The sequence below is a fragment of the Danio aesculapii genome, chromosome 6 (genome assembly GCF_903798145.1).
Source record: "Danio aesculapii chromosome 6, fDanAes4.1, whole genome shotgun sequence".
Classification (NCBI taxonomy): domain Eukaryota; kingdom Metazoa; phylum Chordata; class Actinopteri; order Cypriniformes; family Danionidae; genus Danio; species Danio aesculapii.
The window spans coordinates 46,397,190-46,513,395 of NC_079440.1; the positions used below are offsets into that span (position 1 = coordinate 46,397,190).

Genomic DNA, 116,206 nt, shown 5'->3' on the forward strand with positions numbered 1-116,206 from the left:
AATCTGCGCACTGTGTAAAATCAGTGAGATATGAATACAATTCAGAACTGGCATTTGAACTATAGCCACAAGCTGCAGGAAGCTGTAGTGGAAATTGAATTGGAAGCACAGAAAGAAATGCATTTATTGGACTCTTTTGCAATTCAACAAATGAATGCAACCAAGGATATGTAGCTCTATAGCTTCATCTGAATGGCTGCTGTTAGCTGAGCTATCTATATTACTATATGTATATGATGCGGTCATCAGAGTAAATTGTGTTTGCTACTCAAGGAGGAAACATACTAATTAATTTAGAGTTATTTACAATTATTTACAATAGAATTCCAACTCTGAATTTTTGTTTTGTATTGCACAAAGAACAGCCATGTAGCTGAATCTCTGATGTGGAGTGGGTTTCAAGCACCAGCCAGCAGCCAACTCCTATGAAAAGATGTTCAAGCATTTTCTGCCAATGAGTGAGTAGGCAAAACAACAACTCTTGTAAGACTTTTTTGTTGCACGTGCACTGGACTCATTTCACAAAATGTACTTCTTGTGCTCAAATAAATCACCCGTACTATACGTCTCTGTCTAATATTTTACAATCAAAAAAGAAGTGGTGTGTAAATAGACTAAAATAGTTGTTCGAAACGTTCAGTACCTTCACCACCTTCGTGTGGTCATCAGACTGATTCTCCACAAACAAAGGAGAGGGAGAAAATCAAAAGACATTATCTAAGAAAAATTATTCCAGAAATTACTTGATTTTGCTGTCAAATTGAAAACATATACTCTGGCTTTTTACCTTTTCTGTGTTGCCCCAGGACTAATTTCAAAGATTTGTTTATGAAATAATAAAATGTTACTTAAGCATCTACAACTTTTGTTTTGAGCATTATAAACTCTAGATGATGGATAATAAAGCCCAAAGTGACTTCTTTCCAAAGATACGTACATGAACTGTGAATGTAGACAGAATTATTTAGCAACTGTTACTGTTTTACTTTGGGAAGGTCATTTTTTGAGAAAATGCCTCTGACAGTGAGGGAGAGGAGGACACTAATATAGTCTAGGAAAAGTTTTTGCAGAAATCCTCGTTTGCATGCTCTCCTCATCAAATTTGAACTCATGACACGCTTGGCTTTTAAGGCATATTTTGTTTCTAGGTTATATTACACGGCTGATTTCATGTGATTGTATATGGAAAAACAAATATTGAACACAGTACAATTTTTCTTTCTCATTATTTCATAATGTATAACTTTTTATATTTTTGAGCATGAAACTTTCCAGATGGACCATGGTAAAGCTCAAAGTGTCTTCTTTCCAATGACACCTGATCTATGTTTGTGCTGGCATTCAAATATTAAATTTGAATTCAAAAATACATTCTCAAATCAGGTCTGAATATTGCACAAGCCCGATTTTATATGTTATGAATATGCATCAGATGGTATACAGTGGTTAACCCAGCATTTTAGAGCGTGATACATTTATCTAAAAACAGAAAAAAAAAAAATTTGTTAAGCTTTTTAATTACACATGTTTTTGGGGCATGCAAACTTTTTAAAATGGCTTAAAAGTGCTAGTTTTGGAGAATTATACCACATTTGTCTCCATGTTAACAAAAAAAGACAAGGGTATATAATCTGAGAGAAGAACAAAAGTTTAGGAGGTTGAAAACAGGGACAACATTAAAAAATGTGTGTATGTCTGTATGTTGTGTGAAATTATGGAACAGTCTCAAACAGATTTTCAAAAAATGTTAGGATATTAATTAACTTAAAAAGTTGTATAAATATATTTTATTAAATTAATATAATGATGAATTGAGGTGGTTGAAAAAGAATTAAATGAGAAAGGTATGATGAATTTCAATTAATGGCTGTTTGCAATACTTTGTATTTTTTGGGTCTATGTTATAATGTAAAAATGGGTCTATGTTATATGTACAAATGGAATCAAACATATATTATGTCAAAGATGCCAAAGGGATAAAACATGTCTCATGTAAGAAGAGATAAGTAAAAGAAGAAGTACCTAAGTAAAAGAAGAAGTAATAGACCAGGGGCGTCCAAACTCGGTCCTGGAGGGCCGGTGTCCTGCTGAGTTTAGCTCTAACTTGCTTCAACACACCTGCCAGGAAGTTTCTAATACATCTAAGAGCTTGATTAGCTGGTTCAGGTGTGTTTAATTAGGGGGTTGGAGCTAAATTCTCGTGTACACTTGCCCTCCAGGACCGAGTTTGGGCACCCCTCTTACAGACAAATGATGTGTGTGATAAAGGGGGAAAATAATAAGCTTGTGCTTCATCCTGCTGCATTTCGACCATGTTGAGATGTATTTTGTTTAAAGAATTGTTTTGTGCATGATTTTTCTGTTTAAAATCAATCAAATCAAATCAAATCAAATCAAATAAAACCAAACCGAACCAAACCAAACCAAAACCAAACCAAACCAAACCAAATCAAAGCAAATCAAATCAAATCAAATCAAATCAAATCAAATCAAATCAAATCAAATCAAATCAAACCAAAACGAATCAAATCAAATCAAATCAAATCAAACCAAAACCAAAACCAAAACGAATCAAATCAAATCAAATCAAATCAAATCAAATCAAATCAAATCAAATCAAATCAAATCAAATCAAATCAAATCAAATCATTCTGTAAAAACAGCAATGCCACCCGTAGTCAATGTAAACCAGGCTTACTTTGTAAAACCTGAAGACTGTGGATGATGCAACATAGGGGTGACACAGTGGCTTAGTGGTTAGCACTGTCGCCTCACAGCAAGAAGGTCGCTGGTTTGAGTCCCAGCTGAGTCAGTTGGTATTTCTGTGTTCTTCTCCTGTTCGCATGGGTTTCCTCTGGGTGCTCCAATTTCCCCCACAGTCCAAAGACATGCGCAACAGTTGAATTGGATAAGCTAAATTGGCCATAGTGTATGAATGTGAGAGTGTATGGGTGTTTCCTAGTAATGAGTTTATGGGCATCCGCTGCATAAAACATATGCTGGAATAGTTGGCGGTTCATTCCATTGTGGCGAACCCTGATAAATAAGGGACTAAGCTGAAGGAAAATGATGAATGAATGACATCAACATTTAAAAAAAAATCAATTTACACAAAAATAGTAATAGTATTTAAACCCATTTTACCAAAAGCTTGCCTTTTTTATCCCCCCAAAAGCAGTTGCTGTATAATGGATTAGGCATCCAATTTACACGTTTAAAACAGTGTTGTGTAATTGCTCCAGAATCTCACCAGGTAACATTAGGTTGCAGTTCAGTGTGACTGATTAGTTCATTGACAAGCGCAATGCAATCAACTGGCCAATCAATCCCCCATGTGCTTGATTCATTTAACCGAGGGCCCTTAGAAGACTCTTTCTCTTATTTTCTCTCTTCATTTCTGGTGACTCAGCTGGTTACAAAGCACACAAGCCTACGTGAACTGTGAAAAAAATGATTGAAGACAGTGCTGAAGTTCTTTTCTTGCCAGCAGAATGAAGTTATCAGAAAACATCCATCTGGCACTCACGTGGAAGAAGAACAAGATGCGTTATGAGTTTATCACTTTCCTCCACACCCGAAGCTCCATTATGATGTGTCTGCAACAGTTTGAGAGGGCAAGAAACCTTCACATTAGACTCATATTATTACATGTGATAAGTGTGAGATTCAGAAAAGCAGAGGAGGGGGAAGAGAGAGAGAGAGAGAGAGGGGGTGGAAAATGCATTAAATCCAGAGACAGAGGCTGAGAAAGGCAGAGAATGGGGGACAATAGGTTAAGTGGGATTGGATAATGGAGAGTGTTTCATCAGAACATCAGGCGAGAGACAGAATCAGGAAAGATGGCAGGGGGTTGTTGCTGAGGTGAGAGAAACCAAGGCTTTTTTGGCTCCAGTAACAAGCGAGGTGACATTTTTCCACAAGCAGAACTTTTCATGATGGTATTAAAGCTATTGTGCTTGACTGATCAAGCAGGCAACCTCGGGCAAGCAGCTAATGTGCAGAAGGAACATATAGAAGGGTTTCCAAGAAAAGTCCCTATGAAAGATACTCGGAAATGGTCCTGCTTTAATGAAGTCAGGCTAAATGATATGGGTAAGAGCAAAACATTTACACAGAAGATATGCTGTATATGATCTGTTTTCTGACTCCAGCACTAAAAAGTTCCCTGCGACTTATGATGAAATCTCCATGCGAGTGTCAGGAAGAATGTATGATGCAATCAAAGGAAGCCTTCAAACAGGAGAAACCTAAAGTCGTCATATCACAAAGAACCAGAATGCTCTTTCTTGCTGACATTAAACAGCATTATTCATTCATTCATTCATTCATTTTCCTTTGGCTTATTCCCTTTATTCATCAGGGTTCGCCACAGTGGAATGAACCGCCAACTGTTCCAACATATATTTTACACAGCAGATAAATATGAATAAATAGTATAAATATTAAAAATGGTTCATTTTCCTTACCAAAAAAAGGTTACATGGTAAATAAAACATGATAAAAATATGAAAAATAATAAAAATTTTAAGTCAGGTGGCATGGTGGTGCAGTGGGTAGCTGTGTCGCCTCACAGCAAAAAGATTGCTGGTTCGAGCCTTGGCTGGGTCAGTTGGCATTTCTGTGTGGAGTTTGCATGTTCTCCACGTGTTCGCATGGGTTTTCTCCGGGTGCTCTGATTTCACCCACAGTCCAAAGACATGCACTATAGGTGAACTGGGTAAGCGAAATTGTCCATAGTGTATGTGTGTTAATGAGAGTATATGGGTGTTTCCCAGTGATAGGTTGCAGCTGGAAGGGCATCCGCTGCGTGAAACATATGCGGAATAAATTGGCAGTTCAATCTGCTGTGGCGACTCGGATTAATAAAGAGACTAAGCCGAAAAAAAAATTTATGAATTTTAAGTCAAGTTCATGTTCCATATACTGTAGACATTTTAAAAATGTTCTACTGTGGACAATGGACATATATAAAATAAAAATTGTGTACTCAAGAGCAGTGAGTAGAGAGTATTACGCTGTAAAAAGCTTTTTTTTTTACATGTAATTTGTGGATGTGTGTAAACGTAACATTCTGTAGTGCATTTAGTTATTGCCCAGCAGAAACACAATGTCATAAGAGGTTAATATTAGGTTAGATTTAGGTCTTGACGTCAGGTTACCAAAATTCAATGTCTAGCCAACGTCTAAGGACAATGTTATTTTGATCACCAAAAATATTAGGTTGAATTTAGGTTGTGTCGGAAAGTGACCAAAATTCAAGCGTTGGACACTGATGTCGGCCTGACGTTGAGTTCTGATATCAAACCGATATTCATTTCTAAAACGCAACGTCCCCACAACATTGAGGTACAACGTCAATCTAACATCATGTTGAGGTCTTGTGCCTGCTGGGTGTTTAAGGCCATTTCGGTCATCATACAGTAAACATCTGTCATTTTTTCATCAGTGACATACATCTAAACAGTCTCTCTGTCAATGCATGTAAAGATTTTGAACATCTTCTTGGACACTTTTAATGCTTCCAATCAGTTTGCTGCAATTATAAATCACCCATGTCTTGAAGTTGTTCATTATGAGGCGATTTACCTTCTATGTGTGATTTAATTGGACAGGAATCACAGGACTGATTTTTCTAATCACCATAGACAAGAAATAAAATAAAGTAGTGACTGCAGGTTGAAGGAAAATAGTGGAGTAAAAGTACTAATTCTGCACTACAAATGTACTCAAGGGAAAGTAAAAGTACACATTATTAAAACTACTTAGTAAATTACAATTTCTGAGAAAAACTACTCAATTTTAGTAGTAATTAGTTACTTTACACCACTGTCAAAATCTATGATTACTTATTGACTCTCATAAATGACTCTAATTGGGACTCATCACACTGTGGTTTCAGATGAAGCATAGCATGAATTCCTTGCATAAACATACATCATTAGGTACATCATGCGAAAGTTATTCCCACCGAGGGGAGAAAAGAGGTCAATTTGTCTATATAAATTGACGAAAAGAAGCAGAGCTCAATTACACAGCCTACAGCAGTACCTGATCCCGGTGAAGGGTGGTATTATTTGTATTGCAAATTAGTGCAGTACTTCTATTAGAGTACACATTTGCGAGTGACTATTTTGCCAAGCGCTCGCTCCTCAGGAGAGTTCATTTGGCTGTAATTGAAACACCACCTGCAGCTTTGAGTCAAATCATTAACAAAGGTCACATGTGTCTGCAGTAAGATTACCCGCACATGATGTTAGCATTGACTTGCTAATCCACCTGGCCGAGCTTCGCCGGGGGTTGGAGTTTGCCCTTTCCCGTCAGTAAGGGGATTCTTGGCACAGCGTGTACGCTCGCTTCATGCATTAAACAGTTCTGCTCTGGGTCTGCCATTGGACTTCAGCGTTAAACCTGTTAGAGCTGTTCAGCATTTCCATTAAATGAATGATGCGCCCGCTCATGCTGCAACGGAATGCAACAGCTTGCTAGAGTGTGCAACAACATCCACCTCTGGATTTACAGCCCGTGCTGTCATTGAGACCGCTGTCTGGATAGCTTGATTTCTTGCATGATATTAGGTAATGAGACCAAGCAGATTAGATAAAAAACAGAAAGTAGACAGCAAGTTAATTCAAATAATTTTGCTATAGTTTACATAGATACATTAATATTCACAAATGTTGGAATAAGATATTTTTCAGTTCACCACTGTGAATATGTACTGTAAATGACAATTTAATATATATTTTTTCCAATTTGTTCTTATATGTCTTATGTTGCACAGCTACACTACCTGACAAAAGTCTTGTTGCCTATTCAAGTTTTAGAAACAACAAATATTAACTTGACTTCTAGTTGATCATTTGGGATCAGAAGTGGCTTATATGAAAGGCAAAGGCATCTAGATTACACTTATTTTACCAAAAAAAAAAGATCATGCCTTGATTTTTCATTATTTAATTAGGACAGTAAGGTCTGACTTTGCTTAGACAAAAGTCTCGTCACTTAACAGAAATAATGTACCGTATAAAATATACAGTCATGGTGCAGTGGAAAAAGAATTAATATTGTGTATGACTCCCATGAGCTTGGAGGACTGCATCCATACATCTCTACAATGACTCAAATAACTTATTAATAAAGTCATCTGGAATGGCAAAGAAAGCAATCTTGCAGGACTCCCAGAGTTCATCAAGATTTATTGAATTCATCTTCAATGCCTACTCCTTCATCTTACCCCAGATATGCTCAATAATGTTTATGTCTGATGACTGGGCTGGCCAATCCTGGAGCACCTTGACCTTCTTTGCTTTCAGGAACTTTGATGTGGAGGATGAAGTATAAGGAGTGCTATCCTGCTGAAGAATTTGCCATCTTCTGTGGTTTGTAATGTAATGGGCAGCACAAATATCTTGATACCTCAGGCAGTCGATGTTGCCATCCACTCTGCAGATCTCTTGTATGCCCCCATACCAAATGTAACCCCAAACCATGCATTTTCCTTCACCAAACCAGACTGATTTCTGTGAGAATCTTGGGTTCATATGGGTTCCAATAGGTCTTCTACAGTATTTGTGTTGATTGAGATGCAGATCAACAGACGATTCATCTGAAAAATCTACCTTCTGCCACTTTTCCAAATAATCAGTGAACTAGAAATCAAGTTATTATTTGTTGCTCTTACAACTGGGATCAATGACAAGACTTTTGTCAGGTAGTGTATACATTTGGCAAAAGCCAAAAGTACATTGTTTGGGTCAAATTATACATTTTTTTTAATGCCAAAAAATCATTATAATATCAAAGTTCATGTCACATTAAGTTTATTTTGTCAATTTCCTACTGTAATTATATAAAACCTCAATTTTTGATTAGTAATGTGCATTGCTAAGCACTTTATTCGGACAATTTTAAATGCAATTTTTGCAGATTTTTGATCATTTTGAGCTCTCATATATTTTAGATTTTTAAATGGCTTTATTTCGGCTAAAATATTGATAATGAACCTATTGATAATGAAACGGCTGAAATGAACCACCGACTGCTCCAGCATTTGTTTTACGCAGCGGACGCCTTTCCAGCTGCAACCCAGTACTGGGAAACCCCCATACACAGTCGTATTCACACACACACACACATAAACTACGGTCAATTTAGTTTTTTCAATTCACCTATAGCGCATGTCTTTGGACTGTGGGGGATACAGAAGCACCAGGAGGAAACCCACGCAAACATGGGGAGAACATGCAAGCTCCACACAAAAATGCCAACTGGTCCAGCCAGGACTCAAACCAGAAACCTTCTTGCTGTGAGGTGACAGTGCTAACCACTAAGCCACCGTGCTGCCCCAATAGCACATAATCTATTAGAAATCATTCTAATGTCTCTCTCTCACCAATACATTTTGAATGGACGTGAATCAAAGTTTTACAAAAAAAAAATGCTAGCCTCATTGGCCATTTAATTAGGTTCACCTATTCAACTTGTTTATCTAAATTTCTAACCAGCCAATCACATGGCTCAATGCATTTAGGAATTTTGAGATGGATCAATATGATCTGCTGAAGTTCAAATCAGAATGGTGAGTAATGGCATTTGAATGTGGCATGGTTGTTGGTGACAGAGAGGCAAGTCTGAGCATTTCAGAAACTGCTGATCTTTTGGGAGTTTGCATGCACATCCATATTTAGGATTTGAAGAAAATGACCAGAAATAGAGATAATATCCAGTGAGTAGTGGTTATAGAAAATAATAATAATATAAATAAAAAATAATGTCTCATTGATGCCAGAGTTCAGAATAGAATGACCAGACTGGGCCCAAAATTGGTGTACCTATTAAAGTAAGCATATGCTTGTGAATTAATGTTGGTGCTCCAATTCAGATGTGGATGAAGAGTGATTAGACAGTTTCAAGGGAAACTGTTGAAATGACAGTGCCTGCAGCTTCCCCCTGCTAGCTTTGAGATTGAGATAGAGATGGAGAAGAAAGTGAGCGAGCGAGAGGGGCTGCGTTGTGGCAGGATCGCTGGAGCGACTCACTTCAACTATAAAACATGCGCCCTGGGCAGGTCATGCGTTATGCATTGATCCATGTAACTGTGGCAGGAAAACACTGCATGGCAATTCCCCGCTGCTGCCAAATCTGCTCTTTTTAGACTGGAAAAGAAGCCGACAGACCAGCAGTGCTAAAATCAGAATCTATTACGTTAACCGGGCATGCTTTTTTAAATTGCAAATATATGTGTTGTTGACGAAATGCACATTTTTCAAGGATGCCACATCGGTACAAGAGGTCAAATGTACAATGTATAGGTCTGTATAGGCAGCCTGGTGATAGGGGTGGCTCTTTTTTCTCAAAAAGTGGACCTTTTTTCAGTTATTTGCCTAATTTTCCAGTTATAGTAATTATGAGATATAAATACTGCATTTTTGTGACATTTTAAGCACTACATTTACAAAATATAATAATAATAGTAATAATAATAATAATATTGTAGATCTTCACTATTTTTCTACCCTCTCTTAGAAAAAAGTACATTTAAATATTCATGGATAACAACAATATCCAAATTAGTATTAAAATTAATTTGAATATGGGCCGCTTTTGGTCCTTCATACCTTTTTATTGCTCATTTTTAGTTTCAGGAATAAGGTCCAAGATTTAGAATAAAAGTTTTTTGTAAAATGTTTTCTCTATTTAAGAAGAATACAGTAGCGAAAGATGAATTAGCTCACACCAGATTGTATGTTTTCTTGCACAGCAAGATGTTGGACTCATGAAGAATAATTGTTTGCATTAAACAAAACTGTCACACCAAAGCCACAGCCAACAGAGGATTCAGCTTGGTCTTAAAGCCTTTTTGATGGGTTATTTTCACAATTTATGATGGCATAACAGTCAAAATAGGACAATGAGCTCATGACAAATTTTGGACCTTTTGTCAGTGAGAGGTGGGTCTTTCGAACCACCCGAACTCCCCCTGGCTACAGGCCTGGTGTAGTTGTCCTTAAGTAAAAACTATAAAACGTACCCACATTATCATAAATTCACATCAATGCTAATATCCACAGAATATCAGAGATGTTGATTGGTCAAAATTAGTTTTGTATGGAAGTTGATATAAGATATATATTTAAAGTCACAATTATTAACCATATGTGAAAATTTACACATTTCTAAATATTTCCTAAAAGCTGTTTAATGTAGAAAAGATTTTTTCAACATATTTTAAACATAACATTTTTAATAACTAACTTCTTTTGTCTTTGCCATGATGATAGTACATAATATTTTACAAGATACTGTTTAACTAGGTAAATTAGGTTATTTAGGCAAGTCATTGGACAACATTGGTTTGTTCTGTTGCCATTAAGATTTCCAAATCTGACCTAAAAGTTTGATTTAAAAAATCTATTTAAAATGTAAAAACTACTAAAATTCCAGCCAACCCAAAAGAAATAAGACTTTCTGCAGCAGTAAAAAGGTATCACTTTATTTTGATGGTCCCTTTAACGCATTTTGTTGAATATAAGTTACATTGCATCTACATGCCAACTAATTCTGAATAGATTATAAGTAGATTGTTAGGATGGGGTTGGGGTTAGGGTTAGTGTGAGTTGACATGTACTTGCAAAGTTTCTTATGGTCAGTTAAATGTCTGTTGAAGGCGCAGTATCAACAGATTAAGCAAATAAGAAGTAATTGGCATGTAGTTGCAATGCAACTTATAGTCAACAAAACGTGCAATAGGGATTCTCAAAATGAAGCGTTGCTGTAAAAAAAAAAGATTATAGGACATGCTGCGAAAATTTCCTTGCTCGGTTAAACAGCACTTCGAAAATTTTTAAGAACAATTAACAGAAGAGCCAATTATTTTACCATTTATATATAGTATTCATACCAAGGTCAATGGTCTGAAACCTAGTTTAATTGCTGCAGTTTTTATAGTTAATCATGGTACGTTTGCAACATCTCAGAGCCAGCTGTTTACTGTTGCTAAGCAATGACGGGGCAGAAAACAACAGTGAAATCGACACCATTGTTTGCTTGTGTCAATCAGATTTAGAGAATTTTGCTTGTTTTGAAAGTGGCAACAGAAGAGCACATGCATAATGCACAAAGGATCAAAAGAACAAGAAGAGAGACAATATCTGCTAAAAGCGAGCAGAAATGAGACACAAAATCTCTCTGCTTGCAGAGCATTAGACATGCTTGTCAGAAAAGCCAGTGAGAAAACAGAAATACACATTTTTAACACATTTTTATTACATTTCCACCCATCAGTTACACTGGAAAAATAACACTGATTTCAGACAGAAATAGATGAAAATGTCTTTAATATTAGAATGATATATATAGGGATGAAAATAAAGTAACTAAATAAAGACTGAGGTTGTAGCCTTTGGGTCCTGAGGTAAAACTGAACTACCACATCACCTGGTTAATGAGACTAATGAGGCTGGTTAATGAGGATAATATCCCCCAGATTTCAACAATAATTGACACATTGAGGGCTTTCAAGATTAAAAGCAGCCATCTAGATCAGGAGTTGGTGACATGGTATTTCTAATAGAGTAACTAATAAATTTATTGGATTTTTGGAGATCCCTACCTCATTGTCATGCAAACCTCACAGCCATATCACCCTGCAGCCAAAGACTGGTTACTCACTGAAACTGAGGAGGGAAAACTGGGTTTCTGTTGGAAGTGGTGTTAGTGAGGCCAGCAGGGGGCACTCACTAATGTGAGTCCTAATGCCCCAGTATAGTGAATTGGACACTATAATGTCAATGAGCGCCGTCTTTTGAATGAGACATTAAACCGAGCTCCTGACTCTCTGTGGTAATAGGGTCAGATGGAATCTGCGGACGTTTTTTGCTATTTCTGTGGAGAATTTTGCTAAAAATCTCCGGATTTCTGCGGAATTATTTTGGGAGTATCATAACTAAAACCTTGATATGTCAAATAAAAAAATAATACCTTTTTAACTTTTATTTAATGTTTAAAATGCAAATCCAATTAGATTCACTTTATTTGGTAAACAAAGCAATTCTCTCATATAATATCTCTACTGAAAGACAGAAAATATTACTGTAGAAACTGCATTGTACATTAATCAGATGAACATTTTCATACTGGTCAATAATATTAGTGTAATTATAAAAAAAACTGAATAAATAAAGATTTAGACATTTACTCAAGTAAATAAACAGAATTAATGATGGGCTAAAAATCTGCGTAAATCTGTGGAATTCTGCATTCGCAGATTCCGTGTGGGCCTAGTCATTAAATACCCCACGGCCTTTCTTTTAAAGAGTAGAGGTGTAACCCCGGTGTCCTGGCCAAATTCCCTCCATCGGCCCTAACTGATCATGGCCTCCCAATAATCCCAATTCACAGAATTGGCTGTATCACACTGTTCTCCCCTCCACCTATAGCCGGTGTGTGGTGAGTGCACTGGTGCCGTAGTCCTGTGGCTGCTGTCGCATCATCTAAGTGGATGCTGCATACTGGGGGTGGTGTGGCGAGACCCCCATCACGATTGTGAAGTGCTTTGGGTGTATGGCCATACACAATAAATGCGCTATATAAATATACACATAAATACACACATTGGCAACCAGTGATCTAGATGACATGTTTAGTGACATCATTAGATGACTTTGTTTTTTTGGTTTTCAGTCGTATAGAAAAGATATGACTACATTAAAAACTGTAAAGAATCTACCTTGTAAAATCACAACAAAACTTTGCGTTTTCATACAATAAAGAGAACAAACAGGCAGATAACAGGTAAATTCCTCTAACATTAGCTCTCTCACTGCAAATATCATACATGTTGATGCAGATGGTGTAGATGAGTAACCTTTTACATCTCAAGAGTTCAGTATAACAGAACAAACCTGATGTAAATACATCTGGTGTGCAGAAACATAATCCACATCTGTCTTCCCTACAGTTTAAGAGAAGCTAAATATGTGGTCAGTGGAAAATTAGGTAGTACATGAACATTTGAATATTTTTACAGTCAACTTCTTTTTGATGGCCTCTATTAGATGTTCTGTTGGCTATTTACAGTAACATTGAAACAACATGTCAACTAATGCTGAGTTCAGACTGCATGATTTTAGCCCTGATTTTGACTCGCCGACAGGCTTTAAGAAATCGCCAACAAATGGCTTAAATCACAGGCAAATTGGTCATTGTTCATGTGAATAACAATCACACAGTGTGGACTATCAAAGACACCATCTGAGAGAACTGTCAATGAGTCAAAATCATGCCGTGTGAAATGTGTTATGATTGAAAACAACATCAGCGATTACCTACAGCCAATGATAGAGCAGCATCAACTAGTATGGGTATCTGCAGGCCAGCAGGAGGTTGGAGAGACGTTAAAAGCGCTCATTTTTAGTTTATTTGGACACAAGAAAGGGAGGAAAAACTAGTGAAAATTTGACAGGAGCACCCGTGTCTTTTTGACGTGTCATCTGAGCAATCCCACAACCGGGTCGATAGAGGAAAAAAGTTGAGGAGAAATTGATAATTCCCTTCAAAACCAGGTAAGCCCCACTAAAGGTTTCCTTCTCATTATGTAGGCCTGGTTAATAACAAAACATATACTTCAACGACCTTGCGTTGTTTCCATGTCACTTCTCACAAGTGTTGACAGTTTGGACAAAGTTGTCGGCGATTCTTCCTATTTTAAAGTCATGCAGTGTGAAACTTCTCGTTGCCAATCAATATTCCAGTGTAAACACAGCATCGACAGAACGCTGGCCCAGATTGTTACGCAGTGTGAAAACATCCGTGTCACGATTACTTTGAAAATCATGCAGTCTGAGCTCGCATTAGTGTAGACAGTATTAGTACACCTGTTAGGATAAGGTTGCTTTAGCAGTGTACAGTAAGTTACATAATTGAGTAAAACCACTTTTGATAAATCATAAAAATAATTTGTCAGCAGATAAGAAACAGGAATTCTGCTAATACTCTAATTACTGCTAGTTGACATGTAGCACTGAAGTGTTTTTTTTTAGGCCACACTTATCTTAAGTCTACAGTTTTGTAGATTTAAATGCATGCAGCTGAGGATGAAAAATCAATGCAATGTGAACCATACTAAATTATTGACCCAGTACAATAAAATCCTAAACGGGATTTCTCAAATTTATGGGTGTGTCGTCCGTTTTTGTGGCATTTCTTGTCCAGCCGGGGTAAACGGAGGACGCCTTTGCATTCAGAGGATTCACAAAACGCTTGTAAATCTCTCAGCGTTGCTAATGCCGTACAGATGTGCGGTGGGTGAGGTTTGTGCCGAAGCTTAGAACAAGTCCGCTGCCGACCACAGCAGATGAATCGCACTTGGGTGGGCGGTTTATTGATCCGGTGTCAGAAGCAGATTAGAGCATGTAAAGGTTACACACATTCGTGGATGGGATAGATTAGAAAGAAACGGACATGCTTTTGCTTCAGACAGAGGTCGTGTCAAGTCAAAGCATTTGAAAAGATTGTTTATATCGGGGATATCAAGTGAACAAAATGCTCTCTAATCATAATTCAAACAATATAAAAAAAGATTTGCACATTGTTATTTTATTTATTCAGAAAGTAATCATGTAGACAGCTATGCTGTAATATAGTAAGCCACATTGAAGAAACCCCCTCAAAAACAACAGGGTTTTTTAATGTAATTTGTGATCTTACAGCGGGCTAAGATGCTTTGAATGTGCAAACTTTTTCCCCCTTTCTAATCATAATTCTGGTAACACTTTATTTTGCTGGTCCATTTGAGTATTAGTAGACCTTCTGCTTAATATCTGTTGATACTGCTTCTTCAACAGACATTTAACTGACTATAGGAAACTTTGCAAGTACATGTCAACTCACACTAACCCTAACCCCAACCTAACAGTCTACTTATAATCTAATGAGAATTAGTTGGCATGTAGATGCAATGTAACTTATTTCAACAACCGGACCATCAAAATAAAGTGTGACCATAAGTCCTTCTACTAATAGTGGTGTAAAGAATTACAATTACTCAAATAAGAAATTGCTGTACCTGTCTAGTTATTTTTCAGGAATTTCACTTTAAGTACTTTTACTTGAGTACAATTTTAGTCCTTAATCTGTACTTTTACTGTGCTATTTTTTTCTTCAACCTGCAGTCACAATCGGTTTATTTTTTCTTGTCTACGGTGATTTGCTATAGAATAATCAGTCCTGCGATTCTTATCAAATTGTGCATAGAAAAATAGCATGATAGACCTACTTCAAGACCTCTCTGGGATTCTAATTGTCTTTCATATTTTACAATTGAAAAATTATTAAATACATTTAGAATTGAACTCAATTGAATTTTGATATTTCTGCATCACAAACGCTTTATTTATTTTAATTTTATTGTGTTTTTCTGGGGTGTCACTGTGGTGCAGTGGGTAGCACGATCACCTCACAGCAAGAAGGTTGCTGGTTCGAGCACTTTCTGGGTCAGGTGGCATTTCTGTGTGGAGTTTGCATGTTCTCCCCGTGTTCGCGTGAGTTTCCTCTGGGTGCTCTGGTTTCCCCCACAGTCCAAAGAAATGCGGTACAGGTGAATTGAATAAGCTAAATTGGCCATAGTGTTTGTGTGTGAATGCAAGTATGGATGTTTCCCAGTGATGGGTTGCAGCTGGAAGGGCATCCGGTGAGTAAAACATATGCTGGATAAGTTGGCGGTTCATTCCGCTGTGGCAACCTCTGATGAAGAAAGAAAATAAGTCGAAAAGAAAATGAATGAATGTGTTTTTTTTCTGGGACAGTGTTTTTTTCTTAAATATATTTGTTAATTTTCTTAGTACTGTTGCATTGTAATTTTGTTCTGCATTACATCTTCTGTGATGTTTTTGAATGACAATAATAAAGGAAACTTGAAACTTGAATTTAAAGACACAAACACTTTATGAATGCAGCACGCATGTTCAGTGTGAAAGTATGAAAAGTTTCCAAAAAGATGAAAAATCATTACACGCATCCTGTTTTAGAAAAAGTTTTAGAAAACTAAAACTAAAGCTAATGCTAAAACTATTGGTTAAAAAAACAAAACATTTTCATTAATTGAAATAAAATAATTCACAATAAATGAAAAATTAAATGAAACTACTTTAACTGAAAAACTAACTGAAATAAAATAGTTTGAAAAATAAATAAATAATAGTTTTCAGAATCAATAACCATTCGTTTTGTGGCACAAAATATGACCTGCGACATTTTAGAAAAATAACTGTAGATGCCACCAAACTAATTACATATAAACTAAACAGAAATGTGTTTACAAAATAAAAACAAAAACAAAACTATTAATTAAACAAACTACAACTGAACTGAAATGTATAGAAAATGTGAAATTAATATTGAAATAAAGCTAATTTAAAAATGCTAAACTATAATAACCTTACAAGTAAAACTGAAGACTGTTTAGACTGCATGTCTCTGTAGATGAAGATGAAGGATGACTGAAATCACCAAATGGCCTTAAACACATGAACAAATTGCATATATTTTATCAGGACTGCATGAGTTTGGTTTGCGTCTCCAACTGCTGGACACTCGTAGCTTATTAATCAGGTTTCAAAGTGCACACAGTAACCTAAGCATATAGTGTAGCATAGTGGTCCCCAACCACACCCCCCAACCCCCTTGGGCTGCGGTCAAATTTTCAAGCGTTGACCGGTTCATGGTGATAAAACGGTTGGGGACCACTGCTGTAGCATATCCTCACAGCAAGATTTTTGCTTCGTATGTTACACAGATTATTGCTTTCTGACAGCTAATTATAGGTAATTATGATTTCACATCAAATTAATCTCACATTTTAAATGTAAAGTTCATGATTGGAAAATTAAAAAAAAAAAATTAATTTGGAAACACCCTTAAAACAAAATGGCACTGAAGTAAGCTAGTAAGAGTATAAGGTGGAATAATAGTCACAGTGTAATACACTGAAAACAATGCTGGTCCCAACACAAATCGATTTAAGTTAACACATTTAAGTGGATTGAACATAAAACAATTAAGTTGTCTCCAAAAAAAATCTCAATACTGTGTTGTTTCAGCTCATTTTAAATAAGTAACTTGAACAAGCAGCAAAAATATATGTTTTGAGTGTACTCCCTACTCTTGAGTACTTTTAGAAGGGCTATGTTTTACTTTAAATAGTATTTAAAACTGACACTTTTACTCTTCGTTCACTATATTCCTTGGTAAGAATATATGGAATGATATTTTTACTTGAGTAGGATTTTTCAGTACATTACACCACTGCTAGCAGTCATTTCAAATAGTCTAGCGCAGTTTTCTTATCTGTGGGATGGGATGGTGCAGCTAGTTTATTTTTACATTCACTTTACGTAACGCAGTTCCTCCTCCTGTGCCGTCCTGAGGAGAACAAGCCTTGAATAATGAACAAGCACATATGAAGGTTAGCAGGGTGAAGCAATCACTAAAGGTTCAAAAGTCAGCAATCACCTTGAGAGTGTAATGGACTCTGTAATAGTCCATTCAGAGATTACATAAGAAGGGTCAGAGCAAGCCAATAGAAACAAATTCCGGTGAAGGTGTATTAGCATCTTATCTCACTTGACACACTTTCTAGGGGATGACTTCTGAGTACTAAGTTACTCATTCCTCAAGAATGCTGCACAGACAAGGTCTTTAACACTACAATCACCTAGGGTTGCTTGAAGTAAACAAGAACAAGTAACTCCAAAGCACTATTGCATTGGTCATATTTCATTCAGAAAAGAATGCATAAGTGCTCAAAATGTGCTTTTCTTACTTATATCTCAATATCTCAAAATTCTTAAATACAGAAGAATTTTTAGACAAGCAAAAAAAAAAACATCTTGTTTTCAGAAACAATGAGTCAAAATGAAGTGTTTTTTCCTTAAAACAAGCTAAATAATTTGCCAATGGGGTAAGCAAAATAATCTTGTTTACATGTTAATTTTGACATTGTAACGGATGTGGCAATCAGACACATAATTATTTTGCTTTATTCAACAAATAATGCACCGTCAACCTCTTCCATCCAGAAAGAGCAATGGTCAGTGTATAATCCGATTTCAAAGGTTTTACGACATGAAAGAAATGTGCTGCTTGGAATGGACAGAGACATGGTCACGCTCCTATACAACTTGCGTCAGACTTTTTTTTTTTTTCCCATGTAATCCTTTATTCCCTCTTTATGTGTAATCAGGTGTTTTGCAACAAGTCTCTTGCTCATGTATTAATATTATGGTTTCAATACTCCAGCAATCAATGTTTAACTCAACCACAGCTAAACAAGATGATAGAGAGTTCATGTCCCCGCAGAGCTAATATGGTGTACTGAATGATCATTTACATTTTAAGAAACATTTTAAGAAACTTTTCTTCATCAGCATTCATCCAGAACGCATATGCAAATCCCCAAGCTTCCTAACAAAGGACTATAAAACTTCCATTGGGAAAGTAAGTTTCTCATTGGTCAACTCAGCTCCTGAGGGTGGTACAAAACCATCCTTATAAAAACTGGCGATTAAGACCAGCCCCTGAAAAGGAGGGAGCCCAAGGAGGGACCTGGGGTGAGACCCCAAAAAAGAGCCCAGAGAGAGTTCCTCCTCTTAAGGTCCAGTGAGTAAACGTGGACCCTGACAAAAATGGGATAACAGCCCAACCCAAACTTTCTCATCTCTTTTACTTTTCTTTCTTCCCTTTCCGTTGAGAGTCTAGTCAAATTTAGTGTGCCAAGAGGGCAGAAGTCAACACGACTACAGGCTTTGCCGCCTCAAACTTGGAAACTACAGACTCCATCCCCCTCCAAGCCTCACAGGATAAAGAACCCAGCACCAGTAAACCCACATGGGAACCCAGCTCAACAGAGGGAGTTCTTCACACCACAAAAGAAATGCAAGTAGCACCTCGAGACTTTACTGAACTGGTGTAAATTATACATAACCCTAAAGAAACCATAGAAGGGTTAAATTGAATATTTTTAGATTGCTTGGTTTGGTCTTATAAAATTCAAGGTTTTTACATCATTACACTCTCTCAAACTCTTATTTTTCTCTCTTTACTCTTCTCTACAACCTGTATGAATGTGTGCTTGTGTTTGTGTTAGGTGTTAAATTCTGTTAAATCAGTCAATAAAGTTTAAATTGGTATAAAGAAAGGTGCCTGTGCATATTTATGAATCTACTGCCTTAAACTTTGATCTTGTTACCCTGCTTAAACATAAATGGGTTTTTATTTTTGATAGCAATAGCTGTAGTGGAAGTCAACCATCCGTTCAAATGATCTCTGGATAATTTGTTTGTTCGGGTTTAAAGAGTCCATTCTTTTGAAGTCCTCTTTAAATTAATCTTCAATTCACTTTGAGCTAATTCACTACAACATAATATTTCTGAAAACAAGACAATATTTTTGCTTGTGTACAAAATGCTTCTTGATATAACAATTTTTAGATATTTTGACTAGAAGCAAGACAGAAACTTTAAGTAAGAAAAGCATTTAATTTACAGTGTACCCAAGACAACATAACTTGTAATAAATCTTTCATAAACATGACTGTCATGAGGGCATTATAATTGCCATGAATTTTATAACAGCATCATTAATAGTTTTCTTAACCCCAACAACTACTGTGGTAAAGAATGAATTTGATATTAAAATGTCATTGACTAGTAATAACATGGTAATAAAATTATCTGACAGAGTATTGACACTTTAATGAGAAAATGTAATGACAAATTCAGTTTGTTCCACTAACTCTGGTTTTGTATTTCAATACCATTGAGTTTTGACTCTTAACTTTGGTTTATATTAAGTGCACAGTATCTTGTTTCAAACAAAAGGATTCTGGTGGCACTGACAAGGCAAGGGAAGTACTTGACAATCGCAGGATTCCTTGAAAGAGAGAGAGATCAGCAGGGTGACACATTCTAATGACATGCCGAGTTGATGAGACCTCCTGAAGCCCCGCTCACCGCCCTCATTGAGTGTGTGTGTGTGTGTGACATTGACAGAATATGTTTGCAACCTAGAAATTTACAATCTGTTTGTTAGCACATTAGCTGCACATGAAAGTGTGATATGATTGATGGATTTGACTTTCAGAATGTATAATGGGCTGAATACGTCGTCTACATGTTGGCAGGGTATAAAAGACACGATTCAGAACTTATAAGTTGCTTATCTAGACAGTATTTTAGGTCTCAAATGTAAAATGTTGATGCAAAAGACAGGTCTCGCTTTACAAGAATGAGAACAGTGGCATGTATACATGTTCAAATATGGTCAAAAAGCATGAGCGAGTACTTGACAATTAATGCAACGATAAACTATAGGACCGTATGTACGATAAGAATCAAATTTGAAAGTTAATTCTCTGTAAAGGCAGAATATGTAAGATTATTTCATTAAAATATATTCACAAACTACTACTATATATATCCAGTTGAAGTCAGAATTATCAGCCCCCTGTTAATTTTTTCCCCAATTTCTGTTTAACGGAGTGGTTTTTTTCAACATATTTCTAAACATAATAGTTTTAATAGCTCATGTATATATATTTATTTTTATTTATGAATTTATTTTGTACTTATATCACCACAAATGTTTTAAAGAATATTCAAATTCAGAGAAATAAACAAGTTTAACTAGTGACATGGACCGTGTCCTGTGTCGCCATGCTAATTATGTCAACACACCCTCAATTTCCAGTTTGGTTTTTATAGAAAACAGCTCTAGAGGTGAAAATGACATACTGTTCCTTTAGGGAAGATCATAAACCTGTTCAGATAGATTTGTAGGAGGAGCAGCAGTTAAACTAACAAACAAAAAAAAACCACTTTGCTTATGACAGACAAAGTGATGAAAAATGCTACATATTTTTTTCGAATCTGAAAAAAACAGACCACATAACTACACACACAAGCTGTCCTCTGACGATTGCTACCAAATTGTAAGTAGATTTGTCAAATCATTCAAAACATTACAATTTATAGCAAATTTCAAAACGGCAGTTGGACAAATTTTCGATGGGTAAGCAAAAAACTATACTACAAAATTGCATAGACTGTACAGTCCCTCTTCTTTAAATGTGACTTAATGTAAGCTATTGCTTGTAATGCCTTTTCTGGAATAAATGTTCTAATTATTAGAAAAAGGCATTTTTGAATTAGCAGTGCTGCTTTACATTTGCTCCTATAGACCCCAAAATTAAATTATTCATGACCACCATTGCAAGTGTGCAAAACCTCATGACTTTCCTACTTACAGTTCTACGGGCTGCCACATGCTGTTTTCACCCACCTGTTTTTAAGTTCATAACTTTTGAAAATGTGCATAAAAAACGTGATAAACGAGATAAACCTTTTATCTGATGAGAAAAAATGTGCATAAACTACTATCAAAACACATTTATCAAATAAATTCCAAAATGCTCATCCACAAAAAATCATGTGATTACATGAATAATGATGTATTAATATGTAAACTTAACAGTACTTTATTATGAATTAATGATGAGTTAATGCATGTGTTAATCATGTTCTAACTACAACATGAGTCACAAGAGTTCATGTGAGAATAACAGTTACATTGATTAACTGTTAGTACATGTTATTAATTAATGTATTAATTTACATTTAAATTTAAGCTAAATGTTGCCTACATAAACTCATGAGCTGTTAATGTATAATTGTGTCATGACTTTACTTGGAGGGGCACATCACCATTAACTCATCCTTAACTACTGATGACCTCCAGTGTTTAAACTGTTGATGTTGACAGAACAATTATCTATTGTGTTCAGTGTAAATGCACTACTAGACAGACGTGCATAAGGAGTTCATGAGTAGTTAAGAGTGGGTTAATGATGATGTGCCCCTCCAAGTAAAGTCATGATATAATTATACATAACATATCATGAGTTCATGTTGGTTAAATCAAACAAACTAACGTGGTAATTAATACAATAATTAACAAACAATCATGCATTAATAACATGTAAGTAAGGTGGCCGTTATTCACACATAAACTCATGTGACTCATGTTAAAGTTAGTTCATGATTAGCACATGCAATAACTCATCATTAGTTTATAACAAAGTAATGTTTAGTTTACATATTAATACATCACTATTCATGTACTGTTATTGTAAAGTGTTACCATGATTAATAAATTATTACTTCAATTACTAAACAATTATCGGAAAAAGAAAAAAATCCGAGCATACTGAATCAGTTACTCATGCAGTTATGCTAAAGGCAGCTCATTATATTTAATAACAGTGCTGGCATGGATTGTGAGCGTTGGCTGGGCCATCGCTTCCTGTTTCTGTCTATCCATATTACTACCATCATGTGTGCATGTGTATATGTGTGTGCGCATGCAGGGAACAGATGCAATGCACACTACTCAGACAGTGAGAGCTGGAGTCACAGAGGGCAGTCTAGGGGGTGACAAGCTAACACATTCAGCCATGCACATGTAAGGAGATCTGTCTCGCTACACCATATCCCTAGGGGCACTGGGGCACTGTGTGTGTGTGTGTGTGTTTGGAATGGGAGAAAAGACACAAAGCCAAGCATGTGACAGCGCCACATCCTTGCAAAACTATGAAAAGATAACAAGGCAGTGGATGGAGTGAATGGACGCCCGGCTATAACAATGCTAAGCGCTGTACAAGGTAACAGGAGCTTATAAAATGAATAGCTGGGGTACAAACAAACAAAACAAGGTGAAAAGCTTGTCAAACAACATTCGAATGAAAGGCTACGAGCTCGGAGAATGAAGCGTGAGGGCGTTTGAGGAAGCCTCTGGGTGTTTTTCGCCGAATGTTTTGCTGTGGACTACACATAACAGTGTTTACCTTTAGCTGACAGTTTGCTGTGTTTCTTTGTTTGAAACTCAACTAAAACTGTTGTGTAGAAAAGTTTGAAAAATGTTCAGATGTACACTACCTGACAAAAGTCTTGTTGCCTATCCAAGTTTTAGGAACATAGATAATAACTTGACTTCTAGTTGATCATTTGGTATCACAAGTGGCATATATGAAAGGCAAAGGCCTCTAGATTACGTTTTCTTTTTTTACCAAAATAAAATATGATCATGCCTTGATTTTTAATTATTTATTTAGGACAGTAAGGTCTGACTTTGCTTAGACAAAAGTCTCGTCACTAAACAGAAATAATGTACAGTATAGAATATAAAGTCATGGTGGAGTGAAAAAAGAATTAATATTGTGTATGACTCCCATGAGTTTGGAGGACTGCATCCATCCATCTCTACAATAACTCAAATAACTTATTAATAAAGTCATCTGGAATGGCAAAGAAAGCGTTCTTGCAGGACTCCTAGAGTTCGCCAAGATATTTGGATTCATCTTTAATGCCTTCTCCTTCATCTTACCCCAGACATGCTCAATAATGTTCATGTTTGGTGACTGGGCTGGCCAATCCTGGAGCACCTTGACCTTCTTTACTTTTATGAACTTTGACGTGGAGGCTGAAGTATGAGAAGGAGCGCTATCCTGCTGAAGAATTTGCCCTCTCCTGTGGTTTGTTATGTAATGGGCAGCACAAATGTCTTGAGACCTCAGGCTGTTGATGTTGCCATCCACTCTGCCGATCTCTCGCACACGCCCATACTGAATGTAACCCCAAACCATGATTTTTTTTTTTTACCAAACTTGACAGAATACTGTGAGAATCTTGGGTCTATGCTGGTCCTAATAGTTCTTCTGCAGTATTTGTGATGATTGGGATGCAGTTCAACAGATTATTTATTGACAAAATCTACTTTTTGCCACTTTTCCAAATATTAACTAGCAGTCAAGTATTATTTTTGTTGTTCTTATAACTGGGATCGATGACAAGTCCCATCACTAAGAAACATCAATACACACTCATACAATACTGCCAATTTAGTTTACCCAATTCACCTATATCACGTCTTTGGACTTGTGGGGTAACCGGAGCACCCGGAGGAAACCCACGCCAACAGGGGAGAACATGCAAACTCCACACAGAGATGCCAACTGACCCAGCCGAGGCTCAGACCAGCGACCTTCTTGCTGTAAGGGGATCGTGCTACCCACTGCGCCTCCGTGACGCCCTCAGACAAACATATTTGGAGTAATTTGAAATTTTAACCTGGCTTGTCCATGCTGTATAGTGTTGGATATTTGTTATGAAGTTTACAAAAGTGTATAAATCCATCTTAAAATGCATATGCAGCCATGTAGTCAACACGAGTATTATGAGGCAGATTGATGTGTATTTGTATGTTTGGCGAAAAAGAATTCAAAAGATGGTCACTATATAACCATAAAGTCGGCATGAAATGGAAGTTATAGTTTTTTTTTACCATATCGTGATATACATCAAATTTAAACATTCTTGAAAGTAGAAAAAAATTAAGACAGTGCATGATTTCGTCTTTTGAGAACTGATTGGATTGTTGGAAGATGAGCGTTGCCACCAAAATGGAGGAAGCTTGACGAGTGGACAAAACCAAGACATTGCTATGCCCACCCAAAAAGTATTCCATGAGACCAGAATTGTAGAAAAGTTGTTTCTAGGAGTGAAGGAAGGTTATGGTATGTGATAAAAGATTCATTCATTCATTTTTCGTTCAGCATAGTCCCTTATTTATCAGGGGTCACCACAGCGGAATAAACCGCCAACTATTCCGGCATTTGTTTTATACAACGGATGCCCTTCCAGCCACAACCCAGTACTAGGAAACATGCATACACTCTCACATACACTAAGGCCAATTTTGTTTTACGCAATTCACCTATGGCGTATGTGTTTTGGCCTGTGGGGGAAACCCGGAGCACCCGGAGGAAACCCACAAGAACATGGGGAGAACATGCAACTTTCACACAGAAATGCCAACTGGCCCAGCCGGGACTCGAACCGGTGACCTTCTTGCTATGAAGCGGCAGTACAAACCACTGAGCCACCGTGCCTCCCCTTGATAAAAGATTATGAAGGCAAATTAATTTTTAGAAAACAATGAAGTGCACAGATACATCATTAATAACATACACTACTATATACATATAAAGATGCGAAGAGTACATTTAGATTTCATGCTGACCTAAGTCCAGACTACCAATACCATTAAAGTCAGTTATCTTCAGCATTGATTACATTGTACATTCATCAAGGTATGGTTTCAACCACCACAAGAAAGTCACAGTTTATTTCCATCAAGAGTTGCATTCATTTTAGTCTGAGATCTTGGATTGATAAAGGGAGTCCACTACATTACATCTGTAGACATTCACTGGGGTTAAAGTCTAGGATCAAATTTAGCTTTGATTATGGTCAGGCCATTGTTTTGACAGCCATTCGCAATTCCACTAAGATTCTTCATATTGAGAATTGCATTCATTTTTGGCAGAGATCTTGAGCTGAAAATGTGAGCTATCTGACCCTGAGGAGAACCACTCTGTAAAGTCAGCTCCAGCATATCCATTTCAACATGATTTAGGAGTTTCATGAATCTTGGCAATGTCATCCTACAATATGACCATGGAACATGTCTTTATGACATAGTTGTTAAAGAAATAAAAGCAACACCATGCATTTGTTAAGTTTAAATGAATTTTGACACAAACATATATGCCAGAAAGAGAAATCTTTGCAATAAAGATCAGGAGCTTCATTTATAAAGCTTTACATAGAAACCTTCCTAAAATTGAACATGACATACAGTGATTTAAAGTGGTTAACTTAAGTCAATATGGAAGTTAACTACAGTATGTTTCATTTTCTCATCAAGTTTGTTTTTAGATTACAACCTTTGCATTGGGAGTTGCGTACACACAAATCCACATCTGATTTGTTTGATGCGCTGCATTTATAAACCCCAGGTCAGAGCTTAAAGTGTTTTTTAAGACTTTTAAATGCAAATATTTGTGGACAGTGTATTTATGCAAATAAAACTAAATAAAAGGATAGCTTACAATTGTTACTTCTACTTACTGAAAAAGCAAGGCAAATATCAGAACCCCTAGTGTTTCACGATTCAGCATTCGCTGAATCCAACGCAAAATCAACAAAAGTCGCAAATTTTTAAGATTCTGCAAAATTCATAATTTAAATGCTAAATAATCTCAAAAAATGCTAATAATCTTGTAAAACATCCCATTCCAAACCATATAATCAAATTATATTATTTCAGTTTGCAATTAATTGTTTTACATGACTTTTAGATGTTGCATGAACAGCTCATGTGATGTATTTGAGTGTCTCTCGAAAAATGATGGCTCACCTGCGCCCTCACAATCATTATATGGAATGGGGGTGGGGGATGAAGTTCAAGTGATTTACATATGAAGTCAATGCAAAGATGCGATTAGAAATCCTGTGGCACGAATTGGGCATTTTTTGTCCATTTGACGCGCTTTATACTGCAAAAGAAAGAGTGAGCATACATCTAACAAATGGAGCAATGGAATAAGCAGATGGAGATTGGTTCACAGATGATGGCCGCTGGACGTGACCGAATTGAAGGACATTATTTGTGCTTTACATGTATGGCTGGTATTATGATGTGTCAAATCGATAAATTATTTTGTTTAACTCTTTCTCTGCAGTTAACGAGAAAAAACAATTCTCTGCCACTGATGAGTTATACATCAATCTGTGTTTTAGGTGTATAATGGTAGGGGAAGCCCTAATGCATGTCCTCGGTGAGGTAGATGATGTCAAATGCTCCAGGGAGTGAATTTAGAGAGAAAGTAAGCTCGTGGAAGAAAATAAGAGTTATACAAACTTCCTTTGGCTTAATCCCTACCCAAATTTGTTTTAGATCTTCTCTTGACATGGATTTGCTCTTCAGTGTTTGGACTCTCAGTAGTGATTATTAAACCACACTGAACTGAGCTAAACTGAACTGTACTTAAACACTGAAAACTGAACCTCACTGTTTCAATTTACTATAATATTCTATGTGAAGCTGCTTTGACACAATCTACATTGTAAAAGCTCTATACAAATAAAGGTGAACTGAATTGAATTGACCAAAATAAAGAAGCTTTATTTTTATAATTTATGTCATTGTCATTGTGTCAGATTGCACACCTAGCATAGTAGGCTACCTAATGTGGCCTATATATTATATGATATAAATTTTTTTTAAATACATATATTTATATATAATTTTATTCGTAAAATTTCTGGAAATTACCAGAAATTCCTGGGAATTGTCATTTTTAAATTGCAAATAAATAAATAAATTACAAAATAAAAAAAAATAAAAACTAGAAAATCTAAAAAAAGAAAGGACAGGTTGGCTTTCTACCTCTGCTCTAAGGCATCTTAAACTCAATCTCTTCCAGCAGACCATCTCTCATCCAGCAGCAACTTGTGTTAAAATATTAATAATCTCCGACTTCTGTTTCAAATGGAAAACAAATAAGGTACTGCGGCTTCTCAAAGCAGCAGTTTTTCCAAAGTCAAGTTTTATGGTGTGCTTTACAAACCTCTGCGTAAAGAACTCTCAGACTGAATCCTGGAATCTATACTGACTTATAAAGCTTTAACACAAACAAGGTGGTCTTGAAAAGTTGAATAACTATTCGAAAGAAGCCTCTGGCATTAAAAGACAACAAAAAAAGCCATTTTTCTCTAGGCTGGAAAAACCTTCAATGGAGCAAACAAAGGGAGTATATTCACATTACAGTCAAGCTACTTGAACTTGACACCTCGGCTAATTGTTACCGTAGCCTTGGGAGTAAAGCTATACAATGCGAGATTCAGCACAGCGTAAAGTGCCTCTGCAATGTGAGAGCTAACAATGGGACAATGGCTTGTAGATACTCACTCTCGCTCCTACATGCACTAGTGTACCAAACATTGACTTTGTTAGATAGGCAGAGGTAATCGTTTCCATTAGGTAGGCTGATAGAAAACGTCTGCGGCCAGCTAGGAGTGATTTAACACACTCTGAGGCACGTACTACTTTAATTTCTCCATTTAACAGGAGCGATTTAACGGTTGCTGCTTATGCCAATTAGTGTGCATCCGGAAGCTCAGTATGTGGGAACTGTTGATGCAAGCACTCTCCATGGGCCCACTTATGCCTTTTCACTCTAGTTGTCATGTGAACAAAAGAAATAGCATCCAAAGCCCAATACCAATCCTATTTTATACCCCTACTTAACAATTCTATACCCCTACACCATACATCCCTACGCTTACCCCTTGGCCCTTGAAACAGAGTGTAAAGGGGTAAGGATGGAAAATTCCCCTAAGAAATGGGACACCACTACTACACACACATACTATATTATCATATATCTTTTCTAGAAACATAAAAAGCATAGCACACTGCTCTAATGGCAACAAAAAGACACTGTAGAACCAACTGTTGATACAGTGCTTGCCTAGAAACATAAAAAGCACAGCACACTGCTCTAATGGCAACAAAAAGACACTGAAGAACCAACTGTTGATACAGTGCTTGCCTAGAAACATAAAAAGCACAGCACACTGCTCTAATGTCAACAAAAAGGCACTGCAACACCAAGACTGTTGACACAGTGGTTGCCTAGAAACATAAAAAGCACAGTGCACTGCTCTAATGTCAACAAAAAGCCACTGCAACACTAAGACTGTTGACACAGTGGTTGCCTAGAAACATAAAAAGCACAGTGCACTGCTCTAATGTCAACAAAAAGGCACTACAGCACCAAGACTGATGATACAGTGGTTGCCTAGAAACATAAAGAGCACAACACACTGCTATAATGTCAACAAAAAGCCACTGCAACACTATGACTGATGATACAGTGGTTGCCTAGAAACATAAAAAGCACAGCGCACTGCTCTAATGTCAACACAAAGGCCCTGCAAAGCATTTCACAGAATTGAAAAATGCATTCATACCTACTCACAAAGTTGTTTTGTGATGGACGAACGCTGTTCATTTTCAGCTCAAAAGTGTTTGAGGTTCTGAGTTTCCAAATGTGCCTTTTACGCCTTTTATTTGTGGATCATGTCGCAAGAAGCACAAAGCTGTATTTACACAGTGCTCATATTCATGGAAGTATAGTCACCACAAGATTGCCATTTTATTTGCTGTAAAAAGCATATTCCCTGCTACCAGACATTTCTGACAGACTGGCCAATTCTGTCAAATCGTCGGGAAATGTTATCAGAATTTTAAACATGTCGTAGAATATTTTGCAGCAGTTATTTTAATGGACTATCATTAACATTTTAACGTTTCTTAGAAGATCATGACAGTAACAAATAAACATCAAAGTGAATGTAATAAATCAGATGCTTGTTTCCTTATTAATGTTGGTGTAAAAATGCTAACTTTTTTTACACTTGTGGGTCTCCTTGCTCGCCATATTGCTGCTGTATTCAACTGGTGTATTCAGGAAAATTTATGTGGCCATTTCCCTTACCTCTAGACCTCCAAGCAATAGATAATTGGGACACTCCACCCATGCATAAATGCACATACCGAGGAGTAGGAGTAAATGGAAGGGCTAAGGGGTAGAATTGGAATTGGGCCTGAGTCTCGACAAGAGCATTCGCTCTTCGCGTAGTGAAGCAACAAATGAGTATCCATTACATTCCTAAGATTGACAAACGGGGAGACAAAGATTAAAAAGACAATCAGGGAGTGACAGGAAGAGAGAGACGGCACAAAAGAAACCTTACTTACTCGGTCACTGGAGAAGCCAAGCCCAGATTCATTTCTTCTTTAGGGTTATTCATGTGCTCAAGTGGCAGAATCGCACCACTTAAAAGGAAAGGAGATTGAGTTTTCTATTAGCATGGCACACAGGGGGATGCTGTGTGTGGGGTGAACACACTGTCCTTGTTCTGTCAGCAGTAAACTTGCAGGTCGGGAAAGTTTGAGGCAATGTGTCACAGATATCACCAGCCAAATGTACTGATATCTGACAGCCGAGGCACTGGATTTCACCTTTAATGGCGAAGTATGAAATATTTAGGGCTTTACAATATTTTATCCTATTTAAGTTTTATGCGACTATGAGCAGACCATTAGCAGGGTAAGTGACCACAAAAGAGGGTTGAGAATTTATTCATTACCATTCACATAACAATTCTGGACCTGTGTGGCTGGCAAACGTTTTTCCCATGCACATTTTCCTTGCAGATTTAGATCCTTTGCCTTAAAAAAAAACTTTTGCACTAATTTTCAGTGGTGCTACAAAAGTCCTACATGTTTAGCATGGTTGGATCCCCAAATGTTTTTTGCACAGGCAATTCCGCTTGATTCCTAAAATGTTAAGACTATAATACACTGTGGCCACCTGCAATCTGAAACAGTCTTCGTCTACAGTATTAGAATTAAGACTGCTTTTACACCTGCCTCTTTTAGTTTGGTTGAATTGCACTTAAGTTTGTTTACCCTTTTGGTGCGGTTGATTTTTGGCAGGTGGGAATGCAGCAATCGCACTCTGAAACTGCAGCAAATGCATACAGATATATAACATATGATGATCAGGGAACCAGTAAGCCAATGCAGTGTCATTTCTCCATGTAAACAATTGTCTTGTTATCTGCCGGCTTTTCCTGATCTCTTTTGTTTCCTTTCCGTAGTTCTGCAGGAAACTTGCACACTTTAATTCTGACCAATGCAAAAGCAGTTTAGGTAATACTTTTAGTGACTTTCTGATCAACCAGTGATGTGAATGCTGTCATATGACTGCGATTTGCTTTGTTTTAACAGGTTCAGGCCAGAGCAATTAACGTTGTGCTTCAAGTAATCGTTTCTTGGTCAAACCAAACGAAAGAACCACATGTGAAAGCACTCCAAGTGACCATGGTGTATATTATGGTGTATAATAATGGTGAATATACACCATATCTATATATACAATTTTATATAATTTTTAAATATATTGATTTTGTTTTTGCAGAGGATGAACATTTAAAGAAGACACAACTGCTTGGCACATGCTTACTAAAAATAAAAATATCTAAAATAAATATGGTTTAGGATTTAATTGTTTGTTAGCATGTACTTGTGTTTAGTGTGTAGCTATATTTAGTCTCAGCCTCAGATGTCATTTCAAGGTCTTAACATGAACTTCTTAACATAACTTTCTCTCATGTGTATTGCTGTCCTTGGCCAATAAAAGCTGTGATGGAGTCCAGACTTTCCGTCAATCTGACAGTCTGGTTATGTACAATTGAAGCCAAAATAATAATTTAATTATTATTACTATAACTATACATAATATTTCACTAGTCATTTTGCAAGATACTAGAACTCCGCTAAGGGCCGGGACACACCATGTTGATGGTAGGCTGTTGGGCTTCGTCAGTATGTCGGTCGATCAGTGTTGGTCCGGCGTGTTCCACAAATAGCCTCTCGTCGGGTTAATGTCAGAGCTAGTTGGTCCAATTCAGCATGGAAGTTGGCTGAAGAGAGCGCTCTGACTGGTTATTCAGCAACGAATCAGAGTGCGAGTGTGAAGTTGTGAAGTGATGTGGCTAGTAAACAATCCAAGTTAAGAAGGGACACGCAAAGTTGATTTATTTCTCAAATAATTGCTAACGATAACGATTATGTGATTATCAGACATATTTTAGGGAGCTAAACCCTTTATTTATGCTTTGCACATGCGTGTCAGATCTGGTCTCCCATTCTGGGGTGCGTTTCTGAAAACCATCGTTTGCCAACTAAGGTCGCAAGTTGCGTCGTTACAAACATAGTTTGTTGATTTGGTGTTTCCCAAATCCGTCTTTCAACGAACATTCGCAAACTGTGTCGCAATCTTGTATGCTTGCAACTACACCTCTAGAGCTGTAATTAGAATCATAGTTCCTGGCTGTGTTCTATTCCCAGTTATCCTCCCTATGCCCTATTCATTTAGAACATTCTAACATTTAAACTTGGAATGATAAAAAAAGCATTAAAGTCATCTCTCTTAGGTGTAATTTGCTTTCAAAGTATTTTTACAGTTCAGTTTTAGCGATCTTCATGTTGACAATTGCTCCCTTTGCATCGCACTTTGAAAACATTGATGTCATTTTGAATACAGTCATGGCTCATGACGAAAGCTATAGGTGACCTATTATTTAAAAGCGCAATTTATGTTATGTCTCCAAAGCTTGTGAAAACAAAAAACATAACATACGTTAATGCTTTTAATTTATAGCAGGTTATTTATTAGGTATAGGGTTAGGGTTAGGGGTACTGTATTTGACACGGGCCTGTTGGTTAGAACATTTCTGCAGTGGTTTGCATGTGTCAAATTGTAAAAGTAGACTTTTCAAAAAAAGAAATATAAATAAACAATATCCTACTTAAAGTAATAATAATAATAATAATAATAATAATAATCGTCATCATCATTAATATTATTATTATTATTAAAGTAGGATTTTTTTTCATTTCCTAATAATTAATAAATATTAAATTTCATTTTTTAATAAATCGCCTCATTTATTTATTTATTTATATGTTTTTTATATGATATTAAAATACATGTTAGCTTTTATAAGTGATTATATGTTTTAGAATAGAATATGTAATGTTCTCAATAATATTTGTAAAGGAAACCCAGGCTCTATATATGCCATTTACATATATTTCAACTAATATAAAAAACGAGTGCAGGTTTTTACCAAAACTAATATTGGATGTTTTTTAAAAGTTTTGGGAAACAGTCGTTACTACATCGTTCTTTTCCCAAATGATGCATCGTACTATAATAGTTCAGCCGCAAGTTATTTCGTTGTTTGGGAAATACAGTACACCCCTGAACGAGAAAATGGACTGCTGCCCACCACGATGCAGAAAGACACATCCTTCCATGCAGACACAGAATGTTCGTTCTTGAATTAGTCATCTGCCGCCCATTTGGTGTGCTCATGGGCAGCTTTTTGGTCCAGACAAAACCAGATGTGCGGCAACAAGTTGGGTTTCGACAGTGTTAGTTGTTTGGCGCCAACTTGGTATACCGGCATTTAAAGTACAATTTAAAGGCTAAATGAGGTTAACAGGGTAAACTAGGCAAGTTAGGGTTATTACATAAGTTGTTAGGAAAAAAATAAGACTTTCTTTTAAAGCACTGACAACCACCAAACATATCTAGACATTATATCTAGACATTAATGCAGTTCCAATTGGTGTCATTAGTATCAAAGCAACTTTAATGAGAAAGTGTCTACGGGAAATATGACTACCTTGTTCATTCATTTACAAGCTGTTAAATTCTGATTTGAGCAGCAGAACACCAGCAAAGCTAATTTGGTCATTCGCTCTTATGAGCTTCCTACTGACAATACATGCAAACAACAGTTAAAAGATGAGACATAGCTGGACTTTAATGAGGAGCTCACAGCAGAGTGTCAAAGCTACTCATAATTACTGCACACTGCAGAGGATTGAGGTGGGAAAAAACACGGCCGCATTCATCCAGTTTTGTCAGCTGAATACATTTAAAAGGCACAAATGTCCCTTTAGCTGCAGGTGAAATCTATTAAAAAGTTGGCTGGAAAATGCTCAAGCCTGCATACGGTGTGAAGCACCAGTCCGGTTCCCAGGGGCGGGCATCATAATGGGAAATATAGGCACCTCTTTACCATGAAAAACGACAATTCAACAGAGTGTCACTTAATCAATGGTGGACCCCACAGGGGAGACGCGGCTACAGCCTGTGGGCTCCCACAAGCTACTGAGCAATGAAGTGAGAATAAAAGATGGAGGCATGAAGGAGGAGGGTTTGATAGAGGTCGGACAAATGATTAGGCTCCCAAGGTGCTGCCGGAGAGCCCCTCTCGGAGAGAGCTGCTTTAACGACATCATCCATCCTCAGCACAGTGCGACAGGAAAAGAAAGAGAAGAGGAAAAGGAGGAACTGTGAAGAGCAAGAGCGACCGAGACGGACAAAAATAAAGAGCTCTAGTTACAGACAGAGACAGCGTCTGTCTCCAAGGTATCAGACAGACTCAGTCGGAGAGTGAACAGGGTAGACAGCCAACAGGAACAGCATTTCGCTCAAGCTGCTTCCTTACTTTAACGGCTACCAGACTGTCAATGATATAGTCAATGTGAAGTGGCTTTCACAACGCATTTTACTTTCACGCTCAGACATATTTCTGAGCAGAATAGATTTGTAGAGGAGAAAAAGGAAGGACAGGGCTTAGTATTTTACGTAATAATTGATTATATCATGAAAGCTAGACAGGATGCTACATACATTAATGAGATTTTAAGCATGTACTCCATTCTTGTAACACAAATGAACTCACATTGAACAATGCAAAAGGTCAAAAGGTCATGTTAATAAGAGCATCTTGATGTATCCTAGAGTCAGAATCACTGTTGGGCAATAACGCATTACTAGTACTGCGTTACTGTAAAGGCATTACTTTTGACAGTAAATAATACTGTAACGCAGTGTTTCCCAACCCTGTTCCTGGAGGCACACCAACAGTACATATTTTGGATGTCTCCATTCTTGTAACACAAATGAACTCACTTTGAACAATGCAAAAGGTCAAAAGGTCATGTTAATAGGAGCATCTTGATCTTGGCAATAACGCATTACTAGTACTGCGTTACTGTAACGGCATTACTTTTGACAGTAAATAATACTGTAACGCATTACTTTTTAAATATATTAACTTCGTTATCGTTACAATATGATGCGTTTAGAACCTTCAACTGCCAGAATATATAAAGCTAAAGCCTCAACTCTCGATGCATGGAAAACGGCTGCAGACAAACTGGCAGAAAGACTCATGGATAATAGAAATTTATATGTAACAACCTAAATCTTTAAATCTCTGATAGTCTGTGTGGATTTCTACTTACTTTTGCTAGTGTATTACTATGTGTGTATGAATGTATATATGTGCATGTATATATGTATGTATGTAGGTATGTGTGTACGGATATATATATGGGCAGGTATATATACATACATTTCTACAATATTATAGACTGTAAATATACCCTGATTGTAAATATACCCTGTATTTATTATGTTTGTATTTAAGATATGTGTATTTTATGTTTATATATATTAGCCCCCTTTGAATTTTTTTTCCTTTTTAAATATTTCCCAAAAGATGTTTAACAGAGCAAGGAAATTTTCACAGTATGTCTGATAATATTTTTTCTTCTGGAGAAAGTCTTATTTGTTTTATTTTCGGGTAGAATAAAAGCATTTTAAGGTCAAAATTATTAGCCCCTTTAAGCTATATATTTTTTTCGATACTTTCCAGAACAAAGCATCGTTATACAATTACTTAAGCCTTTAAGTGTCACTTTAAGCTGTATAGAAGTGTCTTGAAAAATATGTAGTTATTCTGGGAGGGTTGGGAGGGTGGAGGGGGGGGGGGGGGGGGGGGGGGTGAGGAGTGGATCTTGTTTTGTTTATTGGAAAGAAATTTGTAAAGAAATTTGATGCTGTGACCACTCACATGTAAAATCAATAAAAAATTTATTAAAAAAAAAAACAGACTAGACTGTAAAAAGACAGACTGAATGCGTGTGAAGTAGGCCGAGTGCACATGAGAGAGACCAAGAGTCTATTAAGGTTACTATTATTACTAATACTACTATGTTTGTTGTTTCAAATAAATAAGCACACATTTGTTAGCTGTATAACAACAATGATTAGTTAGTAGACACAGTGACACATTTCTGTTATATTTCAGAACACGTTGTGTAAAATGTATAGTGTCTTATTGCTCAGAAAATGCGGTGATTTATTTTTTGTTTTACATATTTTTATAGCTGTTATACAACAGCAGATTTTGCACTTTGAATATACTCAGCTTACTTTCTATAAGTTGCTGACGTACCACGTTTAATTCGTGCTTAGTTTGAAAATTTCTCATCGATTTCATTTTTGAGCAGCTGTTGTGTTTTTGTTTTGTTTAAAATGCATGAAATGTATGGTTGTCTTTAATAGCAGTTTTGTGGTGCCGAGTTTCACCAAATTGATTCTGAATGATGATTTAGATTTACTTTCATTTATAAAGGTTTTGTGTTTGTTGTATATTGTGAAGATGTGAAGGAACGTGTTTAAGGGTTACACACTTTCATGACGCTTTAGTTTTTGCTTTTTTTGTTTCTGAATATATTATTCGGCTGGTGTATCACCTTGTGATATTTTTATTTTTGTGCTGCTGGTCTGACTTAAATAAATTAGTGTTTAAAAATTCCTTTTTGTTTAAGTTTGTCTTGTGTTTTAGTTGTGAGAATGCAAATTAATTCAAACTGTGAAGCTGATCAACAGTGAATTCCCCATGCAGCACTGAAGTGATGTTATAAGGGCATTAATGGGAGCATTACAAATGTTCTGTAGAAAAGAAAATCAAAAATGACTTTTATCAGTAATGCATTACTTTTTGGAGTAAGTAATCAATTAAGTAATTGAGTTACTTTTTGAATGAAGTAACTAGTAACTGTAACATGTTACTATTTTTCAGTAACTAGCACAACACTGGTCAGAACTAACTTTCTTTACTCTTAAACATAATTAGAAAGGCTCTTTTTAAAAGACTTTACATGATTAATCTGAATTTAAGCCATCAAAAGTGTTACAATTCAACCTCTCAGGAAAGCAAAGCTATTATTTATATGAAATCATGTGAGTTAATAATAAAGAAAAACATTGAGGTCCACTCGTAATTGCTATCCCCAGTGTAACCATGAATGGAGAATATACAGTAAATACGGCAACATAAAAAAAGGACAAATTATTATTATTCCAACAATTCGACAAACTTGACAAGAGTTACAAAGGTGTTTTCTGAAACATTAAATCTCTCTCCATTTTTATTGTTTGATTTCATTAAAAATGTGTACGTGAAACATGCCATTTCTAGAAAACATGAAAGCATGGTTGTTTACACCCAGCCTATTCCATAAACACATCTGTTACCAGGACATAATCAGACTAAAACATACACATTAGACTGTATGAATTCATATTAATTAGACATCTATTTACCCAATATAAAAGAGTGACAAACTGCCATGGTATTGCGTTGGTTGTTGCTGTTTAGCTGATAAATGTCTGTTAAGTCAGTTAAACTCTGCTTTCTGAAAGGACAGAGGTGGAATCTTTCCACCTTATCTCCTCAATTTCCACTTGCACATTACACAACCCCCATCTATCTGCCTGGCAAGTGCTTCCCTGTTTATCTCGCCTCTCTATGCTATCGAACGGTTTTCACCACACTCCTCTTTTCAGCACAGATCAATCATATCAATCACTCGCACACCAAACGGCTAATCTGACAAGCAAACTATGATCCTGCTAAACAAAAATATGATCTAATAATATATATTGCACAAAAAAAGTACAAAACAAAAATACAGAAAATTAGCATTGCAAATTCCTAACAATACATGTCTGTAGTTCTCCTGTGAGGCAAATGTTTACAGACATCAACACAGGGCTGTAGCTAACATTTCCTGTTGATAAACTTCCGAGCCCGTGTTCTGTTTTTATAGCAATCGTTAAACGACCAACTACTCCTACTCCTCCTCCTCAACTTCCAAGGAAATGACAGCGCTCAACCCAAACATGCTAATCTCACACTCATCAGAGCGGGGGACTGACATGTATTTCACCACAGACAGGAAACACGTAAATAACAGCAGCATCACAAACTGCACAAAGATCAGCTTGTACAGATTAACAACCCAAAATTCTCTCTGAAGTGCAACAGGAATAGAGAATTTAGTCCTAAATTGATTTTTTTCTATTTCAAAAAGACAATGTATATCTAATCGAACTGCAGATGTGCTGTTTTGTTAAGAAAGCCTTATTAAGTAATATCAGAAAACATACATTGTGGCTAGGAATGCTCCGATCGATTGAAGATCGGTATTTGCCGATAATCTCATTTAATGATTCGATTGGTACTCGCCAATCTGGCTGATCGTACGTGCGCACACGTATATTACATAGCCTACATCAGCCACAACACGTAAGGAGGTAAATGATGCGTTGGGGTGTGAGCGATCGATGTGCTCGCATCACAACAGCTGAAATATATACAGATGCAGTGCGACTTTTTTTTATACAGTATATATTCTTTTGCCGTGACTTGTGTGAGTGACGGTCTCTTTGTTGCAAGCGCAACCATTATATTTACTGTGTTTTACAAGTTTGGCAAGTTCACTAAAAGCTGTCTGGAAATATTAGATAGATAAAACTTAAAATGTATTTTTTTTAACATGAATAGTTATTAATATAACTTCTACTTATTTCAATAAACAGTTTATCGGCATATTTCCTTTAAGTAAAAAATAAAGGATTTATAGGTCTTTTACTTGACTGACACATGTTGAATTCTTCTTTCATCATTTACAATGTTTCCAAAGTGCACTGTTTATAATTTTCCAAACCAATTTTTATATCTGTGTTATATTATTATTAGTAATTGTAATTCTTTCAATACCTTCTTTCACTTTTAAATAATTTGATACTTAATTTACTTAAACTTTAACATACTTATACACTTAATTTAATAATAATACTTTAATACTTAAACACAATTTTTGTATTGTAATAACGAAAGTATTAATATAAAAAATGTTAATCTAACTTTGTATAATAAATACAAAACCCCCTAATAATAGTAATAAAACAAAACAATATTATTTATAGTAATAAAATAAGTACTTTTATTATTGCTATCAACTAGGGCTATGCGATTAATCGAAATCGAATAGCAACCGTGATTTGAAACCTTGAGATTAGCTAAATCACAAGAGGCTGTGAAATGAAATATATATACGTATTACATAATTTCCTCCACCCAGAGCAAATACGTGACTGCTGTCTGTGTGTGACAGTCTTACTAGCCAATTGAGTGAGCACACTTTCATTCTGCCCAATCAGAATTGCGCAACCGTACTATGCGGAAAACTCACAATAAAACAAACAAACAGGAAAGCGCAGACAAGTGGGATGACGACAAATTTATATATATATATATATATATATATATATATATATATATATATATATATATATATATATATATATCTATCTATCTATATATATATATATATATATATATATATATATAGATATATATATATATATATATATATATATATATATATATATATATATATATATATATATATATAAAACAGCTCGTCTGTAATATGGGAATATTTTGGTTTCAAAGTCACAGACACCAAACAAAAACAGGTCATTTGTAAGAGCTGTCGCAGAATTGTTGCCACAGCACGAGGAAATACAACTACCAGCACCTAAAAAAGCACCACAGGCGGCTATATGAGGAGCGTCTTGCTAAAAAGTCAACTAAAAGTATTGCCAATGACGCTCAATCTAGTAGCTAGCAACAGCAAAGTACAATTTCAGAGTTGTTTGCAGCTGTTACACCATATGAAAAACATCACGATGGCGCCAGGAGATAACTAACGCCAGAACTCACTAATAATAATAATAATAATAATAAACAAATTTGAATAAATATTGGAGTTAGTTCATATATTTTAGTTCCTTTTTAACTAACACTCGCTGCATTTTAGCAGTAAGAAGCTACGATACAGATTATTGAGCTGAAGTTACAAAAAGAAAATCGCAAATCAAATCGAAACTGCAATATCTGAAAAAAATAATAATAAAATAAAATTCCTCATTAGATATTTTCCCCAAATTACACAGCCCTATTATCAACTACAAAAACTAAATGAAATACATTGAACACAACAAACATTAAGAAAAGCAAAATCATATTTAATATAATACATTTTTTAATATAATATATAAAAAATGGTGGTAATATGCGAATATTTTGGTTTCAAAATCACAGACACCAAACAAAAACAGGTAATTTGTAAGAGCTGTCGCAGATACAACAACCAGCACCTAAAAAAGCACCACAGGCGGCTATATGAGGAGCGTCTTGCTAAAAAGTCAACTAAAAGTATTGCCAATGATGCTCAATCTAGTAGCTAGCAACAGCAAAGTACAATTTCAGAGTCGTTTGCAGCTGTTACACCATATGATAAACATCACGATGGCACCAGGAGATAACGCACGCCAGAACTCACTACTGTAAATTTCAGAATATTTATAAACAAATTTGAATAAATGTTTAGGTAAGTTGATATCTTTTCAGTTCCTTTTATTAACTAACACTCGCTGCATTTTAGCAGTAAGAAGCTACGATACAGAATATTGAGCGTGACGACAAAATTAAATCGCAAATCAAATCGAAATCGGAATATCTGTTAAAAGAAAAATTCATAATCACAATTAGATATTTTCTCCCAAATCCCACAGCCCTATTCTCATCTACAAAAACTAAATGAAACTCATTGAACATTAAGAAATGCAAAACAAATTTAATGGAAAACTACACAGAATTACAGTAAAATGTAATAGCGAACACACTCTGTCAAACAAGCAATTATGACTACACCATCAATAAAACCGTCACAATCCATAACAATAAATCCATGAAAAAGCTCTTCTGTAGATGTAAGGATATATCCGTAAAGCAATTATGTCCTTGCTATCGCCTTTCATCCACCACAGTAATCCGTAGGTCTGCATCTTCATCATCATCATCACTGTCTAGTTCCTCAGTGTTTAGGATCCGCAATGGTTTCCTCTGAAGGCACAGATCGAGCAGCTCTTTACCGGTTGCTGCTTTGGTGGCGTCTCTCTCGCTCTCAGCTGCATGCGGATGGTAATGCTCTCTCCTTCTCTCTCCCTCTCCCTCACTAACAGAGCGTTTTTCCTGAGGCACGTCCTCCTCAATCGTCAGCTCCTCCTCCAGCCTCTTTCCCAGCTCCTCAATCAATCGTCCGCCGCCACGCTGGAGCTCCACACTAGAAGCTTCAGTCACAGCTTCTGCATGAGCCTTGAATGCTACTTGCTTATTTTCTTCAGCTTTTTCGGTTTGCTCTTCATCGCTGTCGTCTTCATCATCGGAGTCACTACTGCTGCTTGAGGAGTCATCTGTGTCGCTCTCTGTGTCTTTTTCTTCTTCCTCCTTCACTGCCAGTTCTGCAGCTTGTTCAATTATCTCCAGCTCCAGGTCTAGATGGTTCTTCTGGAGTGTGGCATTATTTAAGGGTTCGGCTAGTGCGAGCACATGCTTGGATCTGGTTGAGGGAAAAAAAAACAAAACACATTTTTTTTTGGACTTCCATATGTAAAAAGGATTGTCATTTCTACAAGTGGTTTGTGCTCCATGTATGCTCATTTGAATTGCAAGTCACACTTCTTACAACTAACAAACAATTAAGTGTGACTTTTGCCTCAATTAACTTTTAATTTGTGCTTATTAATAGTTACTGAGGTATAGTTAGGTTTAGGCATGAGACGATAACTGTTTTCAAGGTATACCGCGGTTTGGAATAGTCAAGGTTTTAAAACCGCCAAAATTTTCTGTAATACCGTTCCTAAAGTATGTGTAAGATTTTTTATTTTATTATTATTTTTTTTTTCATTTTTTAGGACAACAGTATCTCCAGCAGGAAAGATATCCAAAGATGCTGTTTAAATGGTAAAGAAATCTGTGTTTTTGAAACAAATGAAGACAGCAGAAGTCAATGATTTATTAGAATTATTTAGCCTGACATGTTTACTGTTCCAAAATATTTAAAATGTTTCTCAAAATAAAGTATATTGTGTACAAAGGGGGAAAAAGTTTTTGTTTTTTACCCAGACATTTAAAAAGAATATATTTTAGAGCAGTAATCACAATACCGAAACCGTGATATTTTTATCCAAGGTTATCATACCTTCAGAATCTTATACCGGCCCATGACTTAGGTTTAGACGCTGGGTAGGATTAGGGATGTAGATTATGATCATGTAGAATTTGTACTTTATAAGTATAAATAAACCGCTAATATCTTAACATTAGGCATGTAATGAGCTACTAGTTATTAGTGAGAGTTGGTACTTACAGCGGGGAAAATAAGTATCGAACATGTCACCATTTTTCTCAGACAGCATATCGTCACCTTAGAATTAAGGTTCTATCTGCGTTCTGAATGATTTTGAGATATTGAGCTTCAAAGTTTTTGCATTCCATAGCAAACAGTATGTGTGTAACATTTGTTTTTTAAATAAAAAGTCTTCAAATGTAAACAACTTACAAATAAAACATCCCATAATGTAAATAAGTTGTCATTTAATAAGAATATGTCAATAACTCAGTTTTGATAAAAATTTCAGATAGAACCTTATAATTCTAAGGTGACGATATTTCTAAAGGTGGCGTAGACTTGAAACTTTCACCAGATGTTGGTAACAACCAAAGAAATCATTATAAATCAAGTTATGCGTAATAAAATGAAATGATGCAGGGAAAAAGTATTGAACATGAAGAAAGGGAGGTGTAGAAAGGCAGTGAAAGCCCAGACAGCAGCTGAAATCTCTCAGTAATTATTCAGCAATCTTCTGCCCTTCGTCAGTGTGAATGAATATTAGCTGCTTCAGTCCAATATCTACATTATCAAGATGAAACCAGGGTGGAAATTTCAGCAAAACAATGATCCAAAACACAGCCAAGGAAACTTTCAAATATCTTTTTAGAGGAAGAAAATCAAGCTATAGAATGGCCCAACCAATCACCTGACTTAAATCCAATATAGAATACAAATTAAAGATGTTTATAATTATACATGTGTTTATGTATGTGTATGTATATAGTGGGGAAAATAATTATTGAACACGTCATGTTTTTTCCTGGGAATAATATTTCTAAAGGAGCTGTTAATATGAGTTAAACCAGATTTTGGTAAAAACTTAAACAATACAAACATAAAAATAAAACAAACAAACAAAAAAATCTGAAAAATTTGTAATGTGTAATAACAATGGAATGACACAAGGAGAAAGTACTGAACTACTGAAACATATTTAAAACATTATATTAAAGGATTTTTTGGTGATGGCAGCTTAAAGATGCCTCTAATATGGAGAATGAAGTCACATGCATTGCTTAGGTGTGATAAAAATCTTGATGGTTCTGTGGGTTTCATTTATCAAATCGGATCTTTAATTTGTATTTTATATTGGATTCGGATCAGGTGATTGGCTGGGCCATTCTATTCTACAGCTTGATTTTCTTCCTCTGAAAGCATTTGAGAGTTTCCTTGGCTGTGTTTTGGATCGTTGTCTTGCTGAAATGTCCACTCTGGTTTCATCTTCATCATCCTGATAATGTAGATGTTGGACTGAAGCAGCTAATATTCATTTACAATGAGGAAGGGCAGAGGGTTGCTGAAGAACTACTGAGAGATTTTAGCTGCTGTCTGGGCTTTCACTGCCTTTCTAAACCTCCCTTCCTTCATGTGTTCAATACTTTTTTTCCTGCACCATTTCTACCAACCAAACTAATTGGATTTGTTTTCTTTGCATTTATAGATATCTTTGGTTGTTACCAACATCCAGGGAATCAAAGGCACCTTTAGAAATACATTTTTTGAGGAAAATGGTGACATGTTCAATACTTATTTCCCCTGATGTATATTTGTGGTTTTTTCTTCTTTTGTTTCTGTTGGTTTTGACTTAGTTCTTATTTATTTACGCATTGATTAATTGGGGTAAACATATTTTGTAGGTATGATGTCTAGAGTTTTGACTATATCTTGAGTTTCCTGGGTATCTTGTAGGTTGAAACGTTGTCCAATTAAATTTGTCTTGTGAGAGCTGAAGTGGCAGAGTGCAGAGTTTTGTTACTTTTTATACCAAATTTCCTTCTTCCATAGATCACAGAAACAGTTAATACATTATCACACAAACAAAAAAAGACAGCAAACAACAATTCTCAGTTGAGGTTGCACCAATCCTAAATGAATTCATTTCAGGCAATCTGTTTTTGTGTACCAAAAGTCTGGGTCTGTAGAGTGAAATGTAGCAGAGAATATCTTAGTATCCAGTTCACAATACAGATGTCTCCATGGCTTCTATAGAAAGAACTGTAGGACTTGAGTAGGACTTGAGTGCATTCTTATCAGCTGGTGGAGATCTCCATTTACAACAGACACTTCACAAACACCCATTCACACAGTGACAAACATTAACCAGAAAGAGTAAACAATTGGCTAATGAATCAACTGAATATTTAAAGTGCCAATTGAAACAAAGAGAGAAGAGATGAGCCGAAAATCAGAGCTCATGAATATTAATTAGATAATGTAATGTGACGTTCGTTATGTAATATTCTGCCAGCCGTCACTGTTGAAGTAGAAAATGAGGTAAGATACAGTAGTGACAGACAGAGCACAAGGTAAAGTTATATAAAGCGACAGACTGTGACATTCAGTACGATAGAGTGACAGACAGAGCAATACTCACAGACAGACAGTTAGTGACACAAGAGTGATAGACTGATAGAGGAACAAACAGCCTAACAGACAGACAGACTGACTGACAATTACAACAACATTAAAGTAACAGACAGACAGACACATGGCACGACAATGAGAACAGACAGTTAGAGCGACAAACACAGAAGACACAGACAATAAGATGACAGACAGAACACAAGAAAGAATAAAGAGAAAAATAAAGACAGATAGATAGACCGATATAGAAACCAACAGAGTGATAATAAGAACAAGAGTGACAGACAGAGCAACAAACACAGAAGGCAGATAGAGGGATAGAGTGATATTAAGATAGTCCGAGTGACAGACAAAGTCACAGACAGAGCACAAGACTGACAGACTGATAGAGTGACAAACACAGAAGACTGATAGTGTGATAGAGAGAGACAAGGTGACAATCAGAACGATAGAGTGACAGACAGATAGAATAAACTATAAAGACAGACAGTGATAGACAGGGCACAAAAGAGTGACAAACTGATAGAACAACAGAAGACAGATATCGTGAAAGAGATAGACAGATATAGACAGAGACAGAGCAATTTAAACAGACTGATAGATGGATTGGCACTTTGACTAAAAAGAAATATAGACCGTGACAGACAGACAGCAATGGACAGACAGAGTATCAGGCAGGCAGATAGAATAACAGAAAGTTACTGAGAGACAAAGTGATAGACAGGTACAAGCAACAGACACAGTACAAGCAACAGACACAGACAGACATATAGAACAAACTATATGTGAGAGTGAGAGTGACAAATACGGACAGACAGACAAATACAGACAAATAGAGTGAAAAATACAGAAAGACAGACAGACAGTGACAAATACAGACAGACAGACAGGGAAACAAAGACAGACAGACAGACAGAGCGACAAATACAGACAGACAAATACAAACAGACAAATAGAGCGAAAAATACAGAAAGACAGACAACAGTGACAAATACAGACAGACAGACAGACAGACAGAGCGACAAATACAGACAGACAGACAGAGCGACAAATACAGACATACAGACAGTCAGACAGACAGACAGACAGACAGGGCGACAAATACAGACAGACAGACAAACACAGACAGACAGACAGACAGACAGACAGACAGACAGACAGACAGAGCGACAAATACAGACAAATACAGACAGACAGTGACAAATACAGACAGACAGACACAGACAGACAGTGACAAATACAGACAGACAGACAGACAGACACAGACAGACAGTGACAAATACAGACAGACAGATACAGACAGACAGAGCGACAAATACAGACAGACAGACAGACAGACAGACAGAGACAGACAGAGCGACAAATACAGAAAGACAGAGAGATACAGACAGACAGTGACAAATACAGACGGACAGACAGTCAGATACAGACAGGCAGACAAACAGATACAGACAGACAGGCAGAGCGACAGACAGAGCGACAGACAGACAGACAGACAGATACAGACAGGCAGAGCGACAAATACAGACAAACAGACAGACAGACAGAGTGACAAATACAGACAGACAGATACAGACAGACAGTGACAAATACAGAGACAGACAGTGACAAATACAGAGAGACAGACAGATACAGACAGACAGACAGGGCGACAAATACAGACAGACAGACATACAGACAGATACAGAAAGACAGAGAGATACAGACAGTGACAAATACAGAAAGACAGACAGATACAGACAGACAGTCACAAATACAGACAGAAAGACAGAGCAACAAATACAGACAGACAGACAGAGAGAGCAAAAGTCATGCAGATGGACAGAGAATGACAGACATATAAATCGATATATACAGACAGACAGATAGACAGACAGAGTCAGACAAGTAAACACACAGTAACAGACAGATAAAATGACAGACACTGACAGACAGATAGCTGTAATAACAGAGAAAGAGAAACATTTTTACTGAAATCTCTCTGATCTAAAGTAAATAATTGACAAATATGCAATATTTAGAAAAGGCAAGCATTAATAAACATCTGGACAACAAAATAAAACCATCAATCTGAACTGCACTAATACCACATACCACCACATAGTTCCCCTGGGGATAAGCAATATGCAAAACAGCCTGACAAATCTTCCCTGCAAAGAAAAAAAAAACATTGCTACAATACACTCAATGCAAAGACCCCAGTACTACAAGGGGCCTCAAGGCATACATTATTCATATAGCAAATGCGACCGGGTGCTGCCAAAACTCAAGTGGCCGCTATTCAGAGCAGTGAGCCGCTCGAATCCTTCATCGCCATGGTGATTAGCGAGCAGACGGGGGGGTCACACGCCCTGACGGTTTCGAGGTTGTGGTCATTCACAACAAGGATAAAGCATGCAAGTCTGAGCTGCCCTCCTCTATTGACAAGCGTCGCCATACTCTGTGCTTCAATTAACCCACCACTGAGAACCAAGATGCCTCGTTATCACAGCACAGGGCTAATGATGGCCCGGACTGCCAGGGATTCCTGTATGAGAGCAGCGATACGCTCTCAGGAGGAAACTGTGTACATAACGCTTTAGTCACAAGTATGCTTGGCGCCTTCAGAAAGAGCTTATCTGAGATAAAGAGGCAGACTGTTTTATGTCAAGGAAAAGTCATGGTTAGACAGAGAGGAAAAACTGGTTCTGCGCTTCTTTTTACAAGGTAAATGACACGTGTAATACACAAACAGGCCTTGAAGGTGCAATAAATTCTTTTTTGAAAATACCATGCATGAAAAGTCCTGTCAGTCTCATGCATACCACTGAAATAAATGTCTTGAGAAAAGTAAACAGCAGTCCGTAGGTTCTGTCAACAGCTGAAGAGTTGGCACTTCAATCGGAAGCTTAGCTAAACAGAAACTGCTTATTAAGGATTTCAGCAAATCATCAGAAAATGTCCTGCATCTACACTGCAGGTTAAAACATTGGGTCTTTAAGCTTTATTTATTTACACATGAATATTTTAATTAATCAGTAGCTACTTTTCCATCCACCTATTTTTAATGCGCATTTTGGATATGCGCATAAAATATTGGTTGATGGAAATGCCAAGAAAGTATGTGCATAAACTATGATGGAAACACTATTACTGGACAAATTCCAGTATGTGCATTAAAAAAGGTCATGTGATTTTGTTATAGGAGATTGTGTGATGATAAAAATGTGTGTGAATGGACAAACCAGCAGGCTGAGCACATTGTAAAACATCTGAAATGTTGTTTTGGTCATTCTGAAGCTTTTATTATTATTATTTAAAAAATTAATTACCAACAAAACTGTCAAGAGTGCCTGTGCTCCACATCTCACATCTTCAAACATCACCACGCGTTCATTGTGCATCGGCATACTGTCTTCATGAGGCGCACGTAATTTAATAAATAAGGAAAAGACTCACACAGCTTCTCCTACCACAGCAAATTTCGTTTTTACTCTTGATATTTGGCACCAGTTAATCAGGAAGTGATGATTTTGTTCTCTTTGACTCGTTGGATGGAAACGCTGCATTATTCGCACGTCTTTTACGATATTGCAGTTCTGCGCATAGTTAATTCACATTTTTGGGTGGAAACATAGGTAATGAAGCAATAAATACATGAGATGTGAATTTTGATTTCAAATTGATGTTAACTTTCCAGTCATCAAATAAAATCAATAACCAATCTTTAATTTTCCAGAAGATTTTTTTTCCCATAAGAATCAGCACAACTGGTTTCAACATCGATACTAAGAAATGTTTCTTTAGCACTAAATCAGCATATTAAACTGATCTCTTAAGTATCCTTTGACAATAGCTGTTTCCATCCAACGATGCGAATAAAATATATGCGCATAACTGTAATATCGCATATTAGACATGCGAATAAAGCTGTTTTTCCATCCAACGAGTCAAAGAGAACAAAATCTTCACATTCTGTTTATCTGGCGTCGAATATCAGAAGCTGCGTGAATCTTTTCCTTATTTAAGAAATTTGCGCCTTAGTAGACGATGCCGACATGCAATGAACACATGGTGGCGTTTGAAGGTGTGGGACGCAGAGCGCAGACGCTCTTATAATAACATTAGCACTGAAATTGTTAAGGTGTTTTACAAATCACCAAAAGAACATGTTTTGCAATGTGTTCAGCCTGCTTTGTCAATTCACAAACATTTTTATCATCAGATGATCTCTTATAACAAAATCACATGACTTTTTTAATGCGCATCCTGGAATTTGTTCAGTAATAGTGTTTCCATCATAGTTTATGCGCATCTTTTCTTATCAAATAAAAAGTTTATACTACTCAGTTATGTGCATACATTTTTTATGTGCATTTTCAGAATTGATGCGCATCTTGGCATTTCCATCAATCGATTTTTTATGCACATATCCAAAATGCACATAAAAATTGGTGGATGGGAACATAGCTATTGATCCTTCGAAGTGAATTTCTTGCTGATAATAAAAAACTAATTCATGTCAGTAAGTACAAAGGACGTCTTTCATATAATTGGAAAAAATACCACTTCAGATCAAAATGAACGTAATCAATATATAGAAGGACTAAACCACAAAATCTGTACTGTTCTACCTCAAACATAACAACAATCATTCGCAAAACAAACACAATCATTAGAAAGTAAAGCGCATTTAGCACTTTTCAAGACCTTCTGAGGAAAGACTTCTAAAAATGGAATGAAATGAAATGAAACAGCTTAAGAATTTGACCTAACATACCAAGTTAAGGAAATTGCAAAAGTATGTAATGGGCGGAAAAAAGATTTGAACCGGCATAATGGGTCAAAGCTATTATGCTTGCGAACATAATCAATTTACGATTTGTTCTTTTTTCAACATCAAAGCATCTGCCATTAAAGATGTGAAATCATCTGACTGCAACAGTAAAGGAGCTTCAGTGTTTGAAACTAACATTATAATTTGCCCCTTAGAAATGACTTTCAGTAGCTTGCTATTAAATGCTATTAGAAACCTTTTCAAGAGCATTTTAACAATTAAATGAGACGTGGAAAACACATGGAGGGTCAGAGATTTGCGCTTTCATTGCCACCCTGCCCTAAAACACATACATGTAGTTTCCAAAAAAGCTTGATGTTCCATTCAATTCATGTTGAAGCTAAACTCTCCAGGGCTGTGGCTCTCCTGAGTTTGACAACGCTGTAAAGGTCCCAAAGTGTTTACATCTAAAAATGATATCTTCACACTTTCATGTGAACAGCCAATCCATATATTGGATGTCATTTTATTAGAACAATGATTGCCAAAGTCTCAGTCCTAGTCATACCCTGCTAAATTACATATCAGCGACAAAAACAATGGCGGACTACCTGTGTATTTGTGCTGCTTGCCTTAAGCCATCTTGCAAGTTTTTGTGCATCTCTGTGAGAGAATTAGACTGCCACAGACTGGTCTGGCATACATACCACATTGGTTTTAGTCAGTTTCATGAGAGCGCAGAGGCCAAAAATTCAAGCTTCTAGTGAATGTAGCCTAATAATCAAAGTTAACCATAAAATCATAATATTTATGGAATAGTGTTGCTTACATTTATACATGTGACAGAATTCACGAGTTGTTCTTGATGCATTTCCCCTTTAAGAGTTCTAAGCTGGAAGTGACGGATGGTTTTCCCCTTTATGAAAGTAGTCCGAGGTAGTTTAATGAAGCGATCAGTTCACAACTCCGCTCTCAAGTTACCGGAGTTTTGGGGCCAGCAAGCCGTGGCATCGTTTGCACAGGCGGAGGCCTAGTTTATGTTGCGAGACATCACTGCTGCTGCACACAGAGGTCCACTGAAACCACCGTACGATGGGCCATTTTGAGTTCTACAATCTACGAATAAGACATTCAGGATTGATGTTGGGGGTAGGTAAGAATGTGTTTTTGTTACAGTATTGAGACAGGAAGCAAAGTTAAAGAGAGAGAGAGAGAGAGAGAGAGAGAGAGAGAGAGAGAGAGAGAGATAGGGGTAGGGTAAGTAAATGTGCTTGAGCTGGGATTCGAACTCGGGACGCCCTGACGTGCTCCTGCACCATATGTTGGCGCGCTAACCACTAGGCTATTGCGCCGACCAGAATGTGTTTTAATTAATCGCCTGAAAGCAGCTCACAGAGAACTGGATCAGCCAACTTAGGTGGCTTTGGCACCTCACCCTGGACGTCCTATCTCTGTCAAGCCAGCTGAGCTGCATGTTGCTCAAGATTCTTTGGACAGCAGCCCATGGCAAGTGACCCGGACACGAGTGAGTCAAAGTATTCGCCCTCCTGTTCGTCTGGATGTGTAAATTTCTGTGAATTCTGGGGGAGGAGGGAGGGCTGGTGTGGCGTGTACATTTCTACATGTGACAGAATTCACAAGTTGTTCTTGATGTGTTTCCTTTTTAGGAGTTCTGAACTGGAAGTTATGGGGTGGTTTTCCCCTTTAAGAAATGAGTCTGAGGAGTTTAATAAAGTGATCTGTTCACAATGTTTTCAGCCCATATTTGATGTCTCTTGTTTTTATTTTCTCTGCTTAATCGCCTACAGTAGATTCATTACATAAACCAAATCAACTTCAAATTTAAAAGTACCAATAAATAATGGGCTATGCTAAAAGCACAACAAATGCCCAGAAAGTAGGGCTGAACAATATATCATTTGAGTATCAATATCGCAGTCTTTGTATCCGCAAGTCGCAGCGCAGGATTAGATTATTTATTAATGATTAAATGATCAAAATATGATTAAATGTTTTTAATTATTTATACAATAATCACCATGTTGATTGTACATTTGATTGTTCAATTTCTACATTTCAATACTGCTAGACTCCCTAGAAAACCACAAAGCACTGTTTATTTCACTGTTATTTTTGCTCTGTCATATTTATATAAACTTGTACTTTATTTTTTTGTATGGAGATCCACTGCATAGAAAAAGACTTGATCAGCCCAGTTAAATTAAAGAAATCTTCCCAAATAGAGCTATTCAAAACATCTGATAAAATTATATTCATATTGCAGCAAAACAAAATATCGCAATGTCAGATTTTTCCAATATCATGAGTCCCTAAAACAGTACATTTCAAATATTAGCAAAATAGCAAGTAACAACACTGTGTGCAGAGGCCTGTAACTAGAATAATAAATATCAGATTTCTTACAGGCATTTTTGTCACTTTACTGGTATTTTAGCCTGATTACTGATTATTTTCTGACCCTCAAAAAAACAACTCAGAAAAGGAAGGGAGGTCCATAAAACTATTAAGCACTTCCTGGAGTAATGTGGTTGGTTGAAGTCCTGCAGCAGCAGCGGCGGCGCTTCAAACATTCACCATATTCGTTTTCTCCCCGTGGGAAGTCATTATTGAGTTAGCATTGTAGAGGCTCGCTTGTTTTCTCCGTCTCTATCTCTCCCACTCGTCCTTCACTTCTGCGGTGAGAGAATGCAAGCTTGCGGTGGAAACAAAGGCCCCTTTTGGGGCGAAGGATAATGTTGTACACAATTCAGTCATTACGATGGCACTGTTGTGGTTCGCCTTAATTAACCGAGAAGGGGCGGCTTTCAAGGTTGGGAGAAAGGGGAAATAAAAACAAGCCTGCCGCAACAAAGACACACTAGAGGCAGCTTGAGAAAATACTGGAGACCTTTATGTCTGGAGATACGGGGGTGAACCTGCGGTGAATTACTAGTCTACTACAAACAGAACTCTCAGGCTGTGTCTGCCTTCAGCTCTTCAGATATACAAATCAAGGACACACCAGGATGAAAGGTCCACCTTTTCAACAAGATAATCAGTTTTTAGAAAGATTTCAAATGCCATGAAAACATATGGAAAAGTATTTTTACAGATTCATGAAATCACTGCAATGACTGAGCTACGTAAAAATCTCATACCACGATATAAGTCAACCCATATCCTGATATAGATAAACTTCATAATATCCAGTTGAAGTCAAAAATCTATTTTTTTTTCTTCTTCAAATATTTCCCAAATGTTGTTTAACAGAGCAAGGAATTTTTCACTGTATTTCCTATAATATTTTTTCTTCTGGAGAAAGTTTTATTTGTTTTATCTCGGCTAGAATAAAAGCAGTTTTAGGGCCCTATCATACACCCGGCACAATAAGGCACAATATGTGTTTTGTGTGATTTGTTGCTATTTTCAGACCAGCACAACCCCAGTTTTCATGTTTTGCGCCACGTTGTTTAAACAGCAAATCCATTTGAGCCACTTTGTGCACTCATGCATGTGCCGGTCTAGAAAGGAGGTGTGTTAAGGAACATTGTTGGTGCCATTTTGAGGAACTAAAATAGACCGCGCTGTTGACCAACTGAAAGCAGATCTAAAGTGCAGGGCGCCTTAGTTATACGCCTATGCGTCCAAACGCTTACACATTGCTTAATACACACAGGATGTACAGCAATCCACAAATATTTTTACAAATGAAACTAATTAAAGGATTAAAATGTTACAAAAATTATTATTTTCAACATTAATATAAAAACCACTGCCTGCATGCCTTCTTCATGTTGGGGGGCTTTTATTCAGTTTATTCATGACAATTTGCATTTGCATAATGTTATTATTAGTAGTATTTATTATATCCATATTTATATTTGTTTAAATATAAATTTAAATATAAGTTTAGATTTGTCCACCTGTCAGGTTTTGGACCATATGGGCATAAGAATAGGACGTGGGTTTGGATATAAAATACAATGTTTTTTGACCACACTTCGTTATTATTACTCATTTATTTGTTTGCTGTAAAATTATAACTGAATTTAGAAATAGTTTTGAAACAAATCTTTGCGCTTAACAAACATTAAATATGTAGGTTAATGGATGTCTTCAGTGGAGTGAGTTTCCACCGTTTCCTTATCCATAAAAGTAAAGGAGTAAAGTAAAGAGTAAAGGTAAAATAAAGAGAAAGTAAAGGGGCTGAATGGAGGATGCTCGATCTTTATCCTTATGCTGCAGATAATCCGTTTAACTGTTTTCTCACAAGTGAAGCATTCAGTTTTTACACTTACAAAGTCCGCCATGTAAATAGCAAACGTGCCATGGCATGACACAACTGAATCTTAAAGGGAATGAGAGATGAGACACTGATTGGTTTATTGCATGTTATGCTCAAAACACACTCATAACTCATTAAGAGAATAAGCACAACCATGTATTTTATACTCCTTAAAATAGCAAAAGAGGATTTGGACAAGCTTTAATGTGTTTGCGCAATGCGCTTTAGAGTTTGCGCCTAGATCATTAAATAGAGCTCTTAATCTTTTTAAAACAATTTTAAGGTCAATATTATTAGCGCCCTTAAGCAATATTTTTTCCAATTGTCTTGAACTTGCCTAATTAACATATTTAAGCCTTAAATTGCACTTTAAGCTGAAAACCAGTATCTTTAAAAATATCTAGTAAAATATTATCTACAGTCATCATGCCAAAGAAAAAAGAAATCAGTTATTAGAAATGAGTTATTAAAACTATTATGTTTAGAAATGTGTTGAAAAAAAATCTGCTCTCCATTAAACAGAAATTGGGAAAAAATATATACATAGGGGCTAATAATTCTGACTTCTGTATAAAATTTCTGTAAATTCAATTAATTGAAACTCTATATATTGACCACATGTAAAGGACTATTTTTGTTTACATTTTTAAGAATACTCTGAAATGTACTCATTCATATGTAATCATATTTGTCACTTTATGTAGAAATGTTTGATAAAAAGTAGAAATTTAAAACAAAAGTTAATAAAATATTCCAAAACTAATGATTAACATAAAAACAAAATAATATCACTAAATACTGTCCTCATATAAACCATGAAATAAGTATTAACGTAAACAATGTATTAAGTGACACCATGAAAGAAACAATATGGTATAATATATAATGATAGACTTTTCATTTTGTCCATTTGATAGACATTGTCATATCGCACAGCCCTAGAGCTGCACACATTTCGGTCAAGCCCTTACCACCGAGTGCCAGCTCAGATTGACTGTACAAGCCAAAGTGTTCAAATGCCGCTAAACCACACGCTGAGACTGAATATGATCCACTTATCTGTGTGAGCTCTAAAAGACTAGGATCACTTTCCTCACACCAGCGGGACATTTCAATCCTCTCTCCCCTCCCCTCTCTCTCTCTCTCAAACAAGACCGTGACTATGCCCTACAGAGAAAGGAGAGTGTATACAGTATGTTCACAGAGAACATTTCTGCCATACAGCTCGAATAAACAACAATGCAAGATTTTAGTTTGAATGTTTTAGTAAAACCAATACCATCATGGGTCAGATGCACAAACACAGCCAACATGTTGCTCACACAGCCGATACTCTTAAGAGCAACTAAAATGCTAGCCAAGTGGCAATTAGTCTAGCCTTTCTGATTCAAATTAAAGTGATCTCCTTTATTTCCAAACTGACTAAGACTAATCTAAGAGCCTTACACAACTAGCCTCACAAGTTAAAGCTGTACATGCAAATACAAAAGATTTATACTTGAAGAAAGAAAGTTTAGAAGATTTTATTCTTGTTGGAATCAAATTTCTCAATATAAATTATTTACATTTGACATTAGTTTGATTGTGGTTTTCAGAATTGTCCTATAAGAGAAGAATAGAAGTTTTAGGACAATTTGGATGAAAGGTGATGACCCTCTTCAAATGCTGACTACTGTATACTGTTTACGGGATGTCCCATCAGATCTTAAACAATGTAGATCTAGCCATTTTTAACTGTTTGGTAAAGACTGTATGAAGCTCGACCCTTTATTTTACATCAGCTGTGATTTATAATTATGCAATGGGGTAATGGACAGGAGTTGGTTCAATACTATCCAAGGGCGTAGATTTGCTCTTGACATTGGTGGGGACATACATACCTAGAGCACAAGTATCGAAGGGATCAAAATCTGTTTTGCGCTTTTACAAACAGGAATAAAGTACTTGAAAATATTAAATAAACACTTAAAAATACAAATAACAATCCCATCCCATGCTGCAAAAGTCAATTCACATGATTTGACTGCAGTCAGGCTTTGAGGAGGTGTGAATGTAGAGAAATTTAGAGAGGTGTTTAGAGATACAATTTAAATCTGTATTATCCCGATTATTGTTTTTCATAATCATGGCCAAAATCAAAACTGAACCTTATTTAATTGCACTGCCTTAATTAATAATAATAATATTACGGTGAACTAGTAGCGAACTTGACTAGGAGCAAGTTAAGAGTTGATGAGGATTATTTGTAGTCGATTAGATTAATGGTAGGGACATTTCAGTAATTGGTGGATATTGGTGGGGATACGCATACTCCGTCCATGCCAATTCTACGCCCTTCAATTTGAAACGAGAGCTCCTAAAAATGAATAAATCAACAGAACACACCATGCTCTCTAATGAATGCCATGCATAGACTTTGACGCAAAAGAATACATAAAAAACAAATAAAGCTGTAGTAACTGCATCAGCAGACCTGATATTAAATAAGGAATATCAAATCTAAAGTATTTCAGTAAATTTCAGTCAAACATGGTTACTGAAACTAACTATTTGTTGAAACCACTGTTGTTTTAGTTTATTTTTTGTTTGTTTTTATTAAAATAAATCTATTACAAAATTGTACATATGTTGCCCATGTTGTCAGTCCAAACCAATATAATTAATTCTTTTTTCACGTACAAAATGCAGCCTTTTCACACTTATTCCCAGACACCACCAAAAGCTGGAAAGTATGATCAGTAGTAAACCTATTGAATCAGATGGCAAGCTAGAGAATTGCCAGATTGGGCAAAACCAAAAAGGTCACGATCAAACTCACAGTCCTATAAACTGAAGTGACAGCAATCCTTAATAACCTAAACAGTGCCATTAACCTGCGCACACACCAAACCGAGACATTTTAAGCCTGATTTCCCTCAACGCTAGAGGGGGATTTTACAATTCACTTAGCTACTGAAGCAAGAAGTGAAAACACAGTTTCCCACACCTCTTTACTCGGTCATGATTTAACACTTACTGACAACAGTAACGTCCACTCTGGGGCAACTGGCCACAAAGCTTTACGAAACCCCTGACCCATGTGGCCCCTGGAGGCCTCCCAACCCTCCAGCTAGGGGCTTGTGTCCCAAGAGAAAAACACTTGGCTGAGCATCAGTACTTTGACAATGTGTCGTTTCTCAATGTCAGAGAAAGCAACTTTCTCATTCTGTCAAAAGATAAATCCTTAAGCTCACCTTTAGCAGGCTGCCATGGTTGCCGATTAGAATCTGACTGACCCAATTAAGGAGTTGGAACACAAAGGGAAAATGAAAAGCAAAGCTCTGTAAGACAGCATCTCCATTGCACTTAGTGAAACACAGTAAGTTACACCATATCTTATCTGTTTTCTGACCTGGCCGAAGAGTTGACTCACTGGAGTAAATGCTGGATTGGAGGGGGAAGAAAAGATAAGTAAATGCCAGTGGTCTCAGTAGTCTCAGAGCTTGGCACAAATTGAAATGTGTAGCAGACGCTCATCAGCACTGACTGCAATTGATTGCAGAGTTGCTATACAGTATTTTTTATAAACAAACAGCATCTGTAGATACAGTACGAATGTTTTTCTCATACTAAGATTTGCAAGCTTAGATAATGTCTTCAGGTAAACCCTTTGTGATTAGGAGATTTCTTTTTGTAGCTTCTGTACAGCTTTATATTAAATAATTGTTAATGTAAAAGGTCTTCCTCATGTCCTTTTTATTGGTCTTTGGTATTTTTTCCAAACTTTAAAATTAGCAGTTTTTCAAGTAAGTAAGAATGAAGCAAGGATGGATGGATAAAATGACAGTGTACATTGGATGGATTTATAAATAATGGATTGATGAGAATGATGGTAGGATGGATAGATGGATAAATTGGCAAACCGGTGGATAGACAATTAAATGTATGAATGGATGGATGAGATATTGGAAGGAAAAAAAATGGAGAAAATGACAGGATGGATGGATAAAATGACAGTGAATAATGGATGGATTTATAAATGATTGATGGATAGATAGATAAATTCACAGAACGCTGGATAGATATCTAAATGTATGTATGGATGAGATGATGGAAGGAAAAATGGAAGAAAGAAATGACAGGATGGATGGATAAAATGACGGTTGACAATGGATGAATTTATAAATGATTGATCGATGGGAATAATGGTAGGATGGACACATGGATGAATTGACAGAACGGTAGATAGACAAATAAATGTATGGATGAGATGATGGAAGGAAAAACGGATGTAAGAAATGACAGAGTGAACGATGGATGGATTTACAAATGATGGATCTGTGAGAATGATTGTAGGATGGATAGATGGATGCATTGACAGAACGGTGGATAGCAAAATAAATGTATGGATGGAGGAGATGATGGAAGGAAAAATGGATGGATAAAATGACAGAGTGAACGATGGATGGAATTATAAATACTGACTTGATAAGAATGACTGTAGGATGGACAGATAGATGATTGACAGAAAAGTGGATAGACAAATAAATGTATGGATGGATGAGATGAAAGGAAAAATGGATGAAAGAAATGACAGGATGGATAAAATGACAGACTGAACAATGAATGGATGACGTGACAAAGGATGAAAGGTACTTAGACCAAGTAGTACCTGGCCGCACAAAATAATCATTAATTATTTAAGTTTGAACTTTTATTCTCTCGATTACATCTTTATTACGCTAAAATTGAACCCACAAGCGAGCAAAATGAGTAAGAAACAGACGTCTTTGGAAAGTTTCTTTGTGAAGGGTAAAAGGACAGCCCAGTGAAGGACCCATGAACTGCCAAGGAATGGATCTGCAACATGTCAGCAAATCAGGTAAATCCAGCATGTTTGTGTGTGTAAGAAGAAGACCAACTGCTGGAAATTGCAAATGACAGCGGCCGTTTACATATTGCGTCTTTTCTGCGAACAAGTTCGTTGTTTCCAATGGAGGTTGTGAGTGCACCGCAAGTCACATAACAGGAACTGATCGATTAGCTTCATATTTTGCATGGAATATACAGATTTCAGTAGACGAATTATCTCAGACAAGCACTGCAATGATTTTAATTTTTTTCCATAAACAAAACTTGTTGGGGACCACTGTCTTAAATGAAAATAAAATGCATGTGAAGAATCTTTAGAAGCACATTTCAGTGTTCCGATAAAACATTTAAAAAACCCCAAGCATGAGTAAATTATTGCAGAATATTACTTTAATAAATAAAGTAGGTCATATGGGTTCAGACAAAGGAAAGTTGGAAACCTCTGCAATAGCAGATGGATGCAGGCCAAGTTTCCTGAAACTATTCTGCCCATATGAAAGATCTGAGTAATGGTACTTGTTGTCAGGCAAGCTGCCATCAGAATGACAAACAGCGGATTCATGGAGCGGTGTCAGTCAAACAGCCAGAAAGAGGAGTGTCCAACTCAATCCACTTTGTTTGTTGTTGATCGAAGGGTCCGCACAGATTTAAATCACACGTGAAGTCTTTAAGATGCCATAAATTTGAGCAAGACATTCCGGCAGTCGGGAAGACTTGAAGAGTGAAGAGGCTGGTCGGATTGCAGAGAGACACTATCAATCATCCCTCAGGGGCAGCGTTTATTAATCCTACCATTTATCACTAGCAGCTGATCGTGTCTGACTGCCGATAAGAGATTCGAGGAGGAACTGCTGCCACAGACGAGCCTGGATAACATCTATAATCCAGAGATCTCATAAAGGCTACGATCACACAGTCAGAGGTGGATTTAGAAACACTTGCACCATATATTTTCACACCAAAAACCTCTAGGAACAGGACCTTAAAGAACAATATGACCTTAAGAAAGTGAGAATAACATAAAATCTGAATTAAAGAAATTCATGTAACTGTAATTTTATTCTAGAAAAAGCTATTTTTTTTTTCAACACAAGCTTTGAATGTTTTTAAAGATTTATATAAATAGAACAAAAGTAGCACAGACATACAGAATAGAAGAGCAAATATACAAAAGAAAAGTTTAAAAAAAGACAGAACAATCTACAAGATGATAAAGAATATTGTAAATATAGACAGAGAGAATGATAAACACAACTAGAAGCAATATACGGAATGACACAAATAAAAAACTATTTAAATGCAGAACAACAGATAGGGCTGGGCGATTAATCAAAAAGTAATTGCAATTGACATTCAGTAACTATAATTGACCTATTTTTCCAGGTTGTTTTTTTTTTTCGGTTACTTTCCCTACTGTGTGTGGAGTCACGTTATCCCACTCTGTTTTATACTTTAGAGGCCACTTTGCAGCCACATCTGACCTCTGGTCAAGTTGGACCATGGACCCATTCTTGAGCCTTACTTTGTACTACATTGACAATAATTGGAAGTTGCGCCAGAGATGCCTTGAAACAGCTTATTTTCCATTACATTAAAATCATAATTTACATTAAAATATTTGAATATGCAAGAAATGCACTGTTTAAAACATCATTTACAGGACATACAAGAGTTATTTTATTTAGAAGAGATACTGCTTATTTTCTACTTTTAATATAAAAAACATTGAAAATAACTTATTTTGTTTCCAAAAGTGCAACTGCAAATTTATTTTCACTTATTTATACAAAAAAAGTGACTGGTGGTTTTAGGAAATGTGCATTTTCATGGTAACACTTTATTTTGATGGTCCATTTGAGTATTAGTAGACTGTCTGCTTAATCTGTTGATACTGCTCCTTCAACAGACATTTAACTGACTATAAGAAACTTTGCAAGTACATGTCAACTTACACTAACCCCAACCTAACAGTCTACTTATAATCTAATGAGAATTAGTTGGCATGTAGATGCAATGTAACTTAAATTCAACAAACGGACCATTAAAATCAGAATCAGAAAGAGCTTTATTGCCAGGTATGTTCACACATACGAGGAATTTGTTTTCGTGACAGAGCTTCTACAGTGCAACAGGATAACAGAGACAGGACAAAAAACAGATAATAAACATATTTTTTAAAAATTAGAATAGAATAGAAATAGAAGTAGAAATAAAGAGTGACCATTTAAAAAAAAAGTAATGCACTCTTCATTCAAAAATCTCTCATTTGTAATATGTGAGCAAATTTACTGTACAAAACCTGTCAGTGAACTATGAGGGTAAAAAAATAAATTAAATAAATTAACTAATTAAACATTCATTCATCGTAATTGAGTTAAAATGTTCAATTAGTCGAGATTTTGATTTTAGGCCAAATCGCCCAGCCCTTTTGACAGAGCAATACAACCCTGGAGAGAATAATAAATAGAACAATAGATAAAAAAGGATGGAGCAATAAAGCGCAGTGTTGGGTTTAATTGATTACAAAATAACTAGCTTGTAATTAAGTCATTTATTCACAGAAAAAGTATTTTCAATTAGTTAAAATGTATTTAAAAATTTGTAAAAATTAAAATGTATTTACTATAATTACTGTAAACAGCAACATAAACACCATAAATCAACAGTTCGGTATAAATCAATTCCAAGAAATATTTTTGATGAACAAATGTATTTTGATAAAATAATTTTTTAACTGAAGGACACATTTGTCGGATAATTCCACATGCTTTAACAATTAATGGTAATATAGGCTGTATATGAAATGTGGGGTCATTACTTTGAATACACTGTGATGTTTAACTTCATTCATTCATTTTCTTTTCGGCTCAGTCCCTTTATTAATCTGGGGTTGCCACAGTGGAATGAACCGCCAACTTATCCAGCACATGCTTTACACAGCGGATGCACTTCCAGCTGCAACCTATCACTGGGAAACATCCATACACACCATACACCTTCTTGCTGTGAGGCGATTGTGCTACCCTTTGTGCCACCCGATGTTTAACTTTTCTTAAGTATTTCTTAAATAAAGTAAAAAGGCCCTGTTTGCCTTAAATTAAAAAAAAAAAGTAAGTTTAATGTCAATTGTCTAAGCAGTGGGATTTTTGGGAATTAAGTCAAGTACTTAAATGACTTTTTAGGAAAAAAATAATTTGATTTCACTGATGTAATTAGTAATTAATTAATTTTGAATGAATTAACCCAACACTGATTGAGAGTGATAGACAGAACAATCAAGAAAATGAGAAAGTTAGAGTGACAGGGCTACAGACATAAAACAACAGATGGATGGATGGACAGATGGACGAACAACAGCATAACAGAGAGATTAAAGTAATGAATGAAATAGAAACTAACCATATCATTTTGTTAGCTCACATTGCTAGTTTTGTGGTGAGCAATTCATCTGTGCATGACATTAAGAAAAAAAATGTTTGCCCTTGTAATCTCAAATTAAAATCTGAAAATACACATCTCAGATTACGTCTGTCTGAGGTATTCGGCATGGCTTACATACTTAACCATGCCCCTCCAACTGTCACTTTTGACAGCAAACAGAAATGGTGAGCAGGAGGTGTCTGTTAGGTTGTAATAACTCTCCCTAAACCCTTCTCTTGATCTTTCAGTATAAATTGCCTACTTTACTACATCCAATCAGCTTGTAGTAGAAAAAAAATAAGCCACGCCTACTGTTTTCTCATTCAATATTTCGTTTCTCTAGAATCTGCGTCACAATAAGGAAAAGAAAATGGTTGCAGCTTCCAGTTCTTGCGAACTTTAATGTAAATATAGAACGATGTACAGATAAAGTACTGGAACTATAGACTGTATGATAGCCAGTATGACAGAGTGAACACGAAAAAGAACAACAGATAGACAGATGGATGTGTGAAATGCCATGTGAAATAGAAAAAAAAACTGAATTCTTCGTTTGCACTCCAAAATGTTGCAGTATAACACTAAACTGACAACTGCACTTGTGAATGCAGCCAAAGATAACCCGCTCTGATAACTGGACTGGGGCGTCCTTCTGGGAGGATTTTTGGGAAGAGAGAATTGTTTAAATAATCTGACAGAGGATATGTCAGATGTTGAAAACGCTGTCACAACAAACCTACAATGATAACAGGGAGTTGTCTACACAAACCAGAGCAGTGGGGATTTGATCAAACGCTCCAGCACTTAAAAGGAGGAGCGAGTCTCCTGCAGTCACTTCCCATGACAAGAGCGGCTTTGTCTCTACTCAAAGGGAAAGTTTCAGTGCTGCTTCAAGACGACTAAAGATACTCTAAAAGCATGCAAACTGGAAATCAATTTTCAGCATGATGTTGAGAGATGTCAAATGCCTCAAGGCAAGTATGACTAAGATACATCAGCGGCACTAGAGCGCTGTCGTACATCCTGTGCTTTTCAGCAGCTCTCCGGTCTGGATTTCTTTTGTTCTGCTCAATAAAGTGCATTGAGGAACACAGGTATTCAATCGCAGATCAATGCTACTAATGTCTCAGATGATGTATTTGGTGATTGATGGAGGACTATGCTTAGAAATCTTTATTTTTAAAAGATATATTATGCTAATTTTATTTCAAGGGGGAGGGAATGAAGATAAGACTATGCATTATCAAGTTTGCCCTTCATAACCCGAAGGCCTGGAAAGCATGATTGAGTTTTCCAGTGGAACTGTGCAGCTTTTCTGTGGATTGCGGACAAAGAGTCTCTGTACCCAAAGCCACTTTCTCCTTTATTTTCCTCCCTTTGTGTCATTGAATAAAAAAACAGGCCGGTTTAAACTGCTATTTTACACATCCATTATTAATTAGCTGTCAAGGCCGCATTCTTGCCAGAAAATCTACGCTTTGGCAAAACACAGGGATGAAAAATTTCGGCGTAATCCCCGCAGGATGCTTTTCATGTCTGGGCACTGGGCCTACGACTTCAGATGCACATTTTTCAGCTGGACTCTTTATAGACAAGCGCACCATTTTAAGCTGCACACCAGCCTGGGAAGTAGATCTCATTACTGAATTATGCACCGGCTGTAGTTCGCATTTTAAACGTGGAAGTGATTACAAAAATAAAATGGAGAGCAGAAATCATGATTGCAATACCATTCATCGTGATTCAAGTTAAAGGGGTTCTGTTTAACTAGCGGAGACGGAACTACAAAAAAAAAAAAAAAAAAGATACAATAAAATGTAATTATTTGTGTTATACTGTCTACTATTGCTTATTGGTTTAAGGTACTCTGTTTTACTTCATGTGGTAGATGGTCAATCCATGCCAAAGCTGACAAAAACACATCTGGAAAATGTCTCAACCCCAAAAAAGAATCAACAGAGAAATGTTATGCTTATATAAAATAATGCTTATTTTAGAAACCATTGTGATTTTATTTTAATTAGAGAAAATAAGGATGTTTTCCTTCAGTTCTCATTACCATATCGCAAATAATACATAAAAAAATGATTATTAAGTGCAATACTTAATTGCATATTTATTGTTTACAATATTTATTGTGTGATTGTATTTTTCCTATAGCAGTATTTTACATACCATGACAGTATTTGTTGTACTACTTTTAATATGTGACCCTGGACCACAAAGCCAATCATAAGTGTCATTTTTGTAAAAATTGAGATTTTAATATAGCCTGACCACTGAATAAATCAGCATTCCATTAGCATACGTTGCTAGGATAAGACAATATTTGGCAGAGAAACAATTATTTAAAAATCTGGAATCTGAGGGTTAAAGAAAATAGAGTATACAAATATAAAAACATTTACAACAAACTGAGTAAAACAGAAATCAAATAACAACACATGAGTGGTCAGTGTGATATGAAATGAGTATTATATAGGCAGCAGGCACAGGTCAAACAGTTCATAAAGGGTCCAAAATATTCTAGTTGTCTAAATGTATGTGTGCTTTGTTTTTTAAACTAGATGTTAAATATTCCAAATGCATTGTGTCATTTATACTATTTTTAAATGATTCAAATGATGGAGGGTTTTCCTTTTTTCAGATACATAAGAAATCAGACCTACCCTTTTGGTAAAAAAGGGTTTGATAGTTCATTCAAGTCCCCCCCAAAAAGATATATTAAAGAAGTCTTTTGATATTTCTTTCCCAGAACCATCACAGAAAACTTATGTAGTATCCCAAAACTCATTTAGCTTTTTACAGTTCCAAAAAATATGCATAATTGTGTCCTTATGTTTCTTACATCTGTTGCATAAAGGTGTTGCACCAGGATATTACCTACTATCGAGGCAAACAGGGGTCAAGTATATCCTTTGTATAAATTTGGTTGTTTATTGGTTACTACAAAATGAAAAAAAAAAAAAAAAAACATTTGTATACAACATCCCACTGATCATAATCAAAATTACAGCCAAGATCTTTTTCACCAAACGCTTTTTTGTGAGTTTGAAGAAGAATCAGCTTGATCTCTTATGCCTCGTTTCCACTGAGTGGTACAGTACGGTACGGGTCACCTTTATGAGGCTTGCGTTTCCACTGTCAAAAGGGTACCAATGGTGGTGAATGACAGAAAGTTTTAGTCTACGTCATTCTCGCTCGAGGAAATGTCAAATAAAACTGTAGCGGCCGTTCACATATGATATGAGAAGCACTTCTCACAAACAGAGGCTTTATACACATAAATACTTGTGTATAAATGTTAATTACTAACCTTTCTATGAACATGATTTGATTATAACTTCAGATCAATGATAGGGCAAAATAGCCTACATGTAACGTCTGCAATTATAAAAAAAATATATATAAATAAATGCAACATATGTGTACACAAACAGACCATTACAGTCTCCGATATGTTACCAATTACAGAAAAACTACACACAGCATACACTTAGTCCTTAACTGGGTTAAAAAAACAACATGGAACATATAGGCCACAGTCAGTGCAAATCTCTCATCTGTATCTTTAATTTTCACCAGGACATGTAACTGGTTATGATAATTGTTAAACGTAGCAGTTTGTTCATGTTTTAGGCTGCTGAAAGAATCATTCGCTCCTTTTTAAAAGGGTACCCAAAAAGTGATTCAGTACAGTTCGCTTTTTGGTGCCTTTTTAAAGTGGAAACTGATATAACCCTACAAGCGTACCAAACCGTACCGTACGATACCACTCAGTGGAAACGGGCCATTAAGATTGCATATATCTCGAATATCTTTACCTTCAACATTGAATCATTTTCTAGAATGTTTTCTAATTTAGATAGTCCAAATGAAATATGACCCTTTGCTAAGAAACCATTTATCAGATGTCTAAGTTGTATTAATACACATTATTAAACACAAATTGAGTTTGGATATATTTACAGTAGTAAATTTACAAAATACCTTCAAGGAACATGATCTTTACTTAATATTCTCCTGATCTTTTGGCACAAAAGGCAAATTGATCATTCTGACCCACACAATGTATTGGCAAAAACATAAATCATACAACTTGAGTGTGGTTTTGTGGTCCGGGGTCGTATATATTTAATTACATAAAAAATGACATTTACTTTGATTACATAAAAATTGTCAAGATGCATTAGATTAAATTGAAAATGGAAAGAAAATGTGCTTAACTATCATGAAAGTGTATTTCTTTCATTTTGAATGTTTATTTATGCAAAATATAGTCTGGTGTTTTTATATCGTTTTTATATAAATGTAAGATTATATTAAAATGTCATCTTATTTTCCCCTTTTAAGTGTGATGTAAAATGCACATAATTTTATGTATGTCCATATGAATATTTAACATATTCTCCTAACAAGAAGCCTTACTCCTTGTAAAACTGTAATACTCATCTCTTATGGCTTATTGCTTTAATGAACTTGAGTTTTAAAGCTCAGCAGGGACTCATGAACTGTATGATTAGCAGAAAATCAGAACAGGACCAGTTACATTAAGGTTGGTGATTAATAAGACAGTGTGCTGCATAGAACATACTTGACCCTCTGGATCCAGATGCAGTAGTCTGTGATGTAGAGGTCATTGAGGATATAGGCCGGATCGTTCTCTCGGAAGATCTTATGGATGGCCAGCAGACATTTCAGGATGCATGCCTTACCTGTGACAAAAAACAATTAATGCATTTTAGTTTCAATTTCATATTAATGTTCAGTGTTGAATTGAAATTCTTTGTATTGTATAAAGTGTTATATAAACAAAGTCGATTGACTTTGAATTATTATTTTTTTTATATTTCCCAAATGATGTTTAACAGAGCAAGGAAATTTTCACAGCATGTCTGATAATATTTTTTCTTCTGAAGCAAGTCTTATTTGATTTATTTAGGCTAGAATAAAAGCAGTTTTTAATTTTTGAAAAACCATTTTAAGGTCAATATTATAAGCCCCTTTAAACTATATATTTTTCGATAGTCTACGAACAATCCATCATTATACAATAACTTGCCTAACTATACCCTAACCTGCCTAGTTAACCTAATAAACCTAGTTTATAGAAAACGGGCATGACAAGCTTTAGTTGAAAATCTTGTTTCAGGGTCTTGTATAGATCCTGGGGTTTCACCTGCCTTTACCAGCTTGAAAGTATCACCCAGAGACAAACGCACAGTCGTTAGACTCCTCAAACGCACAGTCGTTAAGACCCTGCCCTAGAATTTGAAGTGGGTATATATAATATATATATATAATATTGTCATTTTTGAACTAGATTATATAAATTTATATTTCAACACGTCATGCAGAATATTTGAGCTTTGAGCTGAGAAGAATAACAATGAGGTCAGTTCATGTGTGTCAATCAACCATCATTGATCTTCTGTCCATACTCCCTAATTGTTGTTTGTGTTTCCTCCAAAGAGTTGGATTCTTATCTCTTTACTATCTTTTTAAAGATAGTAGTTTTATCTCTAGTAAAAGTTGAAGCTCAAATGTTGGACATGTAAGATTGACCATTCAGTGGCAGGTCCAAAAACTCTCAGATTTGATTAAAAATGTTCTCACTTGTGTTCTGAAGATGAACAAAAGTCTGGTTTGGAAGGAAAGAGGGTGAGTAAATGACAACAATGTTTTACACACTTCAACTTTTCTCAAAGTGCATTTTCCTATAAACGTAAACAGTAAAATTTACAGTATGCTTAGATATTGAGAGACGAACTTTGAAACTTTTTCGTCACCACTGGCTTGCTTGGTTTGGGACTTGTGGAGCTGTGCATCGATGGATTTGCTCTTCAGTTGTTTGGACTTTCAGCAGTGAAATTTAAACTAACACAAACTAAACTAAACTTCAACTCTGAAAACTGGACTACCACAGTTTCAATTTACTAGGACTTCTTTGTTATGCTGCTTTGACATAATCTACACTGTAAAAGTGCTATTGAAATAAAGATTGAATTGAATATTTTCTAGTTTTGAATATTAAATATTTTTCGTGTGTTTTTTTTTGCAGTGAATACAGCTTAGTTCATGATCAACTGGGCAACATTTTGGAGCAAATAGGGGAAATCTGTGCTGAGCAGATGCTTTTTGAACACTTGGAAAGATGATTATATTTTCCATTCTGGCAGATGATTCCACAACACACAAAACACACGAACACCTTAAGCATGCTGTGCTGCAGTGATGATATTTGTTGTCATAACACCCATCTCCCAAATAAGGTGCAAAAAATATCCCCTCAGCGCCACGCAACGGGATCAGTTGTGAAGCGAAAGAAGGGCTGCGAGGATTCTCGAGCCGCCCACAGAATAGCCTGGCAGCCGGTGGAGAAATTCCAGCCGCCTCGGAAAACAAACAGTGCACTCGCTCCGAGGAAAGCCTTACACAAACATTTGGTTCCCATTTAAGCTGGAGCTCTTACCCAGAGAAGCCGCAGTGGCTTCCAGCTTCAAGACATGCGAGAAAAACTCCAGGAACTTGAGCCTTACTCTGTCTTCCTGCATTCTTCCTTCCTCCCTCACTCTCTTTCTCTGTCCTCCATCCATCTATAATTGAAGGGTTTTCTCCTTTTCTTCAGTGCTCTCTGGGAGAGTGGAGGAAAAAGTCAGCTTTGGATTCTTCTGAAGACCAGCTGTGGGCCTGAGTGGAGCCGTGTGCGCTGGGTTTAGATTGCATGTTGAGCCAGTTAATCATGTGCTGCAATCAGGCGTCTCAGGGGATGAGGTCGAGGAGAGAGAGAAAGAAGAGGAATGGGGTGATAAGGTGAGATTCGGGCCCTGGAAGTACAGATGGTGAAGGTCCACAGGGTGCCAGCGGTTAAAAAGACAATCTCACGAAGCCTGTCAAAAAACATGCCTAGGTCATATTTCATCAAAAAAAAAAAAAAAAAAAAAAATGTTGGAAGCAAGAAGATAAAAAAAAAAAAAAAGGCGAAAAGAAAATGAAACCTATTTTTATTGCCATTCATAGCTGAATTCTTTTTCTCAAATAAACTGCCAAAGATATCAGCCTAAAATGCAAAAATCTAAGTTTTATTTTTCTGGTCACTGGAAAATAATAACATACAGCGAGGAAAACAAGTACTGAACACGTAATGTTATTACTTTACATAAAAGGCTTTTTCGGTGATGGCAGCTTGAAGATACCTCTCACATTGGAGAATAAAGTCACATGCATTGCTCAGGTGTAATTTTTTCACAGACTTCAACAGAGTGTAAAAATCTTGATGGTTCTGTAGGTCTTGACTATCAAATCCGATCTTTAATTTGTATTCTATATTGGATTCAACTCAGGGTATTGGCTGGGCCATTCTACAGCTTGATTTTCTTTCTCTGAATTAATTTAAGAGTTTCTTTAGCTGTGTTTTGGATCATTGACTTGCTGAAATGTCCACTCTGGTTTCATCTTCATCCTCCTGCTAATGTAGATGTTGGACTGAAGCAGCTAATATTTATTTACAATGGCGAAGAGCAGAGGGTTGCTGAAGAACTACAGAGAGATTTCAGCTGCTGTCTGGGCTTTCACTGCCTATCTACACCTTCCTTTCTTCATGTGTTCAATACTTTTTTCCTGCATCATTTCATTTTATTACACATAACTTAATTTGTAATGTAATTAGTTTAGGTTTTTTTTGCATATATGAATTTCTTTGGTTGATACACACATTCAGAAAAAGTTCCAAGTCAACAGAATCTTCAGAAATATGTTTTCTGAAAAAAAATGGTAACGTGTTGAAGACTTATTTTCCCCGCTTTAATTGCCTTAGATACATTTTAATCAGAATAAACAGCTACTTATGAGCTTAGAAAGAAGATTTCTATTTCTTTTGAATAAAGAAAAAGTTAAGCAAACACAGTTATAAAATAATGTAAAATTGCTAAAAAAACAAACAAAAAGGTCCACCTTTTTTTCTTTCTTGCTTTCTTTTCTCTTCTTTCTCTTTCATAAAATACGACCTGGATATACTGTTGACAACCTTGCTGAGATTCAGCATTAAACTGCAAATTTATTCACATCATACCAAATGGTGACACTGACTGCTGCCTGCGAAAACCTTACATGAGTGAACAAAAGCAGCTCTCCTCCAGAAACAGCTGCAAAAATTACATTAAAGAACACTGACATCAAATTATGTCGCATCAAATGGCCTACATCTATCATATCGAATCCGGCAATGCACTTTTTAAGACTGATCACGTTGGCGTAAAGATGACAATTCCTGCTGAGCAAAACAATGAATCTCAATAAGCAACGATGGAGCACGGCAAAAAAGCCAAACGCTGAAAAATGTGAGAGGGTCTTTAAAATTCCATGAAAATGAACTTGCTTCCAAAAAATATAATACAACTTTTATACTGCTTATTGTGCTCATATGTGCAGTTCTCACTTCACACATTTCACATGTTTCTCTTTCTACGTCAGATGTTAGTTCCAAATCGATAACAAATGCCTTGCAAAGTGGACTCTACAGGATATTCTGCCATGACTGCAATTTGAAGGAAGCATACTGTATGTGTTTCATTCAAATGGCATTTTAGCATGTGATATATGAATTTGTTTATTTTTTTTTACAGAGTTATATTATGTCGCACTTCATGCTTTTCTTGCTGTAATGTAAATCCATGAACAAATGTCTTAAAGTCAAATAAAGGTTACTCATGCGCAGGTAAAGAGCAATGAAAGAAAAGGGATTAATGAACAAAGCACACTGTGTAGGCATGTGTCAGTCAGAGCACAGTTCATGCACAGAACTCTTCTAATGAGCCATATGATCTAAATCAAGTGTTAAATAAGAGAGACATGCAAAACATGCAGATCGACGAGGCACGAAGGCCTGTATTGAGAAACGCTGATTTACTTTATGAAACATAAGATAGGTCTAGAGAGGGAGCTTTAAATACTTCAGTTTTTAGAATGCTTTTTTTCAGAAATGTTTTATTCAAACATTATATTGACAGTAAAATAATTAAATAAATCAATAAAACTACAGCTGCAGGATATTGGAAAAAAAAACTAACACTGCAATATATTATTTTTTATAGGATACAACGCCAATATGGAGGTAGGAAACTTGAAAAAACTTGGGTTAATCAGCAAGCTGATACCACACTGCACAAAAAAGTGGAAATCAAAGCAAAGCTATACACAGCTATATCTCATTTTATGTCTCAATTAATGTATATAAATAATAAATGAATAATTAAATAGGCCTAAATAAATATTTATTTAAAGATATTACCAGCGAAACATGGAAATAGGCCTGGCGCATGGTATAAAGAGCTCAAGTTAAATGCTACTTCATCAAAAGCATAAAAATAAATTGACCTACCTCAAGCAAATCACTAAAATTATAAAAATAAAAAAAATATCTTGCCGCAGGACGTAAATTAAGATGAACAGATAAATAGGCGTAAATAGATCAATCATAGATTTATTCATGTCATACTTCAGTTTCTCATCAAATTGTGACCATTAAATTAAAATAAAGAATTTTAGATGTTAGTATCAGTATTGTTAGATTTAATCTAAAAGCTAGTGTGCACCAAAACAGTGACAAAATCTGAGTTTAGAAGATATAAATCTGATATAAGCATGTAAAGCTGGTCACTTACACATACATTGGGTGACGCTTTAAAAAGAGCATTACCGCCGTTCCTCATACCGCCGCAGCACTGAAAGTGCTTTTAGGTACAACGGCAGTTTGCGACTATGCCGCCAGGGAGCACAAAGGGACGGGATGCGAACGGACAGAAATATACAGTAGCTGAAAATACTCTGCTACTTGTAAATAAGATGAAACAATGAAACAAAGCATTATAATTCCTTCATTAATCATACAAACTTCATAAGAACAAGGGTTATTATCATTGTAAATGTGTTAAGAGAAATGATGGTTCATTTTGGAAAGTAAAATTAAAGAAATAAAAGACAACTAAAATGAAAGTACAAACATACATACAAATAAATATGCCTAAATAAATAAATAAAGCAGGGTTTAAGCCTAAATATAGAGAGATGTACAGTATTTGTTATTTTAAAGTGATAGGACCAAGACAGTCAATAAATAAGCTAATTTTCGTTGTTGATTATATTTTACTATCTCATTTTATGTCTCAATTATTGTACATAAATAATGAATGAATAATTAAATATGTATAAACAAATATTTGATAAAACAAAATGCTATTGGCTGTTTTTTAAAAGGGAGGAGCTGCACCATGTCCCACCCTCTCTTCATGTGTCAGTTGAGATTACATCAAACTTCGAATAAAAATGCATATTTCAAAGCACTTCAATGGACCTTCAAAGGCATAGTTTGCCTAAAAATGTACATTTCCTCACCATGTACTTACACTTAAGTGGTTCTAAACTTGATGACTTTATTCGTCGGCTGAACACAAAAGAATACTTGGAAACATGTTGAAAACCAGCAGCCATTGACATCCATAGTAGGAGAAAAAATATTATGAAGGTCAATGATGCTGCTTTTTAACATTCTTCAAAACATCTTCCTCTGCGTTCAACTGAAGAAAGAAATTCAAACAGGATTAGAACATGTTGAGGGGAGTAAATGATGTCAGATCCTTATTTTTCTTGTGAGCTACCCCTTTAATACAGGCATGTCCCTGAACGTCCAGATTATACATGAGCATTTACATTTGTCCACAGTGCATCTTCTAGGCTTTTACCCACAGTCTCCCTCCTCAATCTCCTTGAGAGCCTGCTGGCTTTAGCAGAATCTCTCGGAGAATGACCAGACAAGCTGCCAGAGGGCTGTTCAAATATTTACCCCTGGATAGCATTTCCATCACGGCTTTCCTCACGCAGCATCATTAATGGGTTTGTTTTCCTAGTACCTACAACTGTTTGCTTTCACTGCAGCTTAAACGAAGTGTCTCAAATTAGAGTACACACACATCAGATACACACCTCCATTCATGTTCTGCCGACAAATTAATTACCCAGGAGTCACGGAGTGACAGGGCAGCCTGCTTTCATACCGCTGTTACCATTCATTAAAGAGAAGCCGTAGCGCTCGCAGGGCTCTGATGTTCGGAAATCTACAAATTGTAGGCTTGAGTGAGATGTCACAGGCTTTGTGTGAAAATATACAACAGCGAGTCGATTACAACCTAGCGCCTCAATGAGGAGTAACAAATGGATATGATGCTATCAAGTGAAATTTAAAAACCTCTAAGGGCAGACAACTAATCTGAAATACAATTTCATCCCAATTAATAAGCGTTCAACACTGACAGTGATTTAATAGCAGGGCATGAGTACGTTACTGTACTGCTGGTTGCTAGCAGGTGTTTCTGCATACTTGATTGACAGATCTACGCAATGCGATTCCATTGGTTGTTTCTGCTTATCTGTATACATTTGAACTCAGTTTAGCATTTATGGGATAACATTTTAGTTTTAAAATGCATAAGTTTAGCTACGGTTATGCCTTTCATTCACTACCCTGGAGTTTTTGAGCCCCGAAAATGGAGCATTTTGGAAATGTTGAATAGGCTGTTTTTATTTTAAAACGCTGCTGCTTCGTGTCATTGAGGATGAGGGAAAACGGATGCATGGCTACAGACATTCGCCTATCTGATTGGAGCTTTATCACAGTATTAAGTGCAGTCGTATTAAGTGCAGTATAAGTTGCAGACTGAATTTCAGTCTTGCGTCCTCTCCTTGTAAGTTCAGACTTCACAAGTTTGATATGAAAAACAAACTCCCGAGGATAATCTTGAATCTTGAAAGGGAACGGTGTATTTTATAACCTTATTCCCATCACCCTGGCTTTGTTGTTTCACTATCTTAACAATGAAATAAAAACATGATAAGGAACTGCCTATTTTCATTTTGGTATTAACAACTTAAAAGACACCAAAAATGTTGAGTCACTGTGTAGCTCCTTATTTATATGACCATTATCTTCACTGTATGCATATTTATAACAGAACGGAGCCAATAATATAACTGCCTCCTTTCATTTTCATTGAAAAATATAAAACATAACCAGTTTCTTTTGCTGAATATCAGTTTAAATAATCAATAAATAATATCATACAATATATGAAATAGAGGCAAGCAATCAAATGTGCAGAATCAGTGTACAGTGTATACATAGTCAAAGAATGCATATCGCTTAACTTTTTCCACATTTTTTAATGCTACAGCATTATTCCAAAATGGATTAAATTTAAAACATGTACATAAATTTTGAAGATATAAATGAATTTAATCTATTTTGGAATAAGGCTGTGACATAAAAAATGTGGAAAAGTGAAGAGCTATGAAAACTTTACAGATGCACTGTATAATAGTAACCTTAATGTATTAACTTGTCTTTGCACTCAGCCATGTTACCTGATAGATTAAAAAAGATAGAAGGGTCGTTAGATAGAGACAAGATTTATTAAATATCCTGTTTAACAACTATAGTGAGATGAGATCCAGCGGTATACTCTTGATGAACTATCCGACCGTGCTCAAAGCACCCGCTGACTGCCTGGGACTCAGAGCGTGTCACATGATGTGTGTTTTCAGTGGTGTAGTGTGGACGGAGATCTTTTCTGAAACAGTAGATGAAACGCCAATGTGGACAAGGATCGTTTTCGTTCTAAAATGCCATTTTAAAACTGAAACGTACTAGTGTATACGGAGCCTTAATTGGCTGGGGACTGCCCATAGGTTGCCTGACTGACATTTAGGTACCATTTACTCTACTTCCTTTTCCTTTCAAAATTACATTTTTGAATGAAAACACTCTTCATCCAGACTGGTGTTTTTATTATGTTTAAGAAAAAAGATCTATACAGCCTAAGATGCATCATACAAGGCCACTGATGCTCACTGGGCATGAATGTTTTTTGTTGGCATCTGTAATCTACCGTGAGTGGCTTGACAAATCAAAGAAAAAATACGCAATAGTCCAGATATACTTCTGAAAACCCAGCATTAAGCTGATTATTTTAGCCCTATTCATCAGTTGTGAACATGACAGCTTTCTTCTTCCATATGAAGGGGTTTGCTTTCACGATTTGTTTCTAGGCACACCATTAAAGAATGAGACACTCGTTTAAAAGAAATCCTGCAAAATTCATACAATTAGATGATGATTTTAAAACTCCTGAAGTGTTTCCAAATTTGTGTGCCATACAGTATTCATCAGATGTTCAACTGGCGGTCTGTGGGCTGAGAGCTCTCAAAGATCAATGAATCATTTACTGTTTATTTGAATGCATGCATATCTATTTTTATTAAATGTAAAGGTCCAACTTTCAAATGTCTGTGGTTTTTTAGAATCTTTATATAAAAGACAACATGAAATAGCATTCCCAAGCACTCAATGTAACAGTCAGCATGAAATAATGAGTTTATTCATCTCCATTTGACTCGATCATTTATAATATTATGGTCACAATAATCCATGTTCATTTTTAAATCCATGTTAAAATGCAAATCTTCATGTGTATTTACATTGATTTTTAAACCCCATGATTGATCTTTTAGACTTTAGACCTATTTGATGCACAAATAAAACTTCATCCATCTTCAACCTGTATATTTTTTTAATTAAAAATTCTGTCGATTTGATCTGAAAATTCTAACAATAAATTCTGGTTTGATGCTCTTTGATGTGGTGTGAGAGATCGCCATGTAAAAACCCCAATTCAAAGTGAGCGAACACTACCATTCTTTCTTATAACTAATAGTTTAAGATGCTGCATGTAAGTTTTAAGTCTTCTAAAGCATAAAAATACCATAATATGTTTGCAGATATTTAAGAAACATGCTTAGTGAACATTCTTGCAATATTCAATATTCTAGCAATTTGGCTTTTTGCTCAGACCAAGGGTTCCCAAACCTTTTTCTTATAAAGGCTAAAAACCAAACTTGATTGAGGCTAGTGGGCCGGAGGTAAATATAGCCATGGGTAATTTCCTAATTTATTTAATAATATTAAAAAAAAAAAAAAAAAAAAAAAAACATGGCTTTATATTAATTATTACAGTATTTTTTTATGTTTTACAATAAACTTATTACAGTAAAAACAAAAATAATCTATTTTATAAGAGAATGGAGTTACACTAGTCTGCCTTGATTAGCTCACCGATGTGTTCTGCATAGTCCTCTATCCGTCGAGTTACAGTATGTACATTTAATAAAATCTGATTCATTTACAACATTTAAGTGAAACATGCTTTTTTGTAGCTCAGCAATAAAACAAACAAACAAACAAACAAGGTTACGTCAAATTATAAATGACGATCTCTTTTAAAGGCATTCATTCCAACCTCATTCTCCATCATTCTCATTCTTTTCTCAGATGGGATGGTGGGCCAAATCAAATTTTATAATGGGCCAACTTTGGCCCAGGGGTCCTACTCTAGGCAACTCTGCACCAGAAGAAACTCAACAAATTTAAATACAGCCATGCAGAAACACAAAATAAGCACTCACTCACGAAATAGTAAGGTTTATAACTGAATTAATGCATATAACATTATTAAATGTAGATGCTGAATCACTGATATGTGTTGGTTTTGAGTCTAAAGTTGAAACGGTTTATTTTATTTTCAAAATATGATGTAGGCTATCTGCTGCTGCCTTCAGTAGTAATGTTGTGACAATAAATGCCATGTAAAATGGCATTCAAACTCACATTATCAGCATTTAACACTGAATAAAGTACATGAGGTGTACCTGAGGTGATCATTGTCAGTTTTCTTTTGTTTAGCTGCAAGAAATAGAAGCCATTTCTAAAATACAAATTCGAGGTGTTGGTTAGAACAAAAACTCCTTTTCATTTGGAAAATTTTCCTTCTAACGTGTGCCATTGCTTTTATGCGGAACACGATTTAAATCGGCTTTAAATTATTATTTAGGCTCGATAGTCCACGCTTCTGTTGGTCCTCAATCTGGCAACCTGCGCTTGCGTGTGTTTTGATCTAGGAATGCAATACCTAGTTCAACCAACAATACCTAGTTCAACCATTGTCAAACTTACATACTGCCCCTTTAAAGCACAAAAAAAACATCTCATCTCACAAACTTTATACTGGCAATTTTTGGCCTACATCTGAAAAGTCCTAATTTTTATTCACGTTACAGCAACCAGCAACTTTGCACAGCGAAAAAACAGTTCCGGAGCATACAAATATTTTCCCCTCAGTGAACAAAATGTGTTGCAATTGGAATCTTCCATAAATACATATTTACAGCACAAATGAACTGCTGAAGTGCGTGATTTTGCGAACTCTACTCATACTTCACTTCTCAAAATCAACCATACCCCACTAATCCCGAATCTTACAAGCCTTTTTAATTGCACTTATTTATGAGCTCCAAAATCAACATGTGTTGGATAATCTCACCACACACGCCCGAAAACGTGTTTACACAGCGCTACTGTCTCTCCCACAGATGGCTTCTTTGATTTAAAGGTTGCTCCTCTCTCAGAGATATCAAAGGCAACAGTGTCTAGTCTGCAGAATTGCTGATTTCTTCAGAAGTGCGGAGACATCCCTCTCGAATTCCCTCGCTCTTAACCTCCCTCCCACTGACGCTGACAGAACAGCAGGACTAAGCACACCAAGACATGACCAATCTGTTGACTCTCCTGTCATAGAAAATGTCTTTTACCGAAGGTCCCTGCTGTTTGGGGAGGGCCGGTGAGCACGTGTTAACTTTGGTCCCTGAGTGAGCAACTCTGTCTGCTGTGGGTAAATTTAGGCTGACTGTGTCAAGCTCCTGTTGCTGTTAGTCTCTTAAACGTCAAAATGATATAGGATTTACACTTTTATAATGCAATGTTTTTCTGAGATTTAAAGAGAACAGGAACTGAGGAAGGGGATTAGAATTTATCTATAAGTAAATACCTGTTTTGGATGGATGGATGGATGGATGGATGGATCTTTATGACATGCGTTATCCTGCTGGAAGTAGCCATCAGAAGATGGGTACACTGTGGTCATAAAGGGATGGACATGGTCAGCAACAATACTCAGGTAGGCTGTGGCGCTGACATGATCCTCAATTGGTACTAATTGGCCCAAAATGTGCCAAAAAAATATCCCCCACACCATTACACCGCTAACACAAGCCTGAACCACTGATTCAAGGCAGGATAGATCCATGTTTTCAGGCTGTTGATGCCAAATTCTGACCAAACCAACCGAATGTCGCAGCAGAAATTGAGACTCATCAGACCAGGCAACGTTATTCCAATTTTCTGTTGTCCAATTTTGATGAGCCTGTGCGAATTGTAGCTTCAGTTACCTGTTCTTAGCTGACAGGAGTGGCACCCGGTGTGGTTTTGCAGCAGATTGTCTTGACCATGTCTACATGCCTAAATGCTAAGTTGCTGCCATGTGATTGGCTGATCAGACATTTGCGTTGACGAGCAGTTGGACAGGTGTACCTAATAAAGCGGCCGGTGGGTGATAATGTTAATGTTTGTGGCTCACAAATGTTACATTTACATTTACATTTACATGTAGTCATTTAGCAGACGCTTTTATCCAAAGCGACTTACAAATGAGGACAAGGAAGCAATTTACACAACTATAAGAGCAGCAGTGAACAAGTGCTATAGACAAGTTTCAGGTGTGTAAAGTCTAAGAAGCAAAGCATTAGTAAAAAAAATTTTTTTTTTTTGTTACCAAAAGATCAAATGTTACCAACTTTTGATCTTCAGTATGTATTAGTAAATGCTGAGATTTATATTTAGAATAATAAATGCTGACATACCCTTGATTATTTTACAATACCTTTGTGAGGAAAAAAAAAATACTAAGCTCAAGGTGAAGTTCATTTTTAAGAATCTCCCAAGTTAAAACCTTTTTATCCCGTTAAACAAGAAAAACTAGCTATTTTAAGTATGCATGTACCATAGGTACATAGCAATTTTTAAAAAAGTTATAGGTTATTAAAAATGTAAAAACTGCAAAGATCAGACACATGTATTAGGACAGCAAGAAAGACAGACAGACAGACAGACTTCATGTTGGCTTTAAGCGATGTACAAAAGTTAATCTCATAATTCGAAGAAACCTGCTTCTACGGATGTGTGAAGTTGAAAGAGATCTGCTTGCTCTCATCGCAAGGGCAGCAGGGATCCTCGTAATGAGGTGGAAGCACTGCAGGGTTTATAGGGTGAGGAACAGGTCACACATTTAGTCTTGACCCTCAACCCCATTCTTTGGTGGTTTGGAAATGGCTAAGAGGTCTGGAAAATAAAGAAAGACAGACAGAACTCACCAGCCTGAAAAATGCATGCTGCGTCTTTCACCGCTAATGTGACCAGGGAAAAGTGACGATAGAGCGGGTAACACAAAGTTCTCCTGCCGAAAGACACCAGCACGTCTTGCACTGAGTGATACGTCTGAAACACACACACACAAAAATTAACACACATTGGGTTTTCATGTTTTATGGGGATTTTCCATAGACGTAATGATTTTTATATCACATAGACAATATTTTCCCTCCTCTAAAGCCAACTCTCACAGAAACCATTTTCAAAACACTTCATTATGCATGACTTATGAGCCGTTTTGCTCATGGGGGCAATAAAAACAAAGAAATGTACGCAAATTAGGGTTCCATGATATTGGAAAAAAAAACTTACATTGCAAAATTGACATTTTCTGCAATTTATATTGCGTTTTTTACAAGATAACTTTTTTGACTGATTGGGATGATTTTGTAAGGGAGTTCATAAATTATATACAATAAACAAACTACAAGCAGAGATATAGTACAGCAAATATAGAAATGAAGGAGTCTAACAGTATACAGGTACAGAAATTGTGCAAATAATTAAATACGATTAATCTTTGCTAAAGCTAAAATGTAATAATTCCTTGTGCCCAAATGCTTTAAAATCACTTAAAATGTTTTGCTATGGTTACACCTTCCGTCCACACTATCCCAGAGTTTTCAACTGCTGAAAACAGAGCGCTTTGGAAACGCTGAGGAGGCCATTTTGGTTTTAAAACGCTGCTACTGTGTGTCAAGTGTGGATGGGGGGAAACGGAGACATCTGAAAACGGAGGCGTGGCTGCCAACTAGGGCTGCACGATTAATCAAGAAAAAAGATCACGATCTCGATACGACCCTACACACGATCTTAATTCAGCTTTTCTACGATTCAGTCAATTATATTTTCAAGGTCAGGAGAGAAACTTAAAGGCACGCACAAGTCTTCACAGCAACATGGACACCTTCAAATGGCGTTAAAAGTGTCACATACTGTATTTATAAGGTATAATTCACCCAGAAATGTCCTTTCTGTTTAAATGTAATGATGTATTCGCAGCTGCGAAATCACATGAGGCGACTATGAGCTGTTTGACTACCGAGAACGCGCGTATGCAAACCAATCATGACTACTTTAGTGAACAGAACCTGCATATGCTGTGAATAACAAGTAATAAAGTTGTAAATAACATTCAGTTTGTTGCACAGAGCGAACGTTTGAGAGCCGCACTGAAAGAATGATTTGCATGTGTGTGTTTTTTCTCAGATTGACAGTAGCCATGAGCCGCACTGGGAAGTGAAAGTGAAGGTGGTATTCTTACTGTTTGCCTTTTTCTTCCTTCTTACTGTTTTTTCTTTCATAGCTAACACAAAGTGTTGTGCATGAAAATAAATGTTTACTGTGTCAGTATAACTAGCCCATATAATGTTGAATATAATGCAAGAAGAAATCTGATAATGACATAAGTCTCATTTTACCAGAGAAAGCAATTAGTCTAGGCTGCAGTGACCAAAAGTGACTCCCTGATGGCAGCACAGTGGCTCAGTGGTTAGCACAGTCGCCTAACAGCAAGAAGGTTGCTTGTTCGAGTCGCAGCTGGACCAGTTGGCATTTCTGTGTGGAGTTTTCATGTTCTCCCTGTGTTTGCGTGGGTTTCCTCCAGGTGCTCCGGTTTCCCCCACAGTCCAAAGACATGCGGTACAGGTGAATTGGGTAAATTAAACTGTATGAGTGTGTGCGTGAATGAGTGTGTATGAGTGTGCCAGTACGGGGTTGCGGCTGGAAGGGCATCCTCTTCGTAAAACATATGCCAGAATCGTTGGCGGTTCATTCCGCTGTGGCTAGCTCTGAAATAGAGACTAAGCCGAAGAAAAATGAATGAATGAAATTCCCTGACTTTCAATATATGTAATAGACCTTTTAAAATTCCATGATATTACAGACATTTCATAAACCGTATAGGAACCCTGAAAATGACTGTTGTTATTACTATTATTGATGAATTTCAACCATTTGGTCCTCATTACATAGTAATTACCACACACACATGCGCACACACACCGCTTCAGATCTGTCTATGCATATTACATCAATCATTTTTTAACTCCACTGGTAATTAAAGCAATTTGCTCTAATTATTCCCAACGACTTCTTGTTTTATTAGCAGGGTAAATAGTAGGTCAACTTTTAAACACCTTGGCAAACGGCGTGTTTAATTGTAGGCAGCGTATAATCATTCGCCTCGGAGTTCCTCGCAGTCTAAGCATCCACAGACAAGTGCTTTGGGGGCAAAAACACATGTCTTTTTTCTCTCTCTCCCTTTTCTCCTGGCGTTTTCCAGCCTCCCACTCTCCGCTATTCTCTCAGCAGCTTGTTAAGAAATGCACTCGGAGTCATTCTAGCATGTCATCGTAGCTCATGCACTCCCCCAGGCTATTAAACACTGGTGTAAATAAGCCTGCTGAGGGGGGGGGGGGGGGGGGGGGGGGGGGGGGGGGGGGGGCTCACGAAAACACTGCCGACCGGGGCTTGACAGTGCTTAGGCAAAACAGAGGGTGGGAGAGAGGAAGAGAAATGAGGGAGATTGAGAGGGAGAGACAATAATAGGGTGTTGAGGAGAAACCACATTAGCATTTCCTGAAGGAAATGCCAGTGCTTGTAAGATAGCTAAAGAATAGCGTTCAAGTTTGAGGACGCTTCGATTTCAGGTCTTTGTTCTGTAAATGTAAAGCCTCAAAGGCGGCGTCTATTGGCTGCGCATGAGAATCATCACATAACGCAACACTATCTTTTGCTTTAGGTGATTCAGTAGATGCAAGAATGAAACATAATGTCCAAGTATGCAAATAATTGTGAGGAAAAGCACCAATCTGAATTTGTTATCATTTTGTCATCATTTACTCATTTAGGAGAGGCAGATCAGCTGAGAATGAATGATTAAGCCTGAATTTGTAAGCTGGAACAAACAGTTCACTAAAAATATACACTTAAAGACTTAACTAGAAAAATGTATTTGCTAGAGGGCAAAATAATTAAACTGCTGACAGGAACCAGGGAGACAGATTTGTGTATGAATAATTCAGTCTGGTTTAATAATGTGGTTTCATGAACTAGATTAAGCAATTAGGCAGTGTTAGGGTAACGCAGTAAAAGTAATGTGAGTTATGTAATAATATGACTTTCTAAGTAACGAGTTAAGTAACACATTACTTTGAGAAAATAAGTAATAATATTTGAGTTACTTTTTAGTTTAAATAATGAGCTTTTCAAAATATAAAACTGCTGAATTAAAATTAAAGTGGTCAAAATGAATCACGTAGTCAATGAGAGAATGTGTTCATTATTTTGAATGCATTGAAGAAAAGGAAAAGGGGATTGTGTCAATGGACAGTGATTTTACTTAAGGCAAATAGAACAAAAGTAGCAAACACATTGCTTTAAACTTTCAATAATCTGTATTAAGGCATGTATAGCTTTGGGGTCATGAAGTTCTCAGAGAACATTATCCTAAAACATGTTGATGTGTTTTTACATGGTTTCTTCAGGTTTCAGCAAGTTATATTTAAGACTTTTAAAAACCTTTTGAAAACCATTATGAATTAAATTTTAGACTTATACGGGGCTAAATGCTAAGGCGTTTTTTGAATGGCCCAATTGGAAAAGATTTTTATTTGCCTGATCAAACTTTTTTAATATAATTTTATAAATTTAATAATACAATAATAATAGTTTAAAAATCAAAAAAATAATTTCTTTAGTTAATTCTGAAGAAAATATTTTAAATATTGGGTCAAAACAAGCAAGCTCTAGTTGTATACATACAATTCTTTCAACATAACTTTTTTTATATAAAGAAATTTGAAAAATGTTTTAAAGGTTTTAAAAACTATAATAAACTAAATGTATGCACAACAATCTGTCCAGGTCGGCTTCCTCAGTAAATACATGCAGAACTTTTAAGCAAATGTTATTGTAAGAAAAATATTGAATCCATTATGGTAAATAGAGTTAATAATTACATTCTTAAATAAAAATTTTAATAGTTTTATTGAGATGGATTGTTGGTGATTGGATGGCTGTTGGCTAGATTGGGTAGCTATACATTAAAAAGGAAAATTAAAACCTGTTTAAGACTTACAACACAATATTTCAGTAACTTTTAGGCCTTTTTAAGACACTTTAAGACTTTTTAAGACCCTGCGGACACCCTGTTTTAAAGGAAAATGTAGCTTATACAAGCGTTGTTAATAGCACAGCTCCTCCATTAAAACAAGAAAGAAAAAAAAAGTTCTGAAAGAGATCAAATCTCAGCCTGGTAATGAAAAAAAAAAGTTACTCAAAAGTAACATAACTCATTACTTACCATAAAATATAACTAAGTAATACAACCAGTTAACTTTTTTTTGGAGAGTAACTCAATATTGTAATGCACTACTTTCAAAAGTAACTTTCCTTAACACTGCAATTAGGTAAAACTGCCAAGGATACACTTAATACCTTTATCAAGAAAAAATGTTTTTATGTCATTTTGCCTTGACCTTTCTCCCAAATTTCTGACAAATTAAGTTTAGCAATGAATTTAGCTCATTTTATGAACCAGATCAACCAATTTATCCAAAATTGCCAGTTGCTAATCTCCAACTCTCAAAAAGAACCAGGTCAGAAGTCAAGATTGAGTGAATATTCATTTGAAAAAAAAAAATCATAAAAAAAAAGGCTTATCTAAATATTATGGACCACATTATAAAAGCTAAACTATAAATACCCTAAATTATCCACACATTAAAGTTAAAATGGTATCTACACTTCTAGATCTGTTCAGACTGAATTAATTGCAGAAGTTCAATAATTCGGGTCGGAGGTTTAGAACAAATCCCTGACATGAATGTTTAAGGAATATCAATGCAGCTCTGCCTCGCAAGCACTAAAAAGGAAACGAGAGTGAATGAGGTGAAATGAGGGGGCAGTGAGTTTGTGTGTATGTGTGTGTGTGTGAGCAGGCAGTTGGAGGATGTCATTACCACCCGTCCATTATCAGTATTGCAGTGTAGTGCTGGCTCTCAGTGCTCTGAGCTGGGAGAGGTGTCGGGTTACTGGTCCTCATTGTCACACTCTCCATGGAAATGTGCAGGATTAGGGACTGCTGCCGGCCCAGGAGTCAGGATACACGGACACAGACACACACACATACATACATACATACACACACACACACAAGGTCTGGGGCTCTGCTAACCACACATAAGAAATTTAAGGTTAAATTTGACCCTGGCTTTGGCATCAGCTTTGGCGCAGGATGATGAAATGTAAATGCCTGTCTGCTACATTTCACTATTCACACAGGCAAATGTATGCAAAGTAGTGATAAGCAAGAGTAATCAAGAACTCTGAAGAACCACCAATGATCTCTCATGAAAACATATTCACTCATTCATTCAATTTCTTTTCAGCTTAGTCCCTTTACTAATTGGGGGTCGCCAACTTATCCAGCATACGTTTTACGCAGCGGATGCCCTTCCAGCCGCAACCCAGTACTGGGAAACACCCATACACTCATTCACACACGGACAATTTAGCTTACCCAATTCACCTATAGCACGTTTTTGGACTTGTGGGGAAAACCAGAGCACCTGGAGGAAACCCACGCAACCATGGGGAGAACATGCAAACTCCACAAAGAAATGCCATCAGATCCAGCAGAGGCTAGAACCAGCGACCAGCGCTACCCACTGCGCCACAACATGAAAACATATTTTTTAAATAATTTCTTGTTTATTAAACTTTTACAGATATAACAAAGTAATTTTACAGAGACATTTAAACAAATATTAGTCCCACCCCTACCCTCTAAACAAGTTGAATTTACATTTATCTAAGAGAGAAAAGAAAAAAATATGAATAATAAATAAAATTAATGTAAAAATTAAATAAATAAATTACAAAATAAAAAAAAAATAAAAAAACAAAACACCTGTACAGAATACATATATACCAATATTACAAACATTAATCCTCATTATATTTGCTTTGCAATTGGACGACCCTAAGATTTAGATTGACAGTTTGTAGAGATACTATAGAGATACTAGAAAAGAAAATTCTAAATGGGTCCCATCTTTCAGAAAAAGCCATAGTATTGGTATTTATTGTAAACCTGATTTTTTCCAAAAGGATGAAGATCATTGCATCTCGCAACCAGTTGTCAAAACTCGGGGAAAATCTTTGTTTCCATAATAAAAGAATGCAAGGGTATTTGCAGTACAGCTCGATAGCCCTGCTATATTCAAAAAGTGCAATAAGAGAAACACAGTTCGATGTGCATCTTTGTCACAGAAGAGAAACACTTGAAAATTGATAGCCAAAAAGAAGTGATTTATGGACAAAGCTAAAACGTATGTATTAAGTCCGCAGGTTCTTGATTACAGCAATCACATTTGGGTCCAAGTCTTGAGTTATTTTTGCCAACCTCACTTTCGTCCAGTATATTTGATGAACAAATTTTAAATAAATGAGGCAATGTCGTGCACAGATAGAGGAGGTATGAATGCAGGACAAAATCTGGTCCCACATGCATTTCCTGTTTTTATTATTGTGACTGAATTAGGCTTCTGCCGGTATCAAATCTTCTTTTAATTGCTTGACCATGATTTATCATGATATGCGATATTATCATAACATTGACTTTAGCTGCAAAAAAAGAATACTTTAACGGTTATAATAACAAAAAACACTTTGTGAATTGTTTTATTGTATATACACATGTTCAGAGTGCACAAATATTTCAAACTAAATTCAATTGCAAAGGAATTATAAAGTACAAAAGGTAACACTTTACAACATAATTTTATTAAATATGAATTCCAATTATTAGAATAAATACGACTTGTAATCAAACCACAACTACAATTTTAAGAAATGATTAGGCATTAACTGAGAAATTAACATCATCTTAAATTATTAAAACCTTTTTAAGGTTTTAACGCGACTTTAGTTAAATTAAGTAATGCCAACTATTTGTGCGCTCTTCAGGGATTCTGCAGGTTTCATCAAGCTAAATTTAAGACTTTAAGACATTTTTAAGACCATTATGAACGAAATTTTTGACTTATACAGGTCTAAATGCTAAGGAGTTTTATTTGAATATCCCATTTGGGTAAAGATTTTTACTTGCTCAATCAAAAATTATTATAGTTTATTACATTTAATAATACAATAATAATAATTTAACAATAAAAAAATCTAGATCAGGTCAGTATAATCAGCAGTAAATAAATGAGAACTTAAGTAAAGTAATTAAATGCTATTTTTAAATAAAAAGTTAAAAGTTTAACTGAAATTGGGATTGTTGGTGATTGTATGAGTGTTAATGGCCAGACTGGGTAGCTATACATGAACATTATTAGGAAAATTAAGACCTGTATAAAAAGATTTAAGACCTTCAACACAATATTTCGGTAGATTTAGGACTTTTTAAGGCCTAAAATTTAGCTTTTGAGATTAAAACATTTTAAGACTTGTTAAAACCCCACGGATACCTTGGTTATTGCACAGTTGTTAACAATCATAGGTCTATAAATATATATATACAACATTTTCAATCATTTTCAGCATGAAGCAGGCCAGATGAATCCGTTATAAAACTACACAAAAAAGACTTTTGCGGCTTGTTCAAACTACTTATTTAAAAGAGTTGAAACAATTATTAAGTTTTTTAGGGTAACTTATTTGTTTTATGTTCAATCCACTTAAAATGGTAAAAAAGGATAATGTTAACTTAATCAACTTGTGTAAGGACAGCATGAAAGAATTGTGCGAAAGCCTGCATTTTTTTACAGCGTATTAAGCTAATCAATTAAGCCTCCATCTCGCACTGTTATGAACACCACTGCAAGTACATTTTAGTTAATAGATTGAAATCAGTGAGAAAAAGTCAGATTCATTACAGTAATCATGTTGAATTTAGTTAAAAATACAACTGAATTTGATTAGTTATTAACTCCATTTATTAAAATGATTATGACTTGTAATCAAAACACGACTATGTTTTTAACACATTATTAGGCATTAACTAGGAGATTAACATCATCTAAATTTATTAAAAGCTGTGTAGTTTTCAATATGAGTTTAGTTAAATTAAATTATGTTAACCATTGGAGCATTATTGCACAGTGTTAACGAACCACAGCCCTATAAATATTCACAACATTTACAATCAATGAAGCAGGCCAGATAAATTTGCAAATGTTTAAACTATTAAGGCAACCGATTAAGGCAAGTCTCCAATCATCTGGCGCTATTATGAACACCACTGCGAATAAAATATAAATTCTTAAAAAGCACCCTAAAAGTTAAATTTTCACTGTATTTTGCGGAGCAATCATCAATATTGAAGTATTAATATTGCATATGCCCATTATATTGAACATCACCATATATCTTAAGATTAGATTGAATGAGTTGAATTGTATGAATTCTGGGTGGTATGGCCTGACATTCAAGCCATGTGTTATATATAGCAAACTCTGACATTCACTACGGGGAAAATATTGAACGAGGGAAAAAGTCAGTGGTATCTCTGTGAATGTGCAACATCTGTCGCTCTTACGCCTTGAGTTCAGCATGATGGACACAAGAAAAGGCAGAAATTTCCATATTTTTGACCTTCCTTTCCACTCTGACAGCTACTCTCGCTTGTAGTATGAGAAAATCTCCTGGCATTGTGCTGATGCTTACAACATTACTATAGCAACTGAAGTAGATACAACGGATATTGACTGCGCTGTTTGAACAAACAGATCAGATTTAATTACTTGCTGAATAGCAGTGCAGGCAATCAGTCCTACAGATCGGATCTGGAAAACAGTGCATGCAAACAAAGCCTGAGTCTATACTGACACTCACTAGCCACTTTATTAGGTACACATTGCTATTACCTGGTTGGTTACCCCCTTTTTTGCCAAGTGGTCCTTACATTACAGCATTATACAGTTGATGTAGATTTGTGGGCAGCACTTCCAAATCTTCCATTCCACTACATGCCGAAGCGCGTTAGTGGATTAAGATCTGGTGACTGTGAAGTCATGTTCAAGAAACTGATTTGAGATGTGTGTCATGGTGCATTATCCTTCTGAAAGTACACTGTGGTCATGGCCAAAAGCAATGCTAATGCTCAGTTGGTAGTAAGGGACCCAAAGTGTGCCAAGAAAATCTCCCCCACACATTACACTCCCAGTGCGAACCACTGATAAAGGGAGGATGGATAGTGGATACACGCTTTCAGGTTGTTTACACCACATTCTGACCCTATAATTTGAAAGCAGTAACTGAGACTCATGAGATCAAGGAACCTTTTTCCAGTCTTCTATTGTCTAATTGTTGAGCTCTGGTAATTATAGCCTATTATAGTATTGCTGTTTTAAGCTGACAAGGGTGGCAGTTATAAGCTCTTCTGCTGCTGTAGCTCATCTGCTTCAAGGTTTGATGTGTTGTGTTTTCAGAGATGCTCCTCTGCAGATCTTGGATGTGGGTGGTTATTTGCTTTCATTTTGCCCCTCTATCAGCTTGACCTGTCTGTCCATTCTCCTATGACCTCAAGATGGCTGTGTGTGAAAATCCCAGATCAACAGTTTCTGAAATACTCACACAAGCACACTTTCATCCAAAAATGAGCATTGTGTCATTGTTTACTCATGCTTTATTTATTGAAACTTGTTTGACTTTGTTTCTCCAGTTGAACACAAAAGAAAAATTCTGAAGAAGGCTTAAACAATGACTTGGCATAGGAAAAATAAATACCATGGAAGTCATGGTAACAGGTTATCAGCGTTCTTCAAAATATCTTCTTTAGTGTTCAACAAAAAAAAAATATATATATCATTTTCTACTATCATAAATTATCATTTTTGGGTAAATTATAATTTTTTTGGGGTAAGTTATCCCTTTAAATCATATTGTTTTCCCATTCTGATGCTCAGTCTGCACTATTAACATATCATACTGACTTTACATATAGCAAAACAGATTGAGTTGCTGTCATGTGACTGGTTGGTGATTGATTAGTTATATGCATGACCGAGTAGTTAAACAGGCAAACATAATAAAGTGGCTGATGAGTACATGTAGGCCCTGAAATTTAGGTTTGTAACCCCTTGAGGGAGACTAAATAGTTTTTTTTTAGACTAGAATAGAGTGTCAATTTTCATTTTGGGGTAAATTATCCCTTTAAATCATTTTGTTTTCCCATTCTGATGCTCAGTCTGAACCTTCAGCAGATCATACTGACTTTACATAAAGCTCAACAGATTAAGTTGCTCTCATTTGATTGGTTGGTGATTGATTAGTTATGTGCATGACCGAGCAATTAAACACGCAAGTGTAATAAAGTGGCTGATGAGTACATGTAGGCCCTGAAACTCAGGTTTGGAACCACTTGGAGGACAGTAAATAGTGTTTTAGACTAGAATAGTGTGTAAATTTTCATTTTTGGGTAAATCATTCCTTTGATTCATATTTTCCCCATTCTGATGCTTAGTCTGAACCTTCAGCAGATCATGCTGACTTTATATAAAGCTAAACAGATTGCGGTCATGTGATTGGTTGGTGATTGATTAGTTATATGCCTGACCGAGCAGTTAAACAGGCAAACATAATAAAGTGGCTGATGAGTCGATGTAGGCCCTGTTCGCTAAAATCTCTCTTTCGTCTGTTCCCACATTCCATAGTGTTTTGTTGTGCTAATTAAGAAACATACCTCCAGCCAGCTGAGAGTCCCACTGAGCTTCCTGATGGTCCACGCTGACTCTACCTGCAAATCAAAACAGCGTCAGTAATCAAAAAACCTATTGTATTTTTATTTGACCCTATGTAATTTTTCACTGGTCACACTTTATTTTGATGGTCCGTTTGTTTAATTTTAGTTACATGCCAACTAATTCTCATTAGATTATAAGTAGACTGTTAGGTTGGGGTTAGAGTTAGTCTAAGTTGACAAGTACCTGCAAAGTTTCTTATAGTCAGTTAAATGTCTGTTGAAGGAGCAGTATTAACAGATATTAAGCAGAAATTACCTTTTCATTTCGTCAACCGGGTTAAAAAAATCTGATTAGACAGGAAATGACACTGGATTAAAAACTGTTGTCAATCACATAAGCACCATGCTTCAGTGATCCCTAGTGCTAACCACAAAGCCACAGCTCCAATGCTAAATTTATCACTTTAGACAAGAGAATGTTTTAAGAAGGTCTGATATGTTCTCTAGCTATTTTTATTGAATCAAAGCCCAGATTTCCAGTGCACATCTAACATATGTCGAAAGTTTGGGAGCCGATCCAACAGACCCAAACGACGCCCTTGCAACATTTGATCACTTCAGCTTCAGAAGCTGTGTTTTAAAACAGAACCACCATTTTCATATTTTCCATACAATTGCAACCATGTGCATCGCCCTCCAAAAAGATTCTTGCAACTGTCTGGAAAACATTACAGGAATGTATTAACTTCCTGGAGCTTTGTTGCATGTTAAAATGCCAAGACGGGCACGCCAAACCCACTTACTAGCGGAGAGACGTTTGTGGAATTCAAGCGTGCACTTACATTGTGCTCTCCTTCTGTGGTGCGCACATCATAGACGTACGCCAAGATGATGTCCACCAAACCCAACCAGACATGAAAGCGTGCTTTCTTATCCAGCAAGTACGAGCGGTTTGTGAACCTCCTCATCTGCTCCCTTTCCTCATCTGTGAAAGTCATAGCTGGAAGTAAAGAGAGAGAGAGAGAGAGAGAGAGAGAGAGAGAGAGAAAGAAAGACATTCATTGTTGTTTATCAAGTTATCTCAGGGAGATACAGTCAAAGCCGATATCTAACAAATTCACCCTGAAAAACAAGTTTAATGGCAGTTCTCCAGCATGGGAGTGATGGATGCCTCTGCTCCGCCGAGAGATTTAAGAAACAAAAGCATGTTCCCCACAATTATTTTTAAATCAGAGTCGGAGGCGAGGCTTTTGAAGCATAGTAAAGTTACCGCACGGGAAGAGCTTAGTTACAGAGCTTGATTGATGCCCTAAACTGACTTGATACTGCACCAGGGAGGAAGGAGTTGAAGGCAGGGCAGCGAGAGAGAGGAAAAAAAGGGCAAGTCAGCACTTTAGTAGCAGCTGAAAGTGATCCCCTGCTTGGCTGCAGCCCTGCCCCTGATAGAGGCCCTCGTGTGCATGCTTGCATGTCCACACACACACTTAAAGCTAGTGCTGGCAGAGGTCGACTTCTGGCTCTGTTGGGAGCTGCTGAATTCCAGCGACATGACGACTAAAGAGCTCCACCATTTTTCTCCTCTACCTGATTTACCCTCTAACGCAGCTGCCTCCGCCTGGCAGGAAACACGGACTCCTGGGAGACGAAAACCGGGAGCTCTGAAGGGAGTTCAGCTCCACCCCTGCTCTAGTCTTCTCTTTATATTACACCATGTCTGTCTGTAAATACTCACTGGCAGCTTGTTTTTATGTATGTGTGTTTAACTAAACTCTTAACACTGCACAAATCACCCTCATTCCAAACCTGTAAGATCATGTTGCTCTTTTCTAAACATTACAAGTAAAATGTGACCAAGGGTTGGGAAAACCCATAGCAAAAGAAAGCACCACAGGTGGATAGAAGTAGTTAAAAATAAATAAAAGAAGCCTTTGCAGTTATCCCAAGCCTTTTGAAGTCATCCAACAGATATTTCAGAAAAAACTAAATCTAAATGCATTATTCACTGATATTAGTTGAACCAAAATCTAAATATGGACATGATAAAAATGAAAACCAAGGAAGTCTGAAATCAAATACATCTACACATCCTGATGCTATTTATGAAAGGTAAGCAAATTTGGAACATAGGATATGGGATGGCATGAAAGCCGATTTTCTCTTTATAAGCCTAATAAATAAGTAAATAAATAAATCATAAAAATCATGACTCAAAAAAAAAAAAAAATCTAATAAATGACATTAAAAGCCATTCGAAAAAAATCTAAATATTCAAAATTATAACATAAGTCAAAAAATTAAAGGTGAAAAAAACAGATTATGCTCAAAAACAGTAAAAACAACAAGTGTTACAAAAATATTTTTCTATTTCAACACATTTTAATAACTAAATTTGAATGCATTATTCACTGATCTCAACTGTGCATATCTAGATATGGACACAACACAAATGAAAACCAAGGAAGTCTGAAATCAACTACATGAAAGGTGAGTCAATTTGGAATATGGGATGGCGTGAAAGCCTATTTTCTCCACATAAGCCTTATAAATAAGTAAATAAATGAGTCATAAAAAATGATGATGACTTAAAACGTCAAATTACTGACATTAAAAGCCATTTTAAACAACTAAAAATGATGAAATAAATCAAAATTAAGATTAACTCAAAATTAGGTGACATCATTTAATGCAGTGTTTCTCAACCACGTTCCTGGAGGACCACCAACACTGCATGCTCTGTAACTCTCATTAAAGCTCTTTCTAATAAGCTGATCTGAATCAGGTGTGTTTGGTTAAGGAGACATGGGCTGTTTCTCAATATGCGTTCTTCAGCAATCTTGCGTCCTTGTGTAACGTCACGATTAAGCGTCAAAGTTCAGTTTCTAAACTCAAAATCACAAGAACGGAGGACGTTCCCGGTTGTGTTCTTGGTATCGAGGATGCAGACTTGAGCATCGAACTTGCACTAGAAGTCGCAGAAGTCATATCAAGGTGGGAAGCACAGCATTTCATATAGATTTATTATTAAAGTTCAGAGATTAGTTCAGAGCTTATTTACCTCAGCAGTTTCCCTAAATGCAACAGTGAACGTAAACAATATCATGAAAATCTTAATAAATGTATAAATACATTAAGGGTGTTTATTAGTTGAAATTCATATTACAATTAGTTTTAATTGTATTGTGCAATCTATATTTGTAAAGTCTTTATGCATAGTAGATTTATTGAAAAGGGGAAAAAACAATAAATCGCTGTACGAATGCAGTCACGTGACCATCGGGAAGAACGCAGCATCTCATTTTTCACAGGACACGTTCTCTGTTTTTGCGGTCTCCCAAGTTCGTTCTTCCAAGGTGACCTGGCAAGACCGAGAAATAGAAAATGTGCAGAGCTGGTGGTCCTCCAGGAACGTGGTTGAGAAACACAGATTTAATGTTTATGAAAAAAAAAACATTATGGCCAACAGGGCTGCTTCTACATGAATAACAACAATAATGATCCAATATAAAATAAATCAAATTAAATAAAATTATTTTTCTATTTCAATACATTCAAGAAGATTCTCGTTACGCCAGTCTTCAGTGATTCTCCTAATACTAGTGTATGCGTAACTAAAAATCTTGCCTTATTTCAAAGCTAGCCTACAGACAATACACACGAGAACCAATTAAGTGTGCATTTTCTTCACCTCCTCCTCATTTTTCTTCTACGGTGCCGAGTGAATTGCATTTCCAGCTGTACAAAAACAAAGGAGTTCTCATGTATTGTGAAGCAGCCAGATTTGAACATATGTCAGTGTCAATGAATTGGCTTGTTCTTCACACAAAGCTATTAAGACTTAGACAGCAAAGAGATATAGGGAAAACAGCACTATCATCAGCCACCATGCACTTTTATTTCATCAAAAAGAGATGCTGGGACTTTTAAAATAAATCCTGAGCTCCACCAAAACCAGCAAAAGGTTATGAAAGCTTGTCTCTAGTTCAAAGTGAAAATTGACAGCTGTGACTTTACTGATTTAGTTTAATTTAATTTATTAATTTAATTCGCTAATTAAATCTCACATTTTATAGGCATTAATAATGAATTTGCTTTATTTGAGATTACTTAACACATTTTCAAAGCTCAAATATTGGACACGGGATGTGTTTGCCTTCTTTTGTTAAATGCTGTCATTCATTCTCTGGCGAAATTTGCAAGAACAACATCTGACACCACACAGGTGCCCAGACCACAAAACACAAACAGCTATTGGAGTGAGATGGGGGAGTGAAATAATGAAGCGCATACATGCATAAACACATACGGTGAGGCTGTCATCTCCGCTGGGACTCAGAGTGTGAAGATACCCGATACACATGGGAAAGCGCATGTGTGTGCACACTAAAATAAAGCGAGATGGTAGACAAGAAAGAAGCAGAAATTTGGATTTACCACAACATGGTGTGTGATCTCCATGCAGGAAAGCTTCTTATCATGAAACAAGATAGACAGAGAAAGACTGAAGTCTTTGGTGATATCTATTCCACAAATCTGTGCATTGCATACAATGTCAAGATCATGAATGGGTGTGAGTTTCTTTCTTCCAGCAACCACAAGTGCACTTATTTATTTTGAGAGACTACAGAGGAAATTCCTACCCAGAGGATGATACAACAAGAGGAGAGGGGGGAAATAGTGTTTACCCAGCAGGCAAACAACATAAGACGTTACTATTAGGTTAGATTTAGGTCATGACATCAGGTGACCAAAATTCAATTCCTAGCCAGCGTCTAAGGACAACGTTATTTTGACGTCCAATAACGACGTCAAATTACACTGATATTTGGTTGATTTTAGTTTGTGTTAGAAAGTGACCAAAATCCAACGTCTGATAGATGTCACAGTGGTAAAGTCCACACAACATCAAAGTTTAACATGATTAGACTTTGATATTTGGTTGATTTTAGGTTGGACATTGACGTTGACCTGATGTTGGGTTCCTTCGTCAACCTGATTTTAATTTCCAAACAAAATCCAACGTCCCCATGATGTTGGGGTACATCAATATTACGACATGTTGTTGTCCTGTGACTGCAGGGTATTTTGGTAGTTCCTAGATAAAAGACTGCATGTGCAAGTTGAACATTAAAAAATTGCATTCAACTCTGTTAAATTCATGTCTTTGGATTTATTATATTGCGTGGAGCATAATACTTGTAGACCTTTTTTATGCATTTGGAAGATGGCAGAATTTAAAGAAATATGCAATTTGATTGTATGGTCTCAAATTAAGGATATATATATATATATATATATATATATATATATATATATATATATATATATATATATCTCTGTGGTATCCTTGTGTGTGTACATAGCAAACTGTGCAATTAATTGTGCATATCAAATTGTGCAAAATAATATACATTTATTTGAAAGTTGCCCTTAAAGGCACAGTGTGTAATTTTTACTGCTAGAGGCCATGACTGAGTGTGGAATCAAGGGAGTTTTGGTCTTCATTGGATCCTACAAGACTCAAAATCGAAAAAAATTATGTTCATTATTGAGTTAATAATTGCAGCACTAAAGCAGCGAAGCTTTTATTATGCCACAGTCAACTGATTCCAGATCTTCCACATGAGGAAGCAGCATCACTGTTTTATCATATTTTTATCAAAGTTTTTTTTTATCTGTTTTATCAAAGAGCACCTAATTTACCCCTTTTTCAAGATTTAAGATGAGTCATTTGTGTCTTCAGAATGTGTCAGTAATGTTTCTGCTCAAAACACCCATCAGATTATTTATTCTACCTTTTCAGAATGTTGGATTTTTTTTCCTTTGAACACTATGTAGCTGTTTTTGTTGCCTGTGCCTTTAATGCTGGTTCTCCCCGCCCACCGTTCCCACGTGCCTGTCAAAGTGTGCCTCAGTCTCCGCCTTAGCTGCGTTAGATAACAAACAGATATGAAGGAAGCAGATCTCACGTAACGTTTGTGAGAATACTACAGTAAGAACTTTCCCAATGATTATTTGATGTATTTGTTGTGGAGTTAATTCAAGTCTTTCTGCAATGATGAGTCACACACAATGTTGTTACAAAGATCACGCACACACACAGACACGCAAAGAGACAGACACAGACAAACACACACAGAGTGCGCGTTTAACTCTGCACTGTTGCACGGCAAATGTGAGAGGATACACACATGCACTGTTTTAAAAACATTTCAAACTTTTTCAAACATTCTTGATCACACTTGATGATGATTAATGATTACGAGCTGAACAGATCTTTTAATCCGAGCTGCTTTGCGCACATCCTGTCTTGTTGATATGATTATAGGCGTTACAACGGAGATATGTTAATATACGACTGTCAATCAATTCAGTGGGTGGGGAAACTGCACTCCTACATCAAGTGGCTGTCAGCCTCAAAATGGGAGGGATTTGGATCTTATTTAATGTCAGGAAATTTTTAAAAGGAGATTTATTGTCTTTATATCACTCCAATATGACAGTGGACATGCTATATTCTATAGAACCTACACACAGTTCTGTCCAAACAGCTTACAAAAGAAGGTTTTCATCATAGGTGTCCCTTGTCTAAAAGCCCTTATATATTCTTCCTTTAAATTTTCTAGATGTTAAAAACTGTGTAAATACAAATGAATAGGCTGCTTCTGTGTTGACCAGTCATTGATCATGTGACTTCAGTGCTAACAAAAGGAGGATAACTTTCTCCAAACTCTGGTAACTCTTAACAGCCAAATACAGGCAAGATTGTGAATAACAATGCCGAGTATGCCATTAAAAGAGTCTTTTTTGGGGGGGAGGAGGAGGAAGAATTTACACGATTTATTCATTCATTTTCTTTTCGGCTTAGTCCCTTTATTAATCTGGGGTCGGAGCACCCGGACGAAACCCATGCGAACACAGGGAGAACATGCAAATTCCACACAGAAATCCCAACTGATCGGCCTTCTTGCTGTTAGGCGAGAGTGCTACCCACTCCACCAGCGTGCTGCCCTAGAATTTACTAATTTTACTAAAACAATATTACCATGCAAAAAATATATTTGTATATATAAGACAAAGACATATTATTGGCAGGTTGTGTGAGTTTACCTAAAATCTCACTTACAAAGAAATAAAGCCATACCGGTTTCTCATATCTAATCACAGGTAAACTATATTAAAACAAACAAGCTCACCCTAATACCCGAAGAGAAAGAAGCCTAATTAACTTTAATGGCTTAATGAGCCATATCTAGTCAGAAAAGAAAATCCTTAGAAAACAGCGAGGTGGAGCTATTTTGGCACAGATTTGTGTGCACTTCAGTCAAGATGTTCAGAACTGTCTGTCCAAGCAATTAGTAGCAATTCATCTACCCCATGCACCCAGCATACTGATGAGAATGACGAATAATGTGCCTGCTAAGTAGCTTTACATTATTACTTGATTGATTGACAGCAGAGACATTTTGAAACGCATATCAATCTTGATGTATACCTCCAGTGCTGTTTAATCCTTCTCCCTCGTCTGTGATGGGAGCAGATGTGTAACCCACCCCTCTGTTTCCCTCTGTATCAACATATGCTAGCAGCTCAGAGTAATTTCCTCATTCTGTAATCGGGCACTGAGGAATTAGCACTCTGCTCTAGTGATAAAGAGCGTGGCTCCCAGCCGTCCTGGCTGTATTTTTGTGCCACTTTATCACAGGTAAATAATCGTGCAAAATTCTAGACTAGGTTTTGTACAAAAGATGCACAGAGAGAGTTAAACTATATATAAAATGACTAAATTGATAAGTATATATGACTATATTGACAATGACTATATTGTTACTGATTTGGTTAATAAAATAACAGATACAGACTAGCTTAAACTAACAAAAGATAACAGACAAACACAGACACATAGATAGACAGATAGACAGATAGATAGATAGATAGATAGATAGATAGATAGATAGATAGATAGATAGATAGATAGATAGATAGATAGATAGATAGATAGATAGATAGATGGAAAATGGGTAGATAGATAGATAGATAGATAGATAGATAGATAGATAGATAGATAGATAGATAGATAGATAGATAGATAGATAGATAGATAGATAGATAGATAGAAAAAAAACAGACAGACAGACAGACAGACACATAGATAGACAGATAGATAGATAGATAGATAGATAGATAGATAGATAGATAGATAGATAGAGATAGATAGATAGATAGATAGATAGATAGATAGATAGATAGATAGATAGATAGATAGAAAAAAACAGACAGACAGACAGACACATAGATAGATAGATAGATAGATAGATAGATAGATAGATAGATAGATAGATAGATAGATAGATAGATAGATAGATAGATAGATAGAAAAAAGACATACAGACAGACACACAGACAGACACACACACAGACAGACACACAGACAGCCAGACTTACAGACAGACAGACAGACAGACAGACAGACAGACAGACAGACAGACCTATAGAAAGAGAGATAGACAGAAATCAAGGGCGTAGATTTGGCATGGATGGAAGGGATGGGTCCCCATCAATGTCCAACAATTACTGAAATGTCCTCACCAGTAATTTAATCTAATTTAAAAAAACCTTCAAAATAAAATAATGCTCCATCAACCCTTAGTAACCTAGACATGCAGAAATGGAGGGTTAAATCACGTTCTGTTCTCGGGTCCTCCACAAAACACATAAGGACAGTGTGATTAGCTGGGCCTATTTATGCTGTTAATGACAGCTGTAATTACATTTGAATGTGAGAAGCACCAAAACAAGGAATTTTTCCAGTCCTCCTTCACTGTACAAGACGTGGACATAAGTAGCAACTTTTCAAAGTGTCAAGTTTTTAAAGTCAAGTTCGCTTGATGTCCACTATAATAATAATAACCAAGGCTGTGCAATTAATCGAAATTCAGTTTCGGTTTTGGCTTTCATGATTATGAAAAATTATAATCGGAATAAAATAGTTAAATTGCGTCACGTGCCTCTCTAAATTTCTCTACATTCATACCTCCTCAAAGCCAGAATGCAGTAAAATCATGTAAATTGACTTTTGTAGCGTGGGATGTGTTTCATTAATTGTTATCCGTATTATTAAGTGTTTAAAGCCTTTATTCATGTTTTTAAAAGCATGAAAGAAAATCTGTGCTGTTCTGTGCATGTGCTATAGGGATGCATGTCCTCACCAATGTCAAGAGCAAATCTACACCCTTGATAGAAATGCAAGAAATTAAGAAAATAGAAAGAAAGAAAGAAAGAAAGAAAGAAAGAAAGAAAGAAAGAAAGAAAGAAAGAAAGAAAGAAAGAAGCTCTGTATCACAAAAGTGGGTTGAGAGAGGTGGTTTGCACCTCGCTGACTAAACTAACTCTGACTCACATACAGCCTCATCAATGTGACTCAGCAGTTATAAAACATCGACAAAAACACACATAAATCATCCAAAAAGTAAAAGAATGAGTGTTAAAACATCTCAAGGCGCCAAATAGCTTAAAATATCCTACTACGTGAGAACACGACGCAGTTTCTATCTGCCTGACGAGATGATCTGTTTCCGGCAAAGGTGCGCCACCTGCTGACAGAATCTAGAAACGTCGCTTCTGGAAATCCTCCAGGTCTCATTGTAAACTTGGCTACCTCAACTCAACCCGACCCAATTTTCCACCCAGACCCACGGAGAGAAACACACAGGACAAAGCGGTGATTATGCACAGAATGTTTAAATACATTTTAGGCAGTTTAACATTACGTGCTCCAGAATGTGACAAGGTAAAGGTCTTACAGATGTCGTAGCCTGCTGAAGGATCCGGGTTTAGTTTTCTCCACCATGGTTTAAACTTCAGCAGGTTTCTGATCTCCTCCTTGTCCTCATACAAGTTTACCCTGTGTCAACCAAACAGAATCATCAATCAAACAAAAATACTCACAAAACAAACAAGATATAACGTTATGGATATGTTTTTTTTATATGAGATGTTCAATTCAATTTATCTTTATTTCTATAGTACATTTTACATTGTAGATTGTACAACCCATATTAATTTAAATTGTGAAACATTCCAGCAAGTCAGGCAAGAAGGAGAGTAGTGTAGAATGATGATGTAGTTCTAGTTTAGGGCTGCACAATATTTTGTTTCAGTACTGATATCGCAATGTGCACATCCGCAAAAGTCACATTGCAGGATCTGCACTATCCAGTTAGGATTAGTAGACTATCAGACACAACAATTCAGAATATTTGATTTGTGGAGTTATTGCAAAGTTTATCCATAGTAGTAGTGGTGGTGGTGTAACGGATCACAAATCCGTTTTGGTTCACACTACGGTTTTTTCACAGATGGACTATTTTTCGGATCAGCAATTTTTTTTTTTCAGTGTTTTGGGAGGAGACAAATGTCATTTGCTTTCTATTTGTACAAAATATTACTGCAAACACCATTGGTTTTAACAAACAGAACCTAGAACCTGTAATTTGAATAAAAATAAAAAAACAAGAAAGAACCAACTGAAAAATGAAAAAAAGGAAAATATTCAATAATACGAAAAATTATCTTTTCTACTGTTGCTGATAAATGCTAAATATAAATCTAACATCTTGTAAAATATATTATATTTATTTTCAATTAATGATTCAACAATTCACACATAAGACTTCGTGTTTGATTATAGGTGGATCATTTTTGAAAATCTATTCAGTGACATAATTTTGATGGTTGCTTGTCGCCATCTGTTGACTGCAAAATTTCTCTGGCCCAGCTTTAACCCACACAATCAGGTTTTGCTTGGTCCACATGCTGTAGTGAATTACGGTACTTGAATGGACCAAGTCTGGCTTCCAGGCAAGAGCCAAACATAAACCATATCAAGATCAAATCTCAGCCAAGTTAATAACCCAAAACTGGGCCTAAACTGGACCAGATAGATTGATGTGTCACGATTGCAATGAAATTGATAAACCAAGAATCATTGCGCTTTAGGCATGCTTTTTCTCAAAGCGACCTGATTGGTAGAATTTTTTCTTTACTCAAAAATAATTTTTATGTATTTTAAATGTGAATCTGGGCCAAATACTACATTTTCCATCTCACCCAAATCTTGTGTTCTGCCGTAAAGATGGTGCCACCTCTGCCAAACCCAGGCTGTGTTTGGCCCACCTGCTGTATGCCAGTGCTGGATGAACACCTGCTGTGCCAGCTTTATGCCAAATCTGGGAACCTCACTTCATAAATGCACAATGTTTTTTTTTCACTTACACACATGTGGTTTCAAATCTTTATGTTTTTATGATTTTTTTTTTCTGTTGAACACACACACACGCACGCACGCACGCACGCACGCACGCACGCACGCACGCACGCACGCACACACGCACGCACGCACGCACGCACGCACGCACGCACACGCACGCACGCACGCGCGCACACGCACGCACACGCACGCACGCACGCACACACACACACACACACACACACACACACACACCCTAGGATTGGGTGATTAGTAGTAATTTACGTAAATGAATGCATGTAATTTATAATATATCATTTTATGGTCTTCCCTCAATATCATACCAATCAAAATTGATTCTTTCCTTATAGAGCTATTCAAGTCATCTGGTGGAGTTGTATTCATATCGCAATGTATACTGCAAAAATAAATAAATATCGCAATGTCATTTTTTTCCCAATATCATGCAGCCTTATTCTAGTTACATTAAAACAGATTCATTTCATTTCAGTTTAGTGTTACGTGTTTGTGTTGCTTGTGTTTTTTCGCTCCAATATCTGCTTCACAATCTTAGGTTCCATTCATTAGTCAATCCATCCGTCAATCATTTCCTTCCTGCTGATGTCACTCTGATGTCATATCCAATAGGCCAAGACCGCCCGGCATAAAAGCGTGCGCCAGAACACTTTCCAGTGCCCAGTCCCTCTCGTTTCTGTTGCTGTGTTTATTGCGTTGTGTTAAGAAAGAAAACCCTGTCTATGTATTCTGTTGTTGCTCGTTTGTGTTCACGTATGCATCTGCTATTTATATCAATCCGTTTATCTGTTTCATTCGTTTGTCCCGTCCCGACGCTTGGACGAAGCGGACAGGTAAGCAGATCATGTGACATACATTTTGCAACACGTAGGACTACTCTTATGTTTAGTTCAATAGGTTAGCAGCGAGCGCCACCCCTTGTACTTTTTGGATAGATAGAGTAGGATAGTTAGGACTCTGGAGACTCCTCGTGTGTTTATTATTTTGTTTTCATATATTTAGTTAGTTAGATGCTTCTGGGGAGTCAAGACATTGTTTGAGTTTTGTTTTCTCAAGCACCACTCAACTTCCCTTCAGCCAGCTCTCTTGTTTTCCCTCTTTGTGTAATATAGTATATATTTTAAATGGTATATTTGTTTTACATTAACTTCTTTTTCTTTATTTTTAGTTTTGTTTACTTGGCACTTGTAAATAAAGTCACAGTTTTGGTATATCTGCTTTGGTGGTCTTTTGCGTTTCACTCACTGTATATATATGTATATATATATATATATATATATATATATATATATATATATATATATATATATATATATATATATGTGTATATATATATGTATATATATATATATATATATATATATATATATATATATATATATATATATATATATATATATATATATTTATTTATATGTTTGTAACATTTAGTATAATGGACCATTTCCACTTAGTGGGTACCAAAGGGTACAGGACTAAAGGTTACCAAAAGGTGGCGCTAGATGCACAGCTGAACGCTATTGGTTTAAAGAAAAACGGCACTCGCTCGTGGAGCTAGCCAGAATGAAAACAAAGGAACCGCCATTTTTAAATACACAGCCGAGACATTACATCGTAATACTATATGCATATAATAACGAGCCATGGTTGACCCGAGCTCAAGCAAACTTTGTCGTTGTCTTGATGTACAGCCACAAAGCCAAGAAGAAGAAAATCTGCCTTGTCCTGTTTTTGTTTCACGAGAACGTCTAAAAGTGCAAGCATTTTCGCTTTCTCCAGGCAGTTGTGATCGCTCGTGTGCGTGTATATATTTGAAATAAGGAACTTCTTGAGCTGATGATAATAACGTGCGTGTGATTATTGAAGTGCTTCTGACACTCGATCCTTTAGAAAAGGACAAACGCGAGAGTGAAGCGAAACACAGGAGCAAATCCTTTCAGCAGCCTGAATCATAAACAAACTGCCATGTTTATCATGGCCTTTGGGACTATTATGAACTCGAAATGACAGAATTACACTCTAGCAGAGGTTACATGTGCTGGTGAAGATTAAAGATACAGATAAGATGTTTGCACTGACTGGGCTATATATTGCGTGTTGTTTTTGAACCCAAATAAGGACTAAATGTATGCTGTGGGTAGTTTTTCTGTAATTGGTAACATATCAGAGACTTTAAGGGGCTGTATGTGTTCCAGTAGGCTATTTCACACTGTCATGGATCTGCAGTTATGATCAAATCCTGTTCATATAAAGGTTAGTGATGAACATTTATACACAAGTATTTGTGTGTATTAAGCATATGTGTATAAGTGCTTCATGTATGATATGTCAACGACCTGTACAGCTTTACTTTGACATTTCCTCGAGCGAGAATGACGTCGACTGAAACTTTCTGTCGTACACCACGTCCACCAGAAGGGTACCCTTGGTACCCTTTAGGCAGTGGAAAGACAAGCCTAATAAATGTGACCTGTAGCATAATGTACTGCACCAGTCAGTGGAAACGGGCCATTAATGTCACTGTTGAAGTTCAGTTCAGTTTAGTTTATTCAGATCACTGTATATTCAGATCAGTGAAATAATGTTTCAATTGTTTATGCCATTTCAAAACACTAACAGATTTAATGACATTTGATATAGGAATAGAGAAGGCTGACTTACAAGTAATGGTCAGCACAAAATACTGCAGCCTCTGTGTCTAGTCGATTGCGTCTTGTAAGTTCAGCATTGGTGTTGTCTGGATCCTTCATGTCAATCACCTCATTCAGCTCCTCCTGAATGGCACAAAGTAAACCAACGTTAGCCTATTTATCAAAAACTTTTTCAAAAGACCGCATCATCAGGGACAAATGTTCTCACTTGCAGTCTAGTGAAGACTCCAGACCTAAGATTTCCAAAGCCGTACTTGTGGAATTCCTTCAGTGTGTCCGCTGGGGCTTCGGTGTAAACCTCCTGTTCGATCTGCCAGTCAAACTCTTCCTCTTCATCTTCGTCCTCGCATCCTTCACCACAGGCCTCTGAGAGAATGCCAGCAGGGAGCGTTCAGAGAATACAGAATGAGAGAAACTCGAAATTAAAATGCCACGAGAATGTGCTGGATGATGATCAGCGTTTTGTAATGATGTGAAGAATTAAACCTGAGTCCTCCACCAACGGTTTGGCAGATCTGGATCCTTTAGGAGCCAGGAGACTGGTGAGCATTTCCAAACCCTCAAAGTGCTGTCCGGCTGTCTCTTTGGGGACGTGCAGTGTGAATAAACCTGAAACATACACAGGAGAATTTGTAATGTACTCCCATGTAATTCTTCCTTTGTACACTTTTCTGCTATTAAAGGGATAGTGCATCCAAAAGTTTTAATTCTGCAGTAAAATCATTTACTTATGATCACGAGTCATTTGCTCACCCTTAAATTTGTTCCAAACCTGCAGGAGCATTTTTTGTTTTATCAAGCACAGGAGAAGCTATATTGAAAAATATTAGAAAAATGGTATTTGTTTAAATAGATGTGAGTAAATGATGATATCATTTTCATTTTCGGATGAACTATCCCTTTAATAAGCATTTTGGTCTATCAGATCAAAAGTAGACAGGAAAACATGTCCAAGTACACCTGGTGGTTTAATCCACCTCTTTTGTCAACTTTTGATCCTTTTCCTTGTTTCTTTCACAGGCTTTCTTTATTGAAAAGGAGGGTTAAGCGAGTGTGTGTGTATATATTGCATGGTATATATATATATATATATATATATATATATATATATATATATATATATATATATATATATATATATATATATATATATATATATATACGAAGGCCAGCTAGTGAAGTGCTATGGAGTTAAACCTCAATCCTCTGACCTGAAAAAGGTGCTCTAGTGACAAACATTAGAGGCCATGGTCTTTAGCCTCCTTGTTAGAGCAACCGACTACCATGCAAAAAATCAGCAGTTCGATCCCAGCTCAGACCGGGGTGGGTGCAGTCGGACCGGTGAGTTACACATGGGGGCTCGTCCCAGATAAGTATGAGGTTTAGGGAGGTGAGTGTAACAGAGGCAAGCTAGCGAAGTGCTATGCAGGTAAACCTCTGACCTCAAAAGGTGCTCTAACAACAGACGCTAAAGGTCATGGTCTTTAGCCTCTAACTCTAACTACTTACAAAAGTAAAATACAAAAGAGAGAGAGCGACTAAAAATGTCACTTACCTGATTTATAATGATTTGTTCAGCTGTAATTTGAAACTTATGTTGAGAAAACAAGTTTCTCCCTCTAAGGACTTACTATGCAGTCTCTGTCGCCATCTTGTGGCAGGACGTCAACTGTCACGTTCTTTGGTCTTTCTATAAATATTTAATATAGGCCTTATCCTTATACATAAACTGCATAGTTGCAATATAAACAATTACATTCTCAACTAAAAAAAAAGCCTAGAAAGTACATTATGTTGTCCAACAGCTGCTGTGTTTATCAAACTGCAGAATGTCCTCTGCTTGTTGCTGTATGTGGGTGGAGTAAAACACAAGGGTGAAGAGCCTGGGCCATTGCTGTTATTTGCAGAATATTGCACAGCTATCAGCCAATCAGATTCAAGAACCAGACAGAACTGTATTTATACGTGTATGTATATGTATATGTATATGTATATCAGACTATATATATATATATATATATATATATATATATATATATATATATATATATATATATATATATATATATATATATATATATATATATATATATATATATATATATACACACACACATACACATACATATACATATACAGTTGAAGTCAGAATTATTAGCCCCCCTTTGAATTTGTTTTTCTTTTTTAGATATTTCCCAAATGATGTTTAAAAGAGCAAGGAAATTTTCACAGTATGTCTGATAATATTTTTTCTCTGGAGAAAGGTTTATTTTCTTTATTTCGGCTTGAATAAAAGCAGTTTTAAATTTTTTATGAATCATTTTAAGGTCAAAATTATTGACATAAATCAGTTATTTGAGATGAGTTATTAAAACTATTATGTTTAGAAATGTGTTGAAAAAAATCTCTCCATTAAACAGAAATTGGGGGAAAAAATAAATAGGGGCTAATAATTCTGACTTCAACTGTATATATATATATATATATATATATATATATATATATATATATATATATATATATATATATATATATATATATATATATACATTTTATATATATATATATATATATATACATACATATATATATATATACATACATACATACATACACGCACGATATTTGATAGAAAAATCAATCTTCAACCACATGAGCGCTATAAAAGAGAAGTCAAAAGAAATCCAGTCAAAAGTGTGTTTAAACACCTCTGTCTAAGTGACTGGAGAAGTGCAGCATACATCATAAGAGTGCTGTTTACCAGAACATCATGATATTTTAATAAAAAATGACAAGGTTTATAAAAATGTAAATATTTGCCTGAACAGAATAATTCAAAATAAGGTCAATAGAATGCATTTAAATTGAGTTTTTATGTATTGCTGAGAACACTGAGGGCACAAAGAATACTAAATGCAGAGCAGCCTATATATATAAATGATGACATTTAAATATTTTCAATATATGTTTAATAAATAAATATTTTATGATAATAGCTTACAACACATTTTTGAAGTGAATGGGAGTAGTGCTTGTCTAAAACTCACTCCTACATTACTAACTTCCTTGCTTTTCTTTGCTTTGTTTGTCCACTCCAACAAGGAGTTTGATAGACCTGTTTGGAAACTCATTCTTTCAGCGAATATGTTTCGTTCCATTGCTAATAGAGCAGAAATTACCCACTTCACCTTTAAATCGCTACCCTTGTTAAATAGGTTGTTAAGCTAGCAGCTTTCTATTGCAGACTGGTTATTTAAGAAGCACACAACAAAACAAACGCACATTAAAGTCAGCATGACATGGATAATCACCTCATCCATTTCCCAAATGCTTGTTATAGATTGAAATGTGGCTCATTCTTAAATGCATGTTTGAAACTCTTTTTGTCCACATAATAAGAAATCAAATGTTCTGTGGAATACAGAATAAAAAAATGTAAACTAATTTTAGTAGTGCCAAAAAGTCATTTTAAAATACATAATTATGTAAAATCGAGAAAATACAGACTCCACAAGTCTGTCATTAATTAATCTCTTGCCGTTTAGGGCTGTTCAGGATTATGATATGTTATGAAATATGAAAGCAGCCCCATAGCCTTTGTTTCTGGGAAATTACATAGCTATGTAGACTTGTTTCTACTTGTTAAACCAAGACAAAAGAACATATTAAAAAAAAGAAAGAAATACTGATATCACCCTTAAAATGACAGTAATTTCCTTGATTGTAGTCTTTAGAGGTTTGTGAATGATTTATAATGTCTTATGTAAACACCGAAAGCAATTAGAGGTGCTTTATGACAGACGACTATTAAATTATTCACTGGCTGTCGATCAAAGAAGACGAGCTGAAACGAGGCCAATGAGATGTCAAGCAGAAGATCCCGTGGCCATTAGGTATAATTAAAAGCGCTAATAGGCAGCTCATTAAAAGACATGTCGGGACAACGGCAGACTGGTCAGACACAATCACAGCGCTCCTTCTGCCGTTTCTTCATGAATTAAAGATTGATAAGCACCACACGAAAGACAGAGAGAGAGAGCGCCAGTGTAATCAAAGTGAAGGTGTATTACAATAGAGAAAGAAGAGAGATCGTTATGATGCTGACAGCTCAACTGGCTGATTAAATGTGAGAGTTTTGTGTTATAATGAAGTCTGCTTGGAAGGTAGCAAAAAGAAAGAGTGGCTCAATTTCTGAATTTGTACTTATTATATATACTTGTTTATATATAGTTTATAACACAAGCACTTCAAAGAAATTTAAAATAGTAATAAAAATATTGAATGATTTTTCAATGAGTGATTTTTGACAATTTCCTATTATTTGCCAAAAGATATTGTTTTGCTGATTTTTCAAGTCACCAGCTTTTTAACACAAGCATTTCAAAATGTTAAAAATAATAATAATAATAACCATTGTGTAGTGTTAGGGATGTTTTCATCCACTCTAAGGTGATTTTGAGTCTTAATTTGGCCACAACTTACTGCAAATGGAATGTTTTTTGTGATCACACTTATTTTGACACTAGTGATGTAACAATTAACCGGTTTCACTATTAACCGTGCTTTAATTCGTCACAGTTAATTAATTATAAAGGCTTCTCAACACCGCGTTTCTGCATGGAACAAAACTGCTGCAACTAACAAAGATTATACACCAAGGCTAATAGGTACGCACATTGGATTAACTATGGCTGATGCTATTAACTAAGGGCCGTTCACATATTGTGTCTTTTGCATGCACAAGTTCGTTATTTCCAATGAAGGCGCATATTGGGGGTGATGCATTCACACTTGCCACGTGAACGTATTTGAAAGAATGGTGCGAACGCACAGTGAGTCACCTGACAAGGACTGACCAATTAGCAAAATGAAAATACTAAAGTTTGTAATATGTTTGATCAACTGTGCCTTTCAGACAGAGGTTCAGCAGCCTTTGAGTAGGTTTGTTTTCTTTAAAAAAGAAATACTTAAGTTATTATGATGCTTAGATTTACATTAAGCAAATAAAAATATATAGATTTTTTATTTAAATGTATTCATTTATTTTTATTCGTTGTTCTGTCATTTATTTTCAGTGTAAAATTATTATTTTTTAAACGGCAAAAACTTTTTTTCACAATTATTTTTCTTTTTTACATATTTTTATTATATTTTACATATTTTTATTTTACATATTTTTATTAGTTTTTATTACATAAGCTTTTTTCACTCACTTTTAAGTCCAAAGAGAAATGGACTATTGTTTGTTTTTTTTGTGCTGTATTAATTGGTTACTGAGCAGTAATAAACAACACTTTAAAATTTAAGGAGTTTTTATGTGATTTTCTATAGTGTTTTGAAATTAATAAATGCACAATAATCGTGATAACTGTTAATATTCCTCAGACTATAATGGCACAACCAAAATCTGTAATCGTTGCATCCCTATTGGACACATATTTTTGGAAAATGTTTTGGAATTTTTCGAAAGCTTAATACACTCTGGGCAAATTTACTACCCTTTTCTTATGTTCATGGCTGTTTCTACCCCATTGACTTCCATTGTAATGACATTTATTGATTGCAAAGCCATGACACCAAATAATCATGCATTATTGATTGTTGATGGTTGTTCCTGTTGGAAAGAGGTAATATCTGTTATTATTACTGTTGATCATCAGTTACAGTGCAAAAAAAGCTAAGTTTCTGGCTTTTATATGGAGTATAGTGTGTGTATGTGTGTTAATTAAAAAAAATAAGCAGGGGCGGCTTGGTGGCTCAGTTCTTAGCATTGTCGCCTCACAGCAAGAAGGTCACTGGTGTAGAGTCCCAGCTGGCATTTCTGTGGAGTTTGCATGTTCTCCTCAGGTTAGCGTGGGTATTCTGTGGGTGCTCTGGTTTCCCCCAGAGTCCAAAGACATGTGCTACATATGAATTGAATAAACTAAATTGGCCGTAGCGTATGAGTGTGTGCGTGATTGAGTGTATATGGGAGTTTCCCAGTACTGGGTTGCGGCTGGAAGGGCATCCACTACATAAAACATATGCTGGAATAGTTGGGGGTTCATTCTGCTGTGGCAACCTCTGAAATGGAGACTGGACTGAGTAAATAAATGAATGATAAACAAGCAGCTCAGCTCTCAGAACATAGTAAACATAGTAAGTGTATTTATGCACTCACACTGTAATTTGCTGTTTTACTTCATAGAACTCTATATAAAAGTCAGCAATTTTTTACAGGCCTATCTAAAGGGGTAATGGTGCCAGTTGACGATCAACAGTTAAAATTACACATTTGACCTCTTCCCAACAAAGAAAACCACCAACAGTCAAGAATGTATGATTATTTGGTGTCATGGCTTTGCAATCAAAAAAATTGGTTATAATGGAAGTCAATGGGGCAAAAACAACCACTAACATGATGACAGGTAGTCATTTTGAACAATACACAAGAGATAATAAAAAATACTAAATGACCCTTGTTTTATGAGTGATTTTGTCAATGGTCTCCAAAACTGTTCCCATTGTTTGCCAAAAGACAGTGTTTTGCAGATTTTCAAGTCACCAGTTTGAAACATGTCAGAATTATTTTTGGGAGTATATCTATTCCTCTAGTTCTCTTTTTAACTTTTAAACATCTTTTATAGAAATATATGCAAAGTGAAGGCAGGAAATTATGAGAAGGAATGCAATTCAATACGTGTCTTAGATGTTTTTACTCTTGTGCAAAGTAGGAATTTATGGAAATTGCTAAATTATGGGGACAAAAAAGCTGCGTTTCTATTGCACACATTACTGTGCTTGATACAACCTTGCAATAAAAAAACTCTAATTTTAGACCCTGCTGGGAGATTAAAACAGTGTAATGTTAAAATGACAGTAATTGCGTTGACTGTAGTCCTTCCAGATTTGTGAATGATTTATAATTACTCGTTACTCAGTGTAAACACTGAAAGCAATTAGACGTTCTTTATGATAGACTACTGCTAAATTATTCACTGGCTGTCGATCAAAGAGGACAAGATGAAAAGAGGCCAAGGAGATGTCAGGAACAGGATCCCGTGGCCATTATTTAGCAACTGGAAATGCTAATGCTATTAGGAGAGCAGGCTGACAGCCTGAATTTGCTGTAGAAACTGTAAAATAATAACAAATGAGTCCTCAGAGCTCACTGGCTGCAAACCAACAAGAAATGTAGAAATGCTGCTGTTGTTGTATAACATCATTGACATTTAACAATGAGTCTTTGTCAAGAATGTATCTCAAATACACTGTTTATTTATAAAGACAGAAGCTTTTTGAACATTTGCTTCCACAATTTCAGAGGCTTGAGCTTAAACTGTCAACCCAAGATTTGAATCAATAGTAATAGAAAGGAATTCCTCACAGAAAGTATTTGTGTGAGGGGATAGTTCACTCAAAAATCAAAACATACTTATCATTTACTCACCCTCAAGTGGTTCCATACACTTATGGTTTTTCTTTTTCTGATGAACACAAAAGTTATTTTGAAAAATGCTGGAAACCTGTAACCATTGGCTTCCAAAGTAGGAAAAACAAATACTATGGACATCAATGCGCACATTGTTCCAACATTTTTCAAATTAACTTCTTTTGTGTTTAACAGAAAAAAGAAACTCAAACTGGTTTGTGACAAGTGAAAGTCGAGTAAATGATGACAGAGTTTTCAGCTTTTGGGTGAACTATCCCTTTAAGACCATTTTAATTTACACACTTGTGCTGTCAGACTGTGCAATATTGCTCTATATCAGCATGGCTGTAGTTACTTACAGTCGTATCACAGACATGCTAATACTGAACATCTATTTGTGCAATATTGATAATGTGATTCACTAATTATATTGTACATAAAAGATGTTTACGTATGGCTCACTACACAAGACTTTTGCGGAAAAATACATATCCTTAGTTTTTAATACGATGTGTGGTTTCCTGATGATCTACAAGTGCTTTTTCTGCTTTGTGATGTTGTTCACAAGTCTGTTGTTTGTTTTGAACATTTAAACCGACTGTATCTCTTGCACATTCTTCAGTTTTTCAGCAAACTATAGTGAACTATATGTAAACATCTTTTATGTAAAATGTCTTACTAAAAACAGTACTAAATAAAAAATAACATCCATTTGTTCACTTAATTTTGTATCATCTTTCAGATTTTATTAAAACTATTCACATTTTAACAAATACTTCAAGGGGTGTGTAAACTTGAGCACAACTCAATATAGTATAACTACAATGAGAAAAACCAAATAATAATAACCAAAAAACCAAAACCAAATAATAATGATAACTGCTTCTAAAATAGCTTAGTAATAGGTTAAGTAAAGCTAGAGAAGAACATTTGAAGAAAGTGATTTCTACAACAATTTTGCTGCTTGCGCTGAAGCTTGCTTGTGGGTTTTTGTTTTGGTCAAGAAACTGTCAAGTGTCTGTGCTCAGAGGTATTGAAGAGCAAATAAAAACAGTTTTCAGTTGCTTTCTGAGAGACCTGCAGGAGAAACTGTAACAAAAAGTGATTGTTACCTTTATCGATATCGAATGAAGCTTTTTCCCGTCCATCTTCTACTATTCTCCCAGGCAGAGTCAACCTTCAGAGAAAGAATAACAATAACGATATTTTAATATTTGAACTACAATATATGTTAATGCACTTATTTGCTATTTGCATTCTAAAACTAAAATGCAAATTCACCAATATCCCTGTTTTAGATAAACAAACATAAAACCAAGCAGCTTCTAAAAACAAATGATAGTCAATATTTGAAGTGGATCAAAAAAGGTAACCCAAAGTTGTGCTAAGCAGAGTAGGGTGCAACGCGTTCCACAGTAACACATTACTGTAATCTAATTCAATCTTTGGGGAACGTAGTAATGTAACGAATTGCATTAAAATTGTGTCTACTAATTGTGTCTACTCTAATTTGATTACAGCTACTAAAGTCAATGTAATTGCGTTATGTTACAAACATAGTTTTTAGAAGAAAAAATACTTCTTTTAAATCATGTTTTCAGCTGCAATATCAGGTATTAGGCATAAGCCTTTAAATTGCTGGAGAACGCAAGCTGAAGTGGTTGCTGACGAGAGTGGTTACTTCTTCAATTGGAAATACAGACATTACTTTGATTTCATTGAGCGTGAAAACAAAAGTATTGCTGTGAAATGCAGTCTATGTCCAGTCTCTAAAGAACTTTCGACTGCTTTTAACTTTACCAGCAACCTGTTCAAGCACTTGAACAGAAAGCGTTCTACAACAACTCGTCACCAAGGAGGACATCGGCGCCCAAAAACATGACAGTCCAAATCAGCCTAAACAGTCTAAATTGGATTTTTGTGCAGGATCGGGAGTGAAGGTATCATAAATGTGAAGAGAAGCATAGCTGCTTATGGGGCCTTTCATATATCGATTCTTTTGCGCGTGCAAGTTCGTTATTTTCAATGGAGGTGCGCTGCTTTGCTCGTGCATATTGTACATGCTCACATTTTCCAGGAGCAACAGTCATGCGACAAGAACTGACCGTTCAGCTTCATACTTTGTATGAAATATACACACTTTGATACACTAATTACTTCAGACAAACACAGAACACTCAAAAACTGCAGTGTTTTTGCATACTATGGATGTCAATGGTTACTGGTATACAGATTAATTCTAAATGTCTTTTGTGTTAAAAAAAGACAAACAGGTTTGGATGGTGAGTTTAAGGTGAACCTTTTAAGTCTTTTAAATATGTCAAGCTGCTGTGATCAACCCATTGTAATGTTTTTGAGTGAATATTAAATTACTTGAAGAACTGCAGTTTATTTCAAATGGTTAATAGGTATATTTTATATGTTTTAAAAGTAACTTCAATGTAAAGTAATTAGTAATGTAATCAGATTACAATTTCCAGTAGAAGTCAGAAATTTGTAATCTATTGCTTTTTTAAAGTAACTTACCCAACACTGGTCCTAAGATAAGAACGGTTACTGTCCTTGAGTTTATGGACAACTCTAGTGAAAGTTTTGATCCACTTCAAATGTTAACCAGTGTATTTCAGACCAATCTCAGAATGTTCCAAATTGAGTAATTTCTGCAGTAATTTTCATTTTCTGCATTAAATTTCATTTTAAGTGTGGATGAGCTATTTAAATGCTTTTTGGGGCTCCGTCCTAGCAAGTGAAAAGCTTTGTAAATGCTTTGTCCTGTAACAAAATGTTAATCATTGCATTTGCCAGTGAGTCACCTCAGAAAGTAGGGCTTGGCATAGAACTTAAAATCCTCTCCTTGGATGTAGATGTCGAAATCTGATGTTCTGGTGTAGGGTACACGGATAACTACAATGAGGAAATCTGCATCTTGACTGAGTTCAAATGCCGGCGTTATCATGATTATACACTGTGAAGTACTGTAACAACAAAACAGAAAAACACAAACAGATTAGAAATTATTATTCAGAAATGGACTACAGTAATCCTTATGAAATTTTTAAATTACAATTCCAAACTATTTTCTATGCCATGTTATAATAAAATATAACATAATACTAAACACAATGCAAAAGCTAATTGTGATTAAGTCGCATCCAAAATAAATTTTGATATAATTTGAGTGCATGTACTGTGTATATTTATTATGTATATATAAATACACAGGCATGCTTATATTTGAGAAAAAAATGCTTATTTATATTTAGATAGAAAATATATATGTATATACAATGTATACATACACATTTAAATATCTCTGCAACAAAACTGATTCATATAGTTTTGTTTCTATGTATGTGTCTATCACATATACATAATAAATGTATATAATACACACATTATGTCAAAACAAACTTTTATTTTGGATGCGATTAATCACGGGTAATTATTGCCTAACACAAAACATAATACAATATAATGCTACTACACAATAAACTAAATTAAACATGAATCGACTGAATTATAATTTTTTTTTTATCTGCATTTCTCAAAATTTTAAAGGACGAATTTATATCTTCTTTTATGATTTAGTATTGTATCTCTAAATAGGAAACAACACCAATAATCAACCATCTGACATTATATTATTAACAAAAGATACATCAAGTAATCATTGAGGTAAAGTCGGTTTTATATTCACACGTTCAGACTTTCTCCATGATAATATAATTTCAGAAAAGTATTCTTTGTAAATTCTAAATAGTGAAATCATACAAGCAGCCAATGACTAACAAAGCACAACAATGTTTAGCCAATTAAATAGTGCTGATGTTATTTTGAAGTCATACTTGCATGTAATTTCAGACCAAATATTCAAAGCACCATGGTAAACAAATTAGAGAGCATTTCAAGAGTTGTCACTGAACAAATGTGCGAATATAAAACCAACTTTACCTCAATCAAGTAATCAACTCAACTAGTCCCTGGTCCATCTGACAAGAAGTCAACAAATGAAGAGTAAAAGAAAAGGGCAGCTTACAACTCCACCTTGTGGCTACTCCATCAGTTCTCAATGAGAAATACTGTAAACAACCCTTTTACCAACTAGTATTTTAGAAGCAGTTAGCTTTATATTTACATTACTCTATTCAATACAACTCTAATAACCAGTGAAGAAACATTGTTTAGAAGGACTGAATACCAAAATAAAAGAAAACCACGCAACAAGAAGATAAATGTCGCTATTTTAATTTAAATGTGCTCACAGCCGAAACAACAGCCAAAGTAAAAAAATTAAATGACGAAAGATGATAAATCCCAATGCAGACAAGATGTCAAAACATGTCTTCGTTTTGTTTATTCAATGTTTATGCCAACGTAAAACGGCAAGACACACTTATTGCAGCATTTAAGACATTACGTTCTTACATTATGTAGTGCGATATAAAAGACACAAATTACAACAACATAAAACAAAATGTTTTATACCTTCACGCGTTTTCTGTGAACACTTGAATGCGCTAAACAACATCAGTAACACATATGCAGCACATGGATTGTCTGCTTCCTGCTTTCTCTGATGGCCATGTTTTACCGTAATGCCACATATAAAGGCGACATCATTTTTTCCTAACCTAGCTCTGTCACCTACTGGAAAAATCTTTGTAAGAATTACTAAATGTTCTTTGCATTTGAAAACTGTACTACCCCACATCTTTTGGCACTGTGATTATGTTAAAAAGCTTTGGTATGATGCTTCTGTCTTTATCAAAAAAGGTATTCTTTAATTTTAATTAGCATTTTAAAAACTTAACTTTTGGATATTTTAATTATTATAATTTGAATAACAAAGTTTTTGTTATTAACCTATTTATTTTGTTAATTAAGTTTCACATTCATAAGTGTACATTTTCCAACAATTAATTTTTTTACTTTTTACGTTGTTTTATACGGAACTGAAAAATTACTTTTGTACTGTTCAGCATAGTGCTCTAGTTTCACAATTTTTGATTAATGTAAAGGTCCTGCTTGTTTGTAATTGTAAGAATTTTTATTTAATTGTTTATACTCTTGTTTTTTTGTGTTTGTTTTATTTATTTATTTGTGGTGTTATTATTATTTACCTTCTATCACCCTGGCATTATTTTGTT

At 36.0% G+C, this 116,206-nt stretch overlaps 1 protein-coding gene across 1 annotated transcript; it reads right to left on the reverse strand.

Moving 5' to 3' along the window:
* Positions 1-39,768: 39,768 nt before the first annotated feature.
* On the reverse strand, positions 39,769-115,632 carry shq1 (SHQ1, H/ACA ribonucleoprotein assembly factor). The gene is made up of 12 exons (XM_056459140.1): positions 115,545-115,632; positions 113,873-114,034; positions 112,172-112,236; positions 104,135-104,257; positions 103,857-104,014; positions 103,659-103,771; positions 99,517-99,617; positions 90,559-90,716; positions 89,717-89,770; positions 78,966-79,089; positions 66,250-66,370; positions 39,769-41,145 (listed from the first exon to the last, which is right to left on the reverse strand). Exons 2-12 carry the CDS (start codon positions 114,013-114,015, stop codon positions 40,551-40,553), a joined length of 1,755 nt encoding a protein of 584 aa, XP_056315115.1. The 5' UTR covers positions 114,016-114,034; positions 115,545-115,632; the 3' UTR covers positions 39,769-40,550.
* Positions 115,633-116,206: the final 574 nt, after the last annotated feature.

Coding starts and splice junctions, on each gene's coding strand:
- shq1 (XM_056459140.1), bottom strand. CDS start 114,015: ATGATAACGCCGGCATTTGAACTCAGTCAAGATGCAGATTTCCTCATT. Junction 112,237..113,872: donor GCCAAGCCCTACTTTCTGAG/GTGACTCACTGG, acceptor CTTTCTCTGAAG/GTTGACTCTGCCTGGGAGAA. Junction 66,371..78,965: donor AGCATGCATTTTTCAGGCTG/GTGAGTTCTGTC, acceptor TTTTTGTCACAG/GTAAGGCATGCATCCTGAAA.